The sequence below is a fragment of the Pimephales promelas genome, chromosome 10 (assembly GCF_988280905.1).
Source record: "Pimephales promelas chromosome 10, fPimPro1.hap1.1, whole genome shotgun sequence".
Lineage (NCBI taxonomy): Eukaryota > Metazoa > Chordata > Actinopteri > Cypriniformes > Leuciscidae > Pimephales > Pimephales promelas.
The window spans coordinates 4,265,647-4,409,825 of record NC_142778.1 but is presented as its reverse complement, the minus strand read 5'-3'; the positions used below and the strand labels follow the sequence as shown (position 1 = coordinate 4,409,825).

The 144,179-nt window shown below is 37.7% G+C and overlaps 8 protein-coding genes across 12 annotated transcripts in view; 7 read left to right on the top strand and 1 right to left on the bottom strand.

Annotated features, from left to right (window-relative positions):
* Window positions 1-493, top strand: part of eif3m (eukaryotic translation initiation factor 3, subunit M) — an 8,725-nt gene extending 8,232 nt beyond the window's left edge. Inside the window, exon 11 of the mRNA XM_039647654.2 lies at window positions 319-493. Within this exon, the coding sequence (XP_039503588.1) occupies window positions 319-442 (124 nt within the window). The 3' untranslated portion in view covers window positions 443-493. The remainder of the gene's footprint in view (window positions 1-318) is intronic.
* Window positions 494-10,495: 10,002 nt separating this feature from the next.
* prrg4 (proline rich Gla (G-carboxyglutamic acid) 4 (transmembrane)) lies at window positions 10,496-17,244 on the top strand. Its single transcript, XM_039647614.2, has 7 exons — window positions 10,496-10,655; window positions 10,913-11,025; window positions 11,243-11,406; window positions 11,705-11,732; window positions 13,973-14,111; window positions 14,202-14,387; window positions 16,770-17,244. Exons 2-7 carry the CDS (start codon window positions 10,923-10,925, stop codon window positions 16,795-16,797), a joined length of 648 nt encoding a protein of 215 aa, XP_039503548.1. The 5' UTR covers window positions 10,496-10,655; window positions 10,913-10,922; the 3' UTR covers window positions 16,798-17,244.
* Window positions 17,245-18,674: 1,430 nt separating this feature from the next.
* Window positions 18,675-21,390, top strand: LOC120459996 (nicotinamide N-methyltransferase). Its single transcript, XM_039647613.2, has 3 exons — window positions 18,675-18,952; window positions 19,044-19,251; window positions 20,737-21,390. The coding sequence occupies exons 1-3, from the start codon at window positions 18,793-18,795 to the stop codon at window positions 21,164-21,166; spliced, it is 798 nt and encodes a 265-aa protein (XP_039503547.2). The 5' UTR covers window positions 18,675-18,792; the 3' UTR covers window positions 21,167-21,390.
* Window positions 21,391-22,661: 1,271 nt separating this feature from the next.
* qser1 (glutamine and serine rich 1) lies at window positions 22,662-44,011 on the top strand. Its single transcript, XM_039647566.2, has 13 exons — window positions 22,662-23,120; window positions 25,091-25,191; window positions 25,284-25,442; window positions 26,548-30,021; window positions 31,161-31,417; window positions 34,426-34,542; window positions 36,168-36,301; window positions 36,849-37,069; window positions 37,578-37,715; window positions 37,806-37,903; window positions 39,621-39,767; window positions 39,900-39,995; window positions 42,920-44,011. The coding sequence occupies exons 1-13, from the start codon at window positions 23,038-23,040 to the stop codon at window positions 43,058-43,060; spliced, it is 5,166 nt and encodes a 1,721-aa protein (XP_039503500.2). The 5' UTR covers window positions 22,662-23,037; the 3' UTR covers window positions 43,061-44,011.
* A 4,708-nt stretch (window positions 44,012-48,719) lies between these two features.
* Window positions 48,720-65,572, top strand: depdc7a (DEP domain containing 7, paralog a). Of its 4 annotated transcripts, XM_039647505.2 has the most exons (10): window positions 48,739-49,168; window positions 51,343-51,403; window positions 55,222-55,654; window positions 58,279-58,409; window positions 59,038-59,230; window positions 60,400-60,620; window positions 62,324-62,466; window positions 62,744-62,869; window positions 64,043-64,121; window positions 64,665-65,572. In XM_039647505.2, exons 2-10 carry the CDS (start codon window positions 51,388-51,390, stop codon window positions 64,877-64,879), a joined length of 1,557 nt encoding a protein of 518 aa, XP_039503439.1. In that variant the 5' UTR covers window positions 48,739-49,168; window positions 51,343-51,387; the 3' UTR covers window positions 64,880-65,572. The 4 variants fall into 4 exon arrangements, with proteins under 4 accessions (XP_088991426.1, XP_039503439.1, XP_039503440.1 ...); XM_089135300.1 differs by lacking the exon at window positions 51,343-51,403 and having other exon boundaries at window positions 48,720-48,876; XM_039647506.2 differs by lacking the exon at window positions 51,343-51,403 and having other exon boundaries at window positions 48,741-49,168.
* A 3,494-nt stretch (window positions 65,573-69,066) lies between these two features.
* On the bottom strand, window positions 69,067-89,196 carry cstf3 (cleavage stimulation factor subunit 3). The gene is made up of 21 exons (XM_039647503.2): window positions 89,029-89,196; window positions 87,863-87,964; window positions 87,619-87,714; window positions 82,084-82,116; window positions 80,506-80,603; window positions 79,544-79,610; window positions 79,429-79,463; window positions 79,200-79,326; window positions 78,769-78,846; window positions 78,095-78,257; window positions 77,506-77,615; window positions 77,253-77,369; window positions 76,577-76,651; window positions 76,116-76,259; window positions 75,088-75,190; window positions 74,570-74,639; window positions 73,346-73,541; window positions 71,581-71,728; window positions 71,353-71,447; window positions 71,189-71,249; window positions 69,067-69,692 (listed from the first exon to the last, which is right to left on the bottom strand). The coding sequence occupies exons 1-21, from the start codon at window positions 89,053-89,055 to the stop codon at window positions 69,490-69,492; spliced, it is 2,148 nt and encodes a 715-aa protein (XP_039503437.1). The 5' UTR covers window positions 89,056-89,196; the 3' UTR covers window positions 69,067-69,489.
* A 1,080-nt stretch (window positions 89,197-90,276) lies between these two features.
* On the top strand, window positions 90,277-97,355 carry rpl35a (ribosomal protein L35a). Its single transcript, XM_039647643.2, has 5 exons — window positions 90,277-90,358; window positions 90,839-90,875; window positions 90,996-91,148; window positions 92,943-93,087; window positions 97,292-97,355. The coding sequence occupies exons 2-5, from the start codon at window positions 90,865-90,867 to the stop codon at window positions 97,313-97,315; spliced, it is 333 nt and encodes a 110-aa protein (XP_039503577.1). The 5' UTR covers window positions 90,277-90,358; window positions 90,839-90,864; the 3' UTR covers window positions 97,316-97,355.
* A 1,609-nt stretch (window positions 97,356-98,964) lies between these two features.
* Window positions 98,965-138,874, top strand: abcc5 (ATP binding cassette subfamily C member 5). Of its 2 annotated transcripts, none has more exons than XM_089135297.1 (29): window positions 98,965-99,100; window positions 100,949-101,138; window positions 109,342-109,490; window positions 110,010-110,165; window positions 111,187-111,331; window positions 115,945-116,178; window positions 116,377-116,550; window positions 116,636-116,783; window positions 117,626-117,774; window positions 117,867-117,974; window positions 118,705-119,058; window positions 119,142-119,213; window positions 120,084-120,208; window positions 121,585-121,657; window positions 122,027-122,230; window positions 122,303-122,446; window positions 124,557-124,653; window positions 126,220-126,404; window positions 127,160-127,306; window positions 128,573-128,702; window positions 130,664-130,946; window positions 131,071-131,257; window positions 134,155-134,244; window positions 134,357-134,546; window positions 135,876-136,035; window positions 136,140-136,218; window positions 136,416-136,529; window positions 136,654-136,818; window positions 138,427-138,874. In XM_089135297.1, exons 2-29 carry the CDS (start codon window positions 101,019-101,021, stop codon window positions 138,526-138,528), a joined length of 4,284 nt encoding a protein of 1,427 aa, XP_088991423.1. In that variant the 5' UTR covers window positions 98,965-99,100; window positions 100,949-101,018; the 3' UTR covers window positions 138,529-138,874. The 2 variants fall into 2 exon arrangements, with proteins under 2 accessions (XP_088991423.1, XP_088991424.1); XM_089135298.1 differs by having other exon boundaries at window positions 99,094-99,114.
* Window positions 138,875-144,179: the final 5,305 nt, after the last annotated feature.

Here is a 144,179-nt window from a genome sequence, read left to right as displayed (position 1 = left end):
GCTCTGATTGGCCAGCTGACCTAGTGCGTTGTGATTGGCCAAACACCTCGAGCGTGTCAGAAATTTAACTTGAAATGATTTTGAAAAGAAAAATGGTCAAAAAAGAAAATCACATACCCCACCTTTAAAAAGCATTGTATGCAACAGTCATTTATCACATAGTTTAGCGCTTTGAATATGACAATTTATGTTTAATAGTAATTTAATGTTTATATTCCAGACCTGGATTTGAGAAGCGCTGCTGTAAAGGAATAAGTTGTATTGATCCGCTGCAGATGTAGTACTGATGTGATTGTGTTTCTGTCTCTCTTCTTGTAGCCACAGCACACACCGCACCTTTGGCAAACAGCAGTGGCAGCAGCTCTTCGACACACTCACCTCCTGGAAACAGAATCTGTCCACCGTAAAGAGCAGCCTTCAGACGCTCTCTCCCACTGCCTGACACAGCAGGTTCAGTTTTTATATACATCTAATAAACGACTCATGAAGACCATTTTTCACTTGCACAGTTGTTCTTTTAATCACACTTCACTGTCGGTGCTGTATGAAGGATGATGGGCAGTCAGATGGTCATCGTTGTGAAACGAACCCCTTCGTGCTCCATGGAGCTTGTATCACTCTGAAAGGGTTTAATATTTTGACCAGCTGAATGAACATCCCACTTGTTACATTTCTACTCATCAAATAAGTGGACATGTTTTATTGATTTGTTAAAAATAAATACAGATCCTCTTAGGTGCACACAAATGTTTAGCATTTAGTGTTATGGTCAGTGTTGGGGAAATGTTCACTTTCTACATGAACTAGTTCAAAGTTCTGTTCACACACACTAGTTCAGTTCATAGTTCTTTTTTTCCATATGTTGCGAGCTTTTTTGAGCTTTTTTATTTTTATTATTGCCACAGCCCATATAGACCATTTCACAAGATGTAAACAACACTGGTCCAAAAGCACTTCCTGTTTCAGTTTGTAACTGTTTTCTTTATTTCACATGTAAAGGAAACATCTTAAAGATGTTTGTTTAACTTTTGATTCAGTTTTAAATGTTCTGTTGGTTGTATTTTATCCCAGCTTTTATGTAGTGTTAAAAAACTGAAACAGGAAGTGCTTCTGGACCAGTGTTGTTTACATCTTGTGAAATGGTCTATACAACAATTATTTTATCGATGGGCAGTTTGCAATTTTCCCATCCTCACCGACCTTGTCATAAAATCCGTTTAAATGATACGACGCCTCCTCGCTCGCTGCTTTTTCGGCGACGCTGGTGTCTTGTGTTGCCAGATTGGGTGTTTTTTCGCTACATATTAAGGCCTGTTTACGTGTGTTTTAGCCGGGTTTTCGCCTGGAAGGCTCTATAGAAATCTGGCACCCTATTGTACGAAGTCAAATTGGGAGAGTGTGCGTTCACAGACAACAGAATGAACGCGTTCACACTACCGTTTATCAGGCAGTGATACAGTATCTGTTCACGTTCGCCCAAAATATGAACGCGTTCCATCGTTCAGGCACAACACTGGTTATGGGATTGTTCAAGTCCTTTAAATATGAGCAACAGGAATATTAAACCACTAAATATGACCACATTAGTCCTCTCAGACATTAACCATCAGGAATACACCTTGGCTGCATCCCAAATGGCATTCTTCTCTGATATAATCTAGAAGTAGTAGGTCCTAGATGACCTACTTCTTCCGGACAGTGTGTGTCCCGTGCGGGTCTCATAGGTCACATGACAATGACAACATGATGAATGTAGTATGTCCGGATTGACACTACAATCATTCATACTATATAGAAGATACTTTTGTTTTTAAAGTTAGCATAAAATAAGTTGCAATAGTCTTTTATTGCCTATTGTGATGTTTATCTGAGTGAAACCGCTTCTCAAACAAGAAAAATGTCCATGGGTTATTGATTGGATGGTTTTGGTTTGCTATTGGTCGATTTTGTGAGTGACAGGTTGTCCCGCCCTCACACCTGTTAACATAATCAGAGATGTCCCTGCAAGAGGGTGGGGAAGATATTTTGATTAAAGATTACAAGGCGTGCACAGATAAATTACTTATAATAATTACTACAATATTTCATTATAAAAAAAAAAATTGTCAGTTTTGATTTCTTTGTGACTGTAGGACAGTGGTAGTCCTCCAGGAGCAGGATTGGAGACCCCTGATTTAGCAGGACAAAGATTAACTCTGGAAATGATGATTAAGAAACGTTTTACTCTTTAGACATGTTAATTGGACTGGATTCAATACAATTCCTCAAAAATCACACTATGAAAAACGACAGATTTAGATACAAACTGTAAACTTTTAATATCAACATTTGTCAAACATTAAAAAACAATATATCTGAAAATATGATTCATGAAAATGTCTAGTTTTTTTTGACAATTTTAAAAAACAGTATACTGACTTTAATTTTAATTTTTTTTTTAAAATTTAATTTAAATTTTTTCTTTTTTTTTCTTTTTTACATTTTATGTTACATGTATACATGTTATAACTGAACAATTAAATGTAGATGTATAATGAAAATGTTTAATTTCTTAAGTTAACTTTCCCAATAGTTTCCTAAGATATAGTTTCCCTAGTTTCTGTATCTTCAACATTTTCCTCAATCTCTGAAACATCTTCATCTGTATCAGTATCACAGTCAAAAAACTGTGAAATTACTTATTTTATTGTCAATCTTTGGGAGCTCATTTTTTCTGCTTTCTTTGTTGAAGTCTCATGCCACACTAAGTGAAGCACCCCCCCCCCCACCCCCAAATGAGAAAAAATCACAAAATATCAAGACAAAAAACAAATGTTGACCTGTATTTCCAACAACTAGAAAATGTAAACGGGTCAAATTGACCCGCAACATTACTCCAGGGTTAATAGTTGCATTAAATATTGTCAGGTAAAAGTTGACACATTTTCAACCCAGCTGACTTTGACGCTGAACACTGGAGCACGTGTTGAGAGAAAAACATGGTATTAATGAACGGCAAAACCTTCCCTTCCCTTCGTTTGCACTCACTATCCCAGGTTAACAGTTCAGGCTCAAATGATGTGTTGTGTGAGATTTACCAGTTATCTCTTCTTTTCTCTATCCACTGATTATTACTATCCCATTTCACGACCCCGTTTTATCATGATCTGATACAGGTTGAATCATATTTCTGCTGAGAAGTCGTAGGTAATGTTTCTTATCTCTCGGATTATATGGTGGCACCACAAAGTATAGGCCTTAGAAATGGATTTCATTGCATTAGTGGATGAATGAAGTCTGTTTTCCTCAAGTTCTCACAGGTGTAGTTCATCATAATCACATTAAAATAACACCACATGACTGAGGCACATGACTAAATGTAATTAAATAGTAGCCAGATTACATGTAAAATGTGTAATCTAATAGATTACACTACTAACTGCATTTTGATCATGTAAATTCTATACAGTAATAGACTACAATGTGTAAAATGTGTAAAGTAATTCCCCAGCACTCACTAATTTTGATATTCAGATGAGATTGATCAATCTATGTTCAAGACTTCTTGTAACAAATTTTTTAGCAAAATGCTTTTTTTTTTAAAATAAATTCCACTTGGTTTTGATATTTTAATGATTTATCTAAAGTATTCAAAGCTCTTTTTGGAGGGACTCTTCATATATTTCATAACTTTGTGAACACATTTGTTTTTTAATAAAATGTCAGCAAGCTGTTGAGTAATACTTGGGTGAGTTTCTGCTGAGCTTAAAACTCTTTTCCAAAGTTGGTGAAAAGTCGATATCTTATTTTCAGAGCAATATAAACAGAATAAATCATTTCCTCAGCGCGAGTTTATAAACTTGGCATACATCCCACACTATAAAACATGAATCCGGCAACATAGCAGGAGGTATTTCTCATAGTAGAGAAATTATCGCATTTCCAGCCGACCCTGGTTTATCCATCATTATTCCTCCAGAGCGGAGCGCATGTTTCAAATCCTCAGGGGTTCTGACGAGTTCAACGTCGTCTGGTCTTACACAGCAGATAAAGACAGGAATGTGAGCTTTATATCAGCGCACGGCTCGGTGTGGACAGACACTGCTTAACTGCATCAGCATTCTTGCGGCCGCTACAACAGTGTCCAGACCCCTGCTGCTGAAACACTGAGGCCTATTACTGGTCAATTAGCACCAGTCTCCACGAGGAGCACGAATAGCAGCTACATCACTGTTAAACTGGGGACTTTTCCAGGAGATCGTTTGGGTGAGGCAGAAATTGCTTTCCCCAGAAATCATACATGTTATAAAGTGATGAGGTTTATCTGTGATGTTTGGTATTTTCAAGATGTTTATAAAAAAGTAATAAAAAAATGGATCATTAATTAAAGGGGGCATATCATGCTAAATCCACTTTTTTAGCCCTTAAATGCATGTTGTTGTATATTTGAAGTGTTTATAAGTACAGAAAAGTTTAAATTATTCTCTTCAGGTGCTTCGTTTATATATTTATATTCTGTTTTGATCATATTTTTCAACCTGTTCATTTTTTTCTGTTCTCTATGACGCATTTTGAATTATTCCGTCACAGTATGCTGACAAATACTGGCCCAACACTTCGAGCCGCCATTTTTATTTCTCGCTACGATTTTGTAGTCCGAAAATCTCCCACTACTCACTAGTGGACTTATATAGTGAGCTCGCCATTTTGTAGTGCTTTCCGAATGTATAGTGATGATTATTATACAATGTATCCCAGAATGCATTTTGAATATGTACAACCGATGGTCACTAACGACCATTTCACAAGATGTAAACAACACTGGTCCAGATCACTTCCTGTTTCAGTTTTTTAACACTACATAAAAGCTGGGATAAAATACAACCAACAGAACATTTAAAACTGAATCAAAAAGTCAAATAAACATCTTTAAGATGTTTTCTTTACATGTGAAATAAAGAAAACAGTTACAAACTGAAACAGGAAGTGCTTCTGGACCAGTGTTGTTTACATCTTGTGAAATGGTCTATACCATCATGCATCGCGCTGATCGTAAAAATAAGTTATAATCATGTGTGGAGTAGCGCATTATAACAGAAACGGCCAGAAATTACTTTTAGGTTTTAAATTTTGGAGATATAAGCTCAATATAATGTAATGTATTTATTTTTAAAAATCTATTTAGCCCAGAGCCGGCTCGGCACCAGCTGAAAGATGATGTAATCAACGGCGCCGAGAGATGATCGAGGTATTATTGGAGATGGTCCTCACTGCGGAACATGAAATCCATGGGGAGGAGTCGGATCCAGATCCAACTCCTCCCACCTTACATACACCTAAACCTAACCAACTCCGCCCCCTGATCCCTAAACCCACCCCTAATCCCTAAACCCAACCCTAATCCTACCCATCTCCACCCCTTGGATCGTGATCCGACTCCTCCCCGTGGATCTCATGTTCTGCATTGAGGTGCTACTGTATTATTGTGCAATTATATATAGTTTGTACTCTTTATTATGTACAGAAATGGACCATAGTGAACATATTTAGACAGTTTGTGAATCCTGTTTTGTTTTTAAGCAGTTTAATATAACTTTGTACTGCCACTCATCAACAACAGCTGTCACAGTTGCTAAATGACATGGACATGACGCTTTTATCCAAAGCGACTTACAATTGCTATATGTCAGTGGTCGCACGCCTCTGGAGCAACTATGGGTTAAGTGTCTTGCTTGGGTTAAGTTCTCTCACACCAAAGGCATGTGTCTTATCCACTGAGCCATCGCCATTGTCCTCCATATGCTAGAGACGGTCTTATTTAACAACGCTCAGTCCAACCTTCTCGCCTTCAAAGGATACAGCTTCTGAATTGGGAGTGGCTGTGGTCTTCCTCTGAGTTGCTGCTGTTACTAAATGTGACCACTTTCTAATAATACCACTTACAGTTGACCGAATATCTAGCAGGGATTGGATTTTTGAACTGACTTAAGTTGGCATCCTATCACTAAGCTTAATTCACTGAGATATTTGTAAATCTAGACTGCATGGCTATAGCAATCTGACTGAAACACCTGAATTCAGTAATTAAGAGGTGGGTCCCAATCATTTTATTGTTGTCCATATAGTGTATAATATAAAGATCTAAAAAGTTGCTCTCAGGACTAAGATGTTTCTCACCTTGTTTTTATACAATTCATTAGGTTAATTATTAATTGAATACTTACCTTTTCCATTTTGGCTGTCCAGAAACAATAACTTTCAAAATGTTTTATACAGAAGTTATACAGAACAACAAGTCCACTCTGAGTATAATATTTTCTGGATTATATAACTAGCTTTAATCTTCCCTATATTTTGGAAACACAAATGAATAAATGAGAAGATTATGAAACTGAAATTCAACTTCTGCTCAAAGCTTCCAGCCACAAAAACTGTGGACAGCAAGTTTTCACTGTCATCTAGTGGTTCATGTAAGTAACATCAACCTGTGGCTCAAATGCCTCTATTTATGGTTTAAAGTCTCCATGAAACTTTTATTGTCTTTTAGAATAAGCTAGTGTGCTCCAAAACAATGACAAAAATTGCATTTAGAAGATATAAGTGTTCAAATCTTAGTCTCTTACTTCCACGATCAATGATTTTGATGACATCACTCTGCACCTCAGCTTCTCAACAGATTTTCTGTCCAACCAAATGCTCTCTAGAATCTGAAGCTCCGCCCCCTACATTATAAATAAACGCTAAAGCTTCGGCTAAAATCCATAGACGTTGGAACAGGGGGGGCGGGAGGGGCGGCCGCCCCCCCTCCTACGGGCGCCCCCCTCCCCCGGCCGCCCCCTAAATTCACCTAAGCACGGGCGTCAGTTTGAAATTTGCTGGGCACAGAGACACATTCGGAAGTGCTGGGTACAAACTTGTCAAACTGTGCAGCCTTTCTATTCAACCCATAAATAAATACGTCGATCCGCCAAATTTTATTTGACCGTTTGAATGGTCTAGTGGTAGCTCTTTTGCCCAGAGTGCCAGAGGTTACGGGTTCTAATCCGCCCTAGGTACAGTTTTTTTTCTCTCTCATCAAAACAGAATATGTCCATCTGTGGTTACAGTCAATATCAAGCATAGGACACATTTATTTTGTGATTTTACCGGAATGAATAGAGTCTCCGACGTAAAGGCGATTAAAGTGCGCGTCCGAGTGAAGACTGCGCGCCACAGAGAACAGCCTACAACTGACAGCAGCGGCAACAAGCGTTCCTCTTGATTTCAAAAACAAAACATTTTAGCGCTAGATCTCTTATTTAAACGAACTAAATTAATGCTCTGCTTAACAGGATATGTTTTATTCATGTTTAAAACGTTTTATTTTCCGATGGTGACTCAAGCACTGATGGATCAAGGAGCGGTCCATCAGTAGAGTCACCATATCGGAAAACATTTGGAATGGGTCAGACATAGCCCACAGTAAATCTGTCTTATTATGTTTTTTAAAAGAATTTCGTTTTTATAAATTGTATTTCATTTTAATCAATCGTTTTAATCAACAAGTTGACTGATAAATTCTCAGAAAATGGATTTAATACCAATATTTTGAAACGGTGCGTAATTCCGACAGCCAACCCCCCCCCCCCCCCCCCCCGGGGATTGCCCAGGGAATCCTGCCCCCCCTCTCACAAAATAGTTCCAACGTCCCTGCTAAAATCAGTCATATGTTCATACATTTACTTATTCCTACATGGTGAATGGCACATAGTGCACTATATAGGGAATAGGGAACAATTCAGACAGTGTAAATATGCTTTCCATTGGTGCGAATGAAGTCTGGTTTCACGTTAGTGTCACACTGGTTGCAGACCAGAAAACATATCGGACCCATTTGAATTCTACACAGAATGCTATATGGTGGAGATTAAGAGGAGAAACTGTTTGAGTTAGGAGGAAACTGCTGTTTTACCGAGCTCAATGGCTCTGGCCGAGCTGTTAGTGATGGCCGGTTCGTGAACGAATCGTTCTTTTGAACCGGTTCTTTTTAGTGAACCGGTCGAACCAGTACACTAAATCGGACTGAATCGTTCGAAACAGTTCGCGTCTTACGTCAGCGCTAAACCACAAGTTACTAAAGTTACTCACTTTCAGACATGCCTGACAGTCCCTCCGAATCGAAATAAACCAATATCCATTAGTACATTTTATTCAGTAACTCAAAAAGTTCACTGAACGGAGACATATGCTGGTGCTGAGAGAAGTGATGAGCACGAGCAGCTGATACTGCGCATGCGTGTACTACCGAACGTACAGGTACAGCGGTCGGATAACCAGCACAGAACCGAGAACTGTTTCTTTCGGACACGTTCGACATACTGAGAACTCATGAGTTGATGAGCTGAGCATGCGTGCATTTTTTTCTGAGGGACGAAATGTACGTTTCCATGTCTTTAGTTGAACATCAGTAAGTGTAACAAAATAAAACATTTTGGAAACATGTTTATCACATTACTGTATCACTGTATTATTTTAACGATTGAAAATAATGATTGGATTCTAAAACTGTCAAACTACTAAACATTTATTATTATACTAAAAAAATATTTTCAGGAACAGCTCATTTAATTTCTAAGTAACAATATAAATCATTGATGTAAACTCTTGCCAAGGTTTGGTGCACTGCTTAGTAAATGTTTATAATGTGTTAACATGACGAATTAAACATGTTTAATTCGTTATGTTAACACATTATAAACATGTATATATACTGTATAGGCTACAGAAGGCTATATTGGAGACAGACATGCATCGATTTTTTAGTTTTGTCGACTGTATATTCAGGTTTCAGCTCAGCACGCAGCTATGCTATGGTAGAGTCGAGAACTGGTTGTTGCAGTTCTTGAATCACTAGTACAGAACCGAGAACTGTTTCTTTCGGACACGTTCGATACGGAGAACCGACGAGCTGGAGATACTGCGCATGCGTGATAGCACCGTCTCTGAACAGAACTTTCTTTCGGCCGGCTGATCCTGTGATGATACATGAGCACGCAGTAGTACGGGTGAACCCAGGACTTAAATGAGAGGGCGAATCGGCGAAATGTAAGTTTATTTAATAACAAATAAAATGATGAAGACCATTTATGCATTTTATATATTTAAAACATGTAAAACATCCGCGTTAGCACATCGCCTAGGCTGCAGCAGGGTTCGTTTTCAAAATGTAAATGTAAGAAACTTATCCAAGATGATTATGACAATGCATGCTATTATTTAACTGAAGTTGTGATTACAAATGCCTTTAATTTGAAGTATTTTTATCCGCCGGGATGATAGAATTGACGTCATTACGTGATGACGTAAAAGAACTGGTGAACCGGTTTTTTGAACCGGTTCATTAAAACGAACTGTCCGAAAGAACCGGTTCGCGGAAAAGAACCGGACTTCCCATCACTACGAGCTGTGATTTAAATGATTAGCTATTGGCTATTTTTAAAAGGGGAGGAGCTGCTCGATATGCCCCGCCCTGTCTTAAGACCCTTTTCACATTACCGGAAGCGGAAGTCATCATAATCGGATAAAGTTCTATAACGGTAAATAAGAGATTACGTTAAACATTTTTTTTCAACAACAGTGTTTTCACAACAAAACATAGAGAGAGATTGATAACGGCAGTCAGGAGAGAGAAAGAAGACAACTTTACCGTAACTCCCATAGCCGCAGTATAGAGATAATTTGTGATTTATGATGCGACTGAACATTAAAATGCATCAGGTTTCAAGGCACTTCAGTGGGTCATTTTATGTCTCTTCGGAAAATTGTAGTTGCGCAGCTGTCAATGAAGGGAGAGCCATTTTGAAATTTATAATTGTGTTTTGAAGATGAAAAGTCTAACCGGCTGGGAACATGGACATGAGGGTAGCTGATTGATGTTTTTTATTATTATTATTATTATTATTATTAGGATAACAAACTTCAATTCCTCATGAATAGATTTTAAAAGTATTTGCATTGTTGCTTATGAATATGAAATTTGGCCAACCAAATAAAAGTTAAAGATGTCCTTGTCCTCCTTGTTTTCGTAAAAGTGAATAATCTCACAGTGGTGAAATAGGCTACGTATTTCCCAAAGTTAAAATCAAAATATGAAATATATTTTGATCAAAAAATGTCATCATAATTACATAAACTACAAACATCATGACCAGCATGTTCAGCAGCAATCCTGAAGCCAGCCCAGTTTTGCGTGGGAATACGTTGGGAATCCTACTACGGCGAGGCCAAAGTTCTGAATATTCATTGACAAGTTACTAAAGTATTCATAAATGAGTCACAACGTCTGCCTTTCGTAAAACCAGGTAGGCGTCCTGAGGGAACGTCATGAAACTTATTAAATATTCATGAGCTAAGCCCTCGTCATAGTAACGTTAGGTCTGGTGAAATCGTGGTTTGTTCTCTTCTACTCTTGAATCCAGGTACAAAGATCGATTAGTCGGGTCTGAGCAGGTGTTTTCCAACTCACCAGTTGATGTGTGTGTGTGTGTGTGTGTGTGTGTGTATGTTGTAAACAGAAATTCATTTCCTGGAACACAGCAAAATGGCTTTTCGTCTAAACCATGAATGCCTTTAGGTGCTCTCTGGGAATTAATAAAAGTTGAACGTCAAATTTTGGAGATATACACTAATATTGAAAGGTAAGTCATCTGATGATAGCGTCCTTCACGTTCTTTATTTTGACAACCGAAAGCAAAGCTTTTTCCTACTAAAATGTGACTGGTCTTATTGAAATTAGAACTAACACGGTAAAGTAGAACTGAAACTAGTGAAGCAATTGTGACTGATTTGTTTACTATAAATTCAACCTCTGAAATAACATAAATGGGTCTAAAATTCTGTCTGTCGTTCCTTGTCTTTGAGAAGCCTGATTTTTTTTGTGTCTTTTCCCCCACAGTTAACTAGACATGCTCATATTTATCCTCCTACTACTGTGTCATTTCACTTTATGTGGACACTGTACTTGTTTGAGAAAAACCCTTCAAGTACAAGCAGGTCAAGACAGTGAAGGTGGGCATTTCAAACACTGATAAAAGCACATGTTCTTATTAAAATGACATCATGATCTGATGTCACAAGTGCACGTTTATGAATTTTATAATCAGTTAATGATTGTTTGTTTATGTTTCAGATCTGTTTTAAACTATACAGTGATATAATATTACTAATGGTTATTTGTGGATTATATATTTTTAGTCACATGTGGCATTTTATTTGTGGCCTGTAGTGTTTGTTGTGGACCAGGAGGCCAACACTTTTTTAGGACGCCACCTGTTGTTCAACCGCTTCGACTTTGAGATCTTCACCCCGGGTAATCTGGAACGGGAGTGTTACGAGGAGATATGTAACTATGAGGAGGCTCGGGAAGTCTTTGAGGATACCCCTAAAACAGTTGAGTAATCCCTTCATTATTGTTGTTGACTAATGAATCAACATTTAATTCACAGCCTATGACAACCACTCCCAGTTAAATGTCATTGTCATGTGTACTTGCCCATGGGTTGGATTTGGGCAGATAAGTCTCAATTTTATGCAGTACAAATGAAAATATGATTGCCAAAGTGTGTTTGGAGCGACACACTCGAAGCATCTGATGATTAGTTCTAAATATCTCTGCATTAACAAACACCCATTTGTTGATTTCATACTGGACATTAATTTAATTTGCATTTAATTTCTGTTTTGACAGAATGCCTTTTGGAAAGATTATAACAAGGGTAAGTTTTTGACGCACAAGAAAAACACAGAAATCTTCTCATTGAAAGATGTTTATCTACTGAAAGAAACTTGTTCATCCAGAGTTGTTAGCATACTATTTTAATATTCCCAGTTTGCTTCTGGATTGTGTCTTTGTGTTTGTCTGTAAAAAAAAAGAAAGAAAATGCTGTAATTTTTCTACATATGGAATCCTTTCCTTGTACACTACCGGAAAGTTTGCTATAATTACGGTTCGTTTAGGCCCGGTTTCACAGACATGGCTTATTAAGCCAGGCTTAGGCCTTTCATTTATGTAGCTTTTATAAACATACCTTATTTAGAAATGAATATTACTGGTGTGCATCTTGTGACAAAACAATGGCAGTGACATATTTTAAGATTTCAATGTAAGTTGCTTTCAGTTAAAAGAGCTCAAACATGCATTTTAAATGTAAGCCTTGACTGTAAAACCAAGATAATCGAGTTAATGTTGTTGAAAGAAGTCTCACCACAGCTGCGTTTATTTGATCAAAAATACTTTTACGATTTGAAATGGTTACACACTCACCTAAAGGATTATTAGGAACACCTATTCAATTTCTCATTAATGCAATTATCTAATCAACCAATCACATGGCAGTTGCTTCAATGCATTTAGGGGTGTGGTCCTGCTCAAGACAATCTCCTGAACTCCAAACTGAATGTCAGAATGGGAAAGAAAGGTGATTTAAGCAATATTGAGCGTGGCATGGTTGTTGGTGTCTGAGTATTTCCCAATCTGCTCAGTTACTGGGATTTTCACGCACAGCCATTTCTAGGGTTTACAAAGAATGGTGTGAAAAGGGAAAAACATCCAGTATGCGGCAGTCCTGTGGGCGAAAATGCCTTGTTGATGCTAGAGGCTAGCAGCCACAACACACACAACCTTGAGGCGGATGGGCTACGACAGCAGAAGACCCCACCAGGTACCACTCATCTCCATTACACATAGGAAAAAGAGGCGACAATTTGCAAGAGCTCACCAAAATTGGACAGTTGAAGACTGGAAAAATGTTGCCTGGCCTGATGAGTCTCGATTTCTGTGGAGACATTCAGATGGTAGAGTCAGAATTTGGCGTAAACAGAATGAGAACATGGATCCATCATGCCTTGTTACCACTGTTCAGGCTGGTGGTGGTGGTGTAATGGTGTGGGGGATGTTTCTTGGCACGCTTTAGGCCCCTCAGTGCCAATCGGGAATCGTTTAAATGCCACAGCCAACCTGAGCATTGTTTCTGACCATGTCCATTGTCCATCCCTTTACGTCCACCATGTCCCCATCCTCTGATGGCTACTTCCAGCAGGATAATGCACCATGTCACAAAGCTCGAATCATTTCAAATTGGTTTCTTGAACATAACAATGAGTTGACTGTACTAAAATGGCCCGCACAGTCACCAGATCTCAACCCAATAGAGTATCTTTGGGATGTGGTGGAACGGGAGCTTCATGCCCAGGATGTGCATCCCACAAATCTCCATCAACTGCAAGATGCTATCCTATCAATATTGGCCAACATTTCTGAAGAATGCTTTCAGCACCTTGTTGAATCAATGCCACGTAGAATTAAGGCAGTTCTGAAGGTGAAAGGGGGTCAAACACAGTATTAGTATGGTGTTCCTTCCTAATAATCCTTTAGGAGTGAGTGTGTGTTTGTGTGTGTATGTATATATATATATATATATATATATATATATATATATGGTGTCACATGATCCTTCAGAAATCATTTTAATATGCTGATTTAGCACTTATTATCATTGTTGAAAACATTCATATTTTTGTGGAAACCATGATATGCCATTTAGGGGTAAAAGAGATTTAAGTGGAAAAAACAAAACAAAAATTATACTTCTATTTAGCAAGGATGCATTAAATTAATCAAAAATAACAGTAAAGACATTTATAATGTTAAAAATGATTTCTATTTCAAATAAATGCAAATGCTTGTATCACAGTTTCCACAAAAAATAGTAAGCAGTTTTTAACATTTAAAATCAATATTCATCCAATAGCTTATTAGAATGATTTCTGAAGGATCATGTGATGCTCAAGACTGGAGTATGTACATATTCTTTCTGTAGTATTATATTTCAAAGATACTCATCAATCAGATATTCATCATATAATAATAATAATAATTTTTATTTTTGTTATTTATTTGTTTTATTTTATTTTTAGATTTGATAACTTTTGGTTTTATTTCCACCCGTACCCATAGATAAAGGTGAATCCAAATCAAAAGTTGATGTAACAGCGCTGCTGGTGGGCATTATCTCCGCTGGAGTCTTCATCGTTATAGTTGGCCTGGTCATCTGGTACTTCTGCCAGGGGAGGAATAAAGACCATGGCTTCCGAGGGTAAGGCTTAAAAAGTGTGAACCACATTCTGTATATTTGAGACAATTATCCTGAAGAGACTGAGAACAATGATTTGCTTTTTAATTTCAGCTCCTTCAGACGTCGATCCAACCGAAGCAATGCCTCCGTGATTATCCGGAGACTGGAGGAGGTTTCTCTTCATCCTATTCCTCACGCAGACTCCGACGGACACCCTGGTGCTCCTGGTTTACCTTCTTATGAACAGGCCATCGCCATCACTGGACCACATGATGCCCCACCTCCACCATACCCTGGGTACAGACACACCATTTCATTTGTGTTCCCTTATGTAACCTCTTTGTCATTTTTATAAACACCTCTATTATGTCATTTAGTTATTTATTACCGACCATTTAACTTTTCTTAAACAATATCAAAAACAATTTATAGTACAATAATTGCCATAACAGCTAGCAACTCATGGTTAATTGTAATCACTGTTGGTTTCTAATTGCTTTCTAAAGAGAAAGTTGCTGTTTTGAAGTCTCTTCCACACCAGTGGTTCTCAATATGGTTCTCATTGTCCACAGCCATTTTCAAAGGCCCCATGGGTCATGCCGTGTCAACTTAACTCAATACATTTTTTTTTTTTTTTTAATATTTAACATAAATAGTAATGAAAGTGGATACATATTTACTAAGTAAGCCACAGTTTTGTCACCTACAATTTAAAGCCACATTACGGGGGGAGAAATTATCTATTTGTAAATTATATTGTATTTAACAATCTTTGTGGAATTGTATATCAAATTATCAATGCTGACAGTTGGGGAGAAGCACATGCCTGTAACTTAATAAAGATAGTAATAAATAAAGATATCTCAATATGTAGCCTAATAAAGATATTACAGTATGTTTTTATTTTCTGGTTCTTAACGAACATTTCTTTTGGTGATTTAATTTTTAAGGCTATATATGGTTCAATACCAGAGATATGGGGATCTCAGTGTGGCTCTAGGAGAAAATTGTATATATGTTCAGTGGTCCAAAAAATGCGGGTGTCTAATGAACAAATAATGTTAAAAGTTTATAAAAGTGCCTATATTTATTCACGTATAAACAACAATGTCAACATCCTTGTTATTGAGAATCAGGAAACCATGCTATTTAGCTGGTGCAATACTTATATTTCACTTTTGTATTTCAGAAATGTACTTTTACAGATCTGTGGAAGAGTTAATGTGCCTTAACTTGGCTATTTCAGTGTATTTTTGGTTCTTAACTATTGTTAACATTAGTATGTTCAATACAGTTGATTTGATAGAAGACAAGAAAATACATTTCTAGTTTTTAGGGTTTTTTTTTTTTGTTCTTCAGACATTCCTTAGTACCGTATCAGTATCAGCTGGTTCAACAATTTGCGCATGGAGCCACATTGAGATCTCCATATCTCTGGAAAGTAACCATATAGGGCCTTAAAACCGAACAAACCAAAAGAAAAGTTCAAGAACCAGAATAAAAAAAAAATACTGAGGTACTGTATCTGTATTACTTCTTGAGTAACAGTCACGCAAACTTTGGAAAAATAACATTTATGGCACTCAGACAGGGATGTTCCATAAAAAGATTTTGATACAGGGGAAACAAGATACTAGATATAGTTTTAACATAATTTGTTATTTAAACATTTCTCTTTAAACGAAAAAGCATCAACTGCATGCAAAGTGACCCACATTTTGACCACTGAAAATCTGTCCAATTTACTAATAGAGCCACATTAAGATCCCGATATCTCTGGGAATTACTCATATAGGGCCTTACAAATAAACATATTAAAAGAAAAGTTTGTTTAAAATCAAAATTTAAAAGGATATTGAGATGTCATCTTACAGATACATCTGAGATACAGATACATTAGAGATGCATCTTGATTTGCAGGCATGCAAACTTGTTAAAGTCAACAGATTTTTACTAATAGGCCTCTAGTGTATGTTTAAAACTAAAATAATGATGCTGCCATCTTTCTCAAGTCATTTCTGCTCACCTGTAATTTGGCTCCAAATCTCAGGTGAAATTCGTCATTCTGACCCCCCTCTACAAAATAGTGGATTAGTAAATATTCATCCATGGCATTTCATATTTTGGCTTTCCTCGCTGTTTGTCTGTCTTTGGGGGAAAAAATTAAAAAATCGAATCATTTTGAAATAATTTTAGTTGGGGAACTTTCCAGATTTTGGTGGATTTGTCACAGAATGACCCCCATGACTTTTCCAGTTTTTATGATTTACTGGAGAAGGGTTTCTTCATTAATTTTTGCTTTTTACTCAACATATCTACTCAATAATATTGTAGTGCTTTGCTTAACTAGGAAAAAATATATTCATTAAAGATGCAATGACCATTGAGATTTTACTTCTTTACATAACTTTTTTCCAAGGTTTCCAAGACCATACAAATCCTGGTTCCTCAAAAATAAAATAAGTGGACTCAAATAGGAATTATCTTGATTTTTTTTTTTTTATTATTATTTTTTTGTAGTTTTGTCTAATTTTAAATAATTTTAAGTCATAATCTCGGAAGCTTGAGAACCACTGGTCTACGCAAATATGAATCAATTTTGCGATTGATTTTTTTATAGTGTACCTTCCGTTAAAATGGTCACAAATCTAATTCCACACATCTAATATCTATCCGCAGTTCCCGGCCAGGCAGCGTCAGAAGATAACCATTCATCATTTGCCAAACTAAATCAGGATTGACTGGAAAGATAGCTTTGAAAATCTACTGTAATCACTTGTTGTAAATTCTTTTTAATTGTGTTTATTTAAAACAATAACCATTGAAAACCAGTTTTGATATGAATTATTTTATTATAACAATAAAGAGTTGATAATGTTTTATTTAACTGGGTTATTGTGAAGGACATATACATACTTGTAATTTTGTTATAGAGATCTAGAGTGTGACTTACAATTAGTGTATTTACGGGATCAATATTTGGTCTTCATTTGTGAGAAATAAACTCAAGATTACCTCTAACGTCATGACGCTCATGCCAGGTTGTCAGATTTCTGGAGACAGAAGCGTCTCTGATGCTTTTTACATGATAGGCTCTGGTGTTATCATCATAGGGATATTAATAGACTTTATAATAAAATTCCTGCTTTGACTATTTTTGTATCTTAGTGTCATGTTGTTACATTTGTGTGCATGATGAAAACACTAGGTGTATTAATTACTACAGGTGATACGCCCTAAATTATAAATAAAGAAACTAAATTAAATCTGTGCATCATATAAAGCGATTTATATGATGCACAGATTGAATTTAGTTTCTTTCTTTAGAATTTACTTTTATTCTCATATAAACATTGATCAGCAATTTTTTTTTTAATCAGAAATTTTGTTGTTATATTAAAGGGTTAGTTCACCCAAAAATGAAAATTCTGTCAGTATTTACTCACCCTCATGTTGTTCCAACCCCGTAAGACCTTCGTTCATCTTCGGAAAACGAATTAAGATATTTAAGATATTAAAATCGCTCCTGCATACAGTCCATAGGCTTCTTGAGGGACTGGCTCTTGCCGTCCCCGAAAAGTCATAAAAGACATCGTTAAAATAGTCCAAGTGACTACAGGGGCTCAATCTTAAGTTTATCAAACGACGAGAACACTTTTGTGCGCAAAAAAACAACAAAAATAACGACTTTATTTCAACTATTCGTTTATTTCTCCCTCTGCGCGAGTCAGCTAACTAGTTTAATAGCGTAAGCTTCTGTTATTGTACGTCACACGCATCACACACACATGACCAGCGTCGACCAATAGTGAGCCTACGTGTGACGTAGCTCTACGCAATCACACTACGTTAACGGACTATAGGCTTATGGAGAAGGAAGTGAATAGTTGAAATAAAGTCGTTATTTTTGTTGTTTTTTTTGCGCACAAAAGTGTTCTCGTCGTTTGATAAACTTAAGATTGAGCCCCTGTAGTCACTTGGACTATTTTAACGATGTCTTCAATTACTTTTCGAGGACAGCAAGAGCCAGCCCCTTAAGAAGCCTATGGACTGTATGCAGGAGCGATTTTAATATCCTAAATATCTTAATTTGTGTTCCGAAGATGAACGAAGGTCTTACGGGGTTGGAACAACATGAGGGTGAGTAAATACTGACAGAATTTTCATTTTTGGGTGAACTAACCCTTTAATGTTCTCATGTGTATTGGCGTATATTCATACCCTTTTTATTTATTTTTTTCAGACCAAACAATTAGTTCTATTGAATAACTTTTTAGATTGCATGGTGTCCACTTCAGTGGACAGATATGTTAGCATACTCACTCAAAATAAAAATAAAAAGTTAAACCTGAAAAACATATTAGACTTTGTGATTCATTCATGGATGAAAAGGTTAAATAGGCTACTGGTGATGGCTTTAATAAATAATTTGCGTGTTTAAATACTGTAAAAAAAAATACATTGTGTTACTTAAAGTAGGCCTAATGTTTTTGAGTGCTCTTAGTCTTTCCAAGCAATCCGCCCCTGCCCTAGTATGTGTTTATACGTGCACGCAGATGCGTCAGTTGCGAAAGTCTGGATATTCCGCATTTGCGCCTCTTCTGTTTACAGGTCCATAAGGACAGCAGGACAGTTTACTCTTAAAAAAAGAAGAAAAAAAAACTACAGTCTTCGTCGACACATAGGCCTACGTGTTGTAATCATGAGTGAATGCATGAACTTCACTGAGGGAGAGTTCTATCAGCGGCATTTTGATTCGCGTGCATATGTTAAAAATTTCTATTCCTGTCCTCGCGGTCACTCTGACGAGAAGGATTTTCTCACTTTCGTTTTAGGATGTCTTAGCCGAGTTTTCTCCGCGGGTAAGCAAGCAAACAACTAATATAATCGCTTGGTCTAAATGTTTTACTTTTCTCAAATAGCTTACGTTTTACATAAATGTTTGTTTTAAAGGAGAACATGGAGGTCAGAGGCTGATTGATGTGGGCAGCGGACCATCTATCCACAGCGTCTTAAGCGCGTGCGAACACTACGACGAGATTGTGCTGTCTGATTTCGCTGATAACAATCGAATAGAAATTGAAAAATGGTTGAAAAATGAAGAAGGCTGTTTAGATTGGAAACCTATTTTGCAGCACATCTGTGACCTGGAGGGGAAAAGGTAAAGTTATTTGTAGGCTTCTTTGGACTCTTTGGAAAAAATAAACTCTCAAGTTTAATTACCAAACACAGGGGAAAATTCTCTTGTTATTTTCATCACATTTCGGCCTATAATAACAGTAAGGCTACATTACGCTTTTAAACAATTTTGGCATTAACTTGCTGACTAATTAGTTGGGTGATCTATAGTTCTGTGACCGTGGAGAGCGAAGGTTCGTTTCTCACTGTATTTGTCATCTATAGACCATTTCACAAGATGTAAACAACACTGGTCCAGAAGCACTTCCTGTTTCAGTTTTTTAACACTACATAAAAGCTGGGATAAAATACAACCAACAGAACATTTAAAACTGAATCAAAAAGTTAAACAAACATCTTTAAGATGAATTCTTTACATGTGAAATAAAGAAAACAGTTACAAACTGAAACAGGAAGTGCTTCTGGGCCAGTGTTGTTTACATCTTGTGAAATGGTCTATAAAGGTTAAAGTAAAAAATGAGCCGGGGTGCCCCTCAGAAAAATGTAACCCTTGTTCCCTGAGTAGGGAACAGAGACGTTACGTCTTCCTGCCATTTCCACTGTAGGCTACCGCATGGACCGCCTGAGTTCAGTCTTGGCTCCAGCTATGAAACATAACCAGCATGTTGTCAGCGTCCTCCTTCAAGAGGTGGGGTGGAGTTCCGCCATGCAATTATCAATTCTCCTCCCCCTTCACATTGGTCATTTTAATTTATACTTTACCTTTGCAGTTTATATAAACCACACATCTCACATAATTCAACAGTGTAGCCTATCTGTATTATTATTTATTATGAATGTAATAACCAAACTTCAACAACATAAGGGATCATCTTAGCGCTGACGACATACACTGTGGAGAGACGCTCGAGTGATCAAGTATTTCAATGTATATTAAAAAACTTTTACTCAATTCCTCATTTCCTTTCCTTGCCTCGCGTCCTACAGGGGGTGGAGCTGAGACGCGAGGAAAGGAAACGAGTGCACAAGTAAGAAATGAGAAGCACCCCTGTAATGGTGTCTCACCTTAAAGAGCCAATTGGCGGCCATCTTGAATTTGAAGGTCAAAAATAGGTAAAAATCAATACGTAATTTAAGAATTTCTTGACCCAAATAGTCTCAGAAACAATGTATTGTGGGCAAAACCATTAAAAAGTTCATTTCCAGCTTGGCTGACGGCAGCCATTTTGGATATCATCAGGCTCTCCCAAAATTTCCCCAAAATCCCCTCATTTTTTTCTTTAACCTTTATAGATGACAAATCCAGTAAGAAACGAACCTGCGCTCTCCACGGTCATGGAACTGCTATAGATCACCCAACTAAACTCCATTGGTAAAACAATGTAAGGATGAAGAAGACACCCATTTATAAAATTACAGAGCCAAGCCCATTTTACACTTGATACAATTCTTCTTGGTATTTTGTTGTAATTTATTTACACGCTTTTCATTCATCTTTGAACTTCAGCCCGTCTGATTTGGAGGCTTCGCTTAAGCAACGAGTCAAAAAGGTTTTAAAATGTGATGTCCGGTTGGATAATCCGTTCTATCCACACACATTGGAACCAGCGGACTGCGTCATTACATCTCTGTGCCTGGAAGCAGCGTGTAAAGACATTCAGACATACCGTCGCGCTTTACATGGGCTGACCAAGCTCCTGCGTCCTGGTGGAATTCTGGTCATGGTTGGTGTTCTAGGTGAGACATTCTACAAGGTGGATGAACAATCCTTTTCTTGTCTTAGACTGAGTCAGTCTGATATTGAGGAAACGCTCAGAGGTTTAGGCCTCTCTATCCAAGAGTTTAATTTACTGCCTGTAGAAGAGGAGCCCGGAAGCAACTCCGTGTCTGACTTTGAGGCTGTTTTTCAACTTGTGGCGAGAAAACCTTCCGACTGAATAGAGGAATAATAAAGCAAAATCGTTTGTATTTAAAACTTGAGCATGCAATCAATCCTGTTGTATAGCCTATGATTTTCTTGCTTATTAATAAACGCCACAAGATAAATATGGAATGCTTAACTCTTAAAGATACGTTACAAATTGTTTGATCAAATAACGATTTTTGTCCTTTTTACTATGGCTTTTAATGAAATAAACATTGGCCTACTGTGAAAACAAAATTTCATGACTTGTTCTTTACATAACACACTTTAAAAGGGGAATGCTTGGAGGAAGTCTCTAACGAAATTATTTTAAAAACAAAAAGCCACAACAACATATGGGAAATAACCAACACAAATTATTTTTTGGTACCTTGGTTGGTTGAAAATATGATCTACATAAAGCTGGCCTTGGTGTATTCAGTCATCACTTAATTATTAACAAATAGATTGCCATTTAATAATCATGTTTGCAAAGTTAATGTGTTACATTTTTACAAGGTGTAGTTGTACAGATGTCCCAGCAAGCAATTTTGTGTCTAAAAGATAGCCGTCAAAACATAGCCCACAGACATCTAGGCTAAAACAAGGCTAAATTTGGGCTGTCAGTGAAAATAATAGACATCTAAACATAGCCCAAGAATAAACTAGTCATCAATTAGACGGCTATTAAACGATATACATGTAATAAATAGACAACAAAATGATGGCTAAAGGATTTTTTTTTTGTTTTTAAGAATTATAACATCGTAAAACTCATTGTGTAGTTCTATGACCCATTCACTTACCATCACTTTGCTTTTGCTTTTATTTTTATTATATATACACCTATTTTTTCTCCCATTCCTTATGAGCAACCATAGCACAACCCGAAGCTTAACTGAACCTGCTTGACGCACAAGAACAAACCTCATTGGTTCCTGCAGAAGCTCAAAAGTGCTACATAACACGAGAATGAACATCAACTTTGGACAAAACTGCTCAAATCATATGGATTAGTTTTACTTAAGGAAAGAATTTTAAGTTTGGGGTGAATTATCCCTTTAAATCAGCCAAACCACTTGACATTCTTCACAAACCACAGCTTGAGAGCCACTGTACCACAACTACTACTTATGACATTGGGTGTATGTAAAGTTATTGATAAGGAGAAGGTAGGCTTTAATAATTTATTAGGTGTCTTTTTACTAACATAAAAAAATCACAATGTATTGCGAAACAGTTTTACGGTTAGGACAGGTTTGATGGTTTGGTTTAAGAGTGGGTTAGGTGTAAGAGAAACGTCTACAGTGTAATAGATGAGTTGTAATTGCATAAATTAATTAGCATTTAAAAAAAATAAGAACAAATAGGCTATGTGTAAGCTACACAATAAGTTCATTCCATCAAATTATTAATTTAAATGTTAGTACAAAATAGTAGACGGTTAAAAACAGCACACAGTTATAAAGTGGAACCATATAGGCTATTAATTTTAGCAACAATGAATACAAGTCTCCACAGGGATATGCGCGGGCGCGCGTGTGTGTGTGTGGAGCGAGAGAGGGAGAGAAAGAGACACAGAGGGGGGAGAAAAGCAAAAAAACTTCCATCTAAAGTTTGTCGGAACTCGGAAGTGAATGTTTGGGAGAAAAACGTCAATATGGGGACTCGATGCAGCAGCGCTTCTGACTCTGTGTGATTGTGTTCGGGGGCCACGAGCAGTGATTCTCACCCTGCGCTTATTAACCGTTAATCCACAGCACAAATCAGCCGTCCGACCCCCGGGACCAGTGCTCGGATCACCGCGGGACCAGCAACGTTTGGAGAAAAATGTGATTTTGTCACGCTTGGTTGAATGTGTAGCTGTATCAGGGGACGCCCGTCATTCCCGATCCAAGGCGGAGGATGGAGAGGAATTACCCGAGCTCCAGCTTCACAGAGCCGGTCAGCGCGGCGGCTCAGAGCGCGGGCTGGGCCTACAAACCCAGGTACGAGAGGGTGGGTCGCCTCCCGAAGAAAACTCCGGTGATGGAAGGCCTAGCGAAACAAACACACATGTAAAAGTGTCCAGACGTATATAAAAGCAGTTTTAATGTAGCTAATGCGTTTATAGCTTTAGGCACTCGCGGAGTAATACACCGTGAATCTCATGAATGTGCTCAAATCACTGATTTAGTTACCTTTCAATCCGCACTCACACCGTAATTAGTTATTATTCATTATGCTAACTTATATGTCTTTGTGCATGAATGATCAGAAAGTGCAGATTAAGAACTGTGTCAGCTTGGTTTCTCGTATATAAACTTGTAACGTTACACTGCAGACACAGACAATGTGTTTGCAGACATGGAGGAGATTTGTAAACAATTGATCGATCAGTGTTGCAGAACACGTGTGTGCAACTTTACACAAAGTGTCTTATTTAGGTCTGTCTGTTATTAATTAGCTTAATTTACACATGTATAGTGCCAATGCATCGTATTTGTATGCATAAATTGCTTCTTTTTATCAGGCAGATCTACAGTTTTCAAGTCAAACAGTATAACTGTTCTGTAAAATTAATTTGGTAACACTTTACAATAAGCTTCATTAGTTAACTACATTAGTATACATTAACAAATGCTCTTACTCTTAGTTAATGTTAATTTCAACATTTGCTAATACTTCATTAAAATCTTGTGAACATTAGCTAATGCACTGTGAGTTAACATGAACTAACAATGAACAGCTGTATTTGTATTAATGAACAAAAACAGTAACAAATGTATTGATCATGGTTAGTTCATGTTAGTTAATACATTAACTAATGTTTAATAAATAAACCTTATTGTAAAGTGTTACTATTAATTTAAGTGTAAAAACAAAACCAAGGCAGGGTAGTTATAGTCAGCAGCACACTAGATTTTGAGACAGTGCCAAAAGCACCAGGTGGTTTAGATGTCAGAACGAGGGACAGTTTATTACATTGTTCAAGCATGCATATATCACATTGCCCAGGCAGCTCTGTTTACTCAAAAATCAGAAGTTTCCATCTTCTAACTTATGGTTTTGAATGGTTCTGTAGAAATTGACATTGACACCATACATCAGAAATCAGTGAGGAACACGATTTTGTTTTATCATAAGAAAACTATAAGAAAATATGAATTGAGAAGGAATAAATAAATACAAATATATTATTAACCTCCCGATAAACATTACCTGTGCATATTAGAGTTGTGGCTAACAAATTCCTTGTTGGTAGCTGAATTGTGTTCAATAGTAGTTTGGATTAACTAGTTAAAATGATCAACTGTCTCTTTCAATAAATAAACATTTGAGTATAATAGCAAATTTAACTGACTAGAACTAGCTAATGGATATCCTCTCTGTTAGTTTATGTGACGTCTGTACACACATCCACACTGAAGCCATCAAAAACAGCTAGGAAACAAACTCAAAAATGAATCTTGCCAGCTGTTACATTTACTTATGCAGATGTTTATTTGGCAAAATATATTATGTAGACAGACTTGCCTCTATTTAGCAAGAGATGTGGCTTTGTACAATCATAACAGACAAACCAACTAAAATAGTTTCCATATGTTTTCTCAAGTCCAGTCTTTGTTGCTTGTGACTTTTTTTGTCTCATTTGTTGTGAAGTATGGCTATTTATTTATGATGGAGAACTTTTATAATCCACTTTTAATATGCAGACTATATAACTACCCAAACTATGCTACTTCTACCCGCCTACTACTACCAAACTAGGCTGCTTCACCGAGAACGTGTGTGATATCTGCTATTATGTTTAAAATAGTTTGAGTTTGGTTAGTGTAAAGTGTACAGAACCTCAAGAATAGGTTGCGTGTGAAGAGACTGTATACAAATGTGAAGATTAAAGATCTTTGTGTGAGCTTGGTAAAAGGTTGTGGTTAGTCGTTTTTACTGTCTAAAAGTGACGATTTTACTTCAATAGTTCAAGTTATGGTTCTACACAATTGGAGTCTGAGATCCTCCAACGGCAGACCTTTGCCTCTAGTCACCAGCCTACATTTACCACCACCCACCACCCCACAGGTGAGCAAACGGTTCATGCTATAACGAAATATAGTCCCTCCTTTAAGTCACCGACAGCCTGTTTGTCTGTGTTTGGTATCTCTCTCTTTTAGGAGTGTTTGACTCAAATCAGCACAGCACAGCCAGCAGCAGCAACACTACTGAATCATCAGTCATGAACTTCCTCTCCGCTATTGAATCCCGAGGCCTTCAGGCTGGACCTGCTGGCTCTACTCTTCTCCCTCCATTTAGAAGCCCCTCCTGGCAAACAGGTAAACATGCATTAGGTCTCTATTTTAGAGGAACCACTGAAGTTTTGGCTGCACCATCTTCCCTTTTTGCCAGTCATCCTTAAAGGAGTAGTTCATTAAAAAAAACTTTTGCTGATCATTTACTCACCCCCATGTCATCCAAGATGTCCATGTCTTTCTTTCTTCAGTTGAAAAGAAATTCAGGTTTTTGATGAAAACATTCCAGGATTTTCTCCATATAATGGACTTCAGTGGGAACCAAACGGTTCAAGGTCCAAATGAGAATTTCAGTGCAGCTTCAAATGGTTTTAAACGACACCAGACGATGAATAAGGGTCTTATCTAGCGAAACGATCGGTCATTTAAAAAAAAAAAAATAAGTTTAAGTTTTATAAGCACAAATTCTCGTCTTGTTCTGTTCTGTGATGAGCGTTCGTGACTCTCCTGTTCGAACTCGTTCATCAAAATGGACAAATCTTTTTTCGAGTCACGACTTGAAGGGTCCTAGATAAGACCCTTATTCATCGTCTGGTGTCATTTAAAGCTCTTTGAAGCTGCACTGAAACTCTCATTTGGACCTTGAAGCGTTTGGTTCATCCATTATATGGAGAAAATCCTGGAATGTTTTCATCAAAAACCTTAATTTCTTTTCGACTAAAGAAAGAAAGACATGGACATCTTGGATGACATGGGGGTGAGTAAATTATCAGCAAAAGTCATTTTAAAAGTGAACTACACCTTTAATGGATCATTAGGGTAATAGTTGGGGTCATATCATTGTGTTTTCTTTTTATGAAAATGAAATAAAATGTTATTTTATGTATAATAGATCATCATTTCGTTGTTCATGACCATTTACCACCCAACTTCTTTCTTTTTTGTTGTTGTTGCTGCCAGACTTTTGTGTAAACTCCCTCTTAGCATGTGAAATCAATTAGTGCATTACTGCACTCACGAATAGTCTGCAACTTTGTCTTTTTTGCACTGTCCCCTCCTTCAATTATATTGTATGACCCCCTGAAGTGTTGTTGTTATACACCAAAGGGGTATTTTAGTGCAAAAGAGATGCCATGTTCAGATGCAATTCTGTCTGCAGTTCATCAAACTTTAACGTTTTCTGCTACAGGTGCAAACACTTCAACAGAACTTTTTCTCACCGGAGCCCTGCATCCATCAGGAACGTTCCCAACACCTTCAGCGCTCTCCTCCTATCAGCACCCTAGTGCCTTTCCTACAAGAAGTTTCACCACTACATCAGCACTTGCTGTTCAGGACAGCACTTTCATCTCTTCGAATGGTCTGCTATCCCTTAATGACCCTCTGCTCCAGTTCAAATCCTCCCAGAACACTGTGCCAACTTCACTTGCTTTTGGTGGTACGGCTCTAGGGGTCGGCTTGCCACCTCAGTCCTCCACGTATCGCTCAGCACAAGAGTCAGCCCCACACCTCCTTCAGCCTCAGTTCAGTCTGCTGTCCACATCTTTGGGCAGTTCCCAGCAGGCCCCCCAGCCTTACGGTGGCCCGGTTTTCTCAGGCTCCATCGAACGAGCACTTCAGCGTGAATGTAGTGTGATCAAGCACCATCAGCGGCCTTCTAGCACCCAGCCAGTCCAGGAGCAGCTGGCTAGCAGTACCCAGCACTCCCTACAGAGTTACCTGCATGACGAGGATGACATTTCATATCAACAGGACCTTTCCCCGCACACGCCCGTACCCTGCAGTCCTGCAGGTGACCCTTCACCCCTAAACGGCACTGCACAACAGAAGACTTCTAATACAGCGCTGCAGCAAACTCAGGCCTACGCTTCTTCTGTCCCCTCCCCTGGGTTTTCCAGCACATCTGGAGTAAAGGTTAAAGACGGTTCTAGCAAAACAGCTCAACATCCCAGTGGGAACGCAGACACTCAAGCCCAGACAAGCTCCCCAGGCCTGCAGCCGCCGAGCTACTCTTCCTCAGCCCAGAAACAAAGTTCAGTGATCGCCAGCCAATCGCAACCATACACATCCACGCAGCTTTCGAGCCTGGTGTCCGTTAGTGCCTCGCATGCTTATATCACATCTCAAAGCCTGTCGAGCAACCTGAGCCAAACACAGGCCTTCTCATCTAGTTTGTCTGAGAAGCTCCCTTCCATTTACAAGACTCTCTTGTCATACACTAGCCAATCTGAAGCTGAGACATCTGTGAGCCAGTCTCTTGTTTATTCCTCCAGTCAGCAGCAGGAATTGCCACATGTGGGAAACAGGGATGGGTACGAGACACCTGGGCAAACTCTTTGCATGGGAAGTCCTTCTCAAAACTATTCTTCCAGCCCCTCTCAGAGCCTGCCAACCATTAGTTTCTATACCCAGGGGCCAACATCTGCTAGCGTACCTTCACAGAACTATGTGTCAAGTCAGTCCCTCTCCTCCGTCTCTTCTTTCTCACCCAATCGTGCCCGAAGCTCATCATCTGCTAACCTAGGCCCGGATTACATCCTAATGCAGTCTTCCCCGCTTAGCAAGACAGACAGTGCCTTGTTACAGCAGAAGTACTTGGTATCTGTCCAGTCATCAACCTCCTCTCCTGCCACCCACACCCAAGCCTTGCCCACTGACCAGTCCTCAGTTGAGTTGAAACAACGTCAGCAAGATGAACAAATCTTTCTTTCCTCAAAAGAGAGCTCTGGAGAGCTTCCCCTTGAGGATGTGCAGGCATTACAGAAAGGATCTATGGGGACCTCTCCCCAAACCCTTTCAGCCACTGAAATCGGAACAAAAAATGACGTTTACGTAGTTTCAAAGATGGAAGACAGGCATAACACTCAAAGTGTCATTCGCAGTAACTCCCGATCTGAGGAGCAGGTCCTTACACATTTGGAAACCACAAAGGAGCTCGCTACTAGTGCCAATACTCCCTCCGAGCCCAAGAGTAACCCTCTATTGATGCACTCCACCCTTGCACCCTTGAGTGCCGACCAGCTGAAACAGCATACTCTAGTTCTGAAAGGGTCCATATCTCAGCAGCAGAATCATCAGGGTCAGATTATCCGAGTTCAACCGAGCGATCCCAGACAGCTGTCTGAGGACCAAACACAGTTCATCCGGGTTCCCAGTTCCCAAGTGCTACTCGATCCCTCTCACATGATTGTTCTGCAGCAGCCTGTGCTCACTTCAGGCCAGAATCAGCCCAAGCAGACTATGTACATGCAGTCCGTACCAGTCCAATATCTCCAAATGAACAGCGACACTGGTCATTTGACAGTTAATGGGCGTCACAACCAGCCAATTGTCTCTCACCAAGTGCCCAACTCGGCAGAGTCCACTAAACAGGACCCGACACAAAAAGACAACTTCAATCATTCAAATCCTCATGACACAAAGCAGAACTTTACTCTCAGTTCTGTATGTTTCCCTGACTCCATGCTATTGGCAGATGACAGGAACATCCTCTCAAATGTCGACGACATTCTCGCTGCTACGGCGGCCGCCTGTGGCGTCACACCACAGGATTTTGTCAAATCCACATCATCTGATGGCGACATGTCATCGGTCGCCAACTCTATAGATTCCAAGTGCAATTTTCAGTCCTCTGAGAACAGACTAAATAGTTTCCCATCTCAGCATATGGTAATCGCTAACTCGCAAGCAATGACTATAATTGGTGCTCAAACGACATACTCCAAAGAAGAAACGGAGGGACACCAAGTGTTTACGCTCTCAAACTCTCATAACCAACCTATGGGAAGAAACAACTCTGCACAAGAAATATCTGACAAGGTAGCAAACGCTCATGAGAAGAATGATGTGTTACCCAAAGGACATTTTGTGAACTCTAGCAATGGTTCTGCTTTGAATGCTAATGGACTTGCTATTAATAATACAACCTCCTCTGACTTTCAGTTGGCCGGCCAGGAACAAAGTCAGTCAGGACATCTGAATATTGAAAATGTGTCAAATATTAACAATATAAGCCAGCTAAAGGAATCTAAAGGCCTTAAAAACGATGACGGTCTTATTGAGCATCCTACTGATGGCCTTCCAAAAAAACGATCCAGATCGAAGGGTTCATCTAAGCAGACTGTTGAAGATGAAAATGGTCAATCCAAATCTCAGAAGAAAAGCACACAAGTTAAGCGCCAGAATTCACGTGCCAGTGAGGCAAGTTCAACTTCCACCTCAGAGATTTCCAATGATAGCTTCCAACAGCAGGAGAGGATGCGTCAGAAGTTAAAAGAGGTTGAGGAAAAACAGCCAGAGGTTAAAACTGGATTCTTGGGCTCCTTCCTGGACTTCCTTAAATCCGGATCCAGACAAAACCTATCATCTCCACCAATACGCTCACCCAGTCGCACCAGAAAGCCTTCGACCTCCAAGAGGCCTCCTAATCCATTACTTATTCCTTTTAAACCTCCCCTTCCTTCAACCCCATTGACATCTCCAGACCCTCATAGTGTCATTTCTACGAAGCGACTTGATGAAGAGCTCCAGAGGAACCTGGAAACGCTGCCAACCTTTTCCTCTGACGAAGATGATTCGGTGGGGAAAAACCAGGATCTGCAAAAGAGCATCACTTCTGCGCTTTCATCCTTAGATGAGCCCACAGAAAAAAAGCAGAAGTTGGGTATGGAAGACATTTCCTTTAAAGGAGTAGTTCACTTTTCAAAAAACTTTTGCTGATAATTCATTTACCCCCATGTTATCCAAGATGTCCACGTCTTTCTTTCTTCAGTCGAAAAGAAATTAAAGTTTTTGATGAAAACATTCCAGCATTTTTCTCCATATAATGGACTTCAGTGGGAACCAAACGGTTCAAGGTTCAAAAGACACTTTCAGAAAAATGAACAAATCTTTTTCCGAGTCATTTGGTTCATTCAACGAACGAAATGAACGAATTGACTCGGAAAAAGATTCATTCATTTTGATGAACGAGTTCGAAAAGGAGAGTAACAGAGCAAGGCGAGCATATGAGCTTATAAAACTTAAACTTTGTTTTTGTTTTTTTTAAATGAGCGATCGTTTCGCTTGATAAGACCCTTATTCATCGTTTAAAGCCCTTTGAACAGTTTGCAGTTTGTACTGAAAGTGTCTTTTGGACCTTGAACCATTTGGTTCCCATTAAAGTCCATTACATGGAGAAAAATGCTGGAATCTTTTCATCAAAAACCTAATTTCTTTTCGACTGAAGAAAGAATGACATGGACATCTTGGATGACATTGGGGTGAGTAAATTATCGGCAAAAGTTTTTTCAAAAGTCAACTACTTTAAAGGGATACTCCACTTTTTTTTGGAAATAAGCTCATTTTATAACTCCCTCAGAGTTAAACAGTGGAGTTTTACCGTTTTCGAATCCATTCAGCCAATTTTCTGATATTTAGAGGAATAACCAGACATTTTCTGGTGTCATTGACATCCATAGTAGGAAAAAATAGATACTATGGAAGTCAATGAGACCAAAAACTGTCTCATTGAAAAAGGTTACTGATATTCCTCTAAATATCAGAAAATCGGTTGAATGGATTCGAAAACGATAAAACTCAACTGTTTAACTCTGGGGGAGTTGTAAAATGAGCCTATTTCCAAAAAAAGTGGAGTATCCCTTTAATATTTAATATTGCAATATGTGCCCGGGTCATTATAATGCTATATGTAAAGGTAAAGCATGTTGCTGTAGTATTATTATTGAGGTTCTGAATTCTGAAATGTAGGTATTATGAAAACCCTAGTTAATCTTTTCCCGTTTCAACACAACATATATTTAGGTGACAATACTAAGCAGCTTCAGGCCTCCAGCACACAGCCTATAGTTGCCAAGCCACAGGAGCAACCGAAGGCTGTACAGAAGATTTCTGCAGAGGAGTTGGTGAAGGATGTGCCTCCAGACAAGTTAGCAGTTCAACTGACCGCGGTTGCTATCGAGGGTCTGATGGACGAGGAGCTGTCGGATAGTGGAGGGGAGGGCATGTACCGGGAGCGAGATGAGTTTGTGGTTAGGAATGAGGACATTGAAAGGATGGAGGTATGCTGAGATGTGCTTTTTGTGCCCTTTATTTATAGAAGTCAGCATGAAATCAACACTTACATGTTACTGGTATTATTGTGCACAATTTATTTTGAACAAACAAACCAAAAAAAGCTAACCGCACAAGTGAATTCAGTCCAGACTAGAGAAAGCCTTGCACAAATATTTTATTTTATAAACTGCAAGTGAATAAAAAGTTTGACATGTACGTGCAAAGATTTCAACACACTGCAACAAACAATTAGCAAGAGTAGAACTCAAAGGCTGTGTTCACTATTCCCTAGTCTACATTACTCTAATATATCCACTTGAAGGAGTGAATTGAAACGAGTCAGTGAATTCAGACACTGATTGCGCCGGAAGGGCTGCCGATTTGCATACTTTGTCCTTGCTGTTTAATAATCATTCTGAAACTTAGAAAACTGGGCCCGTTTTCATAAAGAATCTTAATGCAAAGAGTCGCTCCTAGTGACAAAATTCTTTGAAATATGGACGTTTACCCTTATAATTAAAGAAAAAATCCTAGTAAAGAAAAAAGTAATTCAGGAAGCATATTAACCGTTAAAAGAGGTCTTAAAGGAGTAGTTCACTTTTAAAAAAACTTTTGCTGATTATTTACTCACCCCCATGTCATCCAAGATCTTTCTTCAGTCAAAAAGAAATTAAGGTTTTTGATGAAAACATTCCAGGATTTTGCTCCATATAATGGACTTCATTGGGAACCAAACGGTTCAAGGTCCAACTGAGAGTTTCAGTGCAGTTACAAAGGGCTTTAAACGACACCAGACGATGAATAAGGGTCTTATCTAGCGAAGCGAACAGTCAGTTAATAAATAAATAAATAACAAAGTTTAAGTTTTATAAGCGCAAATGCTCGCCTTGCTTTGTTCTGTGATGAGCGTTCGTGACTCTCCTGTTCAAACTCGTTCATCAAAATGAACAAATCTTTTTTCGAGTCATGACTCGAAGGGTCCTAGATTAGACCCTTATTCATACTCTAGTGTCGTTTAAAGCCCTTTAAAGCTGCACTGAAACTCTCATTTGGACCTTTAACTGTTTTGGTTCCCATTGAAGTCCATTATATGGAGAAAATCCTGGAATGTTTTCATGAAAAACCTTAATTTCTTTTCGACTGAAGAAAGAAAGACATGGACATCTTGGATGACATGGGGGTGAGTAAATTATCAGCAATTTTTTTTTTAAAGGTGAACTACTCAAATTGTTAGGAGTACAGATGAGGACTTTTAAAAGGCTTAAAAGTTTCTTTCACAGAGGAGAAAATGGCAGAAAGATGAAGAGGGAGAAGAAATGTGTTGCAGACAATGGATGACAGCGAGTTAATAAGACGCTATAGATGAGGTCGTGCAGGGGTCATGTTTGTGACTGATCTTATTAGAGACACACTAATATCTCAGACACAGCGCAGGAATGCCATAATGCCAGAAATGAAAGTAATCACTACATTAATATATTTGGCAAATGGGAAAATGCAATAAAGCAGCAGTGATGACGCAGTTCATTTAGTTTCCACTGGACATTCCCACATTGCAGGCTCAAAAAACTGCATTTATGAATATAGCAGGCTTCCCTGCTGCGTACAAGCAGGGGAATGAACCGTTAATAATTTGCGCTATAAGCTCCCACATCCGCTTCTTGCTCCGTGCTGTGATACCAGCCCCAATTTTTCCTTGAATGATGGCCTAGTGTTCATCCACTAACTCGACTAACAGTAAACACGGTTCTTCTGTTCAGTTGGGCTTTCTTGTTTTTTAATCCATGTTTGCTATATTAAAACCAACATTCAAACCACCACTTAAATAGACATGCCAGCAATCAGTGCAATTGGAAAGAGTGGAACAATTTTTATCATTCTTAGCCAATCAAATACCTTAGGAAAACAGCAAGGTAAAAAAAAGAATTTATATACATAAATATAATGTGTGTGTGCCAGTAAACTCTATACTTAAAAAATGGCTCTTTTTTTCCCTTCTTGGACAACCAGCCAATCACAGTCTTCAAAAGATTGTGTAATACATAGCAACGTTCATAAAATGAACGTTTTTATCTTTTCCTTACTCATAGTTGCTCTCAGATCAGTCCCGAATCGCTCTTAAGCTAAGACTCCTACATAAAAGTTTTTAAGCTAAATTAAGAGTTTTCTGAAAGGATTCTTTGAATATTTATGAATACGGGCCCAGGCTGCTCCAGTAGTAAAATGAAAGATTTATCTTGAACTTTTTAAAATTAAATGAATTAATTAAATTGTTTAATAATCAAAGTATGATAGTACCCTGCACCCACATTGGACCAACAGCTTGTAAAATGAATGGATGAATAGTTGATTCAGCTGCGGCGCCATCTTCTGGTCAAGCGTGTGAATTAATTTGGCGCATGACTCTCACAGTGCGTTATGTCATTCAATCCCACGGTTCATTGCACTCGATAATGTCCACTATGGTTTCGGACACCTCTACAAATGGCTGTCCCTTCAAATAATGCTCTATTTAAGGGCATAGGGTACAATTTCGGACACAGCCAAAGAGAGCGTGGTAGTTTACATGCATGGAACAATATTACAAATATGCAAAAAATACAAATACTGCAAAGACACAACGTATGTCAAAAATGTTTTATCCGTTTGGAGAGCGACAATGTGTTCTAGCACAATCTATTCTGGACATTTCGTAACCCTTTCACCTAGGATGCACAAGGCTATTGGTTAACTTGAACCAACTGAACTAATGGAACAACCGTCCTTCATTGAATATGCTATTTGCCTCCAAAATAATTAATATTATGGAAGTCAAATGGGTCGTTAATGCTGTTTCATGTTGACTCTAGTTTTTTTAAAGTACATAATGTGACGTGTCTGTTGTTGCTGAGCAGTTTATGATGTTCTCACCAACCTCCTCCTGTCAGATATATGAGACATTGCGCAGACTGCCTGACTGTGTTTCCTCAAACCCTATGTCTCTGTAAGCCTTTGATGTGTGTTTTGGGTGTAGATCACAATGATTGCTGGGGTTGAACCACCAGCCATCTGGAAGGTCCAGAAAGCCCTGCTGCAGAAGTTTGTACCTGAGCTCAGGGACGGGAAACGAGTGTTCTTTGCCACCAACAGTGTAAGTGTCAATACAAAACAATATATGCATGTGTAACTAGGGGTTTAACAGTTCTCGGTACAAAAACATAACCGCATTGTTCGGCACGCACTTTTATCTCAAATCTGCTGCTTACTCTTTTCTAATATGGGAAAAACAGATAGAGGTAGGCTAATGTGTGTTTCTGTTGATGGATATGCAATCTGTTTCCCCTAAACTTTGTTCAATGAAAGTGCTGTATTTTTCAATTTGACCAGTCATTTATGCTGCTCTTAAAGGTACAATATACAAGATTGTTTCGCCACCAGGGGTCGCTAACCTCTCACAATAACAAAGGCGTATATTAAAGACATATATTCTGCATTAAGCGGAATTATGGATACATTGATGTTTTTAACATGACTGTGGTATGAAGCAGGGCGCGACTGCTAGACGTTTACCAGTGCCACACACAACGCGAGTCCCGCGGATATATAAAGGAATAAGGACATTTAATTCTACCGAACTACACGCTGAATTACTCACACAGGTCAGTTTATTAGAGGAATTAAACTTGAGGTAACGCAGCGCTGCTTCACTTGCTCTAACAGTTTCACTATCACACTAAACGGCATTTGTGTGTGTTGAATTGTTAGTTAGGTTGTTTGTTGGCTGTATGAGACTAACATTAGAGAATAACATACAGATCATATTCTATCTTTTCATCATGTTGAACTATATAACATTGATTAGTTTTATATACATTAATTTGCTCACCTGTTTGCTCAAGTAACATGCAACACTCGCGTCTCCGTCAAGTCGAAGTTAGTCGCGGACGTGGAGCTCTCGGCATGTCGAAAGATGTTGATCTTCGTTCTAGTCCTCTTTTTGTCCCAAAGTCTGCTTGCCATGGTCCATAATGTTTGAACAAAACCCTGCTAGTGACGCTCGCGCTGTTGAGCACGCATAACGGGCATAACCGAGCCAGTTTTCCACGTCTGTCGCCATGGTTACTATTGCAGTATGAGGTGAAACTTGGCGGAAACCGGGGGTAACGTGGATATGACGTCATTGACTGGCGACTCCTCGCCCCTGCTCGCCTCACACACCCCGTTTCCTTGGTTAAAAATCGATAATTTTTTTTACGATTTACAAATAGTTGTAAACATTTGGGATATTGTAAGTAATCAATTAAACAAAATATATAACATTGGCCTAGTGGTTTTGGGATATTTTACTGCAAAAATCCTGCATGTTGTACCTTTAAAGTGACAGCAGCCTAATATTCCTGCTGCCGCCTGTGTTTTTAATGTTAATCAAACAACGAAAGACATGAAAATCACTCCCTGCTATTGACTGAATAGCTTTTGTAACTTTAAAAATGATCCTTATTTGTGTTGTTTTTCAATTTGTGTATACCTAAATAACCTTAAAAGCAACATTTATTTTATTTTTATATTTGCGCGGTTGCTTGTAGTTTTATTATTTGTTCTCATTTTCATTATTTTTATTTGACAGTAGTCCTTTTTTGCCTGAACATTGAACCGTGGTCCGTGACCTTAAAACCGTGATACTTTTGAACTGTAATTTGAACCGTTACACCCCTAGTGTGCTTCCAATGTATCAAAATGCTGTGAACAACACTCAGTGTCATATACTCTTTTCAGTATTTGGGGTACTTTGGTGATGCGAAGTCTATGTACAGGAGAGTACATGTCAAATTTCTTGACACGGTCAACAAGCGGGAGTATGTTCGAGTTTGCAGTAGGAAACCACGATGCAAGCCCATGCATTCAATGAGGTACAATCTGCCTTACTCTAGTCTATAAGCGTGAATTCGGCTCATTTAGAATTATGTTTATTGTGAATATTTCATCTGTGCACTTTTCTTGACCTTTTAATCTGTAATCAAAATGTCATAACTGGATCTTCTGGTGACATGCAGGACTTCTCCAATCATTTAGTCCACTTACTTCTTTTTCATTACGACTTTAAAGAGACTTTGGCCTCACCTAATTGACTTTGGACCCAACAATGTGCATAAGGAACATAGCTCAGATGAGTTAGCAATCATGTTTTTCCTATTCTTCTCTAAAATGTCATGCTGAGCCACAGGCCTCTATTGTGCAATCCCACTCAGCCAAATATTTTTCCATAGTACATCAATCCCCTGCCACTGTTTGAAATCTCCAACATCAAACTGATCCCACACATTACTCTATTCCAGCCAGCTAGCACAAAATTCACAGCATTGTGGTTTTGGTCAGAACCGTTCCATTAGCTACGCTATTGATAATTAGACTCCATAAGTGACTAATTAATTTATCTGTGATGTATGTTTTTCCCAGAGGCTCTCAGGCTAAAGCTCTTCTGGCCCAACGATTCACTGCAGTGACTGTGTCGGACTCTCCCACGCAGAAAACGGCACAACAGAAAGCTCTGTCTAAACCCAGACCCAAGCAGACGAAAGCCAAGGCTGAACCGCCACCCAAAAAGAGAAAGAAATGGAAAGAGGAGTTCACGACATCTCCATCCGACTCCTCACCCGAGGCTGTGAGTGAGGATGACGGTGAGACATGTGACAGCTGGAGAAAATGGACCTTTTTAGCCTAGATGTGTGCACATCAATGATGGGAAAAGCATGCTTTTAATTGAACCAATTGTTTCAAAAAAATATATAATTTATATTGTATATAAATATCAATATTTTATATATAAATAATATTTTTTTTCTTAAATATACATGCATGTGTGTGTATTATATTGTATAATATGTGTTCACCCACATATATTATGTAAACACAAACTTTTATTTTGGATGCAATTAATCGTTTGACAGCCCTAATATATATATATATATATATATATATATGTGTGTGTGTGTGTGTGTGTGTAATGCTAGCATCTGAAATTGTAAAGTGCTACCTTCAAATTAGAAGGTATATATTATTAAAACAAAACAATATTCCATGTCCTATTCCATGTTTCTGCAATATAACATCTCATGGGGGATCAATCTGTCTGTTGCTGTTATATCCCACACTCATGCTTTGTCCAATCCCATCTCTCGTTTTCAGAGTTTACGCCTCCGGTTCCATTCGCTTCCCGTTTCCTGAACACCAGAACAATGAAGGAGACCTTTAAGAGCTTCGTAGAGCTGCTGATCAGCGTCGCCCTGGACACGGATGTCATGAACGCGCTCGAGCGAGAGAACGGTGAGAAGTTCTGTCTGTTTTGTAACAGGGGTGTTAATAAGTGGCAGATGGTGAAGCTGACCTTTGTGGTTGATCTGGTCCTGCGTTCAGACGAGCTGCTGCTGCCTCACATGAAGAGGGTGGATGGAATGATCACAGACAACAGGCGGAGACTGCTGCCCAAACTGCGCATGGGTCAGATCTTCAAAGTGAGTCACAGTATATTAGAGTCCTGCTTCATTCAACTCGCAGTAATAATCACATTTGAAACTGGGACTAATTGTTCAATAAGACTCAACGATCTTTTTTTGTCTTTTTTTTCTTATTTTGCATCTTTAGTATAGTTTGGATTTGATTCTGTTGTCGTTTATTTAAAGTAGGGAAGAATCGATATAAATCCCTATTCGGACGGGTCTAGTTTTTGTAGAGGACTTTTAAGAAATTTGTGACCTACATTTTTTTTTTTTTTTTACCTACCTGAGCTCCTGTTTGCCCACAAATCTTTTGTATGCTTTTATTTAATTTCAATATGGATGATATCTGAAGAAAAAAATTAGTTATACAATAATAAATAGAGCCAAATCGCAGAAACTGTGAAGATATCAGCGTCAGGAAGGATAATTGCATCCATTTCTCTGCTCACTTATTTGGGTAAAGGTTTATTATAAACTGACACTTCTAAATGATATTGATAATGTATTCAATTTAGGTATGTTAAAGGAGTAAACCTTTAGATTTGTATGTGATGATGCCCCCAGACCTCTAACAGGGATTTAATTTGTAATAAACATGCTACTTTTTTCACCTCTTTTTTTGTCTGATAATACCAATATGGATAATGAATGATACTGATTATATTTTTAAGGAGGAAAAAAAAAAGATTATTAAACATTACATGTGTCGGGCATAAGACATACTCTACACTTATACATTTATTACAAAAGCAAATGAGCACAATTAAATAAAACATTTCATACATAAACATTTCGTAAAACATTATATTATGATTAAATAATAATGTAATTTATGAATAAATTAAACTAAAATACCATCAACATTAAACATGCACTTCCTAAAGATTTCTTTATAAAATGGTTAATAAAATCATTTTTCGCTGCACATTTACTTCTCATAGACAATATGTCAGGTGGGTTTTGGAACAATCATTAGGAAAAGTACTGAAAACATCTGTTATTGTTTCAGAAACTGACATTTTGTATTAATATAATTTTAATATTGATGTTTTTTTTAAAGGAATCAATACCAAATAAGTAGCTTGTGCGTTTATGGATACTGCTGTATCAATGTGCCCATCCCTATTGGAGAAGTCCTGCATACGTCATCAGACAGAAGTCTGTCGTTTTCACTGGAATTTTGATTAAAAAAAATTACGAGGTAATTTTCTCAAACTTGGATCGGTTAAATGCAGAGGACAAATTACAATTATGAGTTACCATATTTGGCCTTCAAATATCACTTTCTTATAACATCAATTTACAATCTAGAATTTTCAATAAATGCTGACTTCGAAAGTGCAGTTAGCAACATGAGAAGAACGCTTTCCTTTAATATTTTTTTTTTTCAGATGGGATGCATGTGGTGAGCATGACCCTAAACTAGCCAAACGACATGGCTTTCTTTTAAAGCGACTATTTGATTAGTTATTAGACAACCCAGCAACTATTAAACATCCCTACATATCCGACTTGACAAAGTATGCCGATTTGAGTAAGCTGGTGAAAGAAAGTGCTGCTCTTCTCAATAGCACAGACATTTTGTTCAGAAAACATTTGATGCATATATGTATATAGTGAGAATGTCAGATTAAATTAAAGAAAATAGTACTAATGTAATAGTACTCTGTGCATGTAAACATAGTCAATGTATTTGCATAATACATTAGGATATGTGTTTTTTCTCTGACAGAATGCATTAGACAGCTTTCCTGAGCTGTCTGTGGTCACCGAGCTGAAAACAGACTGCGAGACTCCCGTTTTTAAAGTAAGGTTAAGTGGGAGGGCTTACAACAGGAAAACCATGAAGCCCTCGAAATCCCCCAGCAAACTTCCCTTGGTGAGTATTCCAGGTCTAGGAGTCTAGTGTTGCTAATGTCCTGAACTTTTTGACCACTAGGAGGTATACCATACTGGCTTTTAGATCACTTTGGATGCACGGTTAAAGTCTTTATTTCTCTGTCTCGATCAGGAATACACAGTGGATCAGCAGAAGACGAAGTGGTTTTCCTTATATCACTCTCTACAACACTACAAGTACCACACATACCTGATGTGTATGGAGGAGGTGAGGAATCAATGTGTTTGTGTGTGAGTTTTCTACTAGTCCTTGCTGACAAGCTCTTGAGGGAATCGTGTTTTGACTGTCTTGTTTCATCCTCTGGTAAAATACTCCACCTCACTCTGTTTGCTTATGCAATATAACACCTGAACGTTGGCCTAGTGCAGGGTTTTCCAAATGGGTTGATGACTAATTAAATCTAAGGTAAAATGCAAACCAAAAAAATTTGGCTGCAGAATTCATTGAAAATAAAACTAAAATTGTGATATAGCTCGGTGCAATTATCAAATCAAAGGCTGCGATATGAATTATCTTTAAAGTCTGTTGCTTCCTCAGTAAACTCCATCTTCAACCAGTTTAATGTGAACACAATGTGCACTAGGTTCACTTTATTTGCACATTCACACACTTTCCAACGTTTTGGGATAGATTTACACCATTTTACCAGTATTCACCAAATTGACTATTTTAACAGTTGAAAGTTAAAGTCTGTGCATGTAATTTTTTTGCAAATATTCATATGCCCTCATAATCTTTAATCAAAATAACTTCCCCATCTGTTCTCTTCACTGATGACTCATTTACTGGTGTGAGAGCGGGGAAACCAATAGCAAATCACAACCATCCAATCAATTGCCCATGAACAAAATCAAGACCCACTCTACTTTTATTCTGTTTAGAAATAATATTCACTCGGATTTACACCACAATAAATGAAAAAAGACTATCGCAACTTCAGTTTCATGCCGACTTCAAAGCATAAATGTTAATATTGTAACTTGCAGTGTAAAATAATATAAAAAATTACATTTATTTTATAGGACAATTGTTATTTACAACAGTAATATATTTAAACAAGCCCTATATTTGCCACTCTGTATATAAATTAATTTAAAATGAAACTAATCAAAATCAAAATAATCAATATTTTATCTGTTTACTTGCATGTCGTGTGACCGTTAAAGGGTTTGTTCACCCAAAAATTCTGTTATTAATTACTCTCCCTCGTGTCGTTCCAAACTCTTAAGACTTTTTCATCTTCAGAACACAAATGAAGATATTTTGATGAAATCTGAGTTTTTCTGTCGCTCCATTGACAGCTACGATTGAATGTAGACTTTTATTCACATATAAACATTCATCTCATTCAACATTCAAGCTCAAGCATGTTCGTTTGACGTGCGAGAACCAATGAGGTTCATTCTCATGTTACGCATCACGTTTGAGCTTCTGCAAGAACCAATGAGGTTCATTCTTATGTGACGCATCACATTTAAGCTTCTGCATGAACCAATGAGGTTCATTCTCATGTTACGCATCACATTTGAGCTTCTGCAAGAACCAATGAGGTTCATTCTCATGTTACGCATCACATTTGAGCTTCTGCAAGAACCAATGAGGATCATTCTCGTGTGACGCATCACATTTAAGCTTCTGCAAGAACCAATGAGGTTCATTCTCATGTTACGCATCACATTTGAGCTTCTGCAAGAACCAATGAGGTTCATTCTCATGTTACGCATCACATTTGAGCTTCTGCAAGAACCAATGAGGATCATTCTCGTGTGACGCATCACATTTGAGCTTCTGCAAGAACCAATGAGGATCATTCTCGTGTGACGCATCACATTTGAGCTTCTGCAAGAACCAATGAGGTTCATTCTCGTGTGACGCATCACATTTGAGCTTCTGCAAGAACCAATGAGGTTCATTCTCATGTTACGCATCACATTTGAGCTTCAGCAAGAACCAATGAGGTTCATTCTCGTGTGACGCATCACATTTGAGCTTCAGCAAGAACCAATGAGGTTCATTCTCGTGTGACGCATCACATTTGAGCTTCTGCAAGAACCAATGAGGTTCATTCTCGTGTTACGCATCACATTTGAGCTTCAGCAAGAACCAATGAGGTTTGTTCTCGTGTTACGCATCACATTTGAGCTTTAGCAAGAACCAATGAGGTTCATTCTCATGTTACGCATCACATTTGAGCTTCAGCAAGAACCAATGAGGTTCATTCTCGTGTGACGCATCACATTTGAGCTTCAGCAAGAACCAATGAGGTTCATTCTCATGTTACGCATCACATTTGAGCTTCAGCAAGAACCAATGAGGTTCATTCTCGTGTTACGCATCACATTTGAGCTTCAGCAAGAACCAATGAGGTTTGTTCTCGTGTGACGCATCACATTTGATCTTCCGCAAGAACCAATGAGGTTCATTCTCGTGTTACGCATCACATTTGAGCTTCAGCAAGAACCAATGAGGTTCATTCTCGTGTTACGCATCACATTTGAGCTTCAGCAAGAACCAATGAGGTTCATTCTCGTGTGACGCATCACATTTGATCTTCTGCAAGAACCAATGAGGTTCATTCTCGTGTTACGCATCACATTTGAGCTTCAGCAAGAACCAATGAGGTTCATTCTCGTGTTACGCATCACATTTGAGCTTCAGCAAGAACCAATGAGGTTCATTCTCATATAAAATTATCGAGTCTCTTCAGAAAAGTTCATATGAATTAGTTTTACAATCTCTTTATGAACTTTTTGAACTCAAATTTCATCAAAGAGATCTTCATTTGTGTTTCGAAGATTAACAAAAGTCTTCCGGGTTTGCAACGACATGAGGGTGCATAATTAAAGACAGAATTTCTATTTTTGGGTGAACTATCCCTTTAACCAACATCACTGAACCATGAACATGCGAATGTGTCATTAAATTATTTCAATATTTATGTCTAAGGGGTTCAGCTGACTAAAAAAAGTTTGGGAACATTTGCTCAGCACTTGACTGTTGTGCTCCATGTTGAGCTTTGGTGCTCATATGGGAGATTCAGGTTCGAATCTGGCTGCTGCAATCCAACAATCACTCGGAGTTTATATCTGCGTTTACAAAACTGCTGCACTGTGATTCTCTCCATTATCCAGATTCAGTTGTTGAAGTCGCGAGCTAAAGACCTGGGGCAGGAGGAGACGGTCCAGACTTGCATGGGCAACAGGACATGGGTTGAGGGTCTGTTCGATCGCTTCGGGGAGCTTCTGACACAGGTGCAGCAGGCCTGCCTTTAAACAGAAGCTTAGATTATGTTGATAGACAAGTATATACTGGAATGAGCATTCATAAACCTGATGAAATGCTTTAAAGCTCCATTGAGGACAGACATCAATATGAAGAGACTGTAAGGGTTTTAACAAATGGAATAAAATAGACCAAACAGCTGCCTTTTCCTGACATCCACAGAGACGATGGACTTCGATTGTGGGTTTACATGTAAAACTTGCTGTAGTTGAGTTTTGTCTGTGCTGAATCAATGTCGGCATCCTAGGACCAGAATTTGATGATCTGTTATGTGATACAGAGTGTCTTGCTGGGAAGTTATAAACCATCTTTGGTTTAAAAGAACAATATCAGTCTGGAACTATGGTTAGGAGGGCAAGGTGATTATAAAAATGAAATTATACATAGATATATATGTAAAACATCACTTTTTAAGACTGAATGCCAAATTTATATATGTAAAATGTACATTTTGTATAGAGAGCTTGTTTGTCAAAGGATTCTCATGACATAATATAGAACACTTACCCGATGTGCTTTTGAAACTCTGTTATAACAGAGTTGGTGCAATTCTAATAATGCTTTTGTGATATATTTTGTTGTAATAAAAGCATTTACTTAAACTATTTTTTCTGAGGTAAAAAATCTCTTTATACTCTTTTGTCCTTTTTTTCCCCTCAAAGCGTTTATTTTATGTCACAGATAGATGTATTTTTCACTGAAGGAAATATTGTGGTCATTTGTCATACATTTGTAGATGGCCTATACGTTTATGTCATATGCACATTGTATAAAACATTTAGGAAGTTCCTTTATTTGGGAATTTTGCTGGTTTTCCACCATTTTAAGCAGATTACTGTGCCGACAGCATTGGATTAGTTTTATGCTTTTTAGGTGTAGCTGTGTTAAACACTACAATGTTTTTGCTGACATGTGAAAATAAATTTCCTATTAAATGAGAACTTTGAGTGAGTACTTAATTTATAAATAATCAAAGTTGACGCTTTTCAAATGTCAAAGCCCTTTTGATTCGATTAGCTTTTGGCACTTAAAGGGATAATTCACTTTGAAATTAATTTTTGGTATGTTTTAGCTTACCTCAAGGGCATCCAAGATGTAGCTGTCTTTGTTTCCGCAGTATTTTCAATTTTGATATTTTTAGGTCAAACCGTTCTTGTCTGTCAGTCATATAATGGAGGTCTATGGTCACCACCTCAAAGAGCATGCACTGAGAAGTCCAAATTAAACATGATTTAATGACTCGTAAATGTAAGTGCACATTGATGGCCTAAGACACGAAATGAGCGGTTTGTACCTCTTGTAACCATAGTTACAATTACCAAGTAAATGATAACAAATGTGGTTGGGATACTAAGATTATTCAAAATATCTTTTGTGTTCCACAGATCATACAAGTTTGGAACGACATAAGTAAGTAAATGATGACAGAATTTTAATTTTCAACTTTATGACCACTAAGCTTTGTGTTTTGTCTATTCATTTGAGTCCACTTCAGATTTTCCTGCTATCAGTGCGCCGCTATCAGTTAGTGTTAGTGAAACGCAGGCACAGGAGCTCTTGACGCAGGCAAAACAAAGTCTGACGGTGTATGTAAGATAACGGGACCAAAAAAGAAAAACATTTTAAAATGATATTACTCTGCCTCATTATCATAAATCAAAATACAAGGACTAATTGCACATTGACCTTAAGTTGCCAAACACATTTAAGGAGTTGTTCACTTTTAAAAAAACTTTTGCTGATAATTTACTCACCCCCATGTCATCCAAGATGTCCACGTCTTTCTTTCTTCAGTCAAAAAGAAATGAAGATTTTTGATGAAAACATTTCAGGATTTTCTCCATATAATGGACTTCAATGGGAACCAAACGGTTCAAGGTCCAAATGAGAGTTTCAGTGCAGCTTCAAAGGGCTTTAAACGACACCAGACAATGAATAAGGGTCTTATCAAGCGAAACGATTGGTCATTTAATAGTTTTTTAAGCACAAATGCTCGCTTCGCTCTGTTCTGTGATGAGCGTTCGTGACTCTCCTGTTCGAATTCGTTCATCAAAATGAACAAATCTTTCTTTCTAGTCATGACTCGAAGGGTCCTAGATAAGACCCTTATTCGCCGTCTGGTGTCGTTTAAAGCCCTTTGTAGCTGCACTGAAACTCTCATTTAGACCTTGAACCGTTTGGTTCCCATTGAAGTCCATTATATGGAGAAAATCCTGGAATGTTTTCATCAAAAACCTTCATTTCTTTTCGACTGAAGAAAGAAGGACATGGACATCTTGGATGACATGGGGGTGAGTAAATTATCAGCACTTTTTTTTTTTAAAGTGAACTTGTCCTTTACGCAGTTGTGTTAAATGTGTTGTTAGGCAGCTGCAGTGAAAGTGTTTCTACCACATGAGCCTCAAACAGGAAGTTATATTCTCTGATATGTATTTTTTTGTTGTCTGTTGTCCTTGTTTCTCTTTCTGCAGTGTAAAGCAGTGATGCTGCAGATTTGTAAGTGAACAGTGTGATGTGACCTGTGGATCGGGGAGATTTATCACTCGGCATACTCGCATACTTCCACAGGGAGAGGCTGGTTAATCTTTAGCCTGTCTTCACACTGGGAATTTGGGAAGTGCATTGTTTGTGTGGACTGTGAATTTACAGCAACCAAATCAAGAAGCACTTATACAATCTGCTGTAGTTTTCATTGATGTGATTGATGTATTATTAGAAAACAAAATTTCAACATAATGGAGTGGAAGCAATTAATCTTATCTATTTTAGATCAAATTAACAGCAAACATAGCACATTATAATGTATTTAGCATACACATTTAAACAACAAGATTATTTGTCACTGGCATTAGTGTAATCATTGCTCGTGTGGTCAGTGTAAAACTTCATGCAAACCTCACCACAATCTCTCACTATAAAGAATATGGTTGGCTTTACTTAAAAAAGTAAATACTCTTCAGCACAATGGTAAACACACAAAAATACAGTTAAATGTCAGTTGTAACCAATTTAAACAACAACTGGTATTTTTCCTTTACTAAAAAAACTAAATATCACTGTTCAATTTCCAAATCCAATTTTCAAAGTTATCAAGACAATAATATTGTTATTGTCTAGTTACTACAACTTTTCCCCCTTACCCAGCTTAATGAACAACACTGATGTAATCATTAACATTATGTCAACTGAACTCATTAAAATAGTGAGTGCCCCTATTATGCAATTTTAAAGGTTCCTAATTTTATTTTGGACATCTTCTACAATAGGTTTAGACACATCCAAGATAACATGCATTGTACATCACCTAATTTCTCAAAGAGTCTGAAAACGGTTTGTTTGAGGATTCAGTCTTTCTGCTCTGATTGGTCAGATGGCCCAGTCTGTCATGATTGGTGAACTCTTCTCTGATTGGTCAGATGGCCCAGTCTGTTGTGATTGGTCTACTCAGCTCTGATTGGTCAGATGGCCCAGTCTGTTGTGATTTGTCAACTCTGTTCTGATTGGTCAGATGGCCCAGTCTGTTGTGATTGGTCAACTCTGCTCTGATTGGTCAGATGGCCCAGTCTGTTGTGATTGGTCTACTCTGCTCTGATTGGTCAGATGGCTCAGTCTGTTGTGATTGGTCTACTCTGCTCTGATTGGTCAGATGGCTCAGTGTGTTGTGATTGGTCAACTCTGCTCTGATTGGTCAGATGGCCCAGTCTGTTGTGATTGGTCTACTCTGCTCTGATTGGTCAGATGGCTCAGTGTGTTGTGATTGGTCAACTCTGCCCTGATTGGTCAGATGGCCCAGTCTGTTGTGATTGGTCTACTCAGCTCTGATTGGTCAGATGGCCCAGTCTGTTTGATTGGTCTACTCTGCTCTGATTGGTCAGATGGCTCAGTCTCTTGTGATTGGTCGACCGCTTACACTATGTGTCAAACCAAACGTCCAAAGCCATCTGAATTTTTCTGGAGGCTTCCTCAGCACTGGATACACAGTGATACAAACAATGGCGCCAGTTTTACCGTATTCACAGAGTAGAAAACAGCATCTTCTCGACATGTTGACAACACTAACTTCAGCTACAACTACAGTGTTTGAGAGTGAGTGAAAGTAGACTTTGTTTGCAGAATGACAATGAAGACCATATGCTGGCATTATGCAAATGTGTTACATTGTTATGTAGGTATGAAACAGGAATTGAGTCTATAATGACTAATGACTCATTTCAGCAGTTCAGAATCGATTCTTTCCTTTAGGAGACAATAACTTTATTTGTTGTAGACTTTGATCTTTAAAACTTTGCAGACCTTTTACATTCCCAGACAGGTATATTACACACTGCATGAAAGATAGTACTCAGAAAAGCATAATGGGGTAAATTAATTAGAATTACAATCTTTGTTGCAGTAATAGGTCCCATGAATTTCTTTTGAGAGTGCATGCATGTGCCCTTCAGGAATACAATCAGAATCTCTAAGCAGTTTCCTATAAGCATATCCTTGCTGTTCTCCAGTTGTCTCATGGTAAAAATATTCAGCCATGTGACTGAGACTGGGTGACTTCAGTCCGGCTGGGTCAGTGGACTGTTGAATAAAATATGATTGTTGCGAGCCACAATGCTGCAAACTCAAACATCTCTATGGCTGAAAACAAAGGCTTCAATGTCTACAAATGGCCCGTCGTGAAGGAAGCCACTGTATAGTTCAAGTTGTGAGGGGCGTTGGTAGATTCCAGCCTGCACATTACATGGAGAACTGGATGTTTGTCCAGTCCCAAATGCTGAGACACATGAATATTGATAGGAACATGGTTTTGGGCTTGTGTGGGAGCAGATCTGAGAGGACTCTTTGACGCTGCTCCACGCAATGTTCTGGTTTCACTGAGACTGGAATTTGTTTATTGGGACAGTTGATTGATGGGCAATTGATACAACCCAACCGCTAACCATCCGTCCTGGAGATACTTGCTAGTAACAGACAGGAACTTCTAGATAGATAGATAGATAGATAGATAGATAGATAGATAGATAGATAGATAGGTAGATAGGTAGGTAGATAGATAGATAGGTAGATAGGTAGGTAGGTAGATAGATAGATAGATAGATAGATAGATAGATAGATAGATAGATAGATAGATAGATAGATAGATAGATAGATAGATAGATAGATACACTGTAAAAAATATTTTCATGATTTGTAATCACAACATTTTTTCTCTTGTCAAATCAACTTCAATAATTTATGTAGTTCAGATAACAAAATATTTTGAGTTTCTGATGATTAAATCAATCTCCTTCATTGTACTAACTAAATTTTTCCATTTCAATGAACTTAAAAAATTAAGTATCCTGGTTGCCTTAAAATTTTAAGTTAAACCAATAATATTTTTTACAGTGTAGATAGTAGTTACGTTGAAGCAACCACACATTTTTTTAGAGGCTAGTTAGTTAGTTAGTTAGTTAGTTAGAGAAAATTGTCAAAACAAAACAATCTTGATTTTGTCCCAAGAAGGGTCAATTGTAGCGTTTTCTGTTTAAATTCTTTTGATTTTAGGAGGAATGTGACCTGTTCAGTTCTTCAAGAGATCCAAACATTCCAGAAGACATTCCATTCCTGAGCTGTGATGTGTCCGACATGAACAGCCCAATGAACCTGACAAAAAGTATTACTTCCCGTCATCATTAATTACCGCTGCATGGCTTATCAAATCTCATGTGTTCCCATAAAGCCCGGTGATAAACCACCCTACACGCAGGGCTCAGACGGGCAGTTTATAGGAAGGGAAGGTGATGCTTGATAAGAAAACCGGAACAGCAGCGAGGTACAGTGACCTTGCCAACAGGTTCTTCAGCATGACTTAACCTGTAGGGCTGTGTGTGTGACCAGAGCTTTAGCAATGCTTTAGCTTGCGACACAGGTTTACAGAAAACAACATCACCACACACGAGTGGGACGCAGAAGTGATACAACCAGTTCTGGTGACACATGTGTGTTTTTTTTGTGGTGGTTGGAAGCGTCACTTTTACGAAGAACTTATTTTCTTTTTATAGATATGTAATATATAATTCACATGAGCTTAAATTTGGATACTTTTCATTGTTTGTTCTGACCAGGTAAGTGAACTTTCCCAAACACCTTCTTATATCTTCTTGTATAGCTTTCTGTAAAATGAGAAAAACTATTTATTTATGTCTTTTAATACGTTTTATGGGCCAGTTAATTACAAAACATGAAGCTTATAGTTATTTGACTCATGGAGATATATGGAAGATTTTGATTGTGGATGTTTGACTGGTATATACGGCTTGAATCAGAGTGGTTGGTTGTGTGTGTATTGGAATGCAAAAGTGCTCTGTGGCCGAGAGGGACAGTAAAAGGACTAATGACTTGGGGAAAAGGAGTGAATGAGACCCCCTGAAGAGTGTGAAAGTTAGCATTGAGAGGCAAATCCTGTCTTACAATCCTTTGGCCTGGAATCTGTGACAAAGATGACAGAAGAAGAGGGACTTTTTAAATAGATCCCATCCCTCCCCCTGTCTAACCGGTTTCTTTACACACACATAGGCTATATACTAATAATACACACAGTCTAATCTGACTCTTCCTTTGATGCGGAGGACTGAAGTCTGGTTAAGATATTGTTGATGAGCTTTTGTAAAAACTCAATACTTAATCTCTTAGTTTGATCGATGTTTTACATAATGTTTCATTATTCTCATTGGATTCAGCTTTATTTGCATTATTCCAATCAGAGTTTCATAAGCTGTCCCTCATAACTTCAGTTTGAAGGTTTTATGGGGATGTCATGAGCAATGATTTACATCGACGGGATAAGACATGCAAATGCATACTGTAAAGAACCTACTGGTTTCTTATCGTATATAGAGGACACTGTATGCAGTGATGCATTAAATATGACATTTGCATAATTAAGTCACAGCTTAGCCACAGTCTGTTAACATTTCCAAGTACTGGCAACTTAAATCCTGGATAAATTCCTTGAACTTGAAACCCTTTGGTAGATTTCAGTGTTTTGACTAAAGTTTTCTCAGAATTGAATTTCATTTAAGAATTACAATTTCATTATCAGAATTCTTTCTGTTCAACCGAGGTTGAAACGAATCAAGTCTTGATAAGCCTTCAAGTTTTATTTTTATTAAGGTCTTGATAAGCAACAACATTTCTTCCAGTGATACATTAGACGACTCATACAGAATTACATTTGACCTCACAGATTATATTTTTGATGTTTTTAGAATACAAATCAATTTTCAAGGATTCCAGGCCAGGCCTGTTAATCATAATAAAGACATAGATCTCATTCAAAAACTTTTTTGACACTTTTGCTTATTCCCTTTAAAAAAACACACACTTTAGCATACTAAAAGTATTAAGGAAATAGGCTATACTTTTAAAAGAATATATGGTAACACTTTATTTTACAGTCCTTGTTACACATGTAGCCTACTTAGTATAGTAATAACAGTAAATTGTGCATAATTACATGCAACTAATCCCAAACCAAACCTTATTTCTAAACCAAACCCTATAGGTTAATCACAACCCATGTTGTTAATCAATATAACTCAGTGCTTAAATGTATAATTACACTGTACAAAACAACACCTTAAAATAAAAGTAAACGATTGCGAAGTGAATAATGTTTTTGGAAACTTATTTGCTCGGAAATGTCATTTTAAATGCATAGGCTTATTAGATGTCAAAAAAAGCACTCAAATTCAACTAAATGGGTGCTTTTTGACATCTTTACATGTCATTTCAAAATTCTATTTCTACTGAAACTTAAACAAATTTGTAATTACACTTTGTAATGATGAAATACAATTTAGTACATTTAAAATATTCATTTTAAGTGAAATATCCAATAACACAACAGTTCAAATTATAAACGCATTTTTTGCTTTATGTTAGTCAACAGGTTTCTATTGAAATTTCTTGTACACCTAACATCTGTAAAAAGTCAAAATAAGCACCTTTTGTCTTTAAAAGCACATTATTTACGTGTAGTGGCTACTTGTTTATCATTTGCAAGTTTCGGCGACTGCCATAGTGTAAATGAAACCATTATAATGCTAATGTCCTGTCGAATGCCTTAATGACGTCACGAGGAGGGTGTGTGTGTGTGTGTGTGAGAGAGAGAGCGCGCGCAGCGCAGGCTGCTGCCACTGGCTTGTGTGAGTGTGTGAGCGTAGATGAGTTCAGAGCGCGCGAGTGTGAACATTATTTACAACGCGAAACTAAAAGGAGATGCTTTACATTAATACAGCAACGACACGAGACATGCAGCTTTAACCTGAACTACAGACGTCACATGCACAGACCTCCAGGTACGATTCTGCGTGTAACTGCTTTTAAATTGTGGTTTGTGCATTTGCAAAGTGAATGCTGTATCGGCTATTTTTTTTTTTAAACAAACGTAACTAAAAACATTTTTCAAAGTTAATATTAATGCATATGATTGGATTTTATGTCTGAAATTATTTATTTAATTATTTATTTCGAATTATTATTGTAACGTTATGCTTTTTTTCTTTGTAATTGTTGTGTATTCCATTTAAATGCTAAAGTGAATTTAGGTAGACTACTTTTAATGGCCTAGGTATTCATATTAATTTAAAGAGGTTTAACTGGCAAATGTTTTCATTTAATTGTGTGCATTTACAGTAGCCAGAGGGCAAACCCGTTTGGCTTGTCTGTGCTTGACAAACTATTAGAGCTCTTATACACTTAAGACAGAGTCGATTTTGTGTTTGTTTTCGACTTGTTTTGTGTCAATAGCGTAGTGTAGATGTGCAATTGTTAGGTGTTCTCCCTCTGGGATTATTTATCTGAGTGTTGGGCAAACACAGTAACGTGTGCTGTCCATCAGATTCAGGAGAGGAGTGAAATCCCATCAGATGCCTTCTGTCCATCCATGGGGACAAACACCATGGCGACTCGTCTAGTAATGTCCCCTAGTGAAGATCTCAGATACTAATTTGAAGCATTATGATACAGCAATGCTGCTATTATTCATGCACTCTAACAAATTAACAGTAAAAGGTATCATAATATGAACATTGAGTGGTCATTGTGGACTTGCCATGGTAATACTTTGAAGTACAATTGGAGTACCATATGACATTGTGTTATGAGCCTACTTTCCACACCACTACTGTATCAACAGTGTTTTTTGTAAGGTTTATTGACATATATAAGGAATAAAGGTAGCACTTTATTTTACAGTCCTGTTCCCCATACCATGTGCTTATTGTAACTTAGTTGTTACAGTAGGTACTAAGCCTGAAACTAAACTTAATCTTAACCCATGTAGTGACCTTATATACTTGTAAGTACACGTATGTGCTCTCGTACTGTAAAATAAAGGGCAACTAATTGAAATGGTTAACAACATCAAATCTCAGCAAGTACTAAAACAGTTGTTCAACTAGCGGCATGCAAATGAAATAAAGCCTACATGACGTGAACATAGGGAAGTTACCTTATCAACTAGTTTTTCAGATGGAGGGATTTATGTGTTATTGACGCATCTGATATTTTAGTCAAATCTATAGCTGATGGGGAGAAACTGAATTCGTTATCAACTTTCTGACTTGATAAATAGGCCTGAAAAAGAAATGCGCTTAGTCGTATTGAATGTCCCTCTGTCTGTAGTATACCTAAAATCTTAAAAACTTTACTTGTAGATCATATAAATGAAGTAAAAGCTCACCTAAGTGTACTTATAGAGAATAAAAGAAAAGAATCGAAGTACATATGAAATCATGTTTTAATAATCTTTTGTCATGCTTTCAAAAAGTGTGTTGACTAACATACCAAAGGACATTTAAAGTATTTAGTTATAATTTTAATGGTAGTGTGTTCAATATTATATTTAACTTGATAAGTTTCAATAGAAATCTCATTAAAGTATATTTTAGTGTACCATAAATGCTTCTCTCAGCACATTTTGAAGTATTTTCACCATATTTCAAAGACAACAAAAGTGTCCAAAACAATAAATTCATTTTGATTTCTTTCATATTCTATTATTGTTTCCGTGCTCTTCAAAAATATCCTTCCTTTAACAAGGACTATATTCACACAACTAGTAGCCTAGACTTCCCGGGAAAACTCGTGAACTGTGGTGTCTAGAGAGAAGCTTTTATATTGCAGCCAGCTGTTGTTCACTCGAGCCTTCATTGAGACTAGGTGTGTGTGTGTGTGTGTGTGTGTGTGTGTGTGAGGGGAATCTCTATGTAATCACAACAGTTGTCCTGGAGGTTTCTACCCACCCATATATCCTGATCCCTAATGGGTAATTTAGAGCTTCATCATTACCTCAGGGCTGGACATAAAATTCTGTCGGAAACACTTCTAGCGAGAAATGATCAACCTCCCCGTGTCATTTATAAGGCTTGTGAGGTATTGATCTTGGCAGCAGATGCTCTTTGTGTTGGAAGAAGCATTTAGTCCAGCATTACACCCATGAGAAAAAAATATGGGAAACTTAATGTTGTGCAACCGTCACGTTGATTATAATGATAAAGCGCCGGATTTAAATATGGGTAAACTGAAACCTCTTGGTCCAGTTTCAAAAGTCTGAAGAAGCTTTGTTATAATTGATTGAAACCGCAAAATTTGTCATATATATTGGCATATGCCAATATTGGCTTATAATGTCGAGTTTGTGTCCACTGTGAAACATGATGTTATATGAAGTAACGAAAATCTAAAGCATCATGGAACCGTTTTAAGGATGAACACTGTAATAACTATAAAGTTTAATAATTGTACTAATTCGATGAGAATAGGTCCACACTACAAATATAACGTTAATGATGACAGAGGAACAATATAATTGGAATCACTTTCAGAATGATTTTTCTGCTATCGAATGATAAAAACATTAACAGCCAATCAGAATTTGTTCTCTTTCAAGAGCTTAATTTAAAAAGGCAGCAATATGCGTTATCGTCCGCTGCTGTTGAGGCTAATATAGTTTTTATTATAGTTATCGTTCTTTGTGTAAACGGACCTTAAATCTATAGTATACCCTTTCAGTCTAAAGCTTGACTTATTTAAATTAAAGGTACAATATACAAGATTGTTTCGCCACCACCAGGGGTCGCTAACCTCTTACAATAACAAAGGCGTATATTAATGACGTATATTTCATATTAAGCGGATTTATGGATCTTGTCGTCAAGCTGATGGATCTTTTATGGATGAGTGAATACATTGATGTTTTTAACATGACTGGTATGAAGCAGGGCGCGACTGCTAGACGTATACCAGCGTTACACAAAACGCGAGTCCCATAGATATATAAAGGAATAAGGACATTTAATTCTACCGAACTACACGCTGAATTACTCACACAGGTCAGTTTATTAGAGGAATTAAACTTGAGGTAACGCAGCGCTGCTTCACTTGCTCTAACAGTTTCACTATCACACTAAACGGCATTTGTGTGTGTTGAATTGTTAGTTAGGTTGTTTGTTGGCTGTATGAGACTAACATTAGAGAATAACATACAGATCATATTCTATCTTTTCATCATGTTGAACTATATAACATTGATTAGTTTTATATACATTAATTTGCTCACCTGTTTGCTCAAGTAACATGCAACACTCGCGTCTCCGTCAAGTCGAAGTTAGTCGCGGACGTGGAGCTCTCGGCATCTCGAAAGATGTTGATCTTCGTTCTAGTCCTCTTTTTGTCCCAAAGTCTGCTTGCCATGGTCCATAATGTTTGAACAAAACCCTGCTAGGGACGCTCGCGCTGTTGAGCACGCATAACGGGCATAACCGACCCAGTTTTTTAGTCTGTCGCCATGGTTACTATTGCAGTACGCGGTCAAAACTGGCGGAAACCGGGGGTAACGCGGATATGACGTCATTGACTGGCGACTTCTCGCCCCTGCTCGCCTCACATGCCCCGTTTTCACAATTTACAAATAGTTGGAAACATTTGGGATATTGTAAGTAAACAACTAAGCAAAATATATAACATTGGCCTAGTGGTTTTTGGATTTTTTTTACTGCAAAAATCCTGCATATTTTACCTTTAATATGTGGAAAATCATACACCCAGGAATGGAGTTTGAGATCATTATTCTGAAATATCACTGGCGTTTCTCATCCAGTCCATCTCTCGACAGACACGGGAATGGCTGGGAAGCCATTCCGAGCCACGTACATCTGGACTAACATCATCAACAACCTTCAGACGCAGGTGGAGGTGAAGCGGAGACGCCACAATCTGAAAATCTACCATGACTGCTTTCTGGGGTCCGAGGCCGTGGACGTGGTTCTGGCTCACATCATCCAGAGCAAAGTCTGTGGGGACGCCGAAGTGCCCCGTTCCAAAGCGGTTCGCCTCTGCCAGGCCCTCATGGAGGCCAGGGTCTTTGAAGCCGTGGACACTAAAGTTTTTGGGAAAGAAAAGAGGCAAGCGAAGTTTGAGGACAGCAGCTGCAGTCTATACAGGTTTCTAAACAGGCCGACTCCCAGCACGTCAAGCTCAGAGACCCTTGAGAGTGGATACAACTCTCTCAGCATACAGAGGAACACTTACAGCCCACCCTACGAAAGGTAGGCATCTCACAACACTGCTCTCCCAGGTCATATCACCTCTCTGCCCAGACAACAACATAGTGTTGGCCCAGATCCGGCCCACGTCTGGTACGCGTTGAATCCACATGTACCGGATGTGGCCAACACTATGGTGCTCTCTGGGTGCACTCTTAGAAATGGTTCTATTTAGAACCAGAAATGGTTCCATCCCCCGCTTCATATATGGAACTCCAAAATGGTTCTATCCACAAGTTTCCGAGGGGCGCTCATGTAAAAAATAAAGTGGGTGAAACTTCCGGTGAGGCGGCGGAAGTAGCATTCCAATGGTATTTTGTGTGTTAGTTAGCGAAGAGGCTAGCTGTTTTTCTGAGAATTATTTTACTATTTAAATACGCCAATCTTTATGAGAGATGTCGTAACGGAGCTCAGGGACAACATGCGCTGTTCGCGGTTGTATGTATAACCGGACTAAACTAATTCAGTGGCTTAAACGTGATTGTTTTGAACATAAGCTGAAAACGAAATCACAGTGATCCTACCAACGACTGAACTTTCCATCAACCTCCCAAAAGACAACGAATCATCCTGTGTACATTTGTTTAAATTCTTAATATTCTATAAACTCTATCAGCATGTGTTTGGCTGTTCGCTACTGATGTTACACCTAAACTCAGGATCAAAGCCTGTGTTGACAGAATACCAAATGTGCCAGTTAATGTATTCAAGTAGCACATTCATTTATAATTTTGAATAAACTCCAAAGCACAATGACTAAGTGTGTATTTTTTATTTTAATCGTTTGTCAGCTCGCACAACTGTCTGTCAACATGCCTTGATGAGTATTGATTATTAATAATGTTATTATAATACTCCCAATCAACTACTGCGGAGGGTAAAGGCACTGTTATTTCACCCTTTTTAATTTCGTTGAGGTTGTGTTCCCACATCGTTAGCTAGTTTGGATCGCTATAACTTGAATGACCGTCAACTGTTGAATGAACGAGTGTCAAGCATGTCAAGTAGCGCTTTGTTTACTTCAAACCGGAAGTCGCGCCCACTTTTGACGCAAGGCCTCATGGGGCGTAGGAAACTTGTGGATATAGAACCATTTTTTTTGGTAAAAGGTTCTATTGGCCAAGTATGGAACCCCAGGGTTCTATATAGAACCCAGATGAACCCTTTTTTTAAGAGTGTATAGAACTTTTTTGGGGTTCCAAATACGTAGGGCTGATAGAACCTTTTAAGGTTCTATATAGAACCTTTTCTTCTAAGAGTGTGTGGAACTACTTCCGCATATAGTCAGATATGTCCCATTGAAGAAACTTGCAGACTTGTGCTTCTGTTCGGAGAATTCAAGGTTTATTTACTCACCCTCATGTTATTCCAAACCTGTATGACTTTCTTTCTTCTAATATAAGATGGTCCTTTAAAGTCAATGGTTTGGTTACCAACATTCTTAACAATTAGAACCTGACCGATAAAGGATTTTGAAGGTCGATACCGATACAAATATTTGTTGGTTTTAAAATCCGATATTCCGATATATCGGCCGATATTTTTCTTATTTTATTTTTTCAGGAACGCGCAACAAAACATTAACAGATTTCCCTAACATTAGTTATTTGTAGTTGTTTATGAGTTTTAACTAAAATAATAGGATAATGTATTTTAAAAAAGAAACTTGTTTCTTTTATTGTCACAACAGAACAGAGGAACATCAAAATATATTAAAGTTCTGATAAATAAAATAATAATTAGTCCCTACATTGCCTTATAAGCTACCTGCAACCTTGATCAGCAGGATGTGTGGCGCGTTATACACGAAGGTTGCCAACAGGGACAGTGTAGAGTGCCCTCTGGTGGACAAACTATACAACTCCAACACTAATGACATGGTTGAAGCGTGTTTCGTCCGTTTTTATTTTATTTTTGAAATATTCATTTATCGGCCATTATAACTGCCGATACCGATAGTTTGTAAAATGCCTAATATCGGCCTACCGATAAATCGGTCTGGCGCAATTAAAAATATCTATTTTTTATGTTACGCAGAAGCAAAAAGGTTTCACTTTGGGGTGATTTTTCCCAGACAGCAACACAGCGTCGGCCCAGATCCAGCCCGACACAAGATTAAGACAAAATTAACATTTTTGTAATTCAGAAAATTTGTGAGACAGATGTATTGAAAACAACAGAAAAGTGCATTGTGTTTCCACTTACAGTAGGTCACCTAAGATGGACGTGTTTTAGAACCTTGCAAAACTAATTAATCATTTACTTGTATCGTATACAGAATGCTGTGTATTTCTCTGAATTGTTTTCTGGAAAGGTCCTCTAACTTTCCCGTGAAATGTCATCATTACAGTGAAAACGCATACTCTCTTGATATGTACTTATTTTGAACACTTCAGAATCTGACTGGAAGTAGTAGTTCATCTCGGTACTTTTTGCCTACTCTTTATATGAGAACTGTGAATTCACTGACACTCTTTCACTTTTTCACCCACCTGTAAAGAAAGAAACAAGTATGTGATTTCAGATGCAGCCTTGGTTATTCCTAGAATGCATGGAACTTGTTCAGTTTAGTTCTTCAACAATTTCAGACTTATAATATTCACATTATTTCCTGATGTTTTCTTCAGGAAAGAGGATTCTGTGAATTCAAACAACTCTCCTGTCAAAACAGATAAATCTCTGGAGGATGTTTTAGGAAATCTGAACATGAACGCAACCAGCACACCACAGAAGATGAATCTGGGCTTATCACAGGAGTGTAGGTCTTCATTAACGTCATAAAACACAATTTGAGCTCTCATATTTTTGGACAGTTTGACATATAATTTGACATTTTTGTGTGTAAACAGTAAACACCACAAATCACTATATACACATCAGTGTTTTTTAACTTGACTTTATGATTTATTATTGTTGAAGGCTTAGTTCACCCAAAAATGAAAATTCTGTCAGTATTTACTCTCCCTCATGTTGTTCCAACCTCATATAAGACTTCGAAACACAAATTAAGATATTTTTGATTAAATCTGAGGGCTGGATCACTCCGCTGGATTCATAAGCGATCGAAACTGGCCGGACCAAAAGTTATTAAAGACATCGTTAAAATAGTCAGAGTGACTTCAGTGGCTCAATCTTAAGTTTATCAAGTGACGAGAACACTTTTTGAGAGCAAAAAACAAACAAAAATAACGACTTTATTCGACTATTCAGTTCCTTCTCTGTGGTCCAACCCCGTTTAACTTCATAACATGAGTAATTACTGACAGAATTTTCATTTTTGGGTGAACTATCCCTTTAAAGGAAGTTAATGCGGAAATATACCAGTACTGGATGTTTTATTAAGTTAAAGTATCAAAGCTTACGTGTGTGTGGTGACTGTCTGTCAGTGATGGATGAGATATGGCGGCAGCAGACGGTACTAAGGCTCCTGCAGTTGATTGAGCTGCCTCTTCTGGAGAGCCTGTTGGAGGGTCAGGAGAGCCCTCGTCCACCCCTCCACAGCATGGACAGCGACCCGGACCTGCTCTACACCAGCAGCTACCTGGACCGCGAGATCCTCAAGGCCTTCAGCGAGGCTCAGTACGATGACTATTTCCATCTCTTTTTGTTTCTCTCTTTTTATCCTTTTTCTTCTGGGGTGTTAGAACGAATGAACAAAACTAGAATTTATGTTTTATTGAGGAAATATGAGTTGTGTTTGCTACACCATAATGCAAAAGTGTTCAGTTTAAACATATTTTTTCTTATCCCAGACTATAACCAAAACGATGAATCAGACATGTTTAGTAAAATGTATTTAAATCTATACAATAAAAGCCACACTGACTCTTGTGGCCCTCTAGCGGTTAAACAATTAAACTGCATGCGTCTTGCGGAAGAGCAATTGTTTTTATTGTGCTTCGGCTCTGCTAACGTTACTCTGCGCAGAAGAAATTTGGTCAAATAATAAAAGGTTTATTTTATTTAGGTTTGCGTTTGGTTTGTGGTAAATTTTCTCGTTGGTTGTTGTGACAAAAAAAACTTTCAGCTTCACGCTAACCACAGCCGGTGTCATGATGACAAATCGGGTCCTCCCTCGAAATCAGGTCTCTATCCCTTAACGATGATACTAGATACAGACGATAATCATTTAAAATACGTATATCTTACTTTATAGTGCATAATGAAGCAAATTGAACACAATTTCATTAAGTGAATAACATCATTACATTCTTTTTATAACTAAAATATTTGAACATATTTGAAAATGTAAGGTAATTACATTAAAGATGATTGTGAATACATGTAGGGTAGGTGAAAATGCGTGTACAAATTAGCTCCTTTAAAAAAAAAAAATCTTAATTGATTTTAAAGATTTACAACTACAGTCAGGGTACTTTGAAATGCACAGGCGAACCCATCCCGACAGCTCAACAAATGTAAATCGTTATTGCAGGTTAATCAAAATGAATTTGGGTAACTAAGATGATTTTTCTTTTTGCACTCTCTCAATAGCATTTTGTTGTTTTTTATTTAAAAATGTGCATTGTGTAGCTTTACATATTGTAGAAACCCCCTTTCTAACGCACTTTCTGAGGAATGAAACCTCTTTATAATATTAGCTATCTCTAATAGAACTATATACTTAACATTTATAATGTCTTTATAACATTTTAAGAATTCTACATGTTGGATTTGACTTTTTATTTGAATAATTGGATTTGTGTACTACTGTATCTGATCTCTCTTCTTCTTCATCTCTTCAACAGAGCAGATAGCTGGTTGTCAGCAGCTGTGGACTGTCTGGAGTTTCTCCCGGATCAGTTGGTGGTGGATGTGAGCCGAGGGCTGGCCAAGTGTGCCGAGGAGACGTCCCAGTACAAGCAGCTCCTCTACGGGGTCCTTGTCCAGCACTACGGCCAGTCTGAATACCCACCACTGCTCAGCAACCACGTCTTTGACATCCACTCCGGCGTCTCCGAGCTGCTGGGTGAGACATCAGTACACTATATGTTAGCATGACTTGACTTTTATATTAAAGGGATACTCCACTTTTTTTGGAAATAGGCTCATTTTACAAGTCCCTCATAATTAAACTTGAGTTTTACCATTTTCCGGTTCTGGCGGTACCACTTTTAGCATAGCTTAGCATACATCATTGAAGTGCACAAGACCATTAGCATTTCTCAAAAAAAATGACCAAAGAGGTTTGATATTTTTCCTATTTAAAACTTGACTCTTCTGTAGTTAAATCATGCACTAAGACCGACGGAAAATGTAAAGTTGCGATTTTCTACGCTCATGGTACGGCGGCAGTAAAGTTTCTTGATTATTAACGTTACACAGGAATGAGAGTATAGTTCCTAGCCATATCAGCCTAGAAAATCGCAACTTTACATTTTCCGTCAGTCTTAGTGCACGATGTAACTATAGAAGAGTCAAGTTTTAAATAGGAAAAATATTGAAACTCTTTGGTAATTTTTTTTTGAGAAATGCTAATGGTCTTGTGCGCTTCAATGATGTATGCTAAGCTATGCTAAAAGTGGCACCGCCTGAACTGGAGATCGGCTGAATGAATTCAGTAACGGTAAAACTCAACAGTTTAACTCTGGGGGAGTTGTAAAATGAGCTTATTTCCAAAAAAAGTGGAGTATCCCTTTAAGGGAAATTTGGCTTATTAGTGGCCCTTGTGAAAAAGAAGTACACTGTAGCATACTATTTAAAAGAGTAGTTATTATGCAAATAATATACTTAAGTGTGAACTAAATGTTATGTTTTCAAACACTTAATCCCATGTTAATTGTAATGAAATTAAAATGTAAATCAAGTTAAATTTGTATTTAAACTGATTTACATTTTAATTTCATGTAGATAGTTGAACTTGAAGGGTTAGTTCATCCAAAAATAAAAATTCTGTCATTAATTAAGTAAGACTTTCGTTCATCTTCAGAACACAAATGAAGATCTTTTTGATGAAATCTTGTTTTCTGTCCCTTCATTGACAGCTACACAACTGACACTTTGACGCTTCAAAAAGTTCATAAACGAATCGTAAAACTAATCCATATGAATTGAGTGTTTTAATCCAATTTTTTGAAGAGATTTAATTTTATTGCTTTTATGACCCACTTAAGTAGGTTTGAAGTATATCTTTATATGTAATTTCATAATCAAAATGGTTAAAGTGTACTGACAAGTATTTACGGTAGACTAAAATATACTTAAATGTAATTTCTATTGAAACGTTTATGTCATGTACAGTATTTAAATATATTTGTACTTAATTACACATATGTGATGATGAAGTTGCAATTAACTACATTTGAAATATTTAAATGTTATAATAATACTGAATAACACTACAGTAAAAAGTCAGTGAACACATCAAAATTAGTATTATTGAAACATAATGATGTCCTTTAATGTAAAACGTTTAATTTAACATTATTACAAGTGCTTTTTTTATAAGTGACCTCAAGTTTTGTTTTTTTTAGCTCTTTAAGTACACTTTAAGTTTCTTTAATTTTCTGAATAGTATTATTTATAGTATTTTGTAGCCTACAAGTACACATCCAATACAATTGAGCACACTTCTTTTCCAACTGGATGGCCACTGGAATGTTAGAATGTTGTTTAAAATCTGTCTATCACTGTATTATTGCACCGCTAATGTATATTGGGACGTGTGTGCAGTGAACGGGAAGCAGGAGCAGGCGCTGGAGTCTCTTCAGCTGTGTCTGAAACTGCAGGATTCACGCAGTCGAGAGGAGCTCCGCCGGTTACTGCGCTTCATGGCCCTCGCCGCCGGCCCTCGGGAGATCAAGCTACACAAAGAGGTACCGATAATCAGCGGAGGTCGTGTGAGGACGGAGAATTAAATGAATCATGACTCTGACTGTGTTAGTGGTGGGCGATATACCGGTAGACATGATTAACTAGTCTACTAGTCTAGTATAGTGATTATATACTCACTATACTCGGACATTGTGCCATGCTAGTGAAAATACAATGAATTAAACAGTCGCTTTTCGAATTTTTTGTTCCACCTACATGAATTCAATTTCTACATCCGTACAGACAATTGACAAGCTGTTTGTTTGTTTTGTTCTGTAGATAGAGAACAGAATGGCAGTAAAGAGAGCGTTCTCCAATGCCATTGTGTATGGAACCAAATTAGCCAAAGGGAAGGTTGATCTTCTGGTTCTTTTCATGATGGACAACCACCACGACCTCTTCAAGGTGAGTCGCCAGCTCAGACTGACCTCTAAAACCCAAATACAAACTATTTGGACCAGTCATACATGCTATAATAAACACTAGTTTGGTGTCAGTAAGAAATTCTTTGAAAGATTTCTATTCAAATAAATGCTGTTCTTGTGATCTCTCTATTGATTGAAGGGAAAAACGTATCAGGGTTTGTCCAAAAATATTTAGCAGCACAACTGTTTTCAACATTGATGATAATGAGAATTGTTTCTGGAGTTTCTTGAGATCACATGACACTTAAGACTAGAGCAATGATGCTGAAAATCCAGATTTGCATCGTAAATTACATTAAAAAATATATTCAAATAAAAAATTGATATTTTAAATTGTCTGTCCATTGACGGCCCCCATCCAGCTTGAGAGCAAAAAGCCAAATGCAAAGCTTGTCGCATCATACCCAAAAACACTAAGTACTGAGTTAAAGGAGTTGTTCACTTTTAAAAATACTTTTGCTGATAATTTACTCACCCCCATGTCATCCAAGATGTCCATGTCTTTCTTTCTTCAGTCGAAAAGAAATTAAGGTTTTTGATGAAAACATTCCAGGATTTTTCTCCATATAATGGACTTCAGTGGGAACCAAACGGTTCAAGGTCTAAAAGAGAGTTTCAGTGCAGCTTTAAAGGGCTTTAAACGACACCAGATGATGAATAAGGGTCTTCTCAAGCGAAACGATTGGTCATTTTAAAAAAAATAAAAAAAAGTTTAAGTTTTATAAGCTCAAATGCTCGCCTTGCTCTGTTCTGTTGTGACTCTCCTGTTCAAACTCGTTTATCAAAATTAACAAATCTTTATTCGAGTCATTTGATTGATTCAACGAACGAAATGACTTGAAAAAAGATTTGTTCACTTTAAAAGTGAACTACTCCTTTAATGGTTTGAATACTTATGCAATGTACTTATTTCAGGTTTTCCTTTTTTAATAAATTTGCAAATTTGTCACAAATCAGTTTTTTTGTGTAAATTTGAGTGTAAATTGATGAGTAAATAAAGTAATTTAAAGTAGTTTAACATAACAGCAATATAATATATGAAAAGAAATGAAGGGGTTTGAATACTTTCGCAAGGCACTGTAAATATAATATCATTGTGCATTAAGAAAACTAACAAGTTTGTACTAATATTTTGATTGCCTTTTTGCCCTAGATTCCCGTCACATTGCACAACCTTGTAAGTGATAAATTTGCCAGTATCATCAAAGGAACAGATCCTGATCTCATTACAGGTAAAACTAGAAATATATGTTGAAAAATGTATTTACGTTAAAGGGATACTCCACTTTTTTTGGGAAATTTTTATTTTACAACTTTTACAATTTTTATTTTACAATTTTACAACTCCCCCAGAGTTAAACTGTTATTTAGAAGAATATCAGTAACCAGACAGTTTCTGGTCCCATTGACTTCCATAGTATTTTTTCCTACTATGGAAGTCAATGGGATTGGGACCAGAAACAGTCTTGTTACTGATATTCTTCTAAATATCAGAATATCGGCTGAATGTATTCGAAAACGGTAAAACCCAACAGTTTAACTCTTTTTTTGGGGGGGGGGAACCTATTTTTTTTTTAAAAAAGTGGACTATCCCTTTAAGTTTTTCATGCTGGTTATTTTATGAAAAAAAAAAAAAAAAAGATTTACCTGATTTACCTGCTAATCAAGGTAATACCTATAATCAGAAATCTTAGTAGATGTTTGCAAGTAAAACACTGCCAATGCAAGACCGTTTATTTGCTAAGAGAACACATTTCAAATCTTCCCTCTTGTAGGAACAACTTACTGTCGCCGTCTCACTGGAAAAGATTACATGGAAACGGTTCAGAAAACCACCAGAGAGGAGCTTTGGACACTGCTAAAAACAATTCACGAGAACACCAAACTTTCTTTGAAGGAGAAGCGCCGTCTGCTCGGACAGTTCTACAGAGGCCATCCGGAAATATTTGTGCAATATTTCGGCAACAGAATATCAAATGCTTATATTTAATAGGAAATTCCAAATATTGTATAATATGTAAAGAGTCATTTGTATGTTGTAAATATGTATATATTATAGAAAGAAACTGAATACTACTTCTCTTATGTCTGTATTGATGAGAGAATGACATTTGTTGGACAATTAACACGTTTTCCTTTTCTTCATCAAAATTATGACATAATATTATCACTTATTTTCCTAATCCTAAAACTACCTCCTGTTGTCAAATCACAAATTAAACTTCCTATAAATCAGAAAAATATGTTTTTAGAAGAAAAATGGAAGTGAACAGAGTCTAGATGGACTCTCCTACTCTGAGTTCATTGTTCAGCGAGGGAACAAAAGACAATTACTGGAACAACAGCATCAACCACCACACGCTAATAATGGTTAAACATCAGACTAATGACGGTGGATTATAAGAGACAAAACACATCTGCATGTGTTTGAACATGAAGACAGGAAATTGGTGGGTTGGTAATTACAGACAGATGTTGAAGTGAGGGGAACATCCATGAATGTTGTCAGTTTCTGTCTTGAGATTGTATTGGACATTTCAAGGCACCATAATAATAATAGCCTTTGAGGTTGAGTCTGTTGAAAGCATATGTGAACTTATTTATAGTGAAATATAAGTGTTTTAATCATATTTGAAGACAGGAGAGCTGTCAGTCAATAAATAGGAAAACAAAGTGTTACTTATTTGAAAAAGTAATCCATAACCCCCAACACTGGCCATGAGTTAATGGTGTTGATGCTTGCTTTTTAAGAGGTGGTGAAAGGCCACGTTTACACAAAGCCGGGTATTTAGCAAATATTTTCCCCCTCTCCGTTTTCAAAAATAACATCGTTCACACACCCGCATAAATACGCCGTCGGCGTCGAGCGCCATCATAACTATGCCAAACCTATTGGCGGCAGTGTAGGGGTTAAGGATAAAGCCATGCAAGCCAATCAGAATCGACAACCTAAAACGCCGTTTCTCCCAATTCACACATAACCGGCGTTTTCAGAAATCTCTTTTTAGAAATAATCGTTTTCTGTGATAAAAACGGGGTTTTCAATCCGCAGGGAAATATCTGTGTTTTCCCTTTGTGTAAACGTTGCCTAAATGCTTTATATATAACTGGTGTTTTTTGTTGATTATACACGCACCTAAAGGATTATTAGGAACACCTGTTAAATTTCTCATTAATGCAATTATCTAATCAACCAATCACATGGCAGTTGCTTCAATGCATTTAGGGGTGTGGTCCTGGTCAAGACAATCTCCTGAACTCCAAACTGAATGTCAGAATGGGAAAGAAAGGTGATTTAAGCAATTTTCACGCACAACCATTTCTAGGGTTTACAAAGAATGGCGTGAAAAGGGAAAAACATCGGCAGTCCTGTGGGCGAAAATGCCTTGTTGATGCTAGAGGTCAGAGGAGAATGGGCCGACTGATTCAAGCTGATAGAAGAGCAACTTTGACTGAAATAACCACTCGTTACAACCGAGGTATGCAGCAAAAAGCATTTGTGAAGCCACAACACACACAACTTTGAGGCGGATGGGCGACAACAGCAGGGATACCACTCATCTCCACTACAAATAGGAAAAAGAGGCTACAATTTGCAAAAGCTCACCAAAATTGGACAGCTGAAGACTATGCATCACCACATATACATTTGAGTTCACTGTTGTTGTTTTTTTCTCTCTTCTTTTTTCTTTCATTATATTATATTATATTTTTCTTTCATTATGTATAATATTGTAAATGTTGATAGGAGAATCAAGATGTAGCTCCATTATGATGAATTATGTACGGCTTCATTGTGTCTGTCATTTGTACCATTTGACCGTGTTTAAATTGTCGCGGGCTAGATCAGCTGGATGACGTTCACAGCTGATGGTAGTTATCTAATCACATATATCCACGTCTGCTGACCGTAATGTTTTTTTTTAGAGGAATACAGAGGAGAACGGATGATCTGGAAAAAGGTCGTAACGTTACTTGACTAAACTCCTCACCAACGATCTGGGCTTGATTCGCAGGATATCAACATTCGTTGGTAACACCCAAAACTGGTGAGAACGATGTTTTGTGTTCTTTAACGCGGGAGCAGTTTGTTTGTTCATTGAAAGCAGCCACAGGGTTTTCTCTTTTTCTCATGGTGGATTAATTTTTTGCGACATTTTTCGTTGGACTATCACCAAGGCTGTTCCTGGAGTTGTTCTTCTGTGCTTAATACTTGGTCATTGAGTTTTGAAAGACTTTCTTGGTGAAAACTGTTTCGTGCTGACGAGCGCGCGTGGCTTGTAAACACCGGTCGTATTCTCTTTGTGATGTATGTAACTGAGAAATGCTCAAATGTTGTAGGCTATGTGATATCTGTTGTCTGGAAAATACATGTCACCTTCAAGCCCGTGTCTTCCTGAAAATATCTAGGCAATTTCATTGATGTGCTCTCAGTCCATGAATCCCGTGATTTCTTGTTAATAATCTATACATATATTAGATTGCTACAACTGGAAAAATGTTGCCTGGTCTGATGAGTCTCGATTTTTTTTTTTTTTTTGAGACATTCAGATGGTAGAGTCAGAATTTGGCATAAACAGAATGAGAACATGGATCCATCATGCCTTGTTACCACTGTGCAGGCTGGTGGTGGTGGTGTAATGGTGTGGGGGATGTTGGCTTGGCACACTTTAGGCCCTTGGTGCCAATTGGGCATCGTTTAAATGCCATGGCCTACCTGAGCATTGTTTCTGACCATGTCCGAGCCTTTATGGCCACCTTGTCCCCATATCCTGGCTATTTCAAGCAGGATAAAAACCATGTCACAAAGCTCGAATCATTTCAAATTGGTTTCTTGAACGGTTTGTAGAACTAAGTTCTGAAGGCTAAAGGGGGTCACGGTATTAGCTGGTGTTCCTAATAATCCTTTAGGTGAGTGTATATATTAGGGCTGTGCAAAAATTAATTGCAATTAATCGCATCCAAAATAAAAGTCTGTGTTTACATAATATATTTGTGTGTGCTGTATATAATTATTTTGTATATATAAATACATAATGCATGCATGTATATATTTAAGAATTATTTGCGCTTAAATTCTGTATATATATATATATATAAAGAGTTCAGATGCAAAAGCCTCTAAATGCCATTTGGAATTTTCTTCTAAAATAACAATTTTTATCAAGTTTGTATATTTAAGTTCAGTAATTTCACTTAAATGACAATTAATAGGTCATCTTCATTGCCATTTAAGTGAAATTACTGAACTTAAATATACAAGCTTGATAAAAATGATCATTTTAGAAGGAAATTTCAAATGTCACTTAGAGGCTTTTGCATCTGAACTCTTCATATATATATATATATATATAAATACATAATCTATATTATATAAATATAAATATTTTATATATGAATAACACATTTTCTTAAATATATAAATGCATGTGTGTGTATTCATATATACAAAATAATTATATACAGCACACACAAATATATTATGTAACAGACTTTTATTTTGGATGCGATTAATCGCAATTAATTTTTGCACAGCCCTAGTATATACATGTGTGTGTGTGCATGTATGCATATAATCACAAAATGGCATCACTACAAAAGGTTTCATTTCCTTTTTTTTAGACCCAAATCAAATAAAACAGAAAAAGTCTATTTTAGGGCCATTATTTATATATTTTTTGTGCGTTTAGGCATTTTCCCAACAATCAGTTTTTCAGACCAGCACATTTACATTAAAAATGCTGCATGACAGTTCTGAGAATTTGAGAAGGGAGTAGAAAACACTAGGTGTGTCCCAATGTACTATTCTGTGACATTTTGTAATATAAATAATGCGAGTGATGTGTTCACACACTGAAGAAGAAAAACAAAACAAGTGCACTTTAAATACCTAGACAATGCCATAAACAGAAGAAAAAAAGTGTGAAATGTTGGACACATTTAATTAAAATAGCTTTCATTTATTTTATGCAAAATATACCTCTACTCATTTTGAGGTTAAATCTGAAATGTTTTTGAGCTGGGTCCTTTATAATAGTCTTTAAACTGATGTGACAGTAGTGCCCCAACATATACTGTGCTATAGTGCATCCTAGTGGTGAGCATAAATGCATTGTAGTTTTTAATGCACACCGTTAAAACTGCCAGACAGCAAGTAACACACACACACACATACAATTTGTATCGTTTTTGTTTTATTGGAAGCAAGTTGCGTGTGATCATCAGTTCACTACAAAAGGGGTTTCAACTCTTCCATCACCATCAACTACACATGGCAAGATCAGAACTATGAGGCAAATCAGAATAAAAACTTTATACAGTATAAACCACCCAGTTTTAAAAAATAAAACTGTTAAAAAAGAAACTTTGAAAGCACTGAACCAAAACAAGATCAGCGATGACGGGTAGGAGATGGACTTGTGATCTCGAGCGATGAGTCTGAAAGCCCTCCGAAACGCACACGTTTGGCTCTCGTCCACCGGCTGTAGGAGTGCAGGGACACATTACACCAGAGTCAGAACAGCTTCAGTGAGCGGAGACCGGAGCACGGGTGGGTTCGGGTTCAGTTGTCCTTTGTGATGTTCGTGTTTGTCGGTCAGCTCATCGGATCCTCTTCTGCTGTCGCGCTCGATAGATGTCGTGGATGGGAGGTGCGATGGATCCTTTGTCGTCCTCTTCGTCTGAATCGGCATTAGGCCTTTTCAAGGACTTGTTTGCAACAGCGTGGTTTTCCACAGGCCCGTTTCCTTCGCTGGTCATGTCCAACTGTTTCCCAGTGATCAACTCTACAGCAGCATCTACAGCTAGAGAGAAAGAGAGAGTGTGTGTGTGGAATTAGTGCATAATCATTACAGTTGACAACGGCATTTCATAAAATGTTAAGAACATGTATGTGGCATATTTCACCCAAAAACATGTTTTATTCATCGTGATATTATTGGAGGCATGTGTGACAATCAAGCACCCCAACCTCATTATTTTAATGCCAAACAATTCTATTAATTATTATGCAGTTAAAAATCTAACAGGGACATAAACTGCTTTTATGTTGATTTTAATTACAAAAAAGATGTTAATTAAACTACAGTAATTTTCACTTTATTAAATGAATGAGAATCTATCAAAAATACTGAGAATTATTATATTCATGAAAATTAAGCAGCTCCATTCTCATTACCATAATGCAAAAATGCAGTATATAAAAACAAAATATAAAAACTGTGTATAAAATATATAAAAGTGTCTGGAACAACTTGCATGTCATATTTTATGAAATTTTTCATTCCAAAAAAAAATAAATAAATTACTTTTTAATTACAAAAATATATTTATTATATTAGCTTTGCCATAATTTTTTACCTTAATAAAGTAAAGTAAAAAAAAAAAAAAAAAAAGTACATTTAACTAAAAAAATAATAATATCCATAATCATAATGCAAAAATACAGCATATTAAAATAAGTATTTAAAAATAAAAATATATAAAGTAGGGCTTATACAGTTCCATTTAATACACTCTAAAAATTTCTGGATTGTTTTAACCCAACTTTGGGTCAAATATGGACAAACTCAGCCATTGGGTTCCTTTTTTTAATTACATTTTTAACCCAACATTTGGGTTTGTCCATATTTGACCCAAAGTTGGGTTAAAACAACCCAGCATTTTTAGAGTGCAAGGTTGGGGTTGGTACGGTTTATAATAGTATATACATAATTCCAAATGTAAAATGTTTATTATACCTCCTTGTAATATTTATTGTACGGTTTAGGACAGCAGATGTAATGTATGTTCATCCATCATTTATTTGAGTGTCATTGTTACGGCGTAATTATACAATTAAGTACCAAGTAATATTAATTAACAGCATGTACTTACTATAGGGTTAAAGGGATACTCCACTTTTTTTTGGAAATGGGCTCATTTTATCAGTAACCAGACAGTTTCTGGTCTCATTGACTTCCATAGTAGGAAAAATATATACTATGGTACTCAATGAGACCAGAAACTGTCTGGTTACTGATATTCTTCTAAATATCAGAAAATCATCTGAATGGATTCGAAAACGGTAAAACTCAACTGTTTAACTCTGGGGGAGTGGTAAAATGAGCCAATATCCAAAAAAAAGGTTTGGTTTAGAGTTAATTGCTTATAATTATGAATAATTAACTGTGTAATGTAAGTTGTACAACTAGGACACTAAAAATAAAGCGTTACCAAAAACTACGTTACTGTAATGTTTACGTATTAAGAATCGCCAGTGAACCGGTGAGTGAGAGCAGATGATAGTAATGATACTTACTCTCTGGCAATACACATCTTCTGAGAGAATCCATCAGCTCATCTATCTGTACAAAGGGACCCTGAACACAAAAAACACACACACATGATGACACTGTCCTGTATGACACAAGTCTTGGCTGACAGTCATGAGACGGTTTGGTCTAAAGCAGGTGTTGAACTGACTGTAAAACAGCTGGGAGGAGGCAGCATCTTCATGAGGATGACAGCAGTGGGAGGGACAGGAAACACTCCTCCAGGAACAGGATGTAGTCCAGGGGCTGTCAGGAGAACATGTCACCAGACTCATCAATGCACAGCAAGACCTCAGAGTACAAGTGTGCAACTGTAGACCAGAGAGACTCAAAGTACACAGCTGGGGGTTTTAATGTTAAATGCGTGGCGTATACTCACGTGCCAGATGACGCGGCTGGAAAGGGATCATCTGGGTGGTGTCTGGTTTGGGGTACTCGGGTTTGCGGTCGGCCTCGTCTTTTTGCGCAGGAGTGGAAGGAGTGACCACCGCCTCCTGAATCAGTGCGTATTTGGCCCGGGACACGTCCTGCAAATCAGATGGAGAACGTTCAGAGGGTTGTTGTACAGCAAGGTAGTGATGTTTCCAAGGCCCCAATATAGAGCATTTCACAAGATGTAAACAACACCGGTCCAGAAACACTTCCTGTTTCAGTTTGTAACTGTTTTCTTTATTTCACATGTAAAGAAAACATCTTAACTATGTTTGTTGAACTTTTTCATTCAGTTTTAAATGTTCTGTTGGTTGTATTTTATGCCAACTTATATGTAGTGTTAAAAAACTGAAACAGGAAGTGCTTCTGGACCAGTGTTGTTTACATCTTGTGAAATGGTCTATACTTCAAATCAAAGAACAAACTGGTGTGACGCCATTTTGAACAAATTCAGGCCTAAACGAAGTTCGCTTGGAGGTTGTTTTTGCAGTGCCAAAGCAAACTTTTCATTGGCCCGTGGCGATTATGTAATAGGTTGGCGTTGCTCTGTGACTCCGCCTTCTTTGACATGGAAATCTTCTGTTCAGTCCGTTGTGGTCAGATGCGAATGAAAACATGAACACACTAGTAGTCGAACCTGAAGTTTCTGACTACGACACTGACATTGTATTTTCATGTTTAATACTATAAAGCTTCTTGCTGAAATCTATTGTATAAAGTGCTATATAAATAAACATGGCGTGACTCGACTGACTTGACAGAGCTGGTGGAAACACTAACATCGCTGATCAGATGCTTTCTCAACTGCGGTTTTCTCGCCACTGTTATTTTGTTGTGCGTTTATGGGTATTAAGAGGAAAGCATGCAGCACATATTTACATCTAAACGTCGCTCTCAGCAGTGTAGTGTGGAAAAGGCATTTCAAACTCTTAAAGGAGTAGTTCACTTTTAAAAAAACTTTTGCTGATAATTTACTCACCCCCATGTTATCCAAGATGTCCATGTCTTTCTTTCTTCAGACGAAAAGAAATTAAGGTTTTTGATAAACATTCCAGGATTTTTCTCCATATAATGGACTTCAATGGGAACCAAACGGTTCAAGGTCCAAATGAGAGTTTCAGTGCAGCTTCAAAGGGCTTTAAACGACTCCAGACGATGAATAAGAGTCTTATCTAGTGAAACGATCAGTCATTTAAAAAATAAATAAAAAACTTTAAGTTTTATAAGCACAAATGCTCGTCTTGCTCTGTTCTGTGTTGCACGTTCGTGACTCTCCTGTTCGAACTCGTTCTTTTCGTTCACTGAATAAACCAAATGACTCGAAAAAAGATTCGTTAATTTTGGCGAAATTTTGTGGTGAGCATTTGTGCTTATAAAACTTTAACTTTTTTATTTATTTTTTAAATGGCCGATCGTTTCTCTTTGAAGCTGCACAGAAACTCTCATTTGGACCTTGAACCGTTTGGTTCCCAATGAAGTCCATTATATGGAGAAAATTCTGGAATGTTTTCATTAAAAACCTTAATTTCTTTTCGACTGAAGAAAGAAAGACATGGATATCTTGGATGACATGGGGGTGAGTAAATTATCAGCAAACGTTTTTTTAAAAGTGAACTACTCCTTTAAGTGAAGAACGATAAAGAAATTTGCAGCGAGTAAATCGGGGCCTTTACAATGACAGTGAATTGAAATGACTATGTTTCCTATCGTACCTTGTAACCAAGGGCTTTGAGCTCACAGGGGGAGCAGGGATACAAATCCATGAACTTGTATCGGTCCACCAGTAGGGCCGTCTCCTTTCCCTCATATTCGTCTTTAAAGGCCATGAAACGCCTTCGCTCCACCTTCAGGATACTGGCCAAGTCCCCAATGTTGCTCTCAAAGGCCAAGAAGCGCGCCCAGATTTCCCTGTTACACAAAACCACATGTAATTGACATAACATACTAAATATTTGCTAAACAATCTCTTCTGACATGTATAGACCATTTCGCAAGATGTAAACAACACTGGTCCAGAAACACTTCCTGTTTCAGTTTAACTGTTTTCTTTATTTCACATGTAAAGAAAACATCTTAAAGATGTTTGTTTAACTTTTTGATTCAGTTTTAAATGTTCTGTTGGTTGTATTTTATCCCAGCTTTTATGTAATACTGAAACAGGAAGTGCTTCTGGACCAGTGTTGTTTACATCTTGTGAAATGGTCTATATGTATTCAGTCATAAGACAAAAAAAAAAAAAAACACACACGTACAAAGATTAATCCTATTTAATCCAATTATTTCAGATCAACACACCCCTTTTCAATCTGATCGTAATTTCATTTGAATCAAGCTCAATCGGATCGATTAAGTGAGGCTTATCTTTCCATTAATCCGTTTAATAAACGATGATTTGATTACATGTAAAGTAGTGCAAAACTTAAATGCTAAAGGGTTAGCTCACCCAAAAATGAATATTCTGTCATTATTTATCACCCTCATGTCGTTCCAAACCATAAGACTTTCATTCCCAAGCCTAAATTCAATTTGTTCATCATATAAAGCGATCTTGTCCATTCAGAAAATTTAGACTGAACCGCTCAATTCATATGGATTAGTTTTACAATCTTTTCATGAACTTTTTGAAGCATTAAAGTGTCAGTTGTGTAGCGTTCAATGAAGGGACAAAGTTCTCAGATTTCATCAAAAATATCTTCATTTATGTTTCAAAGATGAACGAAAGTCTTACGGGTTGGGAACGACATGAGGGGGAGAAATTAATGACAGAATTCCCATTTTTGGGTGAACTATCCCTTTAATAATGATTGTTAATCCTGGCTTAAAATAACAGACTTTAACCATTTTAAAGTGTGAAAAGCCCAGCAGATAGTTAGGAATGTTTAAGAGCGAATTAAAATAATTTACGTAAAATAAAAGATCAATAAAATCCCACTAACCCAGATTTCTCAGGGGAAAGACTGCCGGACGTCAGGACTCTCTCAAACAGGACTCTGGTGTTGTTGTCCTCTATGATGGAGGGAAGGGCAAACAGCTCAATAATTCATAGTCATTTTTGAAAACTCATTCCAGGCTTGTTACCTCTATTTTTTTTTGGTTTTTTTTGGTTAATAGCCTAGCAACAAGATAAACATGACTGATGTTTACTGCAAGGCAAACACCGTCTCCTAGCTATCTACTTCATAAAGCAGACGGATGGATTGTTTGGTCTGATAAGCACCAGAGTGTGTGTGTGTGTGTATAAACAGCCATCTCGAGGACGTGTCAATGAAATGCAATCTCACACCGCTTTGGCTGAAATGGTTTTTCCCTAGTGTTTACCTAACATGATACAGACTGTACGAAATGTGACAGTAGTACAGGCTTGAAAAATTGCACTGATTGTTTTGCATCAGATTAAAAGGATATTGTGAATTCACCAAACGTATGGATGACGAGAATCGAATTGTGTTCTTACCGTTCAGGTGAGAGAGGTAATCAATGTACGCCAAAATGTACTCAGGAATGTCACCGTATTTCTTCAGTCCAAGCTCAAATATCTTAAAGGCCACAGATTTGTCCTGTCGTCGAGGGAACAGTCATTCAGATAGTCGGTTTTGTGTCTGGATATTTTATTTTATTTAAAAGGCAATTTCTGAATTAAGTCATTATGATGTTGGAAGGGGAATACGTAAACTAAAATACAGGTGGTGTAACAAATGTGAAGTCTCATTATGAAAAAATGTTCATCAATTAGCCTTTGATTGAAAAAGGTTAAATAGTTTTTTCTTTCTTTAAAAGAATAGATGCACTGAATTAGTTTTATGTTTAAAATATTACTAATATTATATTTCAGTGGGGTGGAACAAATCCAGGATGCTCTCGTTGCCAATTAACAAGAAAACCATTAAAAAAAATTCAATTAGATTTTTTTTTTTTTTTACACTTGGTCATACCACCTGGCATGTTCAGTCGCGAAATCAAAACTTTCGTAAACAACAACAACAAAAAATTACTATTTTTTTTACAAAAAATTGACAGTTAATGGTATTCAATGTTCATATAAATATTTCATATTTACACCGTCGGACATTTTTTTAAGTCATGATATCGAACAGCAGTGGGGAAATACCGTTAAAGTTATTGAGCAGTTATGTATTTCATATATACAGTACTGTTCAAAGGGGTTTTTAGTCAGAAAAAGTGATACTCATATTCAGCAAGGATGCATTAATCAAATCACAGTAAATACATTTATCATTCAATTTACAAAAGCTTTCCATTTCAAATATTGTTCTTTTGATCTTTTTATTCAAAGAATCCTGAAAAAAAGTCCCTCCAAAAATATGCATCAGTTTCCACAAAACCATGAAGCAGGACAACGGTTTTCAACATAGATAACAATCAGAATGTCAGAATATCAGAATTATTTCTAAAGGAATTTCTAACCGGCACCAGACTTTTGAATGGTAGTGTCTATATAACCGAGGGTGGTGTTGATGTTACCTTGCTGCAGTAGTATTCCATCAGAGCAGCAGTGACGTACACATGATGCCGTGTGCGAAGATCCTCTCTGGCCTTCTTAAAGATGGAGCGACCGGACTTAATGCCTTCAGCTCTTCTGGCAAATTTCATGTACTGTATATAGACCTGAATGATTCAAGAATATCAAAAGGTCAGTCTCTTGTGTTAGCAGAGACAGCAAAACAAACACATTATTACTCATTAATTCTTGACTAAGCAATGTTATATTATAGGCGTCCCACATACATTCACCTAAAGGATTATTAGGAACGCCAAACTAATGACACCCTTCGCCTTCAGAACTGCCTTAATTCTAATTTAAAAACCTTTATTTCTTATTCAGTGGCGGAAACAAGCTTCATTCTACAGCAGAACTTTATTATTGACATTTTTCCATGACAGTGGAAAGCCTAGATCTTGTCTCCAAAGAGAGCTGGACTTACCAAAGTAGGGTCGATATCTTCAATCCCCAGGAGACGGTTGTATATACTATGAACCTTCTCATGCTTCATGCGACTCTGCGGATCAAGCACAGATCAATAATATGAACGGTCAAATATTGAATTGTCAGGATTTTTCTTGCCCCTTTGAAATAAAGGCCCAGTCAACGGCTTCGAACATGATTGGGAAATGTTGCGCCCCTTACCATAACTGCAAGTTTAACCTACTTATAACTAACTCAACCAGGCCTCGCACTTTTTTTGCACATGTCTTGGGCAGGAATTATTTAAATGAGCAATACTGTGACGTGTACAAAAACTCTACAATCGAGGTGTTTCAGGGAGTTCAGAAACAGAAAAAATAACTCTCTTTGGTGTGACTTTGTGCTTTTTTCAATTTGCAGACCTTTTTCACGTTCAAAGAACTAAACATAAAAATCGAAACTTTAATATACAACATATTCTGTACAAAAAGACTTGCCCATCTTGAATGACATAGTAATGCTGATAAATGCATAAATGATTTACGTATAGAAGTCCTAAAGTACAGTAGCAAAACAGCCTGTTCAATTGTGAGGTGAGGCAACAAAAAATGTTTTCTAAATTCTGACTCTTTTTGGTGCAAGACCTTGACTAACATTTGATTACACGCATAATCAAACGCATCAGTCATCATTACCTCTTCATAGTCTGCAAAAGAGAAATACAGCAACATGTTCTTCTTGAGCAGAGTTCCTATGGCACGCTCGTAGATGTTAGCCGCCTCGTCACTGAACAGCTTGGCATTGTTCATGTCCTGAATGAGGAGATCATGAATGAAAGAGAGGGATCATGGAAATGTGCATCAATTGCATGAAAAAAATATTTCAAATTTAAGCACACAAGCGCCGGCAGTAAAACAGTGTTTTATTTAAACTGATGTGCAAACCAACCCCTTTTTCGGCGAGCAGTTTGCTGGACTGTTCCAGGTATTGGGCCGCCTCGTACCAGATGTCAGGGTGATGCCCGAGAACCAGAAGGCACTGCTCAAAGGCGAACATCACTGCAAGAGACAAATAATATAGTTAGATACAGAAAATGCCTTGATTTAACAACATAAAAGCTTGTGTTTACATAATACATGTGGGTGCACAGTGTTTGATTATTTTGTATATATATAAAAATACACACATGCATGTATATTTAAGAAAAATATAATTTATTTATAAAATATGTATATATAGAATATAAAATTATATATATATACACAGTACACATATACATAAAAATATTTCTTAAATATATACAAGCATGTGTGTGTATTTAAATATAAATAAAATAATTATACACAGTGCACCCACATATATTCTGTAAACACAAACTTTTATTTTGGATGCGATTAATCGTTTGACAGCCCTAGCAATAAACAATATATACTGTGAAAAACTTTAGACCAATAAATGTGACTGGACTACTGTAGTCCAGCTAAATACAGGATTGAAGCAGCAGTTTTAACTTTCTGCTCATTATTTATGAATCTACCTCTCTTGGTGATGAGAGTCTGATCTTCGGTGCGCAGTGGGTTGCTCTTCTCCCATTGGATGTATTTCTTCCACATCTCCACCTGCTGGGCCTCCTGTGGGGAGTTCTGGGGCGGCACCGAGGGGGCGTTTCGGTCCAAACCCTTCATCACGGTCTCATACTCCTGAAAGGGATTAAAATCACACCATCAGCGTACAGAAGGAGCCGAGAGGAAAGTGACGAGAAGTCGTGACTTAAATGTTTTTGGCATCAGATAAAATAAGGCCGCGTCGTCTACATTAACCCAGATACATTTAAAAACGCATACGTTTCTTCACATTTTGGCTGTCTGTACACAAAGAGGCTTAAAAAAAACAACAACAAAAAAACCCAAATTGGCATGACAGAGAGCGAGAGAACCCTTGCGCAAGCGCAGTAAAAGTATAACCTGTGGGGAATAAGGCATTTTAAACCTTATTTTGGGGGTATTTCAGCGATTTTTATCATATTTTGCTGCTGTTTCTATACAAGCAGTTTTTATGTCACGGGGACCAGTGAAGGTGCAGTTCTGACTCTCTGCCCATTCATTTAGATAGGAGCCTGGTCTTGTTAGTCCGAAATAGCCGACCCGGAGGCTTTGCCAAGATGGCCGCCGAGTGGCAGGACCTGCCTAAAAGGACTTTGGCTTAACTCACCTTGGCTACTCTCCTGGCATTCATGTAGTCTCTGCTCCGGTCTTCAATCATCTTTTTAGCCAAGTGCACATTTATGCCCTTTATAATGGAACAAAAGCAATTTATGACAAACATAAATCGTACATACATTACAACCAAAAGCATTTCTAGCTCTGATCACAACCAATTAAGCAATAGAAATTCCTGTTCAATGTTGATTGTGCTGTACATAATATAGCTTAAAACACAAATATATGACAACTAACAAACAATTGAACGGACAATATAACTGCATCATTTATTTTAAAGAAATGGCAAACAGATAAGACACAAGTTTTGATTTAAAATCATCTAAAGTTGTGGCAATTATAATACTAACTGGCAGACTATTCCACAGTTTTGCCGCGATTACTGCTTACCAAACTGCCCTGAATCATCCTCCATGTACTCACCTCTTCATATTTGCTGTAGTCCCTCCAGAGCTGCTCAATGTTAATCATGGGGTTAACACAACCCCTCTGGTACACGCGTCTGACGGCTGTGATTCGCTGATTCTCGGCGTACGACCCCACGGCCTCTCTAGATGACACATACAGAGAGCTCGTCAAACGCCTTTCCTCCATGTATAACTTCTTTAAATGACCGTGAAACGGGTTTTGAGAATTCAAATGGTGTACTTACACGCCTTTGAGAAAATTGATGTAATCCACCCAAATCTAAGAGAAGAGTTTTAAGTTAATGTTTATGATGCCATAGGACAACCAATCAGGATTAATAAGGACAGTCAAACCCTCACCTGATAGGACATAATCTCCATCCCAATCTTATCCAAAGCAAAATCATAAGCTTGGGCCATCTTTTCCCTGTCAAAGAACGGCACATTTAAAGTCGGTTTCCAACTATACGCAACAAGAAATGTACAACTCACAATTTCCTGTGTTCAAAATGTGTTGTGATGTCAAAGTAACATTATTAAAGAACTGTCCATTTGATTTCAATAATTATATACAATAGGGCCAGAAGTCTGAGAAACTAATAAAATTCCACTCTATTATTCTTCTAATATAAATTATGTCATCAGTATTACAGAACATAAAGTTAAGAGAAAAATGAACATTTTATAATTTGGAATATCCCTCCACTATTATAATAATAATAATAATTAAACCCTAAAAATCATGTTACCCATAACTATTTGAAGTTGTTTCAATTTCTAAGAGTATCTTGTACTTCAATGGAAGCTGAAAACTGGACAGGCAATTTTCAAGGTAGTCACAAATGACTAACTGACTAATCAAATTTGAGACGATGACCTTGAAAATCTAATTTTCAAGTTCATTGACACGAATGACTAATTGACTATAATAGTTGACTGGACATGACAATTTTCAAGGTCATTGTCAAGTCTTTGATTCGTCAACCATTATAGTCAATTAGACATTTGTGACAATGATCTTGAAAACTTCAAATAGTCAACTAGAAATAGCCATAAAATAAAGAAGAATCTAAAATATTGCTTACATATTAAAGCTTATTATTTTTATAATCTAAAACCATTTCTTTTTAGATTTAAATCAAGGACCAGAACTCTCCATTTTATAATTCGATTTTAAATCCCAGACTGAATTGTGGTCTTTGAAGCCATTGTATAGAGAATATAAATAACCCTTTTCTATAGATATTGCCATTATTGATATTGCTATAGATATAAGGCAGATGATTGCTATGAAGCCATGAAATCACAATCATCTCACATACTTATAGCTGGGTAGTTTTCCTTTGGTTTCCCGGACATATGAGAGGTAGCACTTCCACAGGTCGATGTGCAGAACCTTCATTAAGCACCTTTGAAATAACTGAGCAAGAGATTGAACAGTGAACAAACCCATCTTACAGTACAGCACTTTAGCATTGATGGCGGTTGATACAAAATATATTCTAGATTTCACTTGAATCATATCAACTATACTGATGTTATAATTCTGCATTGATTTTTGGCAGATAATTTGTAATCATCGTATTACAATACCATGGTATTTTGACATAATACTGAATGTCATACACATTTACATGGTAACTTAAGAGTAGTTCGGTTTTAAAAAAAAACTTTAGCTGATAATTTACTCACCCCCATGTCATCCAAGATGTCCATGTCTTTCTTTCTTCAGTCGAAAAGAAATTAAGGTTTTTGATGAAAACATTCCAGAATTTTTCTCCATGTAATGGACTTTACTGGGAACCAAACGGTTCAAGGTCCAAATGAGAGTTTCAGTGCAAACTGTTCAAAAGGCTTTAAACGATTCCAGACGATGAATAATGGTCTTATCTAGCGAAACGATCACTCATTTTTTAAAAAAAGTTTAAGTTAAGCTCAAATGGTTGCCTTGCTCTGCTCTGTGATGTGCGTTCGTGACTCTTCTATTTGAACTTATTCATCAAAATGAACGAATATTTTCCAGCGTCAACTCGTTCATTTCGTTTGTTGAATGAACCAAAAAGATTTGTTCATTTTGATGAACGAGTTCGAACAGGAGTCACGAACGCGCATCACAGAACAGAGTAGTTGAGCTTATAAAACTTAAACTTTTTTTTTTTTTTTTTTTTATTAAATGAGCGATCGTTTCACTTGATAAGACCCTTATTCATCGTCTGAAATCGTTTAAAGCCCTTTGAACAGTTTGCACTGAAACTCTCATTTGGACCTTGAACCGTTTGGTTCCCATTGAAGTCCATTATATGGAGAAAAATCCTGGAATGTTTTCATCAAAAACCTTAATTTCTTTTCGACTGAAGAAAGAAAGACATGGACATCTTGGATGACATGGGGGTGAGTAAATTATCAGCAAAAGTTTTTTTAAAAGTGAACTACTCCTTTAAGGTAGAGCAAATAATGTCATGTTGGCATCCTGTACTTTCTCGTTTTCAGAAATAAAAGGGTCACGTGAGATATCCAGCGACTCAATATTTACCCTGTATGGCTGATGTTTTGTTGCCAAACTGCATTAACAGTGAATTACTCTCTGAAATGGGATCTAACAAACTCAGATAACGTATCCTCCACCACGCAGAATCAAATCTGGGACTTTTTTCACTCGTATTTTATTGTATGATTGCCTGTTTTCTGGATTCGGGAAAGCAAACAGGATATCTCTAGTGAAGCAGGGTGTCATTTTATTTCACTTCACCATCATCGTGTTTACTCTCCCTGAGCTTTTGAGTGGTGACTTGGATAAAGCTCAGCTTTTATGGACTTACACCTATGGATGTGTCCATCACAATAATTTCAGACAACCAATAAATTCAAAATGTGGCTTCCATGCGATAACAAATGCTTACCTTTTCAACCTTGTCATAGTTTTTAGCCTTGATCTGTGGACACATTGTAAAACCAATATTATTATATAAAAAAAAAAGTCAGGATCAAGACCAAGTTGCTCCACACGCATGCACACACAACCCTTTTGAGGTCAACGATGTGACATTCACACAACCCTGCATAATATGGTGTCAGTTGTATGACTGTCCTCCTCTATTAACTGCATACAGTCACAAGATTCACTAGCTAGTTTGAAGAATGACTCATTTCATGTGCGTATGAAAGCTGCAAATGGTGTAATGGATATTTTCCAGACAAGACATAACCCTAGTCTCAGAATAAAATGCATGTTTGAGCTGTTTTAACTGGAAGCAACTTGCCGACATATCTTAAAATATACCAGTGCCATTGTTTAATCTCAAGATGCACACCTGTAACGTTTTTTCCCCCAAAGCTACTAATCTAAGCTGTCTATGAAACCAGGCCATTATGTATTGCATTGCTTTTTGGAGCGCAAAACCCTAGAAAAGATTTAACATTTAAGGTTGCATCTGAAGGTTTTTATGAAGCAGTTGTGGCAAAGAAAAAGCAACTTCTATAAGAGTTTAGCATGCGTCAAAAATGAAACGTTACACGTAGACATTTACAATCATTTAAAACAGGTTTTCTTAAAGGAGTAGTTCACTTAAAAATGTTTTGCTGATAATTTACTCACCCCCATGTCATCCAAGATGTCCATGTCTTTCTTTCTTCAGTCGAAAAGAAATTAAGGTTTTTGATAAACATTCCAGGATTTTCTCCATATAATGGACTTCATTGGGAACCAAACGGTTCAAGGTCCAAATGAGAGTTTCAGTGCAGCTTCAAAGGTCTTTAAACGACGCCAGACGATGAATAAGGGTCTTATCCAGCAAAACGATCAGTCATTTAAAAAATAAATAAATAAGTTTAAGTTTTATAAGCACAAATGCTCGCCTTGCTCTGGTCTGTGATGAACATTCGTGACTCTCCTTTTCAAACTCATTCATCTTTTTTTGAGTCATGACTCGAAGGGTCCTAGATAAGTCCCTTATTCATCGCCTGGTGTCGTTTAAAGCCCTTTGAAGCTGCACTGAAACTCTCATTTGGACCTTGAACTGTTTGGTTCCCATTGAAGTCCATTATATGGAGAAAATCCTGGAATGTTTATTAAAAACCTAAATTTCTTTTCGACTGAAGAAAGAAAGTCATGGACATCTTGGATGACATGGGGGTGAGTAAATTATCAGCAAAACTTTTTTTTTTTTTTTTAATTAACTATTCCTTTAAGATGATTTCTCTTATTCACCAACTTCCTTTGAGAAACACAAATCGATTTAGCAGAAGTTGCTATTTTGAGGGAAATTGTTTAAGTGTGATCACCATTTATTAATTTTGCAGGAAAATCTGAACTTAAAATAAATATTTTGCTGAATAAGAGCCATAAACAACAACATTGCTATAATGTGTATTAATAGAATTTAAAAAACGACAAGAAACCAATTTCTCACCACTAAGACAAACAGAAATGAAACTTCAGGGCTCACCAAAAATGATTTTTCTCTGCTGGTGCGCCACAAATATAAAAAATAACTACATCCAGCACCATATTTTAATATGCGTCAGAAATAATATAGCACTAAGCCACCACAAAAAAAAACTATAAATGTACATAAGCACCATAACAGCTATAGACTAAAACACGTGTTGAATTTGTTTGTAACCAATTTGAAGTGAAGCTCTTAAGTCGATCATCAATCATTGGGGCAATTCCCATAAATCATCTTTTATTACCCAGCTACCATGGTAACACTAATCAGCATGATTTGCAACAAGTGTTCAATAAATAATTTCATATTTTAAAACCATAATATTAAGGGATGCATGATTTAGTGCTGGACTGATAGGGAAAGTGACAGTTCTGGTAACCGGCCTGAACCTCGCACTGACCGAGTCATGCACTTAAATGATAAAATATGAATACAATTTAAGGCAACAGCACATCATGTATTCCAGAGGACAAAAAGCAGGTGAATGTGAACATTCTCCCAAGTATTCAAAGATCTTATACTCACTGGAGTCTTCCAGTGGTATTGAGATTGCAATGTTCTTAAGAGCTCAAATGTATCTTGAGGAAAGTATTTGTTAGATGGGGACAGGGATTAAATAATCCCATTTAAAAAAGAAATAGATTACCAGTATATGCAAACAGGGATTGATGCATTTTCACTGATTACACTATAAGAGGTGAAGTCAGATTTTTACTGAATGAGTCGTTCATTCTAAAATCGATTTTCTGTGCACTCTATGGTAGTACTTTTGTAAGCCCTTTGTCCACCGCTGTCCCTAAATAGCAGTAAAACAGGACAACCTGCAAAGAGTTAAAGCTCTCCTGTAGCTCAAACAATAGAGCGTTGGCGCTTGCAACGCAATGGTCATGGGTTCGATTCCCAGAGAAAACAAGAACTGAGAAGAATGTAGATGTGTGCCTTGAAATCCAATGCAAGTCACTTTGGATAAAATATTGTGCATAAAGCATAAATGTCATTACATAATAGGACTAAGCGTGCGATGTTATCATTAAAGGGATTGTTTACTTAAATTAAACGTCATATGATTATGTCATAACAAACCTGTATGATTTACTTTCTTCTGTGGAACACACACAAGAGATATTTTAAAGAATGTTTAAACCGTTTCAAAATTCATACAATGAAAGTAAATGGGGTCCAAAACAACACTGGTCCTCATTCACTTTTACTGTACAGATTTTTGTTTTCAAAAGGTCATCTTTGTTCAACAGAAGAAAAAAAAAAATCAAACAGGTTTCTAACGATATGAGGGTGAGTAAACGCTGACAGATATCTCTCATTAAGGCCATTTCAGATTAGCTCTGTGGTTCTTTGTGACATTAAAGGAGTACGATAGTTCACTTTAAAAAAAAAAATGTTTGCTGATAATTTACTCACCCCCATGTCATCCAAGACATCCATGTCATTCTTTCTTCCGTCAAAAAGAAATTAAGGTTTTTGATAAACATTCCAGGATTTTTCTCCATATAATGGGCTTCAATGGGAACCAAACGGTTCAAGGTCCAAAAGACAATTTCAGTGCAAACTGCAAACTGTTCAAAGGGCTTTAAACGATTACAGACGATGAATACGGGACTTATCAAGTGAAACGATCGATTGTGTAAAAAAAAAAAACAAAGTTTAAGTTTTATAAGCTCAAATGCTCGCCTTGCTCTGTTCTGTGATGAGCATTCGTGACTCTCCTATTCGGACTCGTTCATCAAAATGAACGAATCTTTTCGTTCATTGAATGAACCAAATGACACGATAAAAAAAAAAGATCCATTCATTTTGATTTTCACGTCTGAAATCGTTTAAAGCCCTTTGAACAGTTTGCAATGATACTGTCTTTTGGACTTTGAACCGTTTGGTTCCCATTGAAGTCCATTATATGGAGAAAAATCCTGGAATGTTTTCATCAAAAACCTTAATTTCTTTTCAACTGAAGAAAGAAAGACATGGACATCTTGGATGACATGGGGGTGAGTAAATTATCAGCAAATGTTTTTTTTAAAAGTGAACTATGCCTTTAAATCGAATTAATAACACTGAGGTCAGCTGAGAGAGGTTGTTGGCAGTGTGTCCACTGTGTGCTCCAGGGCAAATGGTGATAGACTGACATACTTAACCAAACCACCCAACAGCTCCAAACGAAATCAAAACTCAGCATGACAGAGTGCGAGTCGCTGAGGGACATGATCACTGTGGTACTGCCGTCTCCTTGCCACGGACACACGCATGCACGCACACTCACTGACACAAGATTACAATGAATGCACATTACAACGACAAGCCAAACTTGTTAAAGTGCATTTTATTACGGTAGGGGTAAAAAAAAAAAAAACAGTTTTGACTAAGGGTTGAGAAGCTTGAATGAGAATTAAATAATGATTGGAAATGGTCAATCATACTCAAATCCAGAACTGGTGCATAAACACCTAGGCTACAATTGATGAATCAAAATAAATGATTTTTCAGACCCATTACACTTTTGATTGAAATTCAGATGACAACAAATAAAGGTTGATTAGCAAGAACTCACAATTTGGCAACTGAAATAAATATTAAATTACATCCACAGCTCTCCAATTAATTTATCCATGGCACGGTCTGTTTTTTAGAGAGGAAATTATTTTGTAATTGCAGCTCCAATTCTAACTAACCCTTCAATAAGCTCAACTAATTAGTCCAGCTTTACAAAACATCCCACGGACAGGAGGAGAATTCAGTAATTATCAATAAAATGTGCTCAAAGTGATAAAAATGGATGGAAAATTATTATTACGTGTGCTGAAATTAATTGATATTCTCTACACTTTTGGACGCAGAAATGATTAATAATTGAAGCCTGCAAATCAGAATTCTTTTCAAGAGAAAAATAATAATTTGAAAGTGATTACCAATGTGAGTAAACAGAAACACAAGTACAAGTTTAACATTATCTTAACCGATATTATACATGTTCATTTGGGAATGAGGCCGGAGATATTTGGATGCCAAGTTGCAAAGGCAGGATTGGTCAGTAATGTTATAGGGCGGGGCTTAGCAAAGGGTCAAATGTAACGATCAATTAAGCATAAATAGAGAGAGAGAGAGAGAGAGAGAAAAAAAAAATTCACAACTAGCCTCCACCAAAAAGTTGTAAGAGTATATTTAAAAAAAAAAAAATTATATTTAATTTGTTTTAGCGATGTTGAATCATTTATACCCAGAAAATGATTTGTCAATATAAAGAGCAAAAAAAAGAAGACCAAAAACCTAACCATTTAAGTGACTACACTTGTTAAGTTAGTTGAATGTAAATGTGCATCTAAATGTTACTTGTAAGATACTTACCATTATAATCTGTCCCTAAACTGCGCTCATGCATATAAACACCCTATCATACCCGTTTCATATTCACATTTAGAAATAATCTAATAGTAAATCTAAGAGAACGTGAGCATGTGCTGCATCGTGTGGTGCAAGTGTTTACTTGTAAAATACCGTAAAATTCGCCTCAGGGTTTAGAAAAACTAGACTTTGTTGATGTGTGGACTACTGTGCATGCTGGACTACAACTGACATGTATAATATGGAATGAGGGACAAGTGAATTAGACGCTAGTATGGAGCAAATCTTGAATAATTAATTACAAACAAACCACAACAACCTCAAAGAAATGACACAGGAGGCAAGAAATTGACACAAGTAATAAAGGCTAAAGCACTCCAATACCATTAAAATTGTTTTAATGCTGTTGCAGATAAAACATGCAACAATATCACCTCATAAAACTGCAAAGTATAAGGAAAAGAATGACTTGAGAACCTCTAAATGATACAAGCTATGAGAGTTTCCCTTGACGCCCTGCGATTATTGTGCACTGCTGGTGTTGTGTGAATATCACATTGTTGATCAAAATGGGGAGAAGCATTGTCATGCACAGATATGAAAAAATGTCATTAAATTAAAATAAAGTTTAACCTCGGCTTCAATGTATAGTTTCCAGAATCTGCCCGAACTGGGAAACTGGGCGACAAGTCGCTCATATGTCTTCCTTGCTTTGTCTATGGGTTGATTCTAAAAGAAGTAAAATTCATTTACATACACAATTATAACGTACGTCCCAAAGACCGTTTACATGAAACAGCGTCAGATTTGCCCTCCCGTCCCCTCCCAAAACATGTTACCCCCGGGTAGAAAGGAATGCAACCCTGCGTCACTAAACCTGTGCTTCACGAATCAGTATGCTCCAAGCGTCGAGGTCATATGGGTTTTCTTCCAACTTCTTCTCTGCTTTCTTCACCTTCTCTGGGATGTACTCTGCTGCCTGTTGAGGAGAAACGAAACAGCAAATGTGAAACCAGATTATCCAGATTATCAAAATAGGAAAGTGCTAGTGCACTTTCCTATTTTGGATTTATAACCATAAGCTAAACATCAATGGTTCTCCATCTAAAGCATATTAGGAATTGTGCGGTGTACTTGAAATATAGCTGTGATTCTGTTGCGTTTAACAACTTTCATAGACGGCATTTTGACAATCAAGTCATTGTAATATACTAAAGGATAAACAATCTTGTTTTTTGTAGTAAACTAGATAAAGTTTGTCAGACAAACTACGATGCTGGGTCAAGAAAAGTATGAGTGTAAAGTACTTTTAAAATCTTAAAGTTTGCTGTTAATTAGCTTTAAGTTTGAATGTTTTTAATTGGTAGCCTAGAATTTGAAGTTATGAGATTGTGTGGAGGGTAGGGTGTTGCTAAGCAGGGTAACGTTAGTTGCTTGGAGGTTGCTATGTGGTTACTAGGGTTTTCTAGGTGGTTGTTATAGTGGCTGAATGTTGCTAGGAGGTTGTTAGGGTGTTATAATTGGTTTCTGGTCAACCCTTTCAAGAAAATCTTCAGTTTGGTTAGAGAAGACGCATCAACCCGAGTCTGAAGGTTTTGTCCGAGTTTGCTTTAGGAGATGTTCATGTTGCGGTCAATACTTTTTTTTTTTAAAGAAAATAAGTTTAAATAGAATAATAATAGTACGTTGGCTTTCTCAAGCCTACATAATAAATCTGAACATTGTTATTAACAATAATAGAGGTAAAAAAAAAAATCAATGGCATCGTGGTGTGTCGTGCTTCAGTCATACAATCGACAGCACCTAACGTTAAGCAACAGCATTACGTCAACACTCGTCTTTCCTTCTACCTCAGATGTTTTATCACGAATTAATCAGAGCAGAACAACAACTACACAAACACTCGACGCATACCGTGAGAGGCGTGTAATAAACCTTTAAACATCGACAGCATCCTGCTTTAGGAGCAAGCTCAACAGCTAGGCCGCAAACACGAGCACTTGATTTCCAACACCCCACAACCCACATATGTCTTTACTTTACCTGGTCCGGTGGGGTTTCGGTGGACATGATGGAATATGAGTGCGATCCGAGCAAAGGAACGTCGACTGCTCTAATATCACAAATAACCGCAGACTGTGACTAATATTGCAGCATTGTTTATATGTGCAGACTCTTTGTACGGCCGCTCGCCTCTCACCGCGCACTAAAATGGCAGCAGCGTGAATTAGTCGTTGAGCCACGCCCACAGAAACCTACTCATTTCAAAATAAAGGTCACTACAACAGTAGTAAATAATTGTAATAATAACAATAGTAATATATGTACAGATTAAAATCAAAAGAAAATAATATTTTTGTATGTTCAGTGTTATTTAATATTTACTTTTAATAGAATTTAGTGATGGCCTTGTGAAATCACTAAAAGTAGTAAAGCTGTGAGATCAATCGCTTTTTTAATAATAAGTAATTTCAACCCATTTACCATCACCCCATTTTGGGAATATACGTGAAAATGCACTATACAAAATTAAATGGTTTTAATTCAAGAATGCTTTGGACCTACATTTTTTGGTCTAAAAAAAGAGCATAAAATACCCAGATGACTACTTCCGGTAAGATTCTGAAGCGTGCATATGATCAGATATGATCCAAATAAAGATATCGCATATGATGGATGGACACTTTTACTATCCCATGAGGCCACGGGAGGGGTTTTGTGAATGACAGTTCTTCCAATATTCTCTCCTAACTGGCCTTGTTTGTGCAACTCTCTCTCAGTCTGGAAGAAGATTGTCTTACTTTATGAGTGCCTACTTTAGCCAGCAATTTCTAATTTATGAACTACCGAAAATATCTTCATTTTTCACAACATATTTGGTAATTGAATGCTTATTTGGTGTTATAAAGAATAAATACTGATATCACTGAAAATCCATAACCCCATAATATAGTAATACTTTGGCTGTACTATGTTCATTTCAACAATCCTATGTTAATTTATGTGTATTGCAAGTCAAAATCCTTGTAGCCGACGTAAATATTTATGTGCATATGCCTTTCCTTTGTTAAAATTGTACGACAAACATCTTTCTGAAAAAGTGATCCACTTGTCAGAAAATACTATAATCAAAGAACGTATATTGAACGAAACGATAACAGATTTCATATTTATATATATCGCTACTACTATGTTGTGGGTTTTAATGATTTAGAAGAAACTGTCAAAGTGGTATAATGAGAATGTAGTGGAAAAAATCGCATTTAAAACGCTCTAAGTAATTTCATTCAGGCAGATTTTCAGACAACGTTGCCAACATTTTCCCAGCATTCCTTGCGAGCGGCCTTTTCCTCCATTTTTGAGACTGAATCAGGTGAGCGTTTTAGAGCTCGTCTTTTAAAATGTGACATTTTAGCATTGTGTGATGTAAACTAAACCTCGATTTCTACCACTATTGATCAAAAATACCAATAAAGTCCATATTCCGCTGAGTTCTGCCATGTACGTCATAAGATGTTTTGGATTTTAAACGGATTGTTTGAGCCCGTTGACTCAGGCTAAACTGTGGTCCGGAGCTCATTTCTGCACATTACTGTCAAACAAAACTGTTTGTTAATAATTTATGTTGTTTATTACACGGGTTAGCTTGTGTTGAAGACGTAATATTAACTATAAACTACGTGTAACTTTGTATTCGAACTTAGCAACTAGCATTGAGGAAGATAAACATGCTGCAGCTACGAAGCTGCTGTGTGTTCATATAGTAAATGCAAATATGAAATCCGTTTATCGCGAGGGACCAAATATTGACCCCTTTGACTAAATATTTTTCTGATTTTTATTATTTTTTTAGGTTGTTAGCCTGGTCAAATCATCATTATGCCCGGAAGGTAAGATATGAAAGCTGTCAGCATTGTTAATCTGTCGCATATTTAACTGCGATACCTATAATGTTTGGCTCGTGCACCTAGATAAAGATGAGTTAACGTTAACTTTTCTCCCTCTTTCAGGTTGTGGAGCAAGGCCATCTTTGCTGGCTACAAGCGTGGCCTGAGGAACCAGCGTGAGCACACTGCTCTGCTCAAGTTAGAGGGAGTTTACACCCGCGCAGAGGTCGACTTCTACCTGGGCAAACGCTGTGCCTACGTCTACAAGGCAAAAAAGTAAGTAATGGCACGATATAGTGTTTATGGGACGAGTAGCACGTGTGGGGAACGGTTTGTGTGATCATGCTGTCAGTGCGATGACCAGTCTTGCCAACTTTGGCAAGACTAATAAGCAACAGCAGCTTCAAAAACAAGCTTAACATTTATCATCAATTATATATATATATATAATCTGGCAACATATTAAACTGAACCCACTACAAAACTAAAATCATCAAATTGCTAAGGAGCGTGATGACACACACTATCCTCCGATCACCTGTGAAAGACAAGAGCACTAAGAGCGAGCTGTAACAGCCACAATTATAATTCGAACCATATGCATCTATTATTAATAGGGATGCTCAATATATCGGCCACCATATTGGAATCAGCCGATGTGTTTTTAATGTAGCCAAGATGTTTTTAAATTGGTTGAAATATGATTGAAATAACTTCAAAAAAGGTAAATGCAGTTAAGTGCAACATGTGCCAAACAATTGTCATAAGCTGCATAAAATTATGAGAACATTAAAATTGTGTGTTTGGGACATGGCTTTAATGGTGAGACTTGTTTTTGTAATCAGGCTTGGTTAAAATTATCGGTTGTTTATGGTTATCGGTAAAATTATGGTTATCGATATTGGACAAAATGTTAATGTCTGTGCATCCCTAACTGTTAGTAGCCTATTAGTACTTTTTTATTACAGCTTGTAATGATAAATGCATTATATATATATATATATATTAAATAGGGGTTCTCCTCCCCTGAGCTGTCCATCATCTCCCATGTTTTCTCTCCATCCCTGTACAGGGCTCTAGAGTGTGGCTGTTGAGATGCAGACTGTCAATGTATTGGAGAAAATGGCACCCATAAATGTGATCAAATGAAGTTACTTAACAGATTTTAAGCAACAATGTCTTTTTTTTTTTTAAGTAAGCCCAAAAAGCCACAAATGGTGATTTAAAAAAAACAAACAAAATAAAAACTTGTTTACACGACTTGCCAAAAAAAGCCAGAAGTTGCATATTATAACCGGACTTCGCAACTCTGGCTGTAACTATTCATTTTTATATGAAAGTTACCATTTATATAATTAAAAGGATATTATTAAATCAGATGTATGTTTCTGTTCTTATTATGAATTAATTTAATTAGCACTAGCTATTCCAGAAGTTTATTTGATGTTTTATTATTAACCTGTCAACTGTCACCTTACTTTTTGAGCGTAAATCTGACCTTAAATAGTTGTAAATCATGAATGGTTTGAAATATACCTACGGTTGGTCTCTTTTTAAACACTTCATTAAAATGAAAGTGCAAAAAGTTACAAGTCAAAACAAGTTGTTCAAAATTTGAAAGTTGAGTTTACAACTGAGCCTGCTAACAGGTTTTAAAATGCTATTTCTATCGTAACATTGTCCAATTTCAAAACTGTTTTCACAGGTTGAATGATTTACATCTTATATTTTAATACATAAAAGATTAGTACTTCTTCAGTATCAAGAAAAATTCCTTGTGTCTAAGCACACTTGGCAAAAAATCTCTTTCTGATTCGGATATAGATGTATCCATAATGGTTTATGGTTGAAAATTCAGTTTATTTTTTGATCATAATTGATCTTTGACTCACTGAATGTAGTTTCACACTAGTAAAATGGGTTATAAACTGCGTTTCATGTACTGTGAAGATGATCATATTTTACCCTTCCACGCAAAGATGCGTTTCATAATTTCTATTGATGGTCTTGTATTGTTTTTTTTGTCCATAGTCGGCAATGTTTAATGTGAGTTCTGTATGTTGTTTAAAGGATCACCGCAACACCCGGCGGTAAACCCAACAAGACACGTGTCATCTGGGGTAAAGTCACACGGGCTCATGGAAACAGTGGGATGGTTCGTGCCAAGTTCAAGAGCAATCTTCCTGCAAAGGCTATGGGGCACAGGATCCGTGTGGTAAGGGTCTTAAAGTTTCTCTGGCTTTAAGTATCAGTAGCTACGTTTACATGGACGCAATCGGATTGAAATCAATACGATTGATGAATCCGATCAAGGTGTTTACATGAATGATAAATAAAGTGATAGGGTTGATGTGCGCGTTTATACGTCACAAGATTCAAATCGGAATTGATTCTTTGACATGTGCACACTGCATGAATATGCCACTGTTCACGCATAAGCATAACTATTCTCCCCTATTGGTTCTGTATTTGTTTTAAACGGCCTTAATTTGTATCCGTCTCTGGTCATGATTTGGAGACGATGAGCATGAATCGTTTTGCCGTGCTGATTGTATTTATCACGCAGTAAAACCCCGTGCCCAAAAGTCGTGTGTGGATGAGAATGTAAAACAAGCACTGGTGGGACGTTGTCCTGCTTCACTTCACAGACATGAAGTGAAATGAGAATCGTTTTAATAATGGAACATTCGTTTATATGACACTTTATTCAACAGGAAGAACAACTCGTTCCGTGCGTCATACTTCATTACGCTATTTCAACGTCGTTGCACATGCGCAGTCCTTTTAGTTTCGGTTTTCAATCCGATCAAGTGTTTACACGTTCTCTCGCTCGGATTACAAAAGGAGTAAACCACCCCCTTTCAATCAGATCGAAATTCTAGTCGGATCGAGCTCAATCGGATCGATTAAGGTGTTTACATGAAGATTTTTTTAGTCCGATTGAGCCGTCGATCCGATTACAAGGGTCCATGTAAACGCAGCTAGCGACTCTCCCTGGTTATACTTTGTGTTGGACAGGTCCATTTTAATTTGCCCACTATATGCTTGCCTTTATTATGTGGCAGTGGGTTCAAGACAGTGCTGTTGTTCCCTTAGTGCCTCCTTTAAAGGGGCTTTAATACTGGGCATGTTTGAAATGAGCGCCATCCGAGCGTGATTGTTTCTAGTGCGTCCGGTTTCACACTCTGTTTGATTTTATCAAACCCTAGTGCATTTGCGTGCATCTTGAGTTGCCACAAGTATGCATGCAACACATAGCAGGGCTCTCAAGCGTCACGTATTGAGCGTGACAGTCACTCATTTTGGTCTTTTGTCACGCACTCCCGCCACACATTGTATTTCTGACGCAGAAAAACTATTTATAATATATTTAATATGCCGCAGCACCCAAATTGTCTCTGGCCGCGCCACTCTCACAGGAATCAAGCGCGCGCGTCTCCCCTGCTCTCGTCACACTGCAGGCTCACTCTCGCTCGTACCCCAGGTAAATCATCAGCACTATCATCCCTTACATGCGTGTTATTGAACTAGATGCTTAGTTATCGGCTAAAACGCATGCACGGGTTTAGGGATGGGCAAAGATTAATCGCATCCAAAATAAAAGTTTGTGTCTACATATATATTTAAGAAAAATGTGTTATTAATATATCAAATATTTATATATAATATTAATTGTGAATAAATGTATATAAAATATAATATACATGCACATATTTCTTAAATATATACATGCATATGTGGGTATTTATATATCCAAATTAATTATACACACTACACGAACATATACTATGTAAACACAAACTTTTATTTTGGATGCGATTAATCGTTGCCCATCCCTACACGGGTTACTTCACATTTCACGTGAATCGCGCCACAGTTCGAGTGCAATCACACATGACCGCTTTCACATTAGCAGTTTTTAATGCAAACCTTTCACTGTTTCAAACTAAACTTGTCACTGTTAAAGCACCCTAAATCTGAGTCGCTACTGACTTGTTTGTTCATTTGTATATTGTTTTACGTTGTGGTGTCATCAGCTTTATTGTGAAGGGCTGTCATTTAAATTAATTAATCTTCATGCAGTATATTGAACCAGAGAAACTGCATTTCAGGTTCGATATCTAGAATGGAGGAATTTTAAAGGATGTCTAAAATCGCTGATTTCAAGAACAGTAAAACTAAAACATAGTTTTATAGGGTTTTTATAGTTCACACATGCCGCCTTTATTTATTAGTGTAACAAGCACACATGAGAAGGAATTTTGGTAAATCTTTTTGCTAGGGCTGTAGTCAACCAAAGAAATCCTTAGTCGACCAAGGTCTTGTCCTGCACAACGATTAGTCGACTAAAAAAAATTATTAAATTTTTTTGGACAATTGTCATAGAGCATTTATAAAACAACAATGAAAAAACATCAAAAATAAATAACTATAATAATAATGAAATTCTTTTAAAATTAAGTGTTTTTTTGTTTTTTACTGCAAAAAGTGAGGAGCTCTGTCCAAGGTCTATGGTGACAGTCACAATCGCGCACCTGATTACACCAAATGCTACAAAAAACTGCTATCTGCCACATAATGAAAAATCAAAGCTCTCGTTTATACAGGCTGTGTTCTTCTTTACTTACAAACCTATGGGTTAACTTTTGTCCAGCCGATCTAGCCATCTAGGCCTTTTAAAACGCACACAAAACAAAATAGCCTTAAAATTAATCTGAAATAGGCTGTGTTGTAAGAAGGCATATAGGTTTATTTTTGTTTTGTTACATTATTTAAGCTATTTTCAAATGCGTCTAGTGTACAAATAAAAACAAAAACATATTTAGAAAACACAATCTGAGTCAGCATGATAAAGCCGTTAAAAGGGCTGCTCACGTCTTTTGCGTGCTCAAGTTCGATTTCAAATGTAGGCACGCGATGTGGACCAACACGATCGCCTACCTCCACAAAAATGTAGCCAGACTAAAGATTTGGATTTCTTGGACATTTTGTCGACTAAACAAGTAGCGTGAACTGAATGAATACAGCGAAACTACCTACCGGTATATCCCTTACTGAGCGCGAGCAGCAGCGCAGCCAGACACAGGCGCGGTTCCCGAGTGTATTATGTGTGTGCGCTAAACTGTGGCGCAGTTACAAAAAATAGCTTAAATTAACCCTTGTGCTGCATTAGATTTTTAACACCGTTGAGTGCATTAAGGACCAAAAATGGCCACATATTAAACATTGCCTAAAATATTATATATTATTATTATTTTCCACTTTTACCAAGTTAAATCTTTTAACCAGCATCAGTCCTCATCATAACTACCAAAAATGTATTCAATTTCAGGATTTTAACCCTTTAATTACCAGTTTTGTTTGCGAAACCATCGATTTGTATACGAGGAAAAAACACAAAAATTCAATTATTTTCAATAAACTAAATGCAAAGAGAAAACTTTAGATTTGGATTATCACAGTCCCACTTTGCAAAAAATCCCACTTAGCGCGTTAGAGACCAAAAATGGCCACCTATTAAACATTGCCTATTGCCTAAAATAAGGTGCATTTCCACCCATAGGGAATTAATATGTAGTGACGTCATCTGGTGGAATACACTATATAATGCAAATATAATGCTTTTGCTTCAAAATGAAAGGATGTTTGTGCAAAAATCATGTTTCATGTATTACTGACAGCCTCAGATTTAAACAACGTTTTAATGGGTTTCAATGGGCCATTTTTGGTCTTTATGGTGCTGAGTGTTACTATTTGATCTACACATTGTGTGTTATACATATTTTGCAAAATGGGATCACATTTTTTACATGCATCCAAAAAGTCACAATTTTGCCAAATTTCATACCATTTGCATTAAAACAGCCAAAATGGTCAAAGAAATTAAACCGCAAAAGACCAAAAATGTCCCTAATGCAGCATAAGGGTTAAAGCATTTAAAGTTGGGGATAAACCAGGCTAATTATATTTAGAATACAGTAATAAACAACTGCTTTATAAAGGAATAAATATCAAGAAAGAAAAAAAAAATGCGACTGGTCGACCAATAAGAATGTCAGTTAACCAAAACGGCATCGACTGATTACTCGACTAAACGACTAAAGTTGACAGCCCTACTTTTTTACTTGATGTGATGTCTGTGGACAAATGCATACTCTTCTCCTTTTGTAATCTTTTGTAATCACGATGTGTAAGGATGTACTAAATACGAAAAAGCTTCTTTGTTTTGTTTAGAGATGATAAATGTATTGTTTATCGTCCCCTCCCCCCTTCTGTCGTGTAAACAATCTGTTTCAAAAAAGGGGAAGCTGTTGTCCATGCATGTCCTGATGCAGCTGCCCTCGTCTGTTGACTGGTTAAAATGTAAAAATAATAATTTTGTTGAACGAATTACTAATTTTTTGCTTCTCTTTTTTCAGATGCTGTACCCATCCCGTGTGTAACCTGCTTTTGTGTACAGACAATAAAAAATTTGATCCAAAAGTTCCTTCTGTGGTCTTTTCACAACCTTAACTTTCCTTCTGTGGTCTTTTCACAACTTTAACTTTCTTCAGTTTATAAAGTGTTCAATTCCCTGCAACCGATTTAGAGTCTTTATGCCTTCGTTTTGTTTTCAGTCAAATAATGTAAGCAACACCTGAGAAATGTATATTTGTATCAAGCTGGATTTACTGAGGAACTAACATTTTAGGAGGATCGTTTGTAGAACTGAAAAGAGTGCAATTAAGGGAAGCAACCACTGTCATAATTAACACTTCCTTTCTTGGCACTTGCCCCATTTACAAAAACATTGTGTCTGGGATTATCATAGACCAGTTCTGAATTAAGAAACGCATACTATTTCTGCTGTAGATACGGTAAAAGTAGTACGAGTAGTGTACTGGTGGTGTGTGGCAAGGCAATGCATGCATAAAGTAAATCTAGAAATAATAAGGAAATTGATTAAGAGAAACTGTGGAACCTATGATTTTAATTTTTAGCTTTATCATAGCCCTAAAACCGTATTCACTTTATAGCCCTTAATCCTGTAATTGTGGACAAATGTGGGCACGGAGGACTCAGGTGTGATCCTAATTTTTATTTAATATTATAAATGTTTTATCATTGTCTTCGATAAAGTTTTGTCTATCCATTTATTTATTTTTTATTTTGGGGGGTATTTTTTATTTTATTTACTTCAAAAAGTGCCATTTTCTGTATAAATTATTTCTATGTAAATTAATTAACTATTTACTTTTTTTTAACTACATTAAAATATTCCAATATGTTCTTAGAGCTAAAACCTAAAGATGAAGTCACTTCGCTCTCACCTTGTCTTATTTTGGCATATTTTAGACTGCTCTAAATTACAGTTTTTCCCTTTCATATCTATAGGTGCCCATTTTTGACCCAAATACAAGATTTTTTTTCACCCACTTAATATTGTAGAGTTGAGTCAAAAAAAAATTGTTTGTTCAGGAGGCAAACTTAGGAAAGGTAGCCAAGTCTTGTACCGCTCAGATCAAGGGTGGTATTTTTAAAAATAAATCAAAACAAATTTTCCCCACATTTGTCCAGAATACTGTTTTAGGGTTAACTGAGTTTTTAAGTGTAACTTTAGCTGGGAAGTGGCATTAATTAAATAAGCCTTGCACAACACATGCGCACACAATGTCACTTAGTGCTAAGACAACCATGATCTACAACAAGTTGATTTATAACACACTTTAAAAAAAAAATGTTCAGTTAAGGCTGAATCCCAATTCACCCCTCAAATGGATGATGTTACTGTACAGAACCACTGTATTGAACTGATAAGCGGAGTACATATAGTATGGACACATTTTTGTAGTTTCCGATGAAACGGCAAACCGAGAGGAAAGATGTCCGCATATTATGCGGTTTCATTATCTCACTGTACTTTCTTCTATGGTAAAATTCCATTCCAGAGCCTCAGGCTTATCATCATGTTGTAATACTAGCTGTTTGACTGCAGAGGATGCGCGTCCCTTTCACTCTCGCATTAAGCCCCGCCCATTTACAGAGCTGTGACGCATTCATTGGGTAGGGAATTGTGGGTGCCGTAGTTCCAACACATCGGCACTTGAACGATGTTAATTTGTAGTAGAATTCCTTTACACTACATTTCCCAGAACGACCTCCACCCGAATCCTTCAAATAGCTGGTTTATAACGAAGTTGTTTTGCTTCATCCGCTGTTGAAGATCCGCAGACCTACCAGAGGAACAGGTATCTGCTGCAATGTACACATTTATCTTTTATTCCGTATGCAAAATAAGATTTATTACAGCATGTTTTGCATGTTTAAGCAGTTGTAAATCTGACACTCTACTTGAAAAAAAATATTTTAAAATGTAATTCATTTTAACTTAATTTGACATGTTCTGTCAAATGGTTATACTGAATCTTTAAAGATTATAACGTTACCAAAAACTAAAAGGCGTCTTGCGTTTGAATATTGCGATGTTTTTATTGCCAACGTCTTGCTCGGTGTTTTATATCCTGATGTAGGTGACATCTAGCTATTGTCTCAGTAGTTCTGATGATGCACTAGACGGGATTTTAAAACGCATTTAATTTATGATGTTATTGTTGATGATATCATGATGTATAAATGTAGTCATTGAGACATAACGTTAGCTGCTTCAGAATAAGTGGGGAAATTATCTCTAACAAACGCATTTATGGGGTTATTATAACAAGAATTGTATTATTTATGGTGTTCTCTTGTCATAATAAAACGACAGATATTATATTATCATGTAACGTTAAATATATATCTCCCCATGGTCTGTTTAGTCAAAACAAAACAAAAAATCTGTAGTGGATGTCCTTGTTTGAAACCCGTGGGCCGTGTGGTCTGTTGTTTTCAGTCATATTGTCGGGAACTGTTTGTTCTCTTCTGTCTGGAGGAGATGCGAGACCTATTACATTCAAATAAACAGGATAAATGATTTAATAATGTAGGCATCATTTGTACTTTTATTGTGTCTTACGAAAATGTAAGACACAATAGTCGCCTAATATCGCTCTCACTCTTCATCAATCAATGTATTGATGTTTATATTCATTCACGGCATCGTCATGATTGTTTAACATATTGACCGTGTTTCAAAGTCTAGTGAGGTGTCTGTCTGTTGTTTAGTCAACATGATAAAGTAGCAAAAATGTTTTGTGCATCATAGACGGGGAGTCACGTGAATCCTGTCAAGAACGTGTCCGGACATATCGCTTAAGTAATACATTATATTTTGCCTAAAGGAAATGAAGTCTATTTGTAGCACTGCTAAGATGTTGTGCATTATGACATCGTTACATAAGAATTGAGCACATTTCCCCCTAATTTTCATTACTGTAATGCAATAAAATAAAGTTCTCATTACACTATAGTGTTCAAAAATAAGTGTCTACGTAGTTTTTTTTTATAAATACACCATGATTCAAATGAAATAAATTGTTTAATTCTCGATTAAATTCGTGGACTCGATTTTAAAAAGTCGTCGATTGCATTTTACCCGAGTCGAGTTACCGGGAAAATAGCAGAAGTGAACGAGAATCCATGACATGAAGCGCCTTTTTAGATCATTGTCTATTATTTTTGCAAAAAAATTTTAATTGATTACTCGATCAATCATCAAAATAATCGACTGATTACTCGATTGCCAAAATAACAACATTGTTGACAACATTAGATAACATTTACTGGAATTAATATTGGACAGTCTGACGAGTTACGTTTGTCCACTATTAAAATCAGTGGGGTCAAAAACAGCATTGGACTACATTTTTTATGGTTGAAAAAACACTGAGACATCTTCTTTTGTGTGACAAAAAAGTCTAATAGGTTTGACATGAGGGTGCATAAATGGTAACAGGGTTTTTATTTTTGAGTGAACTGTGCCTTTCACATTTAAAGGCTATAATTTACCTACAACAATGCCCTCCTGTCAGACTTCAAGGGAAGACTTAAATGTGATAAAAGGGGATTCGCGCATATAATCTGCTCAATCAATGCTGACTAAATAAGAGTAACATTTCCATTCAAGTTAATAACCACCTCTTCTCTCATCTGCTTAGATTTGGTGACTTTGACAAGATAAAGATCAGAGTTGAAGCAACAAAAGCGCTCCTATGTTGGTACAAGAAGATGAAAGGACATGATTTGGGAAAGGACTGTCTGGCATCTGGTTCTGCGTACAGGGCCGTATCGTCCAGGGAGACCTTACCCGGAACTGAAGAGGACCATTATGAGCTGTCTAAAGTGCAGGTTAGTCCGTCAAATGCATGTCATTTATTGAGCTTTTTCAGATGTTTGAAATTAGTTACCTTCAAAACACCATACAAGCAAGCATTAAAATACAACACGCATAATACCGCCTCTCAGCTCTAACAAATGCAATCAATTCTTACTTGTACAGAGTTACAAAAAACAAAAATCATAAATTTTTTTTTTGATTGTTGGACCAAAGCTCTTTGCCTTAAGGCCCTTGCACACGTCCCAAATTTTACGCTAAAATATAAATACGTCCTCACACTCATGCTTGCACACTGCCTTTGAAACTTTCGTCCGTCATAAAAAAAATTCGGATCGTGTTCGATTTTCTGCGTGTTTCACATCCGTATCAAGCAGTTTAAATGGTGTTTTGACAATTCAGACTCATAGCCACTGAATCACGAATACGAAAAAACGCAAATGAAAATTTCAGACTCAGTGTGCAGGGGGCATTTAAAGTGCGGTCAAGTTCATTGTTGCTCGGGGAAAATTAAATTCGCTGGCGTAATCCAATGGGAATCTGCGCAATCAGGAGTTTCACGTGATTTTACCATTCAGACGTTGCTCAATTTCAAGCTAGCCACACAAATTTGCCACATTGACCAACACAAAGCTGCTTAGTTTGAAAGTGACACTTCAATGTGAATGGCATTTTGCAGAAATTTCGTTAATGTGATTATACCTTTCAGAAGTATTAAAGGAATCCTTAAAGTCTTTAGGTGGAATCCGACTCTTGATATTCCTTGCAAGTTTCCATCGGGATATATTCTCCTCTTCACATTTACTCTAGCAATTTTGAAAACACCCACCTGACCCCTAAATATATTGCCTCGAGAGTTTTAAATTTAGAGATTGAATGCGTTTCTGTACTAAGGGATTTCTGGACTGAATGTTTTGTTTTCCCAAATATTTGCAAGTCATGTGTCGGCTGAGAGTTCCCCCAAAAATGAAAAGTTCAAAAAATATTCACGTTGATCCAAACGAAAGCTTTACAGGTTTGGAAGGACATGAGGGTGATAAATGTTTACAGTGTTTTCATTTCTGAGTGAACTGTGCTTTTAACATTAAAATGCTGCGGCTGTTGTTTGTTCGTATAGGTAGCCAAGCCCTTTGTGTTTGTTTTGTGTGTTGCACTCCTGCCGTCAGCATTCGTCAGCATGTTAAGAGAGAGTCCTGTACTGCCCACAATTTTCTTTGTCTTTTTCCATCAAGCTACCGTTCTCTCTCTCTCTGTATCTCTCAGCCACTCACTAGGGATGCCGTGTGTGCGCAGTGATTGGCTGCTCACCCGTGTATTTAGAAGCTGGGTCTGTTTACATAATCTAGCCCCACCCATTTTGGCACCGACAGCCAATTGCAATCCTGAGTTCCGGTGATGCGTGCAGCAGCCTTGCCTGCTGATAGGCTAAAGACCCCCTCAGCGCTCAGGCAAGCTGTGTGTGTTTGTGCAACGTGAGTGTGTTAGAGGGACATGGGAAGAAGAGCAGTGAGGACGGGAGGGGAGGGGGACAACCCGCACGTGCTGAGGAGCCTTGCAAAACGCTTCACGCCAGGCTTCTCTCATTCATCTAATCCATCTTTCTTAGGGGTTGCTCTGTAGCGTAAGGCTCACCTCGAGGCACTCGAACATGAATGTTACATAAATAATGTGATGCATTACATTGTTGTGTAAGTGTGTCGTGGTGCACGCGTTTAACAATTTACTCCCTGTCCATTTCTTTACTTGTGTGTTTTCCAGTAGCTGAGCTCTCGTTCTCAGTGTGTCTTTGGTTTCTAGATCATTATGTGCTTGTTCCCACATTGCATTCTGATCAGTCCCAGATAACGATTTGTCTTTTTTAAGCCTGTTTCCCATGAGAGCTTGTGATTAGAAATGCTGAAGCTGGGCTAATTCATGGCTGAGAAGAAGAAAATTAGCTGTGTGTATTTCTGCTCTGTCTCTTTCGCTCAGAAATGTACTATAGCATGGACATCTGTGAATGTGAAACCTGCAGCTAATATATTTGACATGAAACTTGCTCCCAGTGCTTTAAACCCTCGTAACGCTTCAGTATTTTACTAAAGATAAACAGGTCTGCTCCCGTAGACAGAATTAATTCAAGTCTGCATCATTGAGGGCAGTCGTCTGTTAATGCTTGAAACAATCAAACCCGTTTCAGCTCATGATTTTGACATGGTAATGTTGTAAAATGTGTAAAAATTAAAGTTATTTGCTAGTACTTCCACTTTTGTAATCGTGAATCGGCATATTCAAGTAAAATGCTGAGTTTTGGTTTTCATTCATCGGGAACTGATAGAAAGTGTATAAGGGGTTGTTTTATAGCTACTTGATATCTGAGTGAGAGATATGCTCCTCTCTTCTGCTAGTGTCATTTTATTTTTTGTGGAGTAATGAGACATGGAAGCTAAACATCGAGTTCACCCCAGTTCTAATTAAATTAATAAATGCGCTTTGTTCTTTTAGACATGAGCAGCTTATGATCTGCTGGTTTGCATTTTGGAACGCAACACACACCAACCTTCATCACAAATTATTGGTGAAAAGCTTTTTCTGTAAAAATAGAAGGTTGTATGGTTTAACGCTTGAAAAGTAGAAATTAAGTATTTTTATTTTTCTGACAAAACAACAGAAGCAGAAAGTGCTACACTGGTGTTTTTACATAGCCACTGGTGCTCAACTGGAGGTAAACAGATGAAATACTCCAAGGCACTTTATTAATTAAAAAGTTAATTAAAGGCTTTTTACTAGGGGTGTAACGAGACCCTCGTGTCATGATTCGATACATATCACGATACTAAACTCACGATACGATATTATTGCGATACTCCTAGACGTATGGTAAAAGGTTAACAAAAAATGTACTGTTGATTAAAATGCTAAATTTGATATTACATTATGGGTTTAAATGAATAGGCTTGGACTCTGTGCTTGTAACCCAAGGACAATGGGGACATCCGAATAACAATATTTATGATTCTGAAGCTGAAAATGCAGAATAATTTTAGACGAATATTCTTGCTCTTTTTCTGACTAGATATATTTAGATATTTAAAATAACGTTGGACACTTTTTACTGGTCAAGTTACAGAAGTCATTTTGCATTATCAGAAACCACAAATATTCCTCCATTGCATTATTATACATTATATATCAACATTATAGTAGTTTAATGTAGTACTGACACTAAAACTCTAAAAACTTTCATTTTTTGTCACACGGTAATTTTTATTTTGGGGGACTATCCACGATACGTATTGTTGCATTTTTGTATTGCGATATATTGTGGCACGATATATTGTTACACCCCTACTCACTCAGTGCCTTGGAGTATTTTGTCTTCATAACTAGAATTTTATTTTACAGTCAAATATTAGTAATATTTCTTATTTTGTTTTTGTCTTGTAATTATTATTTAAAATTAGTAGTAGTAGTAATATTTATAACAATAGGCTAAGTATTATTATTATTAATTTATAGATGTATTGATCATAAACTTTTGGCCAAATTGTTCAGCCTTACAAACAACCACAGAAAACCTGGAAATGTTTTTCAAAAAGCATTTTATCAGGGAAATGTCAGGGTTATGTTTAGTTTCTTGTGTTTTGTTGTTATTCTCCTTGTTCCCGGTTAGTTTCCTCGGTTGTTTATTAGTTCCACACTCCGGTTTCTGTTCAGCTTATTACCTCTCTCCATTAAAGGGATAGTTCACCCAAAAATGTGAACTATCCCATTAAGCATTGAGTTCTTTCTGTTCATTATTCGGTCTCGTTTGCATTTGTGTTGTGGTTGTAAATTATTTCCTAGTTATTCTCTCTGCGTGTTTCCTTTGGATTTTGTTTAATAAAAGGGACTGTTGTGAAGTTTCCATCGTCGTGTGCTTTGTTTAAGCCACACACCTCGTGAAGGAACCAGGAACAGATTATGAACAGAGCAGGCCGTTCGTCTGCCCTGTTTGGAGGAAGGGAATGGAATGGAGAGGAACCACACCAGTGACTTTCTAGACCTGGCATACCAATTTCCCTGACTATTTTTCGAACAAGCCTAAATGAGTGGTGTAAGGCACGACTACCTGGTGTTGGTCCTCGAGGGATTTTCGCTTCGTTTGTGGAGTGGTTGCTGGTAAACAATGGATCGGTTTGCACCATTTGCCCCGAGGAGTACGTCACCAGTCCCTCTCTGAGCGGAGCGAACTCCTGAGCGAGCCAGATGGAAAGACTGAGCCAACCATCGGCCCAGAACCTGAACATTGAACACTGCAACGAGTCGGACCAGTTGCCGTCCCCCTGTGGCTGCTCACGGTGTACGAGGGAATGGAGGAAAGCCATTTTAATGTGTTTAACTAGGAATTAACTTTAATGTGTTTAACTAGGAATTTAACTAGGAATTAAATAATGTAAAATGCTTAAACAGGAGTCTGACTGCATGTTTCTGTTGTATTTTCTTCTCTTCACAAGAACTATTGTGAACTCTCTGTTGTCGTGTGCTTTGTTAAAGCCATACACCTCGTGACTTCGAATATTGCAATTAGATATTTTTCCTCCAAATCGTGCAGCCTCCTCAAAAGCAGTTGATTATAGAAAAATGCATTTTACTTGAATTGGGCCGATTTTTATAACTATACTGGAATAACTATAATGATTCCATTGCTTTAACTCTTTTCCCGACATTAGTGAAATTTTCCGCAATCTTTGCCACAGCTTTTTTGATAGAATTTTCCAGCAATCCACGTTTTCAAAGTTACATGGTAGGGGGCGCTATTATGCATCTTCAGAAAGAGTACACAATCTCCGCATCAAAACACAGGCGAAGAAGCAGCAGAAACAAGTGATAGAAGCATTGCGTAAAATAACACGATCATCAAATATTAAACGGCGTATAAATCAAAACTAATGTTACTGAATGAAGTGTCGACCCAAGACTGTGAAGCTTTGGGGGTGTTAATTGACTCGATCTACTCCATCTGTTTTTTATGTTTTTTTTTCATGAACCTACCCACATTCAAGTGTAAAAAAATTGCACGAGGAATTATTTTTTGTTTGTTTGCTTGATTAAAGGAGAACTCCGGTCAATTTTAACATTTGAGCTCATTTTTTTTGTACATTTGGAGTGCCGTCAGTACAGACAAAAACGATTTTCCTGTTTTCGGTCAAAGTCCACAGTAGTCGATTGTCGCCCGAACTCGACTGAAAACAGGAAGTAAATAGAGGTATGTGAGCTGGCTGAATTAACATCATTTTTATTAATATCTTTCACTAGAACCAGACCGATTTATCGGCAGACCGATATTATCGGCCGATATTAGGCATTTTTCAAACTATCGGTATCGGCAGTTATAATGGCAGATAAATGAATATTTCAAAAATAAAATAAAAACGGACGAAACACGCTTGAACCATGTCATGAGTGTTGGAGTTGTATAGTTTGTCCACCAGAGGGCACTCTACACCGTTCCTGTTGGCAACACTCGTTGAGTTGGTCACGAGACATGCATTGCTTGAATAACAATTAAAAGAACATCCCCATCGGTTCTCTTAACTCAAATAAGCATGACAAAATTTGTGACTATCCAGTCCAGTTTAAAAAAAGTAAAAAAAAATATCGGCCAATATATCGGAATATCGGATTTTAAAACCCCAAAATATTTGTATCGGTATCGGCCTTCAAAATCCTTTGTCGGTCGGGCTCAATCTTTCACATCTACTGCAGTCAGATTGACCGTGGTCACTCTTAATAACACCCCTCACATGGCTGTGCACTCGTAATGACAAATCAAGGATGTAAAGAGGCTAAACGCAGGTTTAGAATATGCCCCATTGAAGTCAACAGGGTGCGAATTTTAAAAAGAGGATAACACGGTGTAGGCAACACCGATTTTTGTCGTTTTTGTCTGTACTGACAGCACTCCAAATGTACAATGTTAAAATTGACTGGAGTTCTCGTTTAAAAGCAGATGTTTAGTTCTTTCTTTTGATATATTGCATGTTTAGATGTTCATACAACAAAATATACTGGGAATGATGTAAGTTTTGTGAAAATTTACTGTTGAAAACCATGAAACATTCAATAAGACGAAGGATGCATTATGTACAGGAGTATCCTGAAACAATGCAGAAATGGCTGTTTGGCTATTGGTTCATCTGCCTGTGTATTCTATTCTTAGTGATGTCTATTAGATGTACGGATGCACGATATATCGGCCACCATATCGGTATCGGCCGATATTTGTTCATTTTAATGTTATCGTTATCGGCCCGATAATAAAATTTGGCTGATATATTGAAGCTGATAAATAATTAATTATTTCCTTCAACACTTGACGCCTGAGACACTTAAGATGCACACTGTTCAACATGATTGGTCTTAATTGCTTGAAATATGATTGGAATCAAAAAGGAAAATATAGTTAAATATGCTGTCACATCGGCTACATGAAATTATAATGAGAACATTATAATTGTGTTAGGGAACGGGTTTTAATTGTGAGACTTGCAATCAGACTTTCAAAAATTATATATCGGCCGATATATCGGTTATCGGCTTTCAAATATAAAAAATATCATTATCGGTATAGGCCAAAATGTTCATATCGGTGCATCTCTAATTAGATGTTTTATTTAATTTTTTTTTTTCTCTTTTTGGTAGATTGTTGTAGATTAGTAGCTGACTTCAGTTGAGCATAGTTTGTTTGATGATATCACCAGCGGTGTTTGAAGATTCCTGTCCTGTGAGGCTTTAAAGTACATGCTGTTCCCTTTAGAGGGGCTAATCCGGCTGGCTTTTTCTGCCTCCCTTGGTTTTAAAAGATTTTAGAGTCTGCCTTTGCTTACACACACGTATAAACAGACACACACTCTGCATGCTCAGAACGCTCGGCCTGGATGTCGGCAGAATACGCCACAGTACTCGTCACCAACGGCAACGGCCCATATAATAGGCTGTTGTCTCAGCTGGCTGCGGGCAGCACACACTTTATTGTTGTCTGGCCTGTATTAAAATGTGTTTTATTAGAGTGGTCATTGGCACATGTCACAGTGTGTAATTGCACGTCAAGTAGATTTGATTAAGGCAAGACATTACAAACCACTGTTTTTATGGTCAGGTTTGATATTTTGGGCTATTTTGGTTCCATAACATGTCATATTTCAGACTAGTGAAAAGAAAATTCACATTTAAGTGTTTATAGTATTACACTTTATCTATTTGCTTCTGTAGATTTCAGTTTGCATTTTTTTTCCCATTCGCCTGATTATGTTTCAAATATGTTTAAAAATTTGGGTGGTTTTTTTTTTCATCTGTTGACAGTATTTTTTTATTTATGTGATTAAAAGGGATAAAAAGAAATATCCAAAAACCCCTTAACTCCTAAAGATTATGTAAACAAAATTAAACATATCTTAATGAATGCATATTTAATTCGATAATGCCTCATTTTCACATTTAAAGACACTATGAAATCAAAATGGACAATTGTTGTTTATGGAATATTTTTTATAAAATAAGTTATCAACATAACTTCCCGTCCCTCTTGCAGCGACTCGTCTTATCTTCTCTGATGATGTGTTTATTGGTGTGAGGGACACCCTGTCACTCACATGACATCGGCCAATAGCAAACCACGACCGTCCAATCAATTCCCCACAGACAAAATCAAGTCCTGCCTCACAGTTTTGGATATACAAAACATATCATAACTTGCGTTTTTAATGACTTTAAACAAACAGTAGTAAATGTACTGATTTATCAGGTGGGGAACGTATGATGACGTCTCTTAGTCCCCTGTAGTGTCATGCCTTAAACAGTCTTGTAAACTATTTTGGCAGTAATTTGTTAAGCAAAAACACATGACTTTAAACGTCTGTAAGCAATTCTGGTCTTCATCAGCTGTCTGTGTTTAATGCCGCGTGCAGCACGAGACTGGAGGGTTTTTTACCCTTGGAATTATTGGACATTATGTGTTGCGTGGTTTCAGGAGTCTGACTGGTTTCCTTCCTCTGTTTTTTTTCTTTTTTTTTTCTGCTGATGATATTTGATCTTGCCCAATACATGCTGACAAACATGTCTTCTTTCATTTCCTGCCATAATTGTTTTGCATTGTCACATCTTTCCATGAAAATGTGCTGAATGCAACGAATGCATTTTTTAAAAAAACCAAACAAACTGGAAGTTAAACACCTGATCTGCTGACGTTTCTCCCAGGATGCTTTTGAAACGGCAGCGAGAGCTGAGGGTGGCCTCTCATTGGATGGCGGCAATGCAGCTGACGCGAAAGAGTTGGAGGACGAAGTCGGGAGAAGCAAATACCACCACAGTGTCGGTGTGCTCAAGCCCATCCGCTCCACCAGCAAGTACGTACTAAAGTTACTGATTATTGCCTTTCATTTTTTACCTCTTGTAACCACAGCCACGTTCAAGTGATCTGAGGGCGAGGGCGCTTTGGTCTATAACCGTCACACCCCTACTTATATGTAAAATATTAAGTTTAGACAGGGCCAATATGAGGGCAAAAACAACTGAACTGAACAACTGTAAAAGAGATAGAAATAGAAAATTTACTTTTTGATTCTCGAGTGCAAGTCACCATTGCGGTTTAATGCAAGTTACACTGATTCATGGTCCACAATAAGACAACACAGGAGATGAGAGAGCACAGTATAGACTTCTTTGCTGAATTTAAACAAAAGCAGCATTTGGGTAAAAAAACTATTAAAATGTCAGGGCGCAGTGATTAAGTTCAAATACAGTTTCACGAGAATAGATTGTGTATACTGTATTGTGTCGCTGAGAAAGGCACGTAGGACTCACACTGGGTGGCCCAGATTAGGGACTAATCCATGTCTCTTGTCTGTTTCTCATTGTCATCACAGGTATCAACATCCAGTGGATAACGCCGGCCTCTTCTCTTTTATGACATTTAATTGGTTGACCTCGTTGGCTATGTTGGCCCATAAGAAGGGTCAGCTGTTTCTAGAGGATATATGGGCTGTGTCACAGTTCGAGAGTTGTGAGACCAATCGTCGCAGGTGAGTACTGATACGGCAGCCTCCTCATTTAGTGGTACCAAAGTGGTTATACAGTAGGGCTGGGTATTTGATTCAATATGAAGTACATTAAACATAAAGCTGTAAACTATACAGGGGACCCTGTCAGTTGATGCATATCTAAGATTAAAATGAACAACAGAGTCCTAATTATTAAGTTCAGTTGCTATGTATTCAATTGTGAGCTGTAAACAAAGATTTCACATAACAATTAGGATTTTTTTCCCCACATGATTTTCTGTCATAGAAACTTGTTTTCCTGACAGATTTATTCAGATAAGCATTCAATAATCAAAACATCACCAACAAGTTAAAGGAGTAGTTCACTTTAAAAAACACTTTTGCTGATAATTTACTCACCCCCATGTCATCCAAGATGTCCATGTCTTTCTTTCTTCTGTCGAAAAGAAATTAAGGTTTTTGATGAAAAAATTCCAGGATTTTCTCCATATAATGGACTTCAATGGGAACCAAACGGTTCAAGGTCCAAAAGACAGTTTCAGTGCAAACTGCGACCATTTGAGCTTATAAAACTTAAAACTTTGTTATTTATTTATTAAATGAGCGATCGTTTTGCTTGATAAGACCCTTATTCATCATCTGGAATCACCTTTGAACAGTTTGCAGTTTGCACTGAAACGGTCTTTTGGACCTTGAACCGTTTGGTTCCCATTGAAGTCCATTATACGGAGAAAAATGGAGAATGTTTTCATCAAAAACCTTAATTTCTTTTCGACTGAAGAAAGAAAGACATGGACATCTAGGAGTTTTTTTTAAAAAGTGAACTACTCCTTTAAGTACAAATATAATGAATATGTAACGTAGTGCATTTATTTAGCAAAATGCTCCCCTCTAGAGTTATTTTTTTAATTGACTAATGAGCTTTTCCTGGGGTAAATGCAACATTGTTTATTACTTCTTAACACTTTCGTTAGTGCTAAATGGACCTGGAGACAGGTTTGATTGGTAGATGCATTACATATGAACCCCTTCATTTCCACAGGCTGGCCGGGTTGTGGGATGAAGAAATCAGGACACGAGGGGAGGGGGCGTCTCTTCGTCGTGTGGTCTGGCATTTTTGCCGCACGCGTCTCCTGCTGTCCATCCTCTGCCTTATGGTTACTCAACTCGCAGGCTTCAGTGGCCCAGTAAGTAACACCATCTAAGCTCTGTTGTGTCTTTCTGGTGTCTTTTCTTCTCCCTCTGTCTATCTCTCCCACTCTTGCTCTATCTTTCTCCATCTGTCTATCTGTGTATTATTAGCTTTGTAGATCCACCTATCAAATACCTGCCCCTCTCAAATGCTCAGGTGAGTGTTCAGATGGGGAATTGAAGGTGTTACTGTGTTACATTGTCACTGGGTATCAGAACTGATCTGCTTGACATCAGTGATGTTTCCAGTGTGGCTCCTAAAACCATTTTATCAATTAATTTAACAATCAATGCTATTTATAAAGTGCCTTAATGATGACTTGTGCCAACACCAAAAGAGTATTACAACTTTTCCGCACCTTTTTACCATATATTTAGACTTTCTCGTCATAAAACTTTAATAATTGAGATGTTACCATGTAATATTATGCAAGTATGTCATTTCTACGCCACTAACGGCACCAAATGGACCTGCAAATCTTTTTGAGCAGCCCAGCCGGATGTAATGACATCATCCAATAGAGTTCAACAGTCGGTAGAAACAATAACTTAGACAGACCTACTGTGAGCTCTGATTGTATATGCTATTTAGCCATCCGTTCGCATTATTATTATACGTCTTAAAACGAACGTCTTAATTTGTGGTGAAAAACTACATTACCCATGATGCTGTACAGAACATTCCACCAATCAGAGAGTTTCGGTGAGTCAATTGCGCAAGAAACGCATCAAATGATGTAATCGAGTCGATCAATAACTATAATCAATAACTTTAAATGATTCCTTTTTAAATTTGATTGTCATTGGCAGTGCTTCATGGTTGCTCTTTCCCTTACTAAAGGCCCGTACACACCGGGACGAATATCAGCGTGCGTTATTCGTCAGCGTTTTTCAACGCGTTTTTTGTGTTCACACCCAAACGATTTTCTCTGACGATGAGCCGAGTAAACATGTAAATTCAGTCCCTGACATTAGATGGCGCCAATTTGCTCTGCAATTCCACTCCATATCAGTTTTCTTTTATCAAGATGTTTGTAGTCCCTGTCGCGTTTGTCATACAGTTCTTTATGTTCTTGCACCAACGAGATTAGCAGCTCTACATTCATCTTGACTCGCATCTTCCTCGTCTTATTTTTTCCTGGCAGTGTAGACGGCGCTACTTGGTGTATATCTTCTTCGCCGTTGCATATGTGTGCTCGGCAAGACCGTTTTGTGTTTAAGCGCCCCCTAGTTGTGTTTTACTGTAACTTCAGAAGCTCCAAACACGTGAACAAAAGCGCCAATCTCATTGGTCGGATAGTTTTTGACGCAGCACGTCAAACTAAATAAATGAACCTGAGGCATTTTTTAAAAAATGACGCTTTTACGCGTCGGTGTGCACACTCATATTGGCGCCCTTTGTTTAGTCACGAGGCGTTAAATGTCGGCGAATAACGCGTGCGAAATTCGTCCCGGTGTGAACAGGCCTTAAAGCTTTAAAGTTTACAGTCTTATACCTTACTGTTGTGTATCATCTCATAGCTGGTTGTTTCGGGTCATGGCGTATAACCCTTTAACAAAAACTTTTTTAAAAATCCCTTTGGATGAAATGAATGGAAAAATACTTATGGAGCAAACACCGCTGAAAAAGTGGGTGGCATTAATGCACTTTTTGGTTTGGGTTAGAGGCGGGACTAAAGTATTTTTCAATTCTGCTTGGTGCTGCCAGTTGTGTAGAAGTGACACACTTCACCTTTAATCAAGTCTAATAGCTAAGGCCAAATGATATTAATCTGAACCTTCCTGAAATTTTAAAGGAGTACACTTTTAAAAAAAACGTTTGCTGATAATTTACTCTCCGCCATGTCATTCAAGATGTCCACGTCTTTCTTTCTTCAGTCGAAAAGAAATGAAGGTTTTTGATGAAAACATTCCAAGATTTTCTCCATATAATGGACTTCAATGGGAACCAAATGGTTCAGGGTCCAAATGAGACTTTCAGTGCAGCTTCAAAGGGCTTTAAACGACACCAGACGATGAATAAGGGTCTTATCAAGCGAAACGATCGGCCATTTCAAAAATAAATTAAAAACTTTAAGTTTTATAAGCACAAATGCTCGCCTTGCTCGACTCGAACTCGTTCTTAAAAATGAACTAATCTTTTTTCAAGTCATTTGGTTCATTCAACGAAATGACTCGAAAAAAGATTTGTTCATTTCGATGAACGAGTTTGAACAGGAGAGTCACGAACGCGCATCACAGAACAGAGCAAGGCGAGCATTTGAGCTTATGAAACTTAAACTTTGTTATTTATTTTTGAAATGAGCGATCGTATCACTATATAAGACCCTTATTCATCGTCTGGAATCGTTTAAAGCCCTTTGAAGCTGCACTGAAACTCTCATTTGGACCATTTGAGTCCCATTGAAGTGCATTATATGGAGAAAAATCCTGGAATGTTTTTATCAAAAACCTTTCATCAAAAGTCATGGACATCTTGGATGACATGAGGGTGAGTAAATTATCAGCAAAAGAAAGTGAAAGATAAATGACTCAAAGAGTTTCACTTCCAAAAACAACAACAATTTGGATTACACCTGTTAAAAAAAAAACTGCTGCTCGATGCCTGTGAAAGTTTCTGTTTGTCTGTTGCCTTCCAGGTTCCAGGTGTTTTATATATGTGGTGTTATCATCATCGGGTAGATAATAAGGAAAGTATCTGTTCTTATGGCCCGCTATGAAATGATAGATTTGGGGTATAACTTAAGACGAGGGGCATTGCATGTAGTCTAGCGTAGAGAGGATAGGCTAACATATTCTTCAAGGAGAGCTTCTGTCACTGTCCCACCAAGGGCGACACAGCAAGGCTCTGTCTCCTTCAATCTTTCGGAGAAAATCGGGTTTATCAAAATGCTTGGATTTCAATCTGTTTAATCATCCACTGACTTTTTCTCCCTGTTGTCTATATTTAGCAACTTCTCCTTGAAGAGAGACCTGTCCTTGCTCTGATGACTGAGGTCAGGGGTGGTTTGTAAAGGAAGGTGGGTGTCTGTGGGAGTGGGTGGGGGGGGGGTTCAGATTGGAGTTAGGGGTCAGAGGTCGCTGGGTCCCCATGTGTGTGACATGTGACAGAGGCTATTCTTTAGACTCCACAGGGTGTCCATTTAACGTGCGGGGCGAGCATACGGCAGGCAGAGCCGGTGAGGATTCCTGGGAGGTAAGGGCATGTTTCTTATGCAGGGCTGGATCAAGAGTTAATGCTGTTTGCTGCCCTTCTCTCTCTTTCTTTCCGTTTCCCCTCTCTCATTTGATCTCTGTAATTATTCGCATCTCATGTCGTGTTTTGAAATGATTCAGCGAACTGAATGTGTTAAGGTTGGGTAACTGGTTGTCAAACTGTGCAATGTGTGTCCGATGACGAACGTGGGCAAGATTTTGCGCCAATGGACATTTGATTCAGACTTCTCCAGATATCTGTCCCATACGCCAGCTCTTTGGCCCAACGGAAAACGGACTTGTGGGTTGTTGTTTTTTTTTGTGTTTTTTTTAATGTCGCTGGGGTTTCTTGTTTTGGACTGAAACGCTCTCAACTTTGAGAGATCCATACAGGCAGTTTTCAGACCCACACCTTTTGTCCTCAATGTGTTGCTGGATTTTTGACCAATTTCACGGACACCTTTTCGGGCGACTATGTGGTGTAGATGGGTCTCGTAAGATGTGCGTCATTCAGGGCCCCGCTAACCTTGATTTAAGAGTAAATGGGACAGCTTTTAAGTGATGACAACTCGCGAATGGACTCTCAAAGAACTAGATGTGTGATTTTTCTTTTGGCATTATGTCTGACTGAAACAATGTCTTTTGTTTTTTCCTCTCACAAGTATTGATTTGCCTGATCCATGTTTTTTTTTTGTTGTTGTTTTTTGATCTTTGTAAACCTTTAACTGCTGAATGTTTCAACTTTCAAGGTTAAATATTCAAGGTTTCATTAATAAAAGCAACCACATGGGTTTGCCCGTATTCCCAGTTTATGTGTGCATATCCTTGACTGCGTATGTGCATGATATTTTGAGAACAGTGTGTGTGCGACTGCGTGTGTGTGTGTGTGTTATGAACTGTGTCAGCTGTTAAAAGTCTTCAGTGTTTTGTGCTTCCGCACTCTCTGCTACTAATGATTGATATAATTGATATTAATTTTCAGGTGTTAAAACAAAAGTACGTCTCCATCCTGTACCCCCAACCTGATGTGACTGTAGGTAAAAAGTCTTTGAATCCACAAACAAGGGGCATTATGTCCATGATTCACTTTGCTAAATGGTATTGTCTCTGTTCTTTTCCAAAGGCTAGAGAAAAGGGCCAAATAAGGTAAACTATTAGAACACAGGCTTGACATTGTCTCTCCAGTCCAGTGTTTTATGATGATGTCCCCGTACACACGTAGCATACAATCAATGATCACCTTTTTCTGCCGAATGACATATGTAATAGCAGAATGATGTTTTTTGTGATGAGGAAGGTCATAAAATGCTGTTTGAGTGTAATCATCGCAGTGGTGTGGTGCAATCGTATGTTCGTATCCTCAGTCACGCCTGCTGTGTCCTGTCGCCCCCTTGCTCGTCCTCCCTCTCCCCAGGCGTTTGTGGTGAGGCGGTTACTGGAGTACACGCAGAAGAGCGAACCCGACCTGCCCTACGGCCTGCTGTTGGTGCTGGGCCTCTTGGCCACCGAGCTGATTCGCTCCTGGTCCCTCGCCCTCACCTGGGGGCTGAACTACCGCACCGGCACCCGTCTGCGCGGAGCCGTCCTGACCATGGCCTTCCACAAGATACTGCGTCTGCGCAGCCTCCGGGAGAAGAGCATGGGACAGGTACGGTGTTGAGGGACAGACGAGGAGTTTTTTCGCATTAATGAGTTGGACATTGAGGAAGGTTAGGAGCAGATATCCTAGGGTGTTGAATGGTGAAGAGATGAAGAGTGAAAGAAAAAGAAGGTGATGGCCGCAAATATATTTCACGGTGGTATGCGTCGCACATCTTGCCAATGCTCGTGTCGCTTTTCTCTTCAGTTGATCAATATGTGCTCGAGTGACGGGCAGCGCATGTTTGAAGCCGCCGTGGTGGGCAGCCTGTTGGCTGGAGGCCCCCTGGTGGCCGTGCTGGGAATGGGATACAACTTGTCTGTGTTGGGGCCGACTTCTCTGCTGGGGTCTGCCGTTTTCATCCTCTTCTACCCGACCATGGTGAGGTTTTCGGTCCCTGCTTTGTCTCGTTTCTACCACCGGGAGTTGCCGTCGTAATGCCGCTGTGTTTTTCCTGTGCCGGTAGATGTTCAGCTCCAGGCTGACGGCATACTTCAGGAGGAAAGGTGTCGCCGTGACCGACCAGCGTGTTCAAAAGATGAATGAGATTCTGAACTACATCAAGTTCATTAAGATGTACGCCTGGGTTAAGGCGTTCTCACAAGCTGTACGAAGTAAGTTGTTGTTTTTTGGCTTAGTGTTACATTTAAAATCATTGATATACCATTATAGTTTTTATGTATATTTTGAATTATGTTTGTTTTAATATTCTCTGTTTTAATTCTAGTAATTATCTTGTGTTTTTCTCATTTTTATTTGTGTTTTAAATATTTATAAATAAAGGCTGTCAAACGATCAATCGCGATTAATCGCATCCAAAATAAAAGTTTGTGTTTACATAGTATATGTGGGTGCACTGTGTATAGTTATTTTGTGTATATATATATAAATACACACACATGCATGTATATTTAAGAAAAGAATATTATTTATATTAAATGTTTATATATAATATAAATTATATATAAATCTATATACATGAAAATATTTCTTAAATATATACAAGCATGTGTGTGTGTTTATATATATATAAAATGATTATACACAGTGCATCCACATATATTATGTAAACACAAACTTTTATTTTGTATGCGATTAATCGCGATTAATTATTTGACAGCCCTATTTAAAATATGTCTATATATTTTAGTATCATTGATTTGATTTTTTTTTTTTTTTTACTTGCGTTTGGTTATAGTATTTTGTTAGTATTTTTTTAATTTTTTTTTATTTCTATTTACATTTTAATTTGTTAAAAGCAGTTTTTATAAAATTGTAGTTTTAGTTATTTTAGTACTACAAAAATGAGAAAATGATGTACACTAGTTTTTGTATATTTTTATTTAATTTAATGTTTGTTTTATTTCAAGTTTTTTGTTTTAGTTAACGGTGATAACCCTGGTTTGACTTATTTCTATGCATACGTTTTCGCTAATAATTGCGCACCATCAAACAGGAATTAGAGAGGAGGAGCGTCAGATCTTGGAAAAAACAGGATATTTTCAGAGCATCACAGTTGGCGTGGCACCTATCGTCGTTGTGATTGCCAGTGTGGCGACGTTCTCCACCCACATGTTGCTAGGCTATGACCTTACCGCTGCACAGGTGGGGTTACAGTCCTTGTTTTGAAGTTTAATCATTACCAGAGTATTAATGAACTCATGCATTGACTCTTTACTTCTTCTTTTTTTGTCTAGGCATTTACTGTCGTCACTGTTTTCAATTCCATGACCTTTGCCCTGAAGGTCACCCCATTTTCTGTCAAATCTCTCTCGGAGGCATCTGTCGCCATTGATAGGTTCAAGGTGAGCTTTCTGTGCCTCTTTCTACAAATAGTCACTTTCACCTCTGTCAAGATTTTCTCTGTCCTTTTAGTGTGTGTTTTGCCTCGTGTTATCAAGGCACACACTGTAAATCCAGGTGTTGGAGCAGGTGGTATGGTTCAGGTGTGTTTGATTTGGTCCAAATAGATGATCTTGGGGATTTGGCTGAATAACATAGGAATGGGGCTGTTCTTCTCAGAATAATGCCACATTGAAAAGCTCCAGTTGCCACCCAGCTCACCCTCATTACACAGATTATACATTTGGGTAACACTTTACTTGAAGGGGTGTGCGTAAGACTAACATGACTGCAGTGATTATGTATTTTTTTAGGCCAACCTGGAAAGCATCACACTGGATTTTTCCATTGGCTTTTGGATTATTGCAGAAAATAAGCTCTCTGACCAACCGTTTATGTTTCTTACATGTGTTGTTCAATCATGATAATTTTCACAAATTAATTTTGAAGCTTAAATACAATCACCTGCTTTAGCTTTACATTGCTTTGATTGCATTCAGAAACATTGTTGCGAGTGAAATTGCCTGAAGGGTGAAGAAAATTACATGGATACTGAAATATGCAGACATTATTTAAGAAACCTCAGTTTAATTAAATAGTTTAAAAGAAACAAGAAAGACAAACAGGCTCTGTGTTCTGTATTATATTTCGCACCTGTAAGTGTTATAAATGGAGTCCTCCATTTTCCTCCAGAGTTTGCTGCTGATGGCCGAGGTCAAGATGATCCGTGAGCAGCCAAGTAATCCCTCCGTTGCAGTAGAGATGACTGGTGCCAGCTTGGCTTGGGAAACGGGGGGTCACAGCGCCCAGCCTTCACCCCGTGGTACACCCTATATAGGCCTCGGAATGAGAGGGTGTCGCAAGAAGCGTCGGCAGCGGGATGACCCGAAACATCATGTGATTTTGGAAGAGGAAACGCATGGCCAGCTGTTGCATGATGTGTCTGGAGACATGGCGTCCAGTCCTGAAGATCACACCCTTCAAGTGCCGACCATCAGCCAACGGCTGCAAAGAACTCTTCACTGCATCGATCTCACTATACAAAAGGTCTTTGCCTTTCTAAAAGTTGGTCGATTTATAATGGTCGAGATGACAAGGAATAATAATCATTCATGTGTTTGAATCTTTAGGGGAAGCTGGTCGGTGTGTGTGGCAGTGTGGGAAGTGGCAAAACATCTCTCATCTCTGCCATTCTTGGCCAGGTGAGCGTTTATTGTCTGATTTAAAGAGATGGTCCTCACTGCAGAACATGAAATCCACGGGGAGGAATCGGATCCAGATCCAACTCCTCCCACCTTACAAAAAACTAAACCTACCTAGTCCCCCGATCCCTAAACCTACCCAGCTCCACCCCTGATCCCCAAACCCACCCCTAAACCTACCCAGTTCCACCTCCTGATCCCTAAACCCACCCCTAAACCTACCGAGCTCCACCCCCCGATCCTTAACCCCACCCCTAAACCTACCCAGCTCCACCCCCGATCCCTAACCCTAACCCTAACCTACCGAGCTCCACCCCCCGATCCCTAACCCCACCCCTAAACCTACCCAGCTCCACCCCCGATCCCTAACCCTAACCCTAACCTACCGAGCTCCACCCCGATCCCTAACCCCACCCCTAAACCTACCTAGCTCCACCCCCGATCCCTAAACCCACCCCTAAACCTACCTAGCTCCACCCCCCGATCCCTAACCCCACCCCTAAACCTACCCAGCTCCACCCCCCGATCCCTAACCCCACCCCTAAACCTACTGAGCTCCACCCCCGATCCCTAACCCCACCCCTAAACCTACCCAGCTCCACCCTCCGATCCCTAACCCCACCCCTAAACCTACCTTAGCTCCACCCTCCGATCCCTAAACCCACCCCTAAACCTACCCAGCTCCACCCCCGATCCCTAGCCCCACCCCTAAACCAACCCAGCTCCACCCCTCACATCTGGATCCGACTCCGCCCCCTAGATCTTGTGTACTGCAATGAGGTGCTACTGGATTTAAAGGGCAGCTGTCATTCATTGATCCATTAGATGTGTTTAGAAATCCTCAGATCCACTGTTGTGTGTGTATCCCAGATGACTCTTTTAGAGGGGACTGTTGCTGTAGATGGAGATTTCGCGTATGTGGCACAACAAGCCTGGATTCTCAATGCATCCTTTCGTGACAATATCCTGTTTGGCAAGGAAATGGAGGAAGAGAGGTAAGCACCAGTTCTTTTTCGTTCTTCGCTTAGGGGTAAAAATAAGTCGGAAACATCTTTGCAGCGCTCTACTGTCAGCGAACATCCGAGACCGCACACACTGCTGAGAGCGCCGTTTGGATGACTATGTAAATATGTGATGTGCTCTTTCCTCCTAATAACAAAATGAACACGACTAAAATGACAGCTGTGAGAAAACAGCATTTTAAAGGGATACTCCACTTTTTTTGGAAATAAGCTCATTTTACTACTCCCCCAGAGTTAAACTGTTGAGTTTTACCGTTATTGAATCCATTCAGCCGATCTCCAGTTCTGGCGCTACCACTTTTAGCATAGCTTAGCATACATCATTGAAGTGCATAAGACCATTAGCATTTCTCAAAAAAAAATGACCAAAGAGTTTCGATATTTTTCCTATTTAAAACTTAACTCTTCTATAGTTACATCTGACGGAAAATGTAAAGTTGCGATTTTCTAGGCTGATATGGCTAGGAACTATACTCTCATTCCTGCGTAATAATCAAGAAACTTTACTGCCGCCGTACCATGAGTGCAGCAGGCGTAATAATGTGACGCACACATACGCGAAATCTCCATCAACAGCAACAGTCCCCTCTAAAAGAGTCATCTGGCATACATTTGAGAAATGCTAATGGTCTTGTCCACTTCAATGATGTATGCTAAGCTATGCTAAAAGTGGCACCGCCAGAACCGGAGATCGGCTGAATGGATTCAAAAACGATAAAGCTCAACAGTTTAACTCTGGGGGAGTTGTAAAATGAGCCTATTTCCAAAAAAAGTGGAGTATCCCTTTAAGAAAGCATAAAGCAGAAGAAATGAACCGGAGAACCTTTTCATGTCAAAGAAGGCGGAGCCACAAAACCACACCTTTTACGTAATCACCACAGACCAATGGTATTCCGAAGGTGTTTGCCCCCCAAAGCAATCTTTTCTGGACAGTCTGCTTTGTCAAGCTGTTTTGAAACAAACAAACTTCGTTTTAGCCTGATTTGGTTTGAAATGATGCCACACCTGTTTGTTCGTCAACTTCGCTTGAAGTATCCCGGGCCCTTTTTTAACGAAACGCGTCAGTACATTTGGTTCGCCAGATGCCTGCACTACAGCAATGAATAATGTGTTTGAGTCAGCAGGAAGTACACTAGAGGGCTGAGCCAGTAAAAAGAGTCTGCAGGCGGTGCGTGACTCAGCACAGAGATAAAATGAGCACGGACAACCTTGAACACTTGTTCTTTGTCATTGAATAGCCTCCACACGCCTCCTGATGAAATATAGTTTACGTATTATAGATGCAATGGCACCTTGCTTGATATTTGATCATATCTGATCGCCCTGTATCTCTGACATGTCTCCTGCAGGTATCAGGCTGTACTGAGTGCCTGCTGCTTGAGACCAGACTTGGCCATCCTCCCTCTTTCTGACCTGACTGAGGTAACACATCCTACAGAAAAACCAACAGTAGTAATGAGTAAGAATTAGGGATCGACCGATATGGATTAGCTTTCAGAGTAGAAACATAATTACACAATCACAAAATATATATAGAAATGTGCAATTTAAAGGTTTATATATTAATATTGATTATTAAATAAACTTTACTTTTGGTTTTCGGCTAACGAAAAACTTAAATTTCAGTTGTTTCGGTAAAAAAAGAACATTGGTGCATCACTAATCAGCAGAGATACCGATAGACCCGAGCTACAAATAGAATAATAATTTGATACAAGCACTAAATTCTCATTTACAATGAGCCTATAATCAGGGCCAATGTTTTATACGTGGTGTGATTCCCTCTGTCAGATTGGTGAACGTGGCGCCAACCTGAGCGGTGGTCAGCGTCAGCGGGTGAGCCTGGCGCGGGCTTTATACAGCAACCGGGACATTTATATTCTCGATGACCCTTTAAGTGCTCTGGATGCTCATGTCGGAAATCACATCTTTAACAACGCCATTAAGAAGCAGCTGCGGGGCAAGACCGTCATCTTTGTCACTCACCAGCTACAGGTACGGCACATTACAACCCTGTTATGTGAGATCTTTGAAAGCCACTGAAGTATTGGGCGTTTCTGTTATCAGTATCTGGTGGACTGTGATGACGTGATCGTCGTGCGGGACGGCAGCATCACTGAGCAAGGCAGCCATGAGGACCTGATGAATGTGAATGGAGACTACGCCGCCATGTTTAACACCCTTCAACTGGGAGAAACACACATCATTGAGGTCAGTATCTCTTTAGTCAGACTCTTCAGCCAAAAATTCAAACTTTATCATCATTTACTCACCTTCATGTTGTGACAAAGCTTTTGTCGCATGATGTGCAAGAACCAATAATGGTTGATGATAGTTGATTTGAGTTTCAAGGAATAAAGGCTTAAATTTCAGTCCGTTTATTATACTAAACAATCATGCTGCTTCAGATGATTCTGGATTAATTAATTTCACACTTTGTCATTTTTGGAGCTCAAAGGTCAAAGGTCGCTTAAGGCCCCGATATACTGACAGCAATGTTCTTCGCTTAGGGTGTCCACCAAAGCGTTTTTCCACGCGCCTGGTGTTTGTTTTCAATAGTTTTCAATGGGAGCGCCGCGTTTTTTAAACGGCATGAGCGTAACGAGGCGCTGAACTTTTTTTTCACGCTGAAGCGCCCAAAGTTTTTTACTGGTCGCCGAGAGTTGAAAAATGTTCAACTTTGGATAAAACTTGCTCATCACTGTCACTTTTCACCCAGCCGTCAGGTCACAGTGGAGGAGGGGCGGGGCTAATACCTCACCGACCAACTGTCACAACATTGTTTCTGTACAACGACATCAACCAGCAGAGCTAACCGAACATTTTTAGTATGAAACAAATTATCTGCGAAATCAGTTACAAGTAAACTGTGCTGCGGATATTCTGTATCATAGCAACGAAACGTCTAAACTAGGGCTGTCAGTTAAATGCGTTATTAACGGCGTTAACGCAAACCCATTTTAGCGGCGTCAATTTTTTTATCGTGCGATTAACGGTCAAGACCGGTCTAGCTAGACCGGAAACAAAACAACTGGCACGCCGCACACACTTGTTTGGGCTTGCGAGCCGGCCAAATAGTTGATTAACGTTGCGTTTTGAGTGGATGACGAGTGCGAGACGCCGAAATGGATGCCAATAATATTCTGAATGGAAACTTTACTTTACTAAAAAGTTGCCAAATGGTTCAATTGACAAGACCAAAGTGATCTGTGTGTTTTGTCGTTGTGAACTGAGCAATCCTCATCGCAGCACATCCAGTCTGAAATACCACTTGATTGCCAAGCACACACACACACACAGATGATGCGAATTCTCCGCCCCCTCGTCAACATCAGGACCTCGTCAGTATTTCTTTCACCCTTTTATTGATGGAGTGTTACATTGAGAGATTATTTGCTCCAAGTGTGAGTGTTAGTGTGAAATCGAACACAGTATGCCAATGTTGTTTTTAATAAAAAACATTTGCACAAAGCAAGCCGATCCACTTTTCCATGTTGATAAGAGCATTAAAATGAGAAAAAATAATGTGAGAAAATAAATCAAGAGACATTTAGAATAGATAAAAATGTGCGATTAATCGCGAGTTAACTATGACATTAATGCGATTAATCGCGATGAAATATTTTAATCATTTGACAGCATTAGCCTCAACGGAAAAAGCGCTGCGCTGCCAAAACGCTCTCAAGCGTCTAACATTTTCAGCTGGCTAAAAGCGCTTTGGTGGACACACGGCCTTAGGGGTAAAATGAAGTTCGAAACACGTGACCAGCAAAATACTGTTAGCGAACATCCGTCGCCGCCCACTGTTGAGAGCGACGGTTAGATGAATATGTTAATATGTGTTCCTCTCAATAACAAAACAAACACAACACTATTTGCTTTGGCAAGCTGTTTTGAACTCCCAAAATGAACAGCAAACGAACTTCGCTTTGGCCTGATTTTGTTTGAAATTACGACACAGAAGTTGGTTCTTCGATTTCGCTTGAAGTAGATCAGGCCTTTATACGGTATTTCATAAAATGGACAAAACATCTAAAACATTATTAAAATATCGTCTTTTGTAATGCACAAAGTAAAGAAAGTCATACTGACAGAAGTATCATTTTTGGGTTAAAGTTCATGTTTTATGTAAAACAGATGAAATAGGGAAGATGGTGAAATAGTTCGCAGACAGTTCACCAAAAACCATCACCCTCATGTCGTTCCAAACCCGTGTGACTCGAAAAGGAGAAGTTTTAAATGTTTACGCAGCTCTTTTTCAACAGCAACATCAGTTCTTGCTCATTGCATGTCTCGATTCTGTGATTTTGTGTCACCTCAGGTTCCGAATAAGAAATCTGGGAGTTCCCTGAAGAAACCCTTAGAGAGCAAAAAAGCAGGATCTGTCAAAAAAGAGAAAACAGTCAATCAGGATGATGGTAAGTATGAGCATGTTAAACTGTAATTTATACTGTGCGCTACATCAGTGATTCTCAACTGGTTTGGCCATCGGATTAACATTTTCCGTAGGTTATTAAGCTGCGACCCAATTTTTTTATTCCTATAAAAAAAAATGGTAGTCCCAAACTACTTCGTTAATACAATAAAGTTAGTATGAAAGTTGGTATGAACCACCAAAGTCATTTAAAAAATATAGAAAATTGCACAAAAGTAAAAATAGTGGTATTTTGGGGTTACAGAAACAACAGTTACCATGATAAATACACAATCCTAACATAAACAGTTAATGGAAACTGCTCCTGATGAATACACTGAACATCATACCTGCATGCAAATTCTTCCCGGTGAATACAAAAGTGCCAGTTACCTAATTTATTGGTACTTTTTACTAATTTCATTACTAATTGACAGCTTAGCCATGCCATTGCGTGCTTGTAATTTCTTTTGCGCTTTATTTATAATGAAGTGATGTGCAATGAGTGCACGTGCAATTGAAGAGCACAATAGGGTTTTTTTTCCTGAGGTGAGACTTTTTTTCTTCTAACAGGTTACAAAAATAACATTTAAAATAATTACACTGAGATATAGCCTGACAACAACTCCTCTGACCGTAGATACTGAATCGGGACAACACGTTTTTATCAGGCACTCTTTACTTAAAGGAGTAGTTCACTTTAAAAAAAAAAAAACTTTTGCTGATAATTTACTAACCCCCATGTCATCCAAGATGTCCACGTCTTTCTTTCTTCACTCGAAAAGAAATTAGGGTTTTTGATTAAAACATTCCAGGATTTTTCTTCATATAATGCACTTCAATGGGAACCAAACGGTTCAAGGTCCAAAAGACAGTTTCAGTGCAAACTGTTCAAAGGGATTTAAACGAAACCAGACGATGAAACGTGACTAAACCCGTTCATCGAAATGAACAAATCTTTTTCTGCGTCATTTGGTTCATTCAGCGAACGAATTGACTCGGAAAAAGATTTATTCATTTTGATGAACGAGTTCGAACAGGAGAGTCACACAGAACACAGCAAGGCGAGCATTTGAGCTAATAAAACTTAAACTTTTTTATTTATTTTTAAATGAGTGATCGTTTCGCTTGATAAGACCCTTATTCATCGTCTGGAATCGTTTAAAGCCCTTTGAACAGTTTGCACTGAAACTGTCTTTTGGACCCTGAACCATTTGGTTCCCATTGAAGTCCATTATATGGAGAAAAATCCTAGAATGTTTTCATCAAAAAACTTCATTTCTTTTCGACTGAAGAAAGAAAGACATGGACATCTTGGATGATATGGGGATGAGTAAATTATCAGCAAACGTTTTTTTTTTAAAAGTGAACTACTCCTTTAAATGGGTCTTGACAGAAGGGTTCACACACCTCTTTCAAAATAAAAGTCTCGCTTCAGAAAACATAGAACACGACCCAACAGTTGAGAAACACTGCTCTACATAACCTCACGTAACTGCAGACCTCACAGTTAGTCGTGCTTACCCTTTTGACCTTATGATTTACCTCACTCCTGCCGGTTTTCTTTCAGGTCAGCTGATGCAGGTGGAAGAGAGAGGGAAAGGCTCAGTGCCCTGTGAAGTGTACAAAGTGTACATCCAGGCTTTAGGAGGGTGGCTCGTCTTCCTCTTCATCCTGGCCCTCTTTATTGTCAATGTGGGCAGCATAGCCTTCAGCAACTGGTGGCTCAGCTACTGGATCAAACAGGGCAGCGGGGTAAGAGGCTTGATTTCCATGAGACAAGAGTAGAAGTGTTTAAATATTTGATGTGCTTGTGACCTTTACCGCTGGTTTGTGTCTTTCTTTTCTTTCTGGGGCTGTTACTGTTAGTGTGTCAAAGCTTTGGAAAGGACCAATCACAAATGACTAATTATATTTGTTTTGATCACAACTCGTGCACTGAATATCGATATTTAAATTTTCGATATTTTTTACTGGTTAGGTGTAATAAGCTTGATCTTTGCGTCATATTCATCATCGTATTTCTGTAATGAAATAAACATCGATTGACAATTCGTATTTTCCATTGAATATTGCAGTGTTTACTGTAAAGAAATTGGTGGCCTTGTAATCTTTAACATTAAATCTACACCAATGTGCAAACAAGGATTCCAGTCAGTTCCTGATGGACAAAACCAAGTGCCGCCCTACTTTTTATTTTTGTCCTTGAAGCTGGGTCATTTGGATTTACGTAACAATAGGGAAGAAAACGTTTTCAAGCCGTCTTTTAAGCTTAAGACAATAAATATATGCCATATTGCGAATTCACATTAACATTAATATTGTATTAATGAGTCTTTGGGAATATGCACCCCTAAGTAGGCCTCTGATTAATTTAATAACTATATAAATAGATTCTGGACACAACGTTTCATTACAGAGTATCATCCTTTTAACATGTTTTAATGCAAAACCATTTTTGTGTACACTTAAGTGTCTATAATTGCCTTATTGTTTGTTTTGCTCAACAGAACACCACAGTGCAGGTGGGGAACAGTTCAGTAGTGAGCGAGAGTATGCGAGATAACCCTCTGATGCACCACTACGCTGGTGTCTACACCATGTCTATGGGAATCATGCTCCTTCTCAAAATACTGAGAGGCACCGTGTTTGTCAAGGTGAGATTTTACATTTGTAGTTGGTTTAACCCCCTGAGCCCGACGGCGTCGTCGACGATGCCACACGTCACCTCCGATAAATGTTTACATAACTCGATGACAGATTTATCGATTTTCTTACCGTTTTTTCCAGCAGAAAGCTAACGAGCTAGCCATCACGGGGGTGTCTTTCGGGTCTTTCTAGCCTTTACAGAAGGTTTTCTATCCAGCCTGGAACTTGTGCTTCCTTTCAGAGGTTTTCAGCAATAAATCCAAACGCTTTATGTCAAACTTTAATACTCTTGAAGTCCATAATTCATAAATATTCGGTCATTTTTGCCGCTAGCTCGATGCTAGCGGACATCCTGGATATCACGTGATGTTTTCACGTGATGGTTTTTGACCAATTACAGGCTGATCCGTTGTAAACATTGGTGTGCGTCATTAGGCATGAACCAAGCGCTGATATAGTGTAGAGAGATAGAGAGACTCACGGAGACGCGCGATTCACAGAGAAACACAGCGAAATGGACGTAAATAAAGCGCTGGTCTATTTTGGTGCATTGCAGGATGAAGGATTTTCAGGAGAACAGAGCTTTTTGACAGATGAGGAACTAGATTACCAGGATAGACCCAGCTGAAGTGCCATTTATTTATTTACTGTAAAAAGTATTATAGTAGTATAAATGTATTATAAAAGAATAAAAAGAACATAATAAATAAAAGAATAAATAAAATAGAAATGCAAAACCTGTGATGTGGCCCTCTGTGTGATTGCTGATAGGAAGTGTTTTGAGGCTTGGCACCAGTGAATTTCATGAGGCCCCAAACGCCTGGACTTCTTTTGGAAAAATGTCAATATTTTTTGTTCTGTACAAGTTATAATGTTTATTCCTGTGCTCCAGGACTCCAAAGACATGAACAAACTATTTTCCAGAGGAAAATTGCTTAGCTTTTATTTATTTGTGTGTGATTTCAATAAATAATTGAGTGATTCCATTTCCGATTTATTTTTTCATTTGTCTTTATGGTCCCATAACTTATTTTACATTCAGGTGACATCAATGTAACACAAATATGCTGAAAGTTCAATTTGTCCTGAAAAAAAAGAGGTGTGTCAATTGTCTGTGCACCAAAGGGTTGATATTTTACAAGCTTTTTTAGTAAATGACACCAGACGGAAAATTTATTGTAAAAATACCCTTAGGTCTCAGAGGGTTAATAGCATCTATACCAAGCTGTCAGAGGGAGAGGTCCATGTTTCATTGGGATCTTCTTCTTTTTTAGGGTACTCTTCGTGCCTCCTCAAAGCTCCACGACGAACTTTTCCAGAAGATTCTTCGTAGTCCCATGAAGTTTTTTGACACGACGCCCACGGCTCGCATCCTCAACAGATTCTCCAAAGACATGGATGAAGGTGAGAACTGTTGGAGGGTTAGAATATATTATTATCTTCAAATGGGGTGTGCGAAATTGACCAAAAATAACATCTCTGGATTTTCTGGGATTTTAACTATAATTATATTTTGATTAATGTGTTAGACCTGTTGTGTAGGGGTGATTTCGGACACATCCACTGATTCATTCAGGAACAAAACACCACTCTGTGTTTCCCGGAGACTCACAGCAGTTCTGTAACGCTTGGTTTGGAAATATTGTGGCTAAAATGTAACTCACAATATTAACTTTGTTTATTAAACTGTTATATAAAATCAATATCACATTTGGAGTCGTGCTGGTGATATTCAGGAAAATCAGCACGCTTGTGTGATAGTGCTAAACTATATCATATAGAAATGAGTGCCATCAAATCGATTAATTGTGATTAATCGCATCTAACATAAAAGTTTGTGTTTATATAATGTGTATATATATATTAGGGATGGGACGATTACCGGTTGCATTAAAAACCACGATAAAATGTACTGACGGTTAGTATTATCGTTTAAAATTTAATTATCATTAAAACCGTGTTTGATTATCGTGATTTTAAGAACTCACTATAAATCATTCCACAGTCTGACGCAGGCGTGAAGCGCGTGAAGTTGTGTTTTTTTTTTTCGAGAAGGAATTGTGGAAGGCGGTGACCGTGCTCGGGAGATTTTTCAGCCTTTTAAGAGGTCCAAATCTGAGGTGTATTGTATAGACCATTTTGCAAGATGTAAACAACACTGGTCCAGAAACACTTCCTGTTTCAGTATGTAACTGTTTTCTTTATTTCACTTGTAAAGGAAACATCTTAAAGATGTTTGTTTAACTTTTTGATTCAGTTTTAAATGTTCTGTTGGTTGTATTTTATCCCAGCTTTTATGTAGTGTTAAAAAAACTGAAACAGGAAGTGCCTCTAGACCAGTGTTGTTTACATCTTGCATCTATAGTGAACGCAAGGCAAGTTAACTTCAACTCCAATAGCAAAACTATGTCTGGGAAATAATTGGGCACAAAATATTATTTTGGAGTTAAATATTTTATCTCGCTCACTTGAAATAAACGTAAAGCTTCCACGAAGAAAAGTTCTCAGCAAAGACGAACGAACAGGTTTAATTAATAGTGACGTTTAAGAGATAATAATGTATATATTTATTGTACACTTATTATATACATTTTTTACCACATAATTACGGGGAATTGAGATTAATGTTTTAAATCTTACCTGTTAAATCCATTTTGTATGACATATAAAACTTGTCCAGACAAGATGATCACAATAATATTATTAAACTATAAAATATTATATTATTTATTAAAATATTATATTAGTAAACTCTGTAAACAATAACTCATCTCTGGTTTTCAATACAATCAAAAATGGGACGCAAGAGTCAAGACGGTAAGTTGTATTTGACTGAAACGAGAGCGCGTGATGCATGGTTGTTGCCGTTGACGACGGTCATTATAGTTGTTAAGTTCTTTTTGAACACTTTCATTTCGTTTAAACAAAACCGTGATAATATTGATAATCACGATAATTTTGGTCACTATAATCGTGATATGAAATTTTCATTCGTCCCATCCCTAATATATATATATATGTGCGTATCTGTGTGTGTTTGTATGTACTGTATATTATGTACACACACACACATTTGACATTTGGTTTAAAATGTAATCATTTGTGATTAAATATTAAATAAACACAAATTTTTATGTTAGATGAGATTAATCACGATTCATCGATTTGACAGCACTAATAGAAATATAAGGCATAAGAATTTTGAATTTTGGGGGCATTTTACATCATGCAATGAAAGCTGGCCGTTTTTTGTTTGTGAGTGACACATCATTAGAACAAATATTACAATACTATTGTAGATGATACATATAACACACCCTTCTCTTACCTGTCTTACATTTCCAAACGCTTCCCTGTCTTCTCAGTGGACACCCGTCTGCCGTTCCAGGCTGAGATGTTCATTCAGAACGTGATTCTGGTGATCTTCTGCCTGGGTGTGATTGGCAGCGTGTTCCCTTGGTTCCTGGTGGCAGTAGGGCCGCTGGTCATCCTCTTTACAGTGCTGCACGTGGTTTCACGAGTCTTCATTCGAGAACTCAAACGATTAGACAACATCACACAGTCACCTTTCCTGTCCCACGTTGCCTCCAGCATTCAGGGCTTGACCACCGTGCATGCTTATGGAAAAGAGGACGAATTCCTTCAAAGGTGAATGCTGGGAAATCATTTTATAGTGTTTCTTTTAATGTGCTTTACGGTAAGCATTGTACGATACGTTTATGATAAGACTTCCAGTGAGCTCCCTTAATTGACTTTGTGTGTTTTATCTCAGGTATCAGGAGCTGCTGGATCAGAACCAGGCTCCTTTCTATCTGTTCAGCTGTGCCATGCGCTGGCTGGCAGTGCGTCTGGATGTGATCAGCGTGGCTCTCATTAGCATAACGGCTTTGATGATTGTCCTCATGCACGGCCAGATCCCTCCTGCATACGCAGGCCTGGCCATTTCCTATGCTGTACAGGTGAGGGAAATTGTGCAAAACACAATCTTTTGACTCTTTCAGTGTCAACCATTTGACATTTGGTTTAAAATTAAATCATGAACTCTTGAAACTCTTAAAGGCATACTCCACTTTTTTTTGGAAATAGGCTCATTTTACAACTCCCCCAGAGTTAAACAGTTGAGTTTTACCGTTTTCGAATCCATTCAGATGATTTTCTGATATTAGGAAGAATATCAGTAACCAGACGGTTTCTGGTCTCATTGACTTCCATAGTAGGAAAAAAATATACTATGGAAGTCAATGAGACCAGAAACTGTCTGGTTACTGATATTCTTCAAAAAAATCAGAAAATCGGCTGAATGGATTCGAAAACGGTAAAACTCAACTGTTTAACTCTGGGGGAGTTGTAAAATGAGCCTATTTCCAAAAAAAGTGGAGTATCCCTTTAAAAACAGGCTTGGGATATTATTTGCTGTAGTTATTATATCAACAAAGCCTAATTTCCAAAAGTAAAACACAATTGATGATAGTGTTCGACCATGTTGGAAATGGGACTTTTATTTTCACAGCCTCAAGAACGAAGTACAGGAGCTCCTTTTCTCAGTCTTTCCTTAGTTTTCTGTCTTTGTAAAGTTCTTTTTAATAACTGAAAAGCAAATGCTATAATACTTTTTATATACTACCGAGATTATGTAAATACTCATTTTAAACGTTTTTCAAAATCAGTCTTTGAATGTCTCAAAAATATTCACTGCCACAAACCTAGAAAACTCCATCTTTGGATGTGCCCGAAGCCCAATGCTATGTTTGGAAAGAAAATTATGGATTATATGGAGCTCTTAAAGAGACATGATGATAGAAAAAAATATGAGATGTGAGGAAAAAATAGTATAAAATATAGTTTGGTATTTATATTGTATATTATTTGTGGGCATCAGGAAGACGCTATTAATATGTGTGGTATTGATATCGCTTTTGATTCAACCCCCTGAATAAGATCCGCATTTGACGCAAGGATGCTCTTCAGTTTCCGGTTGGGGAGATTTAAAGGATTATGGCAGAGTCTTCCTAATTTTACTGTCCTCCCATCTTTGAAACGAAACTTTCATACGTTTAGATGTCATTTTATATATAGTTATGTTTATTTAATATAATTTTAAAAAGAAGCATAAACACAATGAAGGGTGTCTGTTCTGTCTGTTTTTGTGACTAACGTTTCTTTAGTATAACCATGGAGTATAAAATCCAATATAAATTCTCGGTATTGCATTGGACTCTACGATCGGCGGAAGTTATCAAATATCCTTATGCTGCGTTCATGTGCTATGGTAATTATGGTAAATACCAAAAGCCGACGTGGAAAATGCACATGAGCACCCCCTCATGTGATATTTTCCACTGGGCAACTCGTAGAATATTTTGATGGACGAGTTGCCGAGATGAGATAACCTTTGATCTTTTCAAAATGGCGGAGAGCACCGCGAGAGTCGTGAATGGTAAAAATATATACTATTCTTGATATACTATTCAAAATATACAGCATATTATTTACCTTTTGGGTTTTGATAAATCATTTTCTTGCTGTTGCAGATGACTTAAGCAATCTAAAATAGTTTTAGCTAAATAAATCTTTTTAACACATTACGACAACAAAAGCACTTGAACTGGTAAATACCAGTTCACAAGTGGAAAATATCCTATTTTCCATAGCACGTGAACGCTGCATGAGACCTTCACCGGAAATACCGCCGTGCATAGAGCCCATAGAATCCCTCACAACAGCACAAATCTGCAAAACATGTTAACATACCTGATGCAACTAATCAAGGGCATCATTAGTTGCACCAGGTGTGTTTGAGCTTGAACACATGAAATATCTGAACTGGCTAGGGTTGAGTGTCATGTTAGAAGCATGGCAAAGTCAAAAGAATGGTCCAAAAAGTTACGAGAAGATATCATCGCCCTTCACTAACAAGGAAAAGGATGCAAAAATACAAAATTTTTCCCAGAAACACCATTGGAAGCATAGTTAGCAAGTTCAGAGTTAAAGGAACAGTGATCACACTTCCTGGACGGGGCAGAAAAAGGAAGCTATCAACGGCTGCAACCAGATTTCAGGAAAAACCCTCAAGTGACTGCAAAAAAATGAAATGTCACAAAATGAAGGTCCACTGTTTCTTGCACCAATGGCAGATGGATGCAAGTGCCGTTTTGTGCATGTTGTGCTTTTGTCCCTTCCGTTTTTCTGCCAAAATTTCAGTAAAAAAGTGAAGCGAGAACAGTGCTTTCCATTTTTAGGTCCTTCTCCTCCTGAGTCATTAATTATCTAGCTACCCTAGTAAACAGGTGCCACTAGTACTCACGGTGGTCTTCATGTTGATGACGCAAATGTACTGCGGTTTAGAGCCAAATAATAGGGACCTGTGAAAAGAGACCTGCAGTGAAATAGGAAATGGACATGAGTTTGGACCAAGTGTGGAAACAGCATAAGACACGTCTGGAACACATCTATTTGCCTCAAATGAGATTGAATAGGGTCATATTCCCAGATAGCAAACTGACATTGAATCAACGTGGAAACGACGTCTCTCATGACATTGAAACAACATTGATTTGCTCATCGAATTAACGTTGAACCAACGTCAGACGCGGCATTCTTCAAAGCTAAATGAAATCGAAAATTGGTTTGCTTTCATAACGTTGAAACAACGCGTTGATTTCAAGTTGATTTTCCGTTAGTTTTGAAAGAATGACGCGTCTGACGTTGGTTCAACGTTAATTCGATGAGCAAAACAATGTCAGATCAACGTTGTTTCGATGTCATATTTCCACGTTGATTCAATGTCAGTTTGCTATCTGGGTTGTCAGTTATAAGTAGATTTTTCCTGGATTAACATCTCTTTCCTCTCTCACAGCTTACAGGATTATTCCAGTTTACTGTTCGCTTGGCCTCTGAGACCGAAGCGCGGTTCACCTCAGTAGAGAGAATCCATCATTACATCAAGGTGCTTGTCTTGCATCATTTTTTTTGCCTGACAATTTCAGCTTGACATTAAAATCATTCTTTGAGATGAATTCAGAATAGAGAGGATGAAGTCTCACCTCTTTCTGTCTTAGTCTCTGTCTCTGGAGGCCCCTGCCAGGGTGAAAAACAAGGCTCCTCCATCTGACTGGCCCCAGTGGGGCGAGATAGTGTTTGATGGGACAGAGATGAGGTACAGAGACAACCTCCCATTAATACTGAAGAAAGTTTCCTGCACCATTCGACCGAAAGAGAAGATCGGAATCGTTGGACGAACCGGCTCAGGTCAGTCTCTTCTCTTGTGTTTTTTTTTTTCTCAACAATTACGATATTCAATTTTATGTCACTTTTTGAATCAGGGGCCTCATTTATAAAACACATGTACGATCGGATTTCATCCTAATTGATTTTTTCCTATGTCTAAAGTGAGGAACAAATCAGGATTTATAAAGGCAATAACTGGAGTGGAAATGTTCGTATGCGTACGCCAACTTACAAAGTTTTTCTACTCGTATATATACCAGTAATTACAATAATCCAGCATTGTTTGTTAAAATGTAAAGATAAATATTGAGCAAATGAGAAAATGTATGGTTTATGAATTGTATGAATGATTTTCTGGAAATACACGCATATTCATTACAATAGGTTTTTTTATAATTAATTTTTTTTTTAACGTGTGTGAGCGTAAGTGTTTTATAAATCATTCGTAGGAATTCGTCATATGTTTACATTTAGGATCATTTGACGTAGATCTTGATAAACGAGGCCCCAAGCCTTTAACCCTCTGGGGTTGTTCGTTTCAGAGTCACACTCGGGGTGTTCGGGTCTAAATGGACCCAAAGGGCGGGATTCATTTTTTTTTTTTTTTTAAATCATGATATTTTTTTTTACTCGTTTTTTATAATATTTTTTCATTTCTTTTTTGGTGTTTTGAGAAAATTTCAAAAATAAAAAAATGTATGATTAGTATTGATGCAATAATTATGACAAAATTTCCCCCCATTTTTAAAAAAAATTTTTAAAGCTGTATTTCATTTTAGAGTCAAGCCTAGGCCTCATAAAAGCAATTTTTAAAATGAGATTGATGCCATCTGGTGGACAAACTGAGCATTTTAAAAATGCAAAACACATGTATAATCTGAATTTTTTGGTGTGTTTGTGTATAAAAGTGTGTTTGTGTGTGTCTGGATGTGTCTGTTTTGCACTCTTGATGTTTTATAGATTCACCCCTTCACTGTTGTGTGCTTTTTTTCAAGATCGTGGCTGATTTGTAGATTGTACGCACCAAAAAAAACTCAGTATTTTCACATTTTTGCCAATTTTCCATTAATTTTCCATGCGGGTCCATTTGGACCCGAACACCCCAAGTGTACCTATTTTTTTTACAACCACTTAGACTACTCACATCCTGTCCCCAATTTTTTTGGGTGTTCAAATACCAAATACCAACAAAGTCACCAAATTTCAGACCAGACCATTTTATTTTAATACTTCTGGTCCATTTGGGCCGAACAACCCCAGAGGGTTAATGAAATATGAATTTCTTGACAAAAATAGAAGGTGAAATCAGATCATTAATGTCATGAAATCTGCCATCTTATCTGTCCTCAGGGAAGTCTTCTCTAGGAGTGGTTCTCTACCGGCTGGTAGAACCGTGTGGCGGCTCCATTAAGATTGATGGTGTCAACATTTGCGACATTGGCCTTGCAGATTTGCGCAGCAAGCTGTCAATCATTCCACAGGAGCCAGTGCTTTTCAGTGGTACTGTCAGGTAAGCACACAGTGGTCAATGTTGACAGTGGCCTTAATTCCGCTTCATATGAATGTATTTAATTGTCATTTAGTCATACAACTGTATTTTGTATTTTCTAACAGATCCAACTTGGATCCGTTTAAGCTGTATTCAGAGGAGCAAATCTGGGATGCCCTGGAGAGGACACACATGAAAGAATGTGTAAGCCAAACCCACACCACAACATATATAGCATTTACTGGCAAAGTTCTTACCAACTCTTTTACATAGCAGCTGCTCATTTTGTCTAGCTAGGTCCAAGTATGCTCTTGTCTCCATTGTTTTACTGTTTCTTTCTTTCTTCCCATGGCCTTGAATCTTTGTAATTGTATGTATTGTATCTCCCCTCTGTTGTTCAGGTGTCTCAGCTGCCTTTAAAGCTGGAGTCTGAGGTGGTGGAAAATGGGGAGAATTTCTCGGTGGGCGAGAGGCAGCTGCTGTGTGTGGCTCGAGTTCTTCTGAGACAGTCCAAGGTTGGTTATCCCACCGACTGATATTTTCCACGGGAGACAGAGCCAATTGGGATTAGCAGATAAAACAGAACAGACTTTGTCTCATTTAACCAGGTCATCCACTTTGTGTCCTCCCAATTTTCAGATCTTGATCCTGGACGAGGCCACAGCGGCCATGGACACAGAGACCGACTGTTTGATTCAAGAGACGATTCGAAATGCATTCGAGGACTGCACCACTCTGACCATTGCACACAGAGTTCACACAGTGCTCAACTGTGACCGTATTATGGTGCTCAATCAGGGACAGGTACGGTGTAGTGGTGTGATGACTAGATTTGATGGAAAGCAATCAGGAAAATATCAAATGTTGCTGCTGTGGGAAGTAGGGATGGGTGATGTATGGCGTAGACATTTTTATGAATTTATAACGGTCATATATTTATATATACAGATGAATTCGTTATGATGAATTCTAGGGCTGGGTATTGACGCAAATTTCACAATTCGATTCGATTTCGATTCACAAGCTTGCGATTCGATTTCGATTCAATATTGATTATTTTGGATATCAGTTACAATAAATGGCAAATTTCCTCAAGGAAATCAAATCTCTTAACTAATGCTGTAAACTATGGGAGTCTAGTTGTAGCCTACTATGCTTCAATAGCCTAATATAAAAGTAATAATTAACTGTTTTGTAGATATACAAACACTTAAATTACACTTTTATTTATTTTTATAATAAGAAGATTATATTAAATATAAACATTTAAATGGTGGCTGTCAAAAACTTGCCAGATTTATTCAAATATGCATTAAATATTGAAGAACATTAAGATTATAATGCATATGTAATATGGTGTATATATTTAGCAAAATGCTCCTCTCTGGAGTTATTTTTTCTAGCTGACAAACGAGTTAATGTGGGTTTTCTGAGGTAAATATGACGATACATGAATACAAGCTGTTTAACTGACGTCTTTCCACGGTTGAAACGCTGATTAAGTGAATTAATGTGACATGATGCGGATTTCGATAAGTTGTACTCTATCTTTTAACACACTTTCAGATGCTCATTCATGTTTATTTGGCGCTGTGACTGGTATTATTAACCTGGAAGAGAGATCAGCGCTGCTGCTGCTCTTGAGCTGCGCCAGAGCGATCTCACGCCACAGCGCCAAAACGCTATTTATGTTTTTGAATTTCTAAAGAAAATGGACGTAATTTGAAAATTGAGACTTTGTTTCATTTCAATAGTGACAAAGATTATTGCGATTTTTTTTTGGATGCGTGCAGGCCGCGATACAATATCCCATTCATTCAAATGAAACAGGATGACTAATCAATTCTTGAGATTTAAGAATCGATATCGGTTCGTAAAAATGAGAATCGATTAATATCGAGAAATCTATATTACCCAGCCCTAATGAATTCATAACGGCGTAGACATACACGCATACAAAATGCGTATAGATAACACGCCACTTGACTTGAAAGTGGCGTGTATGTTTACGCAAAAGTCATGATGTCATGTTGGTGATTGGCTAAAATGCTCAACGCTGCACGTTGTACATAGAAACCTTTGACGGTGTACACGAACAGTAGTGTTTGGAAGCATCATAGTCATGAGACAGAAAAACAGGTGAAATTGGCTACTGGTTTTATAACAATTTTGCAGTTTTCACAATATTTACTCTGTCAGCAAAGAAAGATATGGCGATAATATTGCTAATTCTGCCGATAGACACAGTCAGAGATGCCTTTGAAGACACTATTGCTAATCCTCAATGTATTACGCATCCCTAGTGGGAAGAAATCCATTGCTCCGTGGATCCTTCAAACGTATTTGTTGAAAGGAGCCTCTTTCTGTGGTTCCTCTGTTAAACCGACTCTTCCTTTCTTCTGTTTGACCCAGGTGGTGGAATTCGACGAGCCGTCCAAGCTCTTGGCGAATGAAAACTCTCGCTTCTGTGCAATGCTGGCAGCGGTGGAGAACAAAATCTCTGTAAGAGGCTAAAGGACAGCCGAGCCAAGGTTTCACTCCCGAGGACTGAAGGGAACATTCTCCATTAATATTCCAGTCATTGCTGCTTCAATGTTACTCCCTCCTGCAAACCTATAGGGACCTGGGGAGGGAGATTATTGTATTTCCATGAAACTCATGGGCTGTCATTAGGGGCATGCCTGTTAAGATGTACTACTCGTCAGTTTAAATGGTTAGGTCAAGAAACACTGATACTGTAATGATATTTACATAATGGAGAGGGGAAATCAGTTTTCATGTAGTTTAATTCATGCAAACTGGTGTGTTTACAGAGGACATATCTCTGTTTATGAGTATATATATATATATATACATTTACAAGGTGGTTGCAGAGTCCTTTTGTGTTGATTCTGCAGGTCTTTGTACATTTATGTAATATATATATGCATATATACATTCAGATGTATCATCTTTCATTACAGTTTAATATTTTTGACAACTTGACTGTCTTCAGTACATGTGTAAATGTTGTCTTGTGACTTGAACCCTAAACTTTGGCACAGGAGATGTCGTGCACAGGACGCTGTACGAGCACTGGGTCGTGGGACTCTTCTAAGAGACACAGTGCTGCTTATTCACTGTATCCTTGTTCGGCACACCAAGGATTCAGTCTTCTTTAGCTAAGAGGCCTTTGTATATTTTTAGCCTATTTACACTGTTAACATTTTTGCCGGTCCCTTTTACTTTTCCTCTTATGTATGAAAGCATTTCTCATTTTGGCTTGCTTCCACAGAAGAGTTCGCCTCAGTAGGAGGTCTCTGAATTGGTCCCAAAAAAGATTCTCAACGGGCTTTTTGTTTTCATGTGTGTTACGTTGTCCATCACAACACTGGTGCAAAGAGATCACGCTGAATGGACCTCCCGAATCAGGTTGTGATGCTCATTTGCGGTCTGTATGAAGGGGAATCTGATTTTGTAGACCCTCATTCCCTCTTCAGACCCTGCGAAAATGTCAGTGTCATTTCATTTTCTTTCCATAGCCTTAGCATGATTTCTTTATTGCCTTGTGAAAAGGGTGGAAAGAGAGCAGGAGAGCGTACGCTCTCCGCTGTCTCAATAAATTTATTTTAGGTTTACCCTTTCTGTGTCTATGTTTCTGGATTGCTGAGAGAGGAGTAACTCTAATAAAAAATGCAAGAGATATGCCAATGACTATAGAAGGTCATTTTAGTGTGCTTTCCCATAGATTCACTTATTCTCAGTCCGAAACATCCTGCTATTCTGCCATTTCTTATAATTATCATAACATTACAATTTCTGAGGGTGACAAAGACCCAAAGAAAGTTTGATATACTTGAGTTGTACAATTAATGAGCCCTTTATTTAAGTTTCTAAAATATTACATTGATTATTTTTGTTGACTTGATGTCTTATTGACTGTATAAAGTGCTTGTACCTTAGGAGAAAGTTCCTCCACAAACGCCTCTGCATAGGTAGGATGACACTTGTAAATGGAAAAACCCAGCCAACACAGTATCATATGTGCTGCTGACCAATTGCGACAAGACTACAGTATATTGTAGTAGTATAGTGTTATTTTGGTTATTCATTTTTAACAGACACTTACAGTCCCTCTAGAAAAACGTGAGGTTAAAGGAGTAGTTCACTTTTGAAAAACTTTTGCTGATAATTTACTCACCCCCATGTCTTTCTTTCTTCAGTCGAAAAGAAATTAAGGTTTTTGATGAAAACATTCCTGGATTTTTCTCCATATAATGCACTACATTGGGAACCAAATGGTTCAAGGTCCAAAAGACACTTTCAGTACAAACTGCAAACTTTTCAAAGGGCTTTAAACGATTCCAGACGATGAATCGCTCATTTAATAAATAAATAACAAATTTTAAGTTTTATAAGTTCAAATTGTCGCCTTGCTCTGTTCTGATGAACATTTTCAAAATGAACAAATCTTTTTCCGAGTCATTTGGTTCATTCAACGAACGAATTGACTCGGAAAAAGATTCGTTTGTTTTGATGAAAGAGTTCGAACAGGAGAGTCACAAACGTGCATCACAAAACAGAGCAAGGCGAGCATTTTAGCTTATTAAACGTAAACTTTGTTATTTATTTATTAAATGAGCGATCGTTTCGCTTCATATGACCCTTATTCATCGTATGCAATCGTTTAAAGCCCTTTGAACAGTTTGCACTGAAAGTGTCTTTTGGGCCTTGAACTGTTTGGTTCCCAATGAAGAAAAATGCAGTAAAGTTTTCATCAAAAACCTTCATTTCTTTTCGACTGAAGAAAGAAAGACATGGACATCTTGGATGACATGGGGGTGAGTAAATTATCAGCAAAAGTTTTTTCAAAAGTGAACTACTCTGTGGGACACCATACATAATCTGATGCACTAACTATTACTACTGTAGTGTACAGTACATCCTTATATTTTCTGGAAGCTTGTTCCAGCTGCGGCACGTTTTAAGTGAATTTTAGGTTATTCTAGCATATCTGCAATGTATTTTGAGTCCTAGGCCATTACTTTACTTTGAGATGAAACTTGAAGCCAAGCTGGTGCGATCAATCTTTTGGCTTTCTAGGTGCCTGCAGCAGTTTTGTATTAAATTAGCTGCAACTGTCTAATAGTCTTCCAGGGAAGGCCAGTAAGAAGTCAAATTCATTTTTCTACCCTGCTGGTAATGAATGCATTAATAAGCTCCTCTAGGTCTTGTTTGGGGGAAAAGGATCTGATTCATGTTTTTCATGTTCATGTTTTTAGATGGTTGTAGTAGGCAGTGTAGGGGAAACTTAAACTAATGTGTTACAATATTGTGTTACTCCGTGTTTTGGCTTGGCTTGACTCCTCGGCTTGCTTGTTTTGTAATAAAAAAAATCTTGGCCAATGTAAAGACCCTTTCACAGCTAAGCAAATAAGCCTCGTACTGATGGAAATGCACATTTACGCCTGTAGATACTTCAGCTCAAACCATTCAGCTCTGCTGCCATTCTTAATTGCAATTGACATAAAGTATGTGTTATTTAATTATTGAAGGTTTGCACAATATTCTGAGCTTACATTTCACTGTTTTAATTCATTTTGAGAAAGACTGTATGTGATTTTTTTGCAAGTGAAATGAGTAAACGCATACTCACATTTAGTCTAGAGCTACAATAAGCATCATGTTCACACAGCGCATCGGCACTTACGGAAACAGAGTAACTTGCGTTACTTATTTGAAAAAGTAACAGATTATTTTGTTGTAATTGCATTAAAGTTACTTGAAAAAAAAGTAATTGATTATGTAACTCATCTTACTTGTAATTTATTACCCCCACCCCTGGTTGTAATCTGATTTAGTTATTGCTTTTATATGGCTTTCACTCACTGTAAATGATTTCTGTTGTTTTCACAGGATTATACTGTTTTTCTCAACAGTTTCTTACTGTATAATCTATGTACAGTAAGTTACAGTAGATTTAGTTGTTTTCACAGTATTAAATTGTTTTTTCAACAGTTATGTACTGTGCACACAGTTGACAGTATGTTACTGTAGAATTTCAATGCATTCTGGGAAATTATCAGTTACTGTTAATCTAAATACAGCAGTGCAAATTGACCGCGAAAAACACCACACACAGTTCCAGGGGTAAAATTGATAGCCTACTAATGTTATTCTTACATTTAAAATAAAAATGTAGCACTGGTTGACCATTAACAGTCATAATTTATGACATAGCCTAATTTATGTCAGTGGGGTGTGCATGAGAGCATATTTGACTTTGGAAGAGTTTCTCTGTCGTGTCAGTGGTGCTGCTGTCTTTTCTGCCGACCTGGAACTTCTTCATCTGGTAAGTAATAATTCTTATACGGATTCTAGCTAATAACTTTAAAGTTTTTAGAATAGCTGACCACGATTTCTACATTCAATTTAATCTATTCTAGACATTTTAATATAATATGTATAGGCTACTCTTCAATGTAGCCATTTCGGGGCATGTTACTGTAAATTCAAATACATTAGTACGAAATGACCGTGAAAAATAACCACAACCAGCTGCCATTTTATGAAGAACTCTTCAGTTCCCTTCTCTCTGTAAGAACGCGCAGGCCGTGCATCGCGTCGCTGTCGGCAACGTTTTCGCCATATCTGGTTAGTAATTCATATTTTTATAAAAACCATACGTACGTTAACAGATTAACGTTAAAAAGAAGTGGCCGCGGAATGTTCTATAAGCCAGTCAGACGCGGATTTCTTTCATCTTGATAGCCTAACTTACTCGATTAAATATCTGATTTTATTAACATATATTTCATATGTAACCTCTTATAAGGTCAAAATGGTCTAATCATTTTGTTATTTACCACGTTAAGTCGGTGAAAGCGCCTGCACGTTCATTATTTTATAACTTATAGGGGTTAGGAATTGAAAATCGATAGGCCTAAATGTATCCTGAAATCGGATATCCAAGGTTAGGATTCGGATTTATTGTTATACAATTAAAGTGTCAATTCCTCTTATTGATTTTTTCACGCTTTTTTTTTCGTGTAAATCCTGACCTGGCGTTCTGCCATTTAACGTTAACGTTAACTTACCTCAGTGATAACTGGACCACGGAAAGCGCCCAGGTGTATTTTTGTCCAAAATACAAAGCTATGTGTGACATTTACTGTATTGGCTATAATATCATTGTTTTTTGTTTTTTTTAAACTATGTGTAAACTGACATGTCATTTGAAGGGAACGATGCCTTGTCAAGCGTTTTTTAAGTCATGTATCACACAAGCAAGATTTAACCTACGTTTTCACGTGATCGTAAATGAATTGATGTTGAGTTATGTTTCAGCTTGCGTTGCATTCAAAATAAAAGAGTGGACGATAAAGATGAGTTATCTTTAGCCGTTCTTGGCATATTTATTTCAGCTGTTGACACATCAGTCTCACGGTCGAACTAACAGCACAGAGAGTAATGAAGATTCTCTCAGTAATATGATCCTCTTAACTACGGTAAATCAACTTGGACAAACATAATAATAATACAAACGCATCCTCCATAGCCTATACTTTAGTGCCCTCTTGTGGCATAAACATATGCACAACACTGAACAGTATAGCATTGCATTATATTACACAGCATACAACTGAGGACATAATGAACATACTTTAACAATTGATTTTAAACAACAGTCCAACAAATAAGATTCTAGTATTAAGTGAATTACACTTTAGACATAATTTTGTCTGTTTTTGCTGTTTAGCCAAAACAACAACAACAAAAACGTACTGTATTTTAACTGTCTTGTCTGTTCTCCTTTTCCACAGGTGTGAGCTGTGCATGTTAAGAAGACCCCTATCCATCTTGACGACCGATGAATTGTAAATCTAATCTAATTTAATTATTCTATTTATCTAACTACTACTACTATACCTTGGTCCAGTACTGACCCACTGAGAACATTTTAAACAGATTATTATCCATCTGTGAATTTTGTCTATCTGCAAGTTGTTAAGAATTGTTGTGTGAAAATAAACGTTGTTGTACAGTTTAAGGTTTAATAACATAAAAGCTTGGATAGAAAACTTCCTATTGCAAAAGTTAGAACATAAGTCTGCATATAAATGATTATTAATACCGTAATGCAAGTTTTTCATGGCATATGTGCATGATGAGGTTGTTTTATGTTT

What these genes read in the sequence shown, in the direction of transcription:
- cstf3 (XM_039647503.2), bottom strand. Translation starts at nt 89,055, where the DNA reads ATGTCCACCGAAACCCCACCGGACCAG. An exon ending in AACTATACATTGAAGCCGAG is followed by an intron (nt 82,117 to 87,618) that starts GTTAAACTTTAT and finishes ATGTGTCCACAG; the next exon opens with ATCAAGGCTAAAAACTATGA. An exon ending in CTCCTCCCAGCTGTTTTACA is followed by an intron (nt 71,250 to 71,352) that starts GTCAGTTCAACA and finishes TTTTGTGTTCAG; the next exon opens with GGTCCCTTTGTACAGATAGA.
- depdc7a (XM_039647504.2), top strand. Translation starts at nt 51,172, where the DNA reads ATGACGTCACGAGGAGGGTGTGTGTGTGTGTGTGTGAGAGAGAGAGCG. An exon ending in ACCACCACGACCTCTTCAAG is followed by an intron (nt 62,870 to 64,042) that starts GTGAGTCGCCAG and finishes TTTTTGCCCTAG; the next exon opens with ATTCCCGTCACATTGCACAA. An exon ending in AGATCCTGATCTCATTACAG is followed by an intron (nt 64,122 to 64,664) that starts GTAAAACTAGAA and finishes TCCCTCTTGTAG; the next exon opens with GAACAACTTACTGTCGCCGT.
- prrg4 (XM_039647614.2), top strand. Translation starts at nt 10,923, where the DNA reads ATGCTCATATTTATCCTCCTACTACTGTGTCATTTCACTTTATGTGGA. An exon ending in TTGAGGATACCCCTAAAACA is followed by an intron (nt 11,407 to 11,704) that starts GTTGAGTAATCC and finishes CTGTTTTGACAG; the next exon opens with AATGCCTTTTGGAAAGATTA. An exon ending in TTGGAAAGATTATAACAAGG is followed by an intron (nt 11,733 to 13,972) that starts GTAAGTTTTTGA and finishes CCGTACCCATAG; the next exon opens with ATAAAGGTGAATCCAAATCA.
- abcc5 (XM_089135297.1), top strand. Translation starts at nt 101,019, where the DNA reads ATGAAAGGACATGATTTGGGAAAGGACTGTCTGGCATCTGGTTCTGCG. An exon ending in TCGCAGGCTTCAGTGGCCCA is followed by an intron (nt 111,332 to 115,944) that starts GTAAGTAACACC and finishes CCCTCTCCCCAG; the next exon opens with GCGTTTGTGGTGAGGCGGTT. An exon ending in TTGTCACTCACCAGCTACAG is followed by an intron (nt 122,231 to 122,302) that starts GTACGGCACATT and finishes TTCTGTTATCAG; the next exon opens with TATCTGGTGGACTGTGATGA.
- rpl35a (XM_039647643.2), top strand. An exon ending in TACGTCTACAAGGCAAAAAA is followed by an intron (nt 91,149 to 92,942) that starts GTAAGTAATGGC and finishes TGTTGTTTAAAG; the next exon opens with GATCACCGCAACACCCGGCG. An exon ending in TGGGGCACAGGATCCGTGTG is followed by an intron (nt 93,088 to 97,291) that starts GTAAGGGTCTTA and finishes CTCTTTTTTCAG; the next exon opens with ATGCTGTACCCATCCCGTGT.
- qser1 (XM_039647566.2), top strand. Translation starts at nt 23,038, where the DNA reads ATGGAGAGGAATTACCCGAGCTCCAGCTTCACAGAGCCGGTCAGCGCG. An exon ending in TGTTCTTTGCCACCAACAGT is followed by an intron (nt 34,543 to 36,167) that starts GTAAGTGTCAAT and finishes TACTCTTTTCAG; the next exon opens with TATTTGGGGTACTTTGGTGA. An exon ending in GCATGGGTCAGATCTTCAAA is followed by an intron (nt 37,904 to 39,620) that starts GTGAGTCACAGT and finishes TTTCTCTGACAG; the next exon opens with AATGCATTAGACAGCTTTCC.
- LOC120459996 (XM_039647613.2), top strand. Translation starts at nt 18,793, where the DNA reads ATGAGTGAATGCATGAACTTCACTGAGGGAGAGTTCTATCAGCGGCAT. An exon ending in TAGCCGAGTTTTCTCCGCGG is followed by an intron (nt 18,953 to 19,043) that starts GTAAGCAAGCAA and finishes TTTGTTTTAAAG; the next exon opens with GAGAACATGGAGGTCAGAGG. An exon ending in TGTGACCTGGAGGGGAAAAG is followed by an intron (nt 19,252 to 20,736) that starts GTAAAGTTATTT and finishes TTTGAACTTCAG; the next exon opens with CCCGTCTGATTTGGAGGCTT.